This window comes from Grampus griseus (genome assembly GCF_964374135.1).
Source record: "Grampus griseus genome assembly, chromosome: 12".
In the NCBI taxonomy this organism is placed as follows: domain Eukaryota; kingdom Metazoa; phylum Chordata; class Mammalia; order Artiodactyla; family Delphinidae; genus Grampus; species Grampus griseus.
In genome coordinates, this window is record NC_139006.1 from 14,781,903 (window position 1) to 14,919,505 (window position 137,603).

The following is a 137,603-nucleotide window of genomic DNA, read 5'->3' on the forward strand; positions in this document are numbered from 1 at the left end:
CTCTCTGCTCCCCGCCTTCCTCAGATGGACCAGCTTTGCATAAACCCCAGAGCTGCACCGCATCCCTGCCACATGCCCGCCACAGCCGACTCTGAACTCTGTTCTTTCTCTGGGTCCCTTCCCTCCCTCCGTGCTGGAGACACAGCGGGTCCTGGGATGGCCTGCGCCCACCACGCCTAGCTGCCCGCGGGCCTCCAGATTGCCCAGGGGCTGGAGAAGAGGGAGAAGTGACAAGGACTCACCTGCCCCCAAGTTACCCAAAGATGAGGGGACACACCAATGGAAAAGAGTCAGAAACCTCGTATCCCAGGTGCAGGGGCTTCACCGTCAAACAGACATGGGGTTTTCCCACTCGGCTGCTCACTTTGCATGTCATAACCTCCCTGGGTCTCAGTCTCCTCACCTGTAAAATCTATATTAATACCCAGGAGGCTGGAAAGAAGTTAATAAAATCCCTGATGCTTAAAAAGCACTCGGTGGATGGGCTAATCACCATTCCATGCCCCGTATCTGATGCTGGCCTGGGTCTCCTCCCATCTCCGGGTGGTTTTCTACTGCACAGCATCCACTCTCGAGTTTGCACTTATCTCTTGAGAAACCTCTCCCGAAGTAACCCGCACCACGGTCTTCTGGACCAGACAGGGTCAGTGATTTAACCAAGTAGGACTCACTGGGTTGCAAGTAATAGAAACTCAGTTAAACTACCTCAAGGAAACTGAAGTGTCTCATGGAATCCAAGAAAAAAAATCGAAAGGCAAATTGCTGAGAAGAGCAGATCCAGGATCTGGGCTCTTTGGGGAACCCTGGACCATTCTCCCTGTCCCCTCCCCGAAGCCTGCTTTATTCTCTCCTCCATGCAGGACAAGTGCCCACACTCCCTCCCTCCAGCCCACGGACCCCGCTGCCATGCCTAGAGCATGCCAAGCACACTCCCACCTCAGGGCGTTTGCACCTGCTTTGTCCTCTGCCTAGGACACCCTTCCCTACATCTCTCCTGTGGTTCACTACCCCCTCCCTCAAGTCTCGGCTCAGATGTTACCCCAGTGGCGCCTTCCTTGATTAACTGATTGAAAATTGCAAACTGGGACTTCCCTGACGGTCCAGTGGTTAAGATTCTGCACTTCCACTGCAAGGGGCTCCACTGTAAGGGGCGCGGGTTCGATCCCTGGTTGGGGAACTAAGATCCCACATGCCAAAAAAAGAAAGAAAATTGCAATCCACCTCCCACCAGCAGCGTGCTCTAGCCCCTCCTGCTTGCTTGCTTTTTTTTCTTTAACCCAAGTTCACAAAAAATAAAGAGGGGGTAATCATAACCCTTGATTCACAGCCTACTCTCATCAGCATTTAATTATTAAATTTAATAATATAATAAACACCTGTGAAACCACCACTCGAAACAAAAACTATAGCCTTGACAATAACCTGCATCTAACCAGATGGTTCCCCCCGCCCCATGATAATCCCCTCACCATAATCTTCATCCTGAATCCTATAGTGATACTTCCCTTGTTTCCTCTTTATAGTTTATTATTGCATATGTGTGTGTATGCTTTTAGTTGCTTTTAACTTGATAGGAAGGATATCGTGTTTATGTAATGGGACATTTTTCATTGGCTATTCTTTCTCAGAGATCCATCCACATTGCAATGTGTGGCTATAGTTCCTGTGTTTTGACTGCCGAGTAATATTTCATCATGGGAATTTATTCATTTGCTCTCCCATAGATGGGCATGTGGGTGTTTCCCAATTGTGGACACTTAGTGGACAGCGCCCCTATGAATATTCTTCCAGGTGATTCCTGGTGTCGATGGGCCAGCATTTCCCCACGGTGCCTACTTCGGAGTAGGATTGCTGGGTCGTAGGATACGTACATGCTCGGCTTTAGGAGATAAAGCCAGACTGTTTTCCAACACGGTAGCACCAATTCACATCCCCACCAGCAATGTTAAGAAGGTTTTATTTTTCTCCACAGCACTTACACTTTCTGATATACTATGTATCTTACTTATGTCTTTGTTTACTGTCTATCTCTGCCCTCCACCCCACTAGAATGTCAGCACCAGGAGGGCAGAGGTTTTTGACTCTTTTGTTTATTATTGTATTCCCAGTGCCTAGATCAGTGTGTGGCACATAGTAGATGCTCGATAAACATCTTCTGATTGGACGAACAAGCGGATGGCCCAGAACGAGAGCTGAGAGCTCATACTACGTATTATCGGCCCAGTTACCTGGGCTGATTTAACCCTCTCTCAGTTTCAATCGCCCCAAGCCAGGAAAGGACCACTGGCCAAAAACTACTGACGCCAGGACCCCCAGTCCAACTAACTCAGAGTTCCTGAGGGTGGGGCTTGGGACATGGATAGTTTTTAACCACTCCCCAGGAGATTCTCCTATGCATCCGGAGTGAGGCCCAGAGCTCTAAGGTAAGCCATTTGTCTCACTGAGAGATACTCAAGCCCCACGCAAGTCCCGCTGGATCCAAATGTTAGGGTGAGGCTCAGGGATCTGTGTTCACCCGGCAGCAACCCCACGACCTGGACGTGTGGCCATCAGAGCAGCTCCCACCCTGGCCGCTGTGCCCGTGGACGCTCCTCGCCCACCAGGGCCAGCTGTGTATGTTACCATTCTGGGGTTTCTCTAATTCCACCACCGGTTCTCGGCTGGCAGCAAATGACCTTGTACCACTCGCCACCCCACCTGCATCCTGCAAGCCGGAGGAAGTCCCCTGTTTTCAGCAGAACGCTCTGAGTTCCAGGGGCCCTGTTTCAGTCCCCAAGACACCCAAACAATCTTTCTTGCTCTGTTTCTTATTTCCCACTTAAACTTTCCCCCCGCTGCTGTAGGCAAGGTCACAGCGGGTCCACGCACCAGGATGTAGGGAGCTGGAGAGAAGAATTCGGAAAAGTCTGAACTCACTTGGCCCTTCGGGGTGCAGGGCAGGGGTGCCATCTGCCTCGCAGGACTCATGCCCCGATTATACCTGACCTTGGTATGGTCTTCAGGGTCACCCATCCTGTTCTGTGTCCCAGAGAAAACGGTTCCCACATCTTCATTTCCCCCTCTGGGGCACTTAGCCCAGCACTGGGCATACAGTAGGTGCTCAATAAAGTCTAGTTACTGTCGGGCTCTTTCAGACACAACTCAGATTGCATTAAATCCCCTTCAGTAACTCCCCATGGCTCTCAGGATAAAAATCCCAAACCCATGCTAGGCTCTGCATGGTGGCCCTGCCCACCTCGATTTGCCCCACGCTCACCCCTGATCCATTCTCAGTGGCCACTCCAGCCTCCTCTCTGTTGCTTTAACACACCAAGCTCTTTCCCACCTCTGGGCCTTCGCACATTCCTGCTCCTCCTCCCACTGGCTTAGCCACATTAAGACTATGGATCCTTCGGGGAGTAGCTGAAATGTCACCTCCTCTGAGAAGCCCTCCCTGACTCCCTAGACCTGGTAGGACCCCTGGTAGAGGCCCTCATGATATCCTGAACTTCTTCATGGCTCTTGCAAATTTTTAATCATACTTTATGTGATTCTTTGATTCACAGCTCACTCTCCCACTAGAGTCTGAGAAACAGGAGAGCAAGAACCATGCTATTTGGGTTAGATAGCCTAGTGCCTGGCTCATGGGCTGGGTCTGGTATTTTTTGGATGGATAGATGGACCGATAGATGAGTGGATAGATGGATGGAGGGATGGGTAGGTAGGAGAAAGGGAGGGAGGGAGGGTACTTGTACAGATGAATGGATGGATGGATGGATGGATGGTTGGATGGACAGATGGATGGACAGGAGAACAAAAAGTGAGTCATCTCTTTCTGCCGTACTCCCATGCTGCTATAATGGTGCACATGAACATCCTGGCCAATGCTCTTAAGAGCATCAACAATGCTGAGAAGAAAGAAAAACTCCAAGTTCCTTTAGGTCATGCTCCAGAGTCATCGTCTGGTTTCTAATTGTGATGCTGAAGCATGGCTACATCAGCAAATTTGAAATCACTGATGATCACAGAGCAAGAAAGTCAGTGTGAAACTCACACACAGGTTAAACAAGTGGGATCAGCCTCGGATTTGACGTGTCACTCAAAGATCTGGAAAAGTGGCAGAATCATCTTTTCCCAACTCACTGTACTGATGACCTCAGCTAGTATCATGGCCTCAAGGAAGCAAGACAGAAACACACAGAAGACAAAATCCTGGAATTCTTCTACTAGGGATGTCATACACACATACAATACAGTTTAAAAGAGTTCATGATGGATTGCTTCTCCCCTGTTGGCTTCCCCACTGGTGTCTGAGTATCTCCCCAGTGGACTGTGAGCTCCTTGAAGGCCAGGTTCCTTTCCCCTCCTTGGAATCCCTTTCTCCCAGGATGCCTGGGGAGCAGGGCTTTGTACTTCCAGATGCTCCACAATCTAGCTGAGAGGGGCCATGAGGGCCACGCTGCACCAGATCCTCAGGTGGTTGCCATTCATTCGTCACTGAACAGACACCATGGCAGTATGGTGATGTGGGTGGTGCCAAAGGGTTTGGGATTCAAATCCCAGCTCTGCCACTCACTCCCTGTGGGAACTTGGGCAAGCCACTTAACCCCTTTGAGCTCCAGGAGATTTTTTCTACCTGTAAAATGAGGACAATATTACCTACCTTGCAGGACAACTGTGAAGAGGAGTGAGCATTATGTAAGTGCCTTGGCACATAATAGGCACTCAATAAACGACAATGCTTATGTAATACACACCAGCCACACCACACAAAGATGAATAAGACACAGTCTCTGATCTCATGGCTGTCTCACTCTAGCAGGGACAGATTCCACTGAAGCGGCTAGTTGTGATATAGGGTGTCACATCAAGGTATGTGCAAAGGAACACAGAGGAAGATGGGATGAGTTCAGAGAAGGTTTCCTGGAGGAGGTGACATTTAGTCAGACCTTAAATAGCATTATACAGTCTGGAGTCTTGGCTTCTTCTTTCCAACTTGCTGCTAAATTTCCATGTGACCTTGAGCCAGTCTCTTCTCTACCCTGAGGTCCAGATCCCCTTCTGTAACATAAGGTTGTTTAGCATCAGCTCCAAATCTTTTGGGTCACAGCCTCCTTTGAGAAAAATCTGATGAAAGCCAGAGCCCTTCTAGAAAAAATGCACAGACATATAAGTTTGCCTGTAAATGGGAGGACAGGGCTCGTGGACCCCTGCAAAGCCATCGGTGAACCCTAGACTAAAATCCCAGAGCTCAGCCATCCTGTTGGAGCGGTAGCACTGCAGAGCTGGCTCTATACAGAGCCTCTGTCTTTAGCCTGCAGCAGGCAGAAGCAAACAGAATCATGCCCAACCGGGAAAAGCCCCTTGAGCACTGGACAGTAGGAGATAGCAGGGGCCCCGGGGCGCGGTGTCGGGGGGAGATCCCTCCAGCTGTCTGGGGAGTCAGAACTCGGTTCTGGGAAAGCTGCCCTGAGCAATCTGCCCCTGACCTTTTCTAGTTTATCACCAGCTGCCCTGGAGAGGAAGAGGAGTGTGGGCTGCTCTGGACAGACTCCCAAACAGGCCGCTGACCTCCGTCTGCCACCCAGGCTGGAGTTCCCGGACGCATCCTTCATCTTCCCTAATCTAAACACCCGCGGGCTCCGGGTGGTCCATCCCCCTCCAAGATGATGTGTGTTCTCAGTTGCATTCAGCCTGCCAGAGGAGGGAGAGCTGGTCATCCCATTAACACTTGAGCTGCTGCCACCACCTGCCTCCTTTTCCATCCAGCCAACCCTCACCGAGCATTTATCGAGCACCTGTTGTTTGCAGGCATCCCTTAATGAGATGACGGAGGGCCTACCCTTACCTTCCTCCGAGGTCTCTGCCTCCTGGCCTAGGTCCACTCCACCCTCCTGAAGGCAAGATGTTGTTGCCATCACACTTACCTGGAGTGGGTTTGTTGCCTTGGGGAAGTGGGCTCTCGGCTGGCTAATTGGGTACTGGGAGGAGAATCAGTGCAGGGTGCTGTCTGGGCACTGCCCCAAGCTGCGGTGTGATCCTGGGCCTATTTCTTACCCTCTATGGGCCTCAGTTGTCCCATACTTACACTTCAGATTCTATGATTCCCTCTGCCAGCCCCTCCTCACTCCCCTCCCCCAGAATAGTGGAAGGAGAAAAGAAGCCTACCCTAGAACGCTTTAAGATCTTTCTTCAAACAATCTCTGGATCGTATTCCATTCGTTCAAGCATTTATTGAGCATCTATTCTGTACCAGGCCCTGGACTGGGCAACTAGAATGTAAAGATGACTAAGATTCAAGCAGGCGTTCCAGTGGACACCCCACTCCATGCCTTGCATCCTGCTTGGGTCAGGAGGCCTCGCGGGGTCCCAGGTGGGCCTAGCCGAGGATATGGGGCGCCCGGCGACTCGCGTGTCAGCGCCGCTGGCGCTTAGGGCCGCGATCTGTCTCCTCCCCTTCCTCCTTCTCCGCCCCCTCCCCCTTCCCTCCCCTGAGCACTGCCGAGGCCGCCTCCCACCCGCGGGATCCCGGCGGCCGGCAGCAGGCTCACGCGTCCGTCGGTCGGCGAGGTAGTCTGTAAGCGTGCGGAAAGCCCAGCGCCCTGGCGCGCGGCCTGGGAGGCAAAGGGCACGGAGGGGGGACAGCGGCTCCCTCCCACTCCGGGGGGAGCCCAGGAGGCGGCGGTGCTGAAGCGTGAACCGGAGAACGAGGCAGAGCAGAGGAGAGGCGGTGAGAGCGCGGGGCGCTTAGGGACCCCACCCCCGGCTCCTTTGGGAGGCCCGCGCGCGCTCTGGGGAGGTCTGGGCTGGGGAAGGAGGGCTGTTCCCCCAGGGAGGGAGGCATAGACGATCCAGCTCCCGGCTTCGCCTCCTCGGTGACGCGACCCCCGAGGGGCCCTGGGCCGAGCCTGCAGCGCCGCGCATCCTGGCACATCCCCGCGCACCCCGCATCCCTCGGCCAGGAGCGGGCCCCGGGGGAGGGGAGCGCTCAGGAAACTGAGGAGGGGGCGCAGCAGGCGAGGAGTTTCGGGAAATCGCGCCCCCGGCCCCAGCCCTCCCTTCAGGCCTGCCCCAAGGGAGCGCGACCAGGCGACCCCCTTTAGCCCCCCTTGCTGCCCCCCCCATCTGTTCCCCATTGTTCTCAACCCATCGCTCTCCCGGGAAGGGGGGAGGGGGTGCCGCGCTCTATTCTTAAAGGGCCCTCTCCCCTTCTTGTCTCCTGGCAGGTCGCGAGCACGAGTGGGGTGGGGCGTGCCCACGGGCCCCCGCCCCTCTCTTCCCCCAGCACAGCTCCGGAGCCGCAGCCCCGGCCGGAGGGCAGGGAGTACGCGCCGCATCCCTCCTCCGTGCGTTCTTCAGCCACCCAGGCCTTCCAGGACGCCGTGGATCGGGGACAACGGGGACAGGGACGCCCCCTTCAGCGGGAGCCGTCGGGGGGGGCGGACCTGAGACAAGGCAAGCAGCCCCACTGGAGCCAGGCGCAGGGTCTGGGACGCAGTGGGGAGCGCAGAGGGCCGGGGCCGGGCCGCCTGGTGACAGGCCCTGCTCGGCCAGGAAGAACGGGAGACCAGCAGTAAAGAGCCCGGACCTAGAGTAGAGGCGGCTGCTTCACTCCCTTATCGGAGCCCAGGGGACCAAGGAATCTAGAGCACCGTTTCCCATCGTGAGAAAGACACTCGCTCTCCGGAGCAGCACCTTTACCTGAGACGGCTCTGCGGGAAGGGGTCTTGGCTCCCGGAACACCAGCCCACACGCCTTTAACTGAGGCCTCTGGGCCTCAGAGAGGGCCGGCAGTTAGAAAGGAGGCCGGAGAGTCCTTGCTGCCGCCCTGGGGAGAGAGGAAGTTCCCCACCTGCTCCCAGGCCCAGGAGGAGCTGAGCCAGTAACAGTAGGGTCCTGGCCCCTGAGGCAGCAGCGGCCATGTCACGACCAGGCCAGGGTGTGATGATGCCCGTGAACGGGCTGGGCTTCCCACCGCAGAATGTAGCCCGGGTGGTGGTGTGGGAGTGGCTGAATGAGCACAGCCGCTGGCGGCCCTACACAGCCACCGTGTGCCACCACATCGAGAACGTGCTCAAGGAGGATGCCCGTGGTTCTGTGGTCCTGGGGCAAGTGGATGCCCAGCTGGTGCCCTACATCATCGACCTGCAGTCCATGCACCAGTTTCGCCAGGACACAGGTGAGTGGACTCGCTACCCTCCCCACCCCACCACCACCATCACCACCACAATACCGCCTTTCATGGCGGGATGCTGAAATGCCCCCCCGGCATCCCTGAAGAGGGAGCACAGAACTGCGGAAGGCCAATCTGCTAATCCGACCCCCTCCCCCCAAAAGGGACAGTCTAGCAAAGTCCTGTTGAAGACCTGGGTTCCAGTCCAGCCTCTCATATTAGGAGTGGGGCTGTTGGCAAGTTACATCACCTCTCTGAGCCTCAGTTTCCTCATCTGCAAGATGGATGGGTCAGTGTCTCTCACAGCTGTGTGAGGGTTCAATAAAATTGTGCTCACTGAGCAAAGAACCTAGAAGATCATTAGCGCTCAATCATCATAGTAAAAAGGCTTTTCATGCACTTCCTCATTTGATTTTTTCCAACTGTTACAGCCAGTCTCACTATTATGTTAGTGGTAGTAGTGGTAGTAGTAGCCATCCCATTTTACAGATGAAGAAACTGAGTCTCACAGAAGTTGAGTGATTTAAACTTAAAGCTGGGATTTAAGCCCAATTGATTTCCAGAACCGAAACTCTTAACTGGTATCTTATATTGGCTCTAAGTATTGGTATTGTTGGGGTGATGTGATGGTGGTTGTAATGATGGGGGGGTGAGGGTGTTGGTGGTGTTGATGGTGGGGGGCGGGTAATGTTGGAGAAGATAGTGTCAGTGGTAGTATTGATTGTGAAATTTGTGGTGGTGGTGTTGATGGCTGTGTTGGTGGTGGTCTTGGGAGTGGTGTGATGGTAATGATGGAGAGGATAAGGTTGGTGGCAGTCTTGGTGCTGTGTGACAGGTGATGATGGTGGTAAAAATGGGGATGTCCCACTCTCAGCATTTCTGTTTGCCACCACTGCGGAGATCTCCCTAGTCATTGTTGCCTGGTGGTCTCTACGACAAGTTCGGTGGGCAGTGGGGAATGGTGAGGTCCTGCCTCATGGAAGCTACCAAGGAATCCTTGGCATGTTCACCCCCAAGGACCAGCTGATGGAGGTTTGAGGGAATTACAGTGAATCCCTAGATGACAAAACTGCATGTAGCAACCTTGGGGACAGGAGGACACTTTCCTTCTCTCTTAGAGCTGGGCTGTCCAATATGGTAGCCACTAAGCCCACGTGGCAATTTAAATTTACATTTAATTAAAATTAAGTAAAATTTAATTCCTCGGTCCCACTAGCCACATTTCAAGTGCTCAATAGCTGCGTGTGTCTCGTGGCTACTGTATTGGACAGCATCGATCCAGAACATCACCATCACCAAAGAAAGCTCTAGTAGATAGCTCTGCTCTAGACCATTGCTTGGTGCCTACAGGGTGGTCACCAAGTGTGGAAACACAGGCAAAATCATAACAGATGGTTTGTTGATGTTACTTTTCAGTACGTCTGTGTTCCAAAACACCAGGTATTGGCAGCAGTCACTGGTGGTACCAATCGTTCATTCATGCCATCATCGATTTACTGACCTCCTGTTGTGTGTTCGACCCCGTGCTAAGCCCTAGAATACTGCAAGGAGCAAGACAGCCAAGGTCAGGGAATTCCCTGGTGGTCCAGTGGTTAGGACTTGGTGCTTTCACTGCCGTGGCCCCGGTTCGATCCCTGGCCAAGGAACTAAGATCCTGCAAGCCACGCAGCACGGCCAAAAGAAAAAAGAAAAAAAAAAGACAGCCAGGGTCCTTAGTAGAGGTCTATTTGTGGAGGACTTATGCGGGAGATTCCAATGTAGTCGGTAAGCAGGCAAACACATAACCACACAGATAATCAGTTGCAGGTCTGAGAACATGAAATGAACTTGGTCTAGGAGTGGTCAGAAAGGCTAATCTGAGGAAGTCAGGTTTGAATAGAAATCTAAGGAATGAGTGTGGGAGACAGTGCTCCCAGCAGAGGGAACAGCCAGTGCAAAGGCCCTGTGGTGGGAAGGAGCAGAGTACGTTCAAATCCATTGCGTTTGGAGTGCAGTGGATGAGGGAAAGGTGGTACAAGATGAGGCTGGGGCAGGGACCAGACGTACAGCACTGGACAGCCGTGAAAAGGGCTTTGGATTTTATCCTGAGAGTAGAGGAAGTCACCATTGAATCCTGGTGCCAATCCTTCCAGAGAGGTAGAGTCCCTGGTGGCGAATTGCTAGGCGTCCCCTGCCCCATTCTCTCTGGTTTATCCTGGAACCGTCTCTGGTGGAGGGCAGGGGTCTGACAGCAGAAGGAGTGTGTCTTCTCCTTGGCTCGGTGGTCTGCGTTCTGTAGGTTCAAAGCTATTGGGGGGGTGGGGGCGGATTTTCCAGGGCGTGACTTATGGTCCCTCAGAAGCAGCGAAAGCCCCACCCAAGGTTGCCAACTTGGCCACTTTGCCTTTGATCTCCACACTCCTGTTCGGGGCTCCTTTTCTATCCCCACACCCCCACTTGGGCTCCTAACGCCCCAAACTCCCTCCATTCCCCCTTTCAGCAGGTCCCTTACTCTCAATGGCACCCCTCTTATGGGTCAGCCTCGCCGGATCCCCCAGAAGTTCAGCTTCAGTCGTCTTCCCACTGCCCCCTCCGGGAGCTGCTCACTCCACACCTGCCCCCTGTTTGCCGGAAAAGGGGAAAAAAAATACTCATCCCTCCACAGGCCCCTGGGAGCCTGCCAAGACCCCCAACAAGGGAGGAAGGCCTGGAAACCTACGGGGCCGGCAGGGGACCTAGGATGCCTGGAAAACTGCTAGAGGGAGGGGCAAGATGTCTCCCACCAGACGTGTAATAACATGATCGCCCAGTTCTCCCAGGAGCAATACAAAGTCAAGGAAGGCCATCTTGTCCTCATAATTAATGGTCCAGGAAAGAGCCTCAAGCAGGCGTTGTCACCTGTCCAGACCTCAGTTTCCACATCTGTGAAATGGGCAAGAGTATCGCTTTGCTAGCAGGACTGTTGAGTTGATGGAGAGAACCACACGTTATTTTATCCCACAGACCTTAACTAATTACCCACCATGAGCCTAGCATGTGCTGAACACTACAGATGCATGAAAGATGAGTCGGAGATCCTGCATCTTGAAGATCATGGTACACAGACACACACACGCACAAACAATATAAAGTTGTAAAACCCAAAGCTCACATGCATGTACTGAAATGGACACAACCTCTCTCTAGATTTTCTAATTGTAAAATTCTTGATAGGTTCATTGAAGCCAAACTTTAAGTTTTTGTGGGAGGTAGCAGCATGCCCCAGTGCCCTGACTTCGGAGCTGCAGACTTTCTGATAAGGTCAGATAGTAAATAGTTTAGCCTCTGTGGGCCCTACAGTCTCTATTGTAACTGCTGCTATAGCTTAACTCTCCTGCTGTAGTTTGAAAGCAGCCAGACAGTATGCAAATGAATGAATGTGTCTGTGTCCTGATAAAACTAGTTGCAGCCGCTGACATTTGAATTTCATATCATTTTCACGGGTCATGAACTCTTTTTTTTTTTTCCCAAACATTTGAAAATGTAAAAACCACTCAGCTCGTGAGCTGTGCAAAGGCAGGCAGTGGGTGGATTTGACCCGCGGGCTGCAGTTCACCAACCCCTGCCCTAATACGTTTTTAAGCTGCCCATGGGGTAGGACAGCAGTGGTCCCACGGCATGCCCAGTGTGGCCTGTACAGAAATACTCGCCTCGTGGTGTGTGCCGAGGTGCACACGTGTGTGCATACACGCACACAGCACCAATCTGCTTGACCCACAAATGCCCTGTCTATATGCCTGTCATGCGGCCAGCGGAAGAATGTCAGGCTTGGACCACATGTCAGGCTTGGACCACAAGGGAAGGGCCAGGCCTGCTCCCATGGGGGCTGCTGTTTGTTCAGCTGGTGCCCCGTCACCTCTCCCCTGCTGGGCTGTTTTCATCACTCTCTACAGGGGGTGAGGTTCCCTTTGAAGCCCAGCAGGTCTGGAACCCAAGTGGCAGGGATGCTGTGACCCTGGTGTTCCTTTCACAGGCATATGACCTAACCAATTCCTAGGCAATTTCCAGATTTCTCCCTGAGCTCACACGGCTGGGGGCAGAGGGAGGGCCACCTTTCCGACTGACTGGCGACGCCCATTCTCTTCTCCCACTGCTGCTGGGGGCACTTATGGCAGCCTTCTGCCCATTCTGTAGATGGGACAGCTGAGGCTGGGTGAGGCCAGGCTGGGGACCATCCACAACTACTGTCCCCACGACTCAAAGCACAGCTGTGCCTGGCACTCCCAAGCTGTCAGGCTGGAGTCACAGGTGGCGGCTGGTTTCAGCATCTTCCAAGCCTACATCATCCCTTCTCTGGGTAGCTGGAGCACCACTCAGCCCTGGTGCCCTTATGGGAACATCCTGTCTGAAGACACACTTAGGCTGCTGGAGACCAGGTGGGGCCACCCAGTGGGAAGAGCAGCCATCACTGGGGAAGGCACCGCCAGAACTTAGACTCCTAGGCAGGTCGTTGTATCGATGGAGAGATAGAGGCCCAGAGAGGGTGAGTGACTTGCCCAAAGTCACACAGTCGATCACTCTTCTGGAACCCAGGCCTCTCAGACAGGTCTCAAGGTGGAGAATAAGGTGACATTCAACGAGCCAGCTGAGAGAGTCCCCTCCCCCTTCTCCCTTGAGAGCTCTGGCTTGTTGCCGGATTCTGTACCAAAGCAGAAACAGCCTGTGCAACCCCAGAGGCCTCCAGGGCCCAGCTACCCGGTTACAGCACCCCTTGGGACCCTCTCGCAGACAACCTGGAGGGCCCCAGGGGGCCGGGCCTGACACCAGGGGCAAGAAGGATGTGCATTTGGACTGGGAAGGGTCCGTCCACTGGTGGCCGCAGGTCCAACTAGTCCGTACGGGGGTGTCTCCCACCACCACCTGTCACACTGCCTGCACCTCCACCCTTACAGACCCATCCTGTTGCCTCTGGCTGCTTGTCTGGCTCCTGGAGTCTCTTCTGGTACCATAAATTCATCATCACTTTTATTTGACAGTCACTGGTGCCTGCTCAGTACCAGGCCCTGGGCTGGTTCCTAGGAACTCAGAAAGAAGGACAAGGCCGCTGCCAAACTGATTTCAGGGTCTAGTGAAGGCAAAGACAAATATCAATACATATCATGGGAACGGCAGTTGAACTCTTGGATTCAGATATAGATCTGAATTCCAGCCTGGCCCCTTGCTGGCTGTGTGACCATGCGCAAGCCCCTTAACCTCTCTGAGCCTCAGATTCCTGCTCTGTAAAATGGGAATAAGAATAGTTCCTACCTGAGAGGATTATTACCGTGAGGACTGAATGAGGTAATGTAGGTAAAAGCATGGCGAATATTGCTTTGCTCGTAGTACTCATGCTGAAGTAGGAAAAAGATCTAAGTACCTCATAGGAGAGGTACAGGTTACCCTTGGCCAAGTGATGTGGGCAGTGTGTGCCTGGGGCCTCTGATAGGGAGGACTTCCTGGAGGAGGAATCCTCCAAGACTTTGTATGGTTTGAGGAACACTTCTGGCTAGAGGAAACCCAGGCCTGAGTGGAAAACGGAGGCAGTGACAGAAGTGGGAAGAGGTAAGGAGCGGAAGGGAGGCCTCTTGAGTCCCACCGGGCATGGCCGGGCTGCCAGCTGTCACCCTTTAGCGGCCAGGCCCCAGGGGACCCAGAGTCACACTGCAGGACCAGCCTCGTTAATCAAGGGCCCTTGGAGGCCAGAGCTGAAGCAGGCTGGGCAGGGGCTGACGTAGGCCCTTCCTGACCCATTTTATACATAGCAAAGGTGAGGCTCAGCGGGTGGGGAGCCACCTGCCCAAGCTAGGAAGAGATGGATCAGAGATTCAGATCTAGGTGGTCTGCAGCGCCCACTGCGCCAGGCCTGGCTGCCCCAGCACCTTGGACAGCGCCCACCCACGGCTGGACCAGTCCTGTGGGGTGTGGGTGTGAGAGATCCCGGGTCAAATCCTCCCCATAGCCTCTTCTCTCTCCTCTCATGTACCCTGCCTCCCCTCTCCATCCTTTCCTGCTCTCTCCAACGCCCCCGCCCCCCCACCCCCGCATCCGTCCAAGGGAGCTAGGGTCTGACCTAGAGATGAAGGAGGTGACGGAAGCTGTGATGCGGAAGTGTGGGGCTGGAGTAGGCGAGGTGATAGGGAAGGTGATGAGAGCCGTGGAGGGGGGAGGGGCCGGGGAGGCGTTGGGGACCATGACTGGGGCCATTGATGGTGGGGTGGAGTTGGGGGTGTGATAAAGGGGACCGTGATGAGGAGGGTAATAACGGCTGTGATGGAGGGGAGTGAAGGGGGAGGCATGGGGGTTCTACAGAGGGGGTGACGGGGGATGTGATGGGAGGGTAATGAGGACGGGCCAGGATGGGGAGGTGATGGGGCAGGACTGGTCACAGTGGAGCTGCCCATTCAGGCTGTGGGCAGTGGGATCCCTAGCTCCCTCCTCAGGGTGGTATTCTCAGGGTATGGAAGGTGCCCAGAGCCCTCCCACGCCTCCCTCCCCGCACACCTGTGTCTCCCTGGGCCTCCCTCCTTCCTCTCACTCCTGCATCACAGCCAGTGGTAGCCACTCTGCAGGACAGACTCCAGGTCCCAAGACAGTTGCCCCCACCATGAGTCCCCCTGGCCTCCCAGTCCACAGAGGCACCCCACCAGCTGCCAGCTGCCCTTGCTGATACCAGCTGAGAACAGGGGGCCCCAAATCTGGAACTGGCTGCCTCAGGGAGCCTTGTTGGTGCGGCCCAGGCTCTAGATTCCCTCCTTCGCAGCCCTCTGGTAACTGTGGGGTGGGGTGAGGGGGTGAGGGGGTGCTGGCTTTTGACTCTGGGTAAACCACACTCTCTCCGTGAGCCTCAGTTTCCTCCTCTGTAATATGGGTCCAACAGCAGGACTCTCTCATGGGATTGTGGTCAGTACTAATTTGTTCATTCATTCAGCAGGAATTTAATGAGTACCTACTATGGGCCAGACACCGTCCTAGGCACTAGGGATGCAGCGGTGAACAGGACACATACAAATCGCTGGCCTCAAAGCCCTTGTGTTTTGGTAGGGGTGATGGGCACGATACAGGTGGCCGGACGCCGAGGAGGTCGGGGATATGGGGCTGTTCCTGACCTCTGGGCTCCAGGAGCAGGCAGGCTGGAGACTGAGTCTCCCCCAGGTCCTGTGTAGCTGCATCCTTGCTCTGTCACCCTGGCCAAGCACCTCTCCCTCTCTGGGCTCCTCCCATCGTCCCTCTGGAGCTGCTCCAGGCTGCCACCTCCACCTGCCTGAATAGGAGTGGCAGGCGGGTGATGGGCAATGGGAGGGAGTCTGGCACTGGGCCGTGGAGCTGAACGCCCTGAAATGCAGAACAAAGGAGGAAGCAATCAAAGAAGGCAGCGCTGGTGACCGGGACAGTCCTGCCAGCAGCTGCAGCGTAGCCACCTCTTCTGCCGATGACAGGCTGGGCCCCACCGCCACTGAGCCTTTGTGCCCTCTCCTGCCCGCTGCAAGCAGAGCAAGCAGGGCACGCCAGGGGAAGCGTAGGGTTCACCTGAAATTGCACGTTATGGAGCCCTCCCCAGGTTCCTCTCTTCTAGGGAACAAAGGTTCATTCATGCCAAGGCGTTAGTCACCTGGGGCTGTGAAAATAAGAGTCAAGGAGCCTGGGGTCAACATCTATCTCTAAGTTGTAAGTGATTTGGACAAAGCCGCTTTCGTTTTCTGGGTTCCAATTTCTCCATCTAGAAAGAGGCTGAAAATTCAGATGCTTCCAGGACCCGGGCAGCCAATAGAAGTGTGTGCCGTGGCTGGGAAGGCAACGGTGTTCAACTGTTGTTCTCTAGCGCCTGGTACACAGTAGCCACTCAGTAAATACTTGAAAACATGAACGGAGTGACTGTGACTCAGCTTCTGCTAACTGTTGCCGTGGGGCTGCCTCTTTGGATACTTGGTGATTTTTGAAATCCAGACTTGAGTGAGTCCACCCCAGTTTTTAAATGCCTGCTCATTATATTTACAAGATGCAAATAGCGTGGCGCCCAAGACAATATCAAATTCCCCCTCAACTTGCAATCTCCAGCCTAGTCATTTGTAGTCCTCAGGTAGGTTCACTTGTGTGTATTCGGTCATTCATTCATTCACTGACTCATTCATTCATTTAGCTAGCATTTTCCAAGTACCTACTTCCCTGTGCTCCTGGCTATAAAGGGATGCTAAGGTGGCTGAAAGCCAGCCCAACCTTTGAGAGGCTTCCAAGTTGGAGGGCACAGACGCCTCAACACTTAGTGAGCTCTGTGCTTTAAGGGCGGTACTGTAGGTGGAAGGTGCTGTGTGAGTCCCAAGGAGGAAGTGATTCTCCCTGAGGGCGGCAGAGACGATTTTAAGAGGCCAGTGCTTGAGCTGAACCGTGACAAGTGTGTAGGAACTCGGCAGGGAGGGAAGTGGGGTGGTGTGGGTTGCAGGACATTCCAGACAGAGGGAACAGCATGTGCAGATACACCGAGGCATAGCCATGCGTGATGTGTTCAGAGAATAACTAGAAGTTTGGTGTCGTTAGAGTGTGAAGCTGTGCGGACAGCTTGTAATGGGCCTTGAAGATGAGCTAAAGAGCTTAGACTGATTCATTCCTAAGGGCACTAGGGAGCTATTGATGGGTGTTGGGCAGAGGAGTGATGTGGTCAGACCTGAGTCTGTGGAAGATCCTCTGGCTGCCTTGGGAGAATGCATTACGGGGTGCGAAAGGTGGAAACCGGGACATAGGACGGAGGCTGCTGCAGTAGTCTGTGCAGGCAGTCATGGTGGCTTGGACCAGGGTGGTGGCAGTGGAAGCGGGGAGAAGTTCAAATCTGGCTGGGTTGAATCCTGGCTTAATAACTTAGCTGTGTGATTTGGGTAAATCACTTCACCTCTCTGTTTTGGCAATTGTACAAGGCAATGATAATAATGGTACCTGTTCTGTAGAGTGTCATGTGGATTAAGAATTAACATGTGGGGCTTCCCTGGTGGTGCAGTGGTTGGGAGTCTCCCTGCCGATGCAGGGGACGCGGGTTTGTGCCCCGGTCCGGGAAGATCCCACATGCCGCGGAGCGGCTAGGCCCGTGAGCCATGGCCGCTGAGCCTGCGCGTCCGGAGCCTGTGCGCCGCAACGGGAGAGGCCACAGCAGTGAGAGGCCTGCGTACCGAAAAAAAAAAAAAAAGATTTAACATGTGAAACACTTAGCTCAGTACCTGGCACAGAGCAGACCCTCTGTGAGTGTTTACCATCGTGATGATGAGGATGTCTGTTTCACAGATGAGGAAGCAGAGGCTTGGCAGGGTCAGGGCAGCTGCCCAACACCATGAGGGCTCCAGGGGATAGAGGACTCTCTGCTCCTTCTGCTTCCTACCCTCTCGTTTCCGTCTCTCAGCTGCTGCTGCCATGCCTGGGGGTCTGCACCCGAGTGTGTTGGAAGCCAGGTGACTGGGAAGACACACATACAGCCCATAAAGTGGGCAAAGCCAGCTTGCAGCTGCCAGCAGCCTCCAGAGCGAGGGCCTTTTGAAACCAAGTTGAAGGTGGTAGCCTCTCCGAGTGCCGTGCAGCCCCTCAGCCTTCCCCAGGCAGGGCTGGAGACCCCCTCCCCTCGCCTGCCCAGCTGCCAGCAGACCCTGGGGAGCCTGGGCCAGCTTCAAATGTGCAGAAACCGCTAATGGGCCGTGGCTCTGTTGACAAGTCCCCTGGGAGAGTCTGGAGGGAAACAGAACACTGCGGGATTATTGATCACAGGGCGGGAGGGAGAGGGAGGTGCCCCAGGTCCGCAGACTGCAGTTCGAATCCCAGTTCAGCCACCACCCCCAGGTGGACCTCCAAGTCCTCCCAAGGAGCCTCAGTTTCCCCATCTGCCAAATGGGGCTAACAGTAGTGCACAAAACCTCTAGGGCTATTGCGAGGACTGGAGGGCGCACATAAGCCCTTAGCACAGTAGCTGGCACAGAAGAATTCGATAAAGCAGGATGGTTACTGTTATTGCTGTCAGGGAGTTGGCCAGCCACGCAGATAATCTGTCGAGGGGTTAAGGGAGAGGGCCGCTATTCCAGAAGGCCACATAACAGTCTGGGTTTGAACCTCAGCTGTGTCCCTTACTTACTGTGTAACCTCCATGCCTCAGTTTCCTCCCCTGGAACATGGGCTAGTACAAGTGGAGCAGTGAAGGGAACGTCTGGAACCGGGTGGTCTTGGGATGGCTTCTGGCTGGACCACTTCCTTGCAGATAACCTTGGACACGTTCCTACCCTGTTCTGTGCCTCTATTTCTTTGCCTCTAAAATGGGACGGTAAATTCCCTGGTAGTCCAGTGGTTAAGACTCGGCGCTTTCACTGCCGGGGCCTAAGTTCCATCCCTTGTCAGGGAACTAAGACCCCTCACGCTCCGCAGTGCGGCCAAAAAAAATAAAATGGGATGGTAATACCCCTACCTTATAGGGCCACTGTGAGGATTAAATGAGTTCACGTGAGCCTGGGCCACAAAAGTGTGTTCTCTGAGCGAGAATGATGGTTATGATGACTTCTGGGTTGGGGGAGGAATCAGGAAACTACCCCATTGGGGCCTGGCATCCAGTGGGTGTTGAACTCATGCTTAACCCACTGCCCAACCCCCAGTCACAGGCCTCAGCCAGCAGCGGGACTCCCCCCACCTGACAGGATGTCCCATGACTGCCTCCCACGGGCCCCCCTTCCCGTCAGGGTCTGGGTGCCCCCAAACTGAGGTCACTTCCCTCCGGGAAGCCACCCCCAGAGGGAGTGGTTTGTTGCTGGGCCTTAGGACTGGCTCAGCCCAGGGAGAAACACTTTGGAGACTAGAGAGGCAGACAGGAGGGCTCAGAACCCTCCCGTCTCTCTACAGAGTCACCTTTTTCTTAAAGCCAAAAGCTGGAGGGCTGAGACACCCACACACCCCGCCTTCAGGCAGAGGGGTCAGATCAGGACCACGTTCTCCAGCCAGAAACCTCTCACAGCAAAACAACTGAGGGCAAAGCTGAGGTAGTGAGTTCCCCGTCGCTGGAGGTATCCTAGGCTGGGCTACCACTTGGCTGAGTTAAACCCCTTAGAACCAGTCTAACCTGGCCTTTCCTTGGCTCCGTGAATAAAGCATTATCCCCAACCCTCCCAAGATTTCACTATTCTGGGACCTCAGTTGTCTCCTGTAAAATGGGAGTAATTCTGGTCCCTCCCTAGAAGGAACCGTGTGAGGATAAAATGAGTTAGTGCAAGGAAAGTACTGAACACAGCCTCGGGCACAGAGTGGGGACTCAGTAAACGTTAGCTTTATTGGTATTGCTGTAGCTGCGGTCTTCCCCCCCACCCCGTCCCCCCTCTCTGCTCCTCCGTTTCCTGGCCTAGCTCTCTCATTCTCCCTGACTGTCCCTGACTGTCTCAGTCTCTAGGCTTCAGGATTCTGTTTCTTTGTTTTAATATTTATTTATTTATGTATTTATTCTGGTTGCACTGGGTCTTAGTTGCAGCATGCCGGATCTAGTTCCCCGACCAGGGATCGAACATGGGCCCCCTACACTGGAAGCGTGGAGTCTTACCCACCGGACCACCAGGAAAGTCCTAGGATTCTGTTTCTTTAAGTCTCTCTGCCCCCCATTCTCCTGTATCTGCCTTAGCATTTCCCATTTTGATCTCGGCCCTCTGTGCATGTGTGTCTCTGTCTCTGTGCCTTTCTCTCCCTCTCTTTTTTTTTTTTTAAGTCTATTGAATTTGTTACAATATTGTTTCTGTTTTATGCTTTGGTTTTTTTGGCTGCGAGGCATGTGGGATCTTAGCTCCCTGACCAGGGATCGAACCCGCACCCCCTGCATTGGAAGATGAAGTCTTAACCACTGGACCTCCAGGGAAGTCCCCTCTCTCCCTGTCTCTTGCTCTCCCCACCTGTGTCTCGATCTCTCTTTGGTTGTCTCTGCCCCAGGCACGAACTGGTCACTGGCTGCAGTGGCCGCAGCCGTCCCCACACCCGGTCTCCAGGGGCCCAGCTCCTGCAATCCTCCAGCTGACATTTGGCCAAAGCCCCTTTCCCCTCAGTTCATCTGGAACAAGATTGGAATTTTTCAACCAAACATTCCTAAGAAGCGAAGGAGGGGGTGGGGGGACAGGGAACAAAAGGAGACACAGAAACAGGCCCAGAAATAGTACGTGCTTGACACAGGTTCCTAACTGCCATGGGGACACGGACCCTGGTGGCCAGTGCAGCTGGGTACCCGTGAGGCCAGAGAAGGGGAGTGGACCCAGCAGAGCCGGTCCATGTTAGAAAGACCAGCCGTGCATTCAGGCCACCAGTCTGAGGCCCTTCCCATCTCCCAGGCTGAGGAACCTCCAGCCTCATCTTAGACCCATTGTTCTGGCCAAAAATCTAGGCCAGGGCCACTGGGGAAGAGAAAGAGTGTTTCCGCCGCTGCTCCCTTGGAAATCTCGAAATCGCAGCCCAGGCAGGTCACCAGGGAACCAGCTGGCCCCCCTCGGCCTGGTCCACGGCCAGCGTGAGCTGGGAGGTGGACGGACAGGCAGGCAGGCAACACTGGGCGCTTCAGGGTGCAGGGCCCAGCGGGGAGGACGGCAGCTGCCCTAATTACTCCAGCTCACCAGGTTCCGATCTCGTTTGAAAAGGACCCCAGGGACGCAGCCTTTAATAACTACCAGTAAACAGGCAGGAAAATCAATACCGGCTAAATAGAGCCCTGGAGAGAGGGACGCCTGGGCTGGTTGGCCCTGAGCTGGCTGGGAGGAGCTCCCAGAGTCCTTTGTTACAGAGCTGGCCAATGCTGACCTTAGGAACCCTGTCCCTCCTTCCCTGGGGACCCCTTGTGCACTTTGGCCTCTGCTCCAGTCTGCACTCCCTCTCTAGCAAGACCAACCCCTCCGGGCTTCCCTGGTGGCGCAGTGGTTGAGAGTCCGCCTGCCGATGCAGGGGACGCAGGTTCATGCCCCGGTCCGGGAGGATCCCACATGCCGCAGAGCGGCTGGGCCCGTGAGCCATGGCCGCTGGGCCTGCACGTCCGGAGCCTGTGCTCCGCAATGGGAGAGGCCACAACAGTAAGAGGCCCCCGTACCGCAAAAAGAAAAGAAAAAAAAAAAAGACCAACCCCTCCTCTTTCCCACTCCCTCTGAGCCCCGACCTATGCCAAGTAGGTTGCCTGTTTCAGTTGCAGATGCCTCATTTGCGCCTTGTGCCTAGTGCTGGGAACAAAAACATAGATCTGACCTGGTCCTTGTCCTCCTGAAAGTCATCAGCCAGTGAGGGAGATTAAGAACAAAAACAAATCACTTAATGATAGTGCAAAGATATACATGCAGTAAAAAGCAGCATGTGCTAGCTATAGCAGCAGAACGGAAAAGCGCTTCCTGGAGGAGGTGGGCATGTAGAGGGTTTTTTTGGGTGAATAGGAGTTTGCCAAGTGACCAAGGGCTGGGAAAAGGTGGGTAATGTATATACTAATAACAGCGTCTTAGCTAACGTTCCTCGAGCACTTACCGTAGCCAAGCGCTCCGCCAAGCACCTGTGATGTGCAGTATCTTACTTTGCCCCACAGTCATCCCTTGGGGGTGGGTATTAATGCCCCATTTGACAGATGAGGACACTGAGGCTAAATGTGGAGCCAGGACTGGCACATGGCCTGTGAGACTTCTGAGTTGTTTCTCTCAACCACTTCACTCTGCCCCTCCCGCCCCTGACCCTGCCCTGCCCAGCTCAAGACCTGGCACACGGAGGTGATTAAATATAGCAAGTTCCCACCCCCTGCCTTCCCATTCAGGGGTCACACCTTCCATGTAACACAGCACTCCAACCCTTAACTGGGAGGCTAATGGTGGTACTTTGGACACATCGGACCTGAAGATCATCTGTCATGAGCCCTCATTTTGCAGATGAGGAAACTGAGGCTCTGAGAGGGGAAGACCAGGACTTGGGAGCAGATGGGAACAGGATCCCAGATCTTCCCTCTAACTAATCCCCTCTCAGGCCTGCCCTGGAAGAACACCGTCGTCAAGGAAAAAGTCAATATGCACACGCTAAATTAAAACGATAAACAGACTGGAGAATGAGGCTGCCCTGGAGGCCTGGGAGGGGGGAGTTTTCATATGACTGACTGGCACAGGAGCCCGGGGACTCCACGCCCACCACGCCTCTCTCATTACAGCTACAGCTCTGTGCCTCGACTTCCCCAGCTCTCGGAGTCTGGGAGGTTGACAGAGAGCAGGGGGTAGCCCATAGCCCTTGGGATTCAAACAGAGAGAGCAGAGGACTAGCTGTTTCGGCCCTGGGTCAGGACCCAAGTGAAGGTCAGATAGAGTCTGTGCCCAGGAGAGAGAAGCTTAAGCAAGGCAGGGGAAGGAGGGGGTCCTCAGGATGGACCATGATGGGTCCTCATCCATCTGGCTGCAGATTCCAGGGCCAGGCACCCTGGGGTTGTGCCAGTTGACAGTGGAAACACTCCCCACGTAGGGAGGGCCCACTGCGTGCTAGGCACTGTGCTAGGCGCAGGGATAGAGCCAGGAGTAAAGCAGACAAGATCCCTGACCTTGTACGGGGGAGACAGAGAGTAAAGCAAGTCTGCAGATGCATGTATCATGCAGGTAGCACTGAGTGCCAGGAAGAGAGATAGAGCAAGGGAAGAGGGTGGCAATGGAGGGCTATGGAAGGGTGGCGTTTCCAACGAGGGGATGTTTGAACAGAGACCTGAAAGAAAGGAGGGGGAAAACTGTGAGAACGTCTGGGAGTGGCTAGGTCATATTCCAGGGGGAGGGGACAGCAAATGCAAAGGGCCTGAGGCTGGACATTGCTTCAGTTGTTTGAGGAACAGCAATGGGGCCAGGGAGTGAGTGAGAGGTGGGCTCTATAGACCCGTGGGACTTTGTAGAGGCTTTATAGACAATGTGGTGCTTTGTAGGTCATGGCCAGGACTTTGACTTTGACTCCAAGTAAGCAGGGAACCATGGGAGAATTTTGAGTCAAAGAAGAACGTGATCTGACTTGCATTGAATGAGATCCCTCTGGCTGCTGTGTGGCGAAGAGACGACAGAAGGCAAGGACAGAAGCAGTGACCAGTAATGAGTCTACTGCAATAGTCCAGGCAAGAGAAACACAGTGGCTTGGACCAGGTAGATTTGGTGCGACGGGGAGAGGGAGAAGTGGTCAGATGTGGGATGTATTTGAAGATAGAGACCACTGGATTTACTGATAGACTGGACGTGGGGCATGACATGACAAGTCAGGGATGGGTCCAAGGATTGGGGGTTTGGGGCTTGAGCAAAAGGAAGGATGGAGCTGCCAGTAACCGCAACAAGGAAGGCTTCAGGAGGAGCAGGTTTGGGGCGGAGGAAGACCACAGCTCTGCTTTGGCAGAGCTGAGTTTGGGAAGCCCATTGGACCTGCATCGGAAGGTGCAGAGGGAGCACTTGGATACACAAGTCTGGCTCTAAGGGGAGAGGACATTGGAATCATCAGAGACACTATTTGTCTTGATGGATCCTTTTAGCAACCTTATAAGGAAGGTGTGCTTGTGCCCATTTTAGAGATGATAAAACTGAGGCTCAGAGCCATTGAGTTGCCTGATCACAGACACACAGCTGGAAAGTTGGGCAGTTGGGGCTTGAAATGAGGTCTGTCTGCCTCCCAGCCCTGGTGCCCCACCCAGACCCTGTGCTCTGTGGCTCTTCTCACCAAATCCTCCCAGCAGCCCCGTGTGAGAGGGGAGGGGTGGCTCATGGATTACCATCACCTTCATTTTCGAGATGGGGCCACCGAGACTTAGGGAGACTTAAGGGACTTGCCCACAGTTGAGGAGCAGTCAAGCGTGCAGCCTTCCTGCCGGTGTGCCACGTGAACCAAAAGAATCTCTCCACGCTGGCCCCAAGGCACAGGGCAGCCTAAAGGCACTGAAAAGTCTTGCAGCCTGGACCTTGTTCATCTCTTTTTAACCCAGTGTCCATGGAGCCTTGCTCTCAGAAAGCATCTAGAATTGGGAAGCACGGAGCAGAGGCTGGGAGCCAAATTTCAGGGCCCCTGTTTTTAAAATGGGAGCATGATTACCCACCTGGCTGGGGCTGTCACGTGGTTATGTTCATTTTGAATGACCGCTCAGCACGAAGCCCTCCACAGAGCAGAGAGGCAGCATGTTTGCTAAAAGAAGGAACAAATAAACAAACAGATGCATGAAAAAAGGAATAAATAAGTGGATGAAGGAATGGACCAATGCAAGGATAGCAAAAGGCATGAAAGAATAAAATAACCGAACTCAGAATGGATCGATATCTGAACTAATGAATTCATTCACACATTCAGCAAATATCCAGTGAACACCTACTGTGTGCAGGCGCTGGGGATACAGCAGTGAATAAAACGAAGTCCTTGCCTTGTGGCACTGACATTCTAGTGGGAGGAGACAGACAGAAAGCAAGATATATATGTAACATATAAAGTATACCAGATGGAACAGGGAAGGAGAGAGGGAAAGTAGGAATGTGGAAGGGTGCACATTTTTATATAGGGTGGTCGTAAGTGAGGGAATGATTGAAATCATGGATAAAGCTGCTGAAGGAGAATAAGTGCAGGTATGAATGGTGGCAGGCACGGGTGAATGAGCTGAGAGAATTATTGAATGAATGAACTGAGGAAGGCATGAATAAAGGAATGCACGAATGAAAGAATTAAGGAATGCATAAATGAACTTGTGCTTGAAGTAATTAATGAATGGATGGGCTGATGAACGGATTACTGAATGAGTGAACTAATGAAGGAAAGAAGGACCGTCAGTGTCGGCACGGTCGTGGCCTCTGTGGATCCCGGCTCCCACCCCAGGCTCTGACTCTGCTTCCCACCCCCTCCTTGTCTAAACAGCCCACACCCCCTTCTCCCTTCTCCTCCCCCAGGGCCTGTCATGGGCCACTGCTTCAGTGCCTGTGTTGACCCTTCAGTGGTGGGGGCAGCTTGCGACCCCTGCCCCCCTTGCTGACTTGCATCCCCGTCCTGACACCCCGCTTCCTTGCCTTCCACGCCCCCCTCCCCGGGCCCGCTCTCCTCTCGCCCCAACCCATATGTGCTGACCCTCAAGCTCGCCCCTGCCCGTACTGACCCTCCAGCCCGTGCTGACCCCGGTGTTGTCCCCCGCCCCTCCGGCCTGTCCGGATCCCCCTGGCCGCGGATGTTAACGGCCCTCCGGTCCTGACTCCCGTCCCCCTTGTGAGCACAGGCACCATGCGGCCGGTGCGGCGCAACTTCTACGACCCGTCGTCGGCGCCGGGCAAGGGCATCGTGTGGGAGTGGGAGAACGACGGCGGCGCGTGGACGGCCTACGACATGGACATCTGCATCACCATCCAGAACGCCTACGAGAAGCAGCACCCGTGGCTCGACCTCTCGTCGCTCGGCTTCTGCTACCTCATCTACTTCAACAGCATGTCGCAGATGAACCGCCAGACGCGCCGGCGCCGCCGCCTGCGCCGCCGCCTGGACCTCGCCTACCCGCTCACCGTCGGCTCCATCCCCAAGTCGCAGTCGTGGCCCGTGGGCGCCAGCTCGGGCCAGCCCTGCTCGTGCCAGCAGTGCCTGCTGGTCAACAGCACGCGCGCCGCTTCCAACGCCATCTTGGCTTCGCAGCGCCGCAAGGCGCCCCCCGCGCCCCCGCCGCCCCAGCCGCCGCCCGGAGGACCAGCGGGCACGCTCGCCGTGCGCCCCAGCGCCACCTTCGCAGGCGCCGCGCTCTGGGCCGCGCCCGCCGCCGGCCCCGCCGAGCCCGCGCAGCCCCTCAACGCGTCCCCGCGGAGCCCGAGCGCCCCCAGCGGCGCGCCCACCCCGGGGCAGAACAACCTCAACCGGCCCGGGCCCCAGCGCGCCACCAGCGTGAGCGCACGCGCCTCCATCCCGCCGGGGTAAGCCGGGCCCTGGGCGCAGGGGTAGCTGCCCACTGGGGCTAGGAACAAAGAATTACAATAATAATTATAATAACCACAAGTAATATCTAGCATCTATTAAGTACTCACTTTGTGCCAAGCGTTAACTAAGCACCTTAACGCTCATTTATCTCCAGGCGTAAGGACCCCGTGAGGTAGGGAGAGTCATCATCCCCGATTTACAGATGAGGAAACTGAAGCACGGGGAGAGTTAGTAACATTTCCCAGATCGCACAATTCACAGTGATGGGTCCATAGCAGCAACTATAATGGTGTACAGTCCATGTTTATTATTTACTAAACTCCTTATCTACACCACCTCACTTATTACACACACACACACCCCAAAATTCCACCATGCCCCTGCTACAGATGGAGAGGCTGAGGCTGGGAGAGGTACGGCGCCTTCTGAGGGCCACCCAGGTGGAGAGCAGGGATTGGAATTCACACCAATTCCAGGATTCTGTGCTGTGTTGTCTTCGAATTTTTGGAGGGTTTCCACCCCTGCCCCAGTCCATACCCATCTCATGTGGAGGCTCAAAGCAAGCATTAGGCCCTTGTCCGAAACATTTCCCCTATAGGCCACGTCTAAATATCACCATCACTTGGGGCTAATACTGTGATTTTCAAGCTGGGCTTTAGGGACTCCTGGGGTGACCCGAGATAGTGGCAGGAGAGGGTGGTGGTTAAGAGGTCAGGCACACAAGAGCCAGCCTTTCTGCTCTTGTTTTAACCAGAGCAGCCCTTTTTGGAATCTCTTTTGTGAACTGGCTTTCCCAGCAGGATTTCACTGAGTAAGGGAACCCGGCTCACACCAACTTTGGAAGTCCCTGGGTTAAGGCATCCAGGCCCCGGGATGGGGACCCAGCGAGCCTGTCAGCTCCCCACCCTGGAGCCCAGGTTCAGTTGATCTCAGCAGAGGACCAGGCCCTGAAGTGGTGGGAGAGAGAGGGAGGGGCAAAGACCTCGACCTTGAGATAGACCAGAGGGAAAAGAGCAGCTGGGGTGTGGGTCGTGGTGCCCAAAAGGCGGAACGGGCACCAAAAGTCAGCTCTGCTCTAATTCCTCTGGCACGGCCCAGGAGAGCGACCGTGCTGATCTGACCTCAGCAAAGGCCAGGCATGGAGACAACCTCTGAGGTCACCGTATCCAGGTCTCCCCTTTCACCAACAGAAACTGAGGCCTGGGGAAGGGAAGGGACTCTGAATTAGGCTGCCCTTCTGAACGTTTGAGAATCTGACTGCTTGGGTTCAGATCCCCTATTGGCAGCCACTTACGAGCCGTGAGGTCTGGGGCAAGTCCCTCCCCTTCACTGAGCCTCGGTTTCCTCATCTGTGAAATGGAAGCTGTGTGCCTGATCGTAGCACCTGTGTCGCAATAGTCCTGCAGTGGCAGCCAGGACTACCATTGTTATCCAGGAGGAGGGCTGGTGTGGGGGGCAGGGGAGCTGTGATTTTCCATGGGAAGGACTACAGCAACCACCGCCTGCCAGCCTCGCCCTCCCTTCCCCTCCTCGCCACCTTCCCCTCCAGGTCATTCCTCTATGGCCCGACCGTCCCAGTGCCCACAGAGAGGAGCCCTGAGGAGGTCAGGGAAAGCATCTCGGGGAAGCAGTGCGGGAGGGACTTACCCATCTGGGGATCACAGACAGGTTTTCACTGTGGCTCCTTGTAAATTGCGACCTGGCTCTGGCTCCCTTATGAAAAGAGAGGGTTGGAGGGCCCCAGAATGACAAGAAGAGTAGAACAGCAAGTTGGAGTAGATGCAGGAGGGGGCAGAAGCGGGAAAGTCCCAGGGGCCTTTGCAGCAAGAATTCAAGAACCTTCTCTCTGGGGCTATATTGTTGAAACCCACTAGTGGATTATGAAATCAGAAGGTTGTAACCAGAATTTCCTGGCAATGGAATGGAATAGAATAGAATAGAAAAGAAAATATTGGCATGTGTCATACATAGTAACAGTAAGAATTGTTCCGTGAACCTTTCGCATGATTTCTACATGTGTTTAATGGGTCGCCAGGTGAAATGAATTTCTTAGTCACTGATGAAAGTTTTGAAAGCCACTGTCTTAGGGCAAGCTGGGAATTGCTCAGTATCGGTTCTCCACATGTGTACTGTGGGTGCATGTTTACAGAGACCAACAAGACAAACAGGGTCCAAACTGCCAGACGTACAGCCAGCAAACGAGTAAATGAACACAATTGCTGGAGAGAGAGGGAAGTGCTACGGAAGGTGGTGGGATGGGGTGGTGTGGTTGAGAGGGAACGGGATAGTCAAGGCAGACCCCACCGAGGAGGTAGGCAGCCGGGCCTGGAGAAAGGCCGTTCCAGACAGAGGGAACAGCAAGCACAGCTTCAATGGGGCTTAGAGGACACGGCACGTTTAGAGAAGAGCTAGAGGTGTGGGGAGGCCTGGAGTGTGAGATGCCAGTGAGAAAAGAAAAGGGCATCCCAGGCAGGGGCAGTGCAAGTGCAAAGGGGCGGGGGTGAGAATGAATCCAGCAGGTTCTGGAGACTGCGCAGGGATGGAGGTGGAACGGCAGGGGCTGAGATTTTTTCCATGTTGGGAGTACGGAGCCAGATGGCAGGGCCTGAGGTGGGGCCTGGGCTTGGTGCTGCCAGCAGGAGGGAGCTATAGAGTGTGCTTGAGCTCACGAGGGCTCTGGAGAGAAGAAAGATTTCTCCCTGGGGTTGCTGATCGTTAAACATGTCCTCCTCTGACCTGCCAGCACCCTGCTCTCCCCAGCCATGTGCCCCCTACCCAGTCTGTATCACTCCCCCTCCCCTTCCTGGGAGCTCTTTCTGACCCTCTCTGAGACCAGACATTGGCCTGGAAAGGGGACATGGGGGACTGATGGGGCTCCCTCGTCCCTCCCTGGCCATGTAGACCCTGCCCAGTCTCACCCCTGCCCCTCTAACAGACCCTCCCCAGCCAGACAAGCCTGGGTGGAGGCCCCCCAACCCTCATCTCCAAGGAACTCCAGCTAAAAATACCCCTGGTTCAGAGTGGGGGGGTAGGTACAGGACACGTGGAGTCTCCTGCTGAGTGAGGGGAGTGGGAGGAAGGAGGCATGGGGATGGCAGACCCTGGTTCCTCCAGACTGAAGCTTCCCGTTGCCAAGGCAACTGAGGCCCTGGCGCAGCCCATGATGGGAAAGGGATGGGGTCTCTGAGGAGCTAGGCAGCCAGGCCCCCCACTCCACCCTGATCCCCAAACCCCACAGAGCCCCTCATGGCCCTTCTCACGGTCTCTCTGCCTCTGTGTTTGTCTGTCACTGTGCCTGGGCTGCCACAGACTGGGGGGCCCAAACAACAGAAATGTATTGTCTCGCACTCTGGGGGCTGGAGGTCTGAGATCAAGGTGTCAGTAGGGTGGGTTTCTGGTGAGGCCTCTCTCCTTCGGCTTACAGATGGGCACCTTCTCCCTGTGTCTTCATATCACCTACCCTCTGTACCCCTGTGTCCAAATTCCCTCTTTATAAGGGCACCAGCCATATTGATTAGGACCCAAGCTAATGACCTTGTTCATGACTTGATCACCTCTTCAGAGATCCTGTCTCCAAAGTGTCTGGGGGCTTGGGGGACGTTAGGACTTCGACACCTGAGTTCTGGGGTGAACACAATTCAAGCCACAGCCGTGTGTCTGTGACTTTCCTGTTACACTTTCTGAGTCTCAGCCTCCCTTTCAGTCTCTCTCTTTCTCCCTGTGACTGTGTCTCCCTGTCTCTGTCTGTCTCTGTCTCTTGTTCCTTCTCTCCTGCCTTTTTCTTTCCCTCTCATCAGCTCTCTCCCTCCCCTGCTCCCTTCCCTCCACCCTACCTCTCTCCTGCCGAGAGAGGTGCATGGCTTCACCCTCCCTGGCCTCAGTTTCCCCATCTGCCAAACGGAGCTAAAATCGCCCCAGTCCACACGTGCTGGCTCAGCAGAGCTGATGCGCGTGCAAATGCATTTCAGATCACCGCACATGATTCGTGTGCAAGGGAGGGGTGAACTCTGACATCATTCTTTGTCATCCTTCTTACCTCCCATCCTCATCTCAGGACAGAGGTCCAGAGAGGGGCACTGACTTGCCCCCAGGCCACACAGCCAGTGGGGCCAGAGTGTCCCCCGGCCAGGGTTTTTTTCCACTCCCCCTGTGACGGGGCGAGAAGCCAGCTGGCAGCCGGGGCCTGGGGGACAGACACAGAGGGGTGGGAAAGACCCACCCTGTCACCTGAGAGGGCAGCATCCAGCACTTTGGAACACAGCTGTGGGACAGACTCAGAGTTTCCAGCCCACGTGGTGGAGGGGAGAGGGAGGGGGACAGCTGCAGGCCTGTTTCCATTTACTGAGCGCTCAGTACGTCCCAGGCTCCATCTCACGGCTTTTACATGCATCGCCTCTCTTGATGCACACAGAAACCCAAGGTGGCAGGTCCTATTATCCCCATTTTTCAGATGAGGAAACTGAGGCTCTGAAAGGCTGGCCCTTGATCAAGGTCACGTGATTAGGACGCTGATTCAAAAACCCCAGTCGGCCACGGTACTGGGATACCCCACCCCGCTGTCTGCCCACTCGAAGTTTCCAGCCAGGGTCCCAGAGAGACCTGGCCCTGATTCTACAAGGTGTTGTGGAGTCCAGGGAGTAGATGGACCCACAGAGGCTGAGTTTGGGCCCAGCTTCTGTGTCTCCTCTCACTGTGTGACCCCAGTGGAGCTTATCGCCCTCTCTGGACCTGTCTTTGCACCTATGGAGTGGAGCTGGCAACAAAGACCAACGTGGGGGCAGATATCAGAGCGCCTGCATTTTCAAATCTGGCCCTGCCCGTACGTCCCTATCAGACTACAGTGTTGCCACCCTAATCAGCGCCATCAAGATGCCATTTGAGTTTTGTTTTGTTTTTTTAACTATTTATTTATTTATTTATTTTTGGCCGCGTCGGGTCTTAGTCGCCGCATGTGGGATCTTTCGTTCTGGTGCATGGGCTCTTGGTTGCGGTGCGCAGGCTCCAGAGCTCTGTAATTGCAGCACGTGGGCTCACTCGTTGTGGCGCATGGGCTCAGTTGCCCCACGGCATATGGGATCTTAGTTTCCCGACCAGGGATCGAACCTGCATCCCCTGCATTGGAAGGCGGGTTCTTAACCACTGGACCAGCAGGGAAGTCCTGCCATTTGAGTTTTCATACCTCTGGTTCTTAACCTGAGAGCCTCTTCCTGTTTACTGGCCACCAGTGATTCCTTCTTTTACCAATCACTTGTTTCTTTCTTTTGCGTCTCCTTCTCTTGGGCTCTTTATTACTTCCTTATTGATTTGCAAGCGCTTCTCCTGCATTAAGGGTATTAACCCTTTAACTGTCATCTTTCCCCAGTTTGCTATTTCTTTTTATCTTCTTTATAGCCTATGTTTGCTTTTTAATTAGTTAATCTTTTTATGTTCAGCAACTACTGTGCGCCAGGCACTGTTTGGAGCCCTGGAGATACAACCATGAGCAAAACAGACAATCCCTGCCCTCCTGGAGCTCACATTCTAGTGAGAGACAAACAATAAACAAAATAAATAAATTCTAGAGTATGGTAGAGAGTAGTCATGATTACAGAGGTAAAATAAAGAAAGGAAGGGGTGTAGGGGGTGGTGGGAGGGATGCAATTGTAAACGAAGAGGTCAGAAAAGGCCTCACTGAGAATATAACATTTGAGAAAGGATTGAAGGAGGTTGAGAAGCAAGCCACGCAGAGAACTGGGGGGAGAGCATTGCAGACAGAGGGGACAGCTTGTGCAAAGGCCCTGAGGCAGGAGCAGGCCTGGTATGTTCGAGGAGGCCAGTGTGGCTGGAGAGGCTACAGGGGATGTGGGGTGGGAGAAGAGGCCAAAGATGAAATGGGGCCAGTCCTGCAGGGCCCCGAAGGCTGTGCTGAGGACTTCGGCTTTCACTCTGCGTGGGATGGTAGCCAGCGGGGTTGGGAGCTGGAGCCAGACTGGCGTGAGTCTGTTGTCACAGGTTCAGTCTGGATGTGGAGAATAGGTGGGGAGGTGGGCTTTGATGTGGTGGGTGTGTTTGGGTGTTTTCCTTCTTTTTATTTCCTGCAGTGATTTTGCATTTATGTTCTAAAGAATCCACATTTTGTTTCTCCGGCTCTTTCCTGGGTATTACTTTTAAATGCTTCAAAAGTAACAAAGTCCCGAAAGGCACAACATGAAAAGTCTCACCCTCACCGTGTCCTCAGGGGGCCCCTGGCCTGCCCACCCTCCCCCTTTTCCTGTCCTGGCTGGAGTGCCTTGGTTGTCACCCTGCCTCTCCTCTCGCTGGGCTCCCCCAGCGCCTCACCGCAAGGTCAAACCAAACTGCCCCAATCCCCCGCCCCCCAGACCTGAAGCACTTCCTGCCCTGCTCCCTGGGAGGCCAAACCACACACTCCTGTCTACGTGTCTGCCCCCGGCCCGGCCGTGGGAACCAACCGACAGCCCGCCCCTCCCCTCCCTTCCCCTGCCTGGGCTCCACCCCGGGCCGCGCCGACGGAGCAGGGAGACCAGGAGGGTGGGGGAGGGTGACACGGAGCCCCCAGGCCTCTGGATAAACCTGGGCCCTAAATGACAGCCACCCCTCAAAATATCGCTCTAGGGGGACTTTAGTACCGTTGAACCCCTAGGAGTGGACGGGGTCAGGGGTGAGAGGTCCCAGTTGACAGAGGGGAAACTGAGGCCCATAGAAGCTCAGCAGCTTGTTCAGGCAGGGGGTGGGCGGGGATGGCTGGAGCGAGGAAAGGGGAAGCGAGCCAGGCCGCTTGATGGTTTGTGGCTTTTGCTGGACCCATGGGGCACCCTGTCTCCCTGGAGCTTGCCGTGATGTTCTCAGGCTCTGCAGAGGGGTTGGGGGTGCAGACCTGGCTGACCCCGGACTGTGGGGGTCAGGGGTTCAGGTACAGGACGAGTGGGCACTGAATGGGGGCAGGTGACAGGAGCAGGCCCAAGGAACAGGGGAGGTGGGGCCCATGCACTATTCAACTTCCTTCTCCCCATGACATGGCGCTCTCACTTCTGCCCCCTCCTCACCCACTTGGACCCATATGACTGAGGCATGACCCTCCAGAGGCTCCCCAAGGGGCCATGGGGTAAGTGCCAGGTGTCTGGAGAGCATCTGAGGCCAATCAGAGGACCTGAAACCACCATCAGAGAATGTGACATGCCTGGGGCCTGCCAGGGGCATGGAGGAGAGGGAGAGGACAGGGAGGCCAGCCTAGGTTGTGACTTCCTGCGTTTCTGGGGTCCTGAACCCCCTTGTTGCTTGGGACAGAGAGGAGTGGCCAGAGCAGGCAAATGTATCCACTCGTGAAGCCCTCAATGCAGGCCCCCCAAACCTGAGCCAGCTCCAGGGTCCAGGTCAAAGGCTTTGGCCCACCTCTAGGGCACAGAGGGCTCAGAAGGCTGGCTCAACTCCAGGTGACCCCACAGATCCGCCTGGTGGGCTCAGCTCTGGCCTCTGACTCAGAAACTCCAGGACCACTAACCAGCTGGTTGACCATCGTGAAGCCACTTCCCCTCTCTGGGCCTCATTCCAATCATTTGCAAGATAAATGACAAACAGATTTCAGTTCCTGGGCTGGCTCTGCTTGAATGGAAATGACTTCCTGGAGCACTCTTGACAAGGATTCTGAAGTTGCATTTTAGCTTAGTGGAAAGGAGTGCTAGGATTGATTGGTGATGCCTGCCATGGGTGCTAGATAGGCAGTAATGGTATCTATGTCATGTATTTGCCATTCCTGCTCCAACCTTGTCTCTGGGGGCACATTTGGTGTTAGAACTACTGATTCTTTTTCTTTTCCTTTTTTTCTTTTTTTTAAATTAATTTTTATTGGAGTATGGTTGCTTTACAATGTTGTGTTAGCCTCCACTGCACAACAAAATGAATCAACCATACGAGTACAGATATCCTCTCCCTTTTGGACTTCCCTCCCATTTATGTTACCACAGTGCATTAGGTAGTTCTATACAGTATGTTCCCATCAGTTGTCTATTTTATACATAGTATCAATAATGTATATGTGTCAATCCCAGTCTCCCAATTCCTCCTCCCATCCCACCCCTTTCCCCCTTGGTATCCATACATTTGTTCTGTACATCTGAGTCTCTATTTCTGCTTTGCAAATAAGATCATCTGTATCATTTTTCTAGATTCCACATTTATGCATTATTATACAATATTTGCTTTTCTCTTTCTGACTTACTTCACTCTGTATGACGCTTTCTAGGTCCATCCACATCTCTGCAAATTACCCAATTTCATTCCTTTTTATGGCTGAGTAATACCCGTTGTATATATGTGCCACATCTTCTTTATCCATTCCTCTGTTGATGGACGTTTAGGTTGCTTCCATGTCCTGGCTATTGTAAGTAGTGCTGCTATGAACATTGGGGTGCATGTGTTTTGTTTTTTTAAAAAATAAATAAATAAATAAATAAATTTATTTATTTATTTTTGGCTGCATTGGGTCTTCGTTGCTGCGCACGGGCTTTCTCTAGTTGTGGCAAGCGGGGGCTACTCTTCGTTGCAGTGCGTGGGCTTCTCATTGCAGTGGCTTCTCTTGTTTTTTTGAATTATGGTTTTCTCTGGATATACGCCCAGTAGTGGGATTGCTGGGTCATATGGTAGTTCTATTTTTAAGAACTACTGTTTCTAAGGACACGAGGCACCCCTCTGAAGAGACCAGAGAACTAGTAGACCGATTCCTTAATTGGCTCAACTCCTCCATTCAGTGCTTACTGAGTACCGATTTGCACCACGTTTCATCCTCAATCCTGGGGTCACAGGACTGGGTCAGAAGCTCACAGTCTGGTGGAAGAGATAAGAGTGGAACCCCACAACTAGGAAGCAAGACAGGAAATGTGTCCTCAAAAAAACAAAAGATAAACACAGTCCCCTGGGAATTCAAAGAAGGAGTGGTTATGTATTTGCTTGAGGTCGATCAGAAAAAGCCTCATGAAGACAGTGACCTTTGAACCTGTCTTCAAAGGGAAGATGCGAATTGGGAATAGACAGTATGGACAGGCAGGGGAAACAGTGTGACAAAGGTACGCAGACAGGAAAGGGCAGGGAACAGTGTGAGGAACAGCAACTAGGAAAATCTCCCAAGTTATCTCATCCTGCCTTTGAACATTGCCTCCCAGCCAGGGCAGGTATGAGGCATCTCTGTTTGCTCTTCTGTGGCAGAGGAAAGAGAGGGAAGCCAAACACCCTAACCCTCTTCCCCAAAGTCGTCCTGGGGAGATTTTTTTCCTCAGATAACAGCCTCCTGCCTCAGTCTCTGAGCCAGGGTGAGAGAACTTGGTTTCGTGTCACATGGCTGAGAAAATAGACTCTGGAGTCTGACATCCTGGGCTCACATTTGGGCTCTACCACTTACTGGCAAGTTACTTCATCTCTCTGGGCCTCAGTCTCCCCCTCTGTAGAATGGGATATCACAGACTTATTGGGACAATTAGATGAGGGAGGGAAGGTCTACAACAGAGTCTGGGACATAGCGAGCTCTTGGAATTTTTGACCCCTGGCCCATCTCTGTGTGGCATGTTCACTGAGACAGTTTCCGGGAAATGTCTGGGTTCCCCCAAACCTTGCCATGGAAGCTCTGCCTTGAGTGGGATGGGGAGCATTTCTGGGAACTTCTTAGAGAAACTTTGCTCGTGCTGTTCCCACGGATGCCCACTTAGTATGCTCACTTCAGAATGAAAGTTGGCACAGAGTCTCCGAGGGCTAAAGGCTTCAGAGGGGCTTCTCTGGGGCAGCTGCTTCAAGGCTCACTTCCAACGTGTGCAAAAAATGCACGGGGAGACGGCGCCAAGCACGTGAGCGTGAGTCATCGGCTTGGAACATCCCCGCAAAATCCAGTCTTCCTTCCTTCCTTCGTGCAACAAGTGTTTCTTGACAATCTACTATGTGCCATGTACTCGCGGCGATGGCAGGTGGTGAGGAAGGTCTTTCTACCGAGGCAGCGCTGAAGCAGACCTCAGGGAGCCACTCAGCATCTGCGGGAAAAGCCTTCAGGCGGAGGGCACAGCAAGTGAAAAGGCCTTGAAAGGGCTCAGCATTTTAGAGCAGAGGTGTGTGGAGTAGAGAGATGGAGGGGGTAGGAGATGAGGTCACAGAGGCAGGGAGGGCCTGGTCATGCTGAAGACTTTATAATATCAGGCTGTGATTAATGCAATGACAAAAAACATTAAGTAAGGTAAGGGCAAAGGCAGAGGGCTTCTCTAGAATGAAGTGGAAGGGAAGATCTCAGATAGGGTGACATTTGAGCAGAAACCTGTGTTAAGTGAGGGAGCAGAGCATGAGGATAATCTGGGGGAGAGCATTCTGGGAGAGTAATCAGCGAGTGCAAAGGCCCTGGGGTGAGGATGGGCCTGGTATGTTTGCAGAATGGCAGGGAGACCAGGGAGGCTGGGGTGGAGTGGGTGAGGGGTGAGCACAGGAGAAACAGAGTTCAAGGGGTAGGTACTGGCTATACTGCATATGGTAAAGAGATTGGATTTTACTCTAAGCAAGGTAAGAGCCACAGGGGGTTGAGGGCAGCGGGAGGAACAGGATCTGATGCAGGGGTGGGCAAGGCAGCGGGACCCATCCCTGCCCTGGGGCAGCCAGGGCTGGCTTCTGGTCAGAGCAGATTTCAAGGCCTGAAGGATTCCTCTGACCCTTTGCCAGGCAGGGCCTCAAGAGGGCGGAGCAGAGAGTGAAGGCCGGCCCCCCTTCCGGGAGGCCTGTGGGCAGCAGTCTCCTGTCCAGGGCAGGAGGATGTTCTCACTGACTCGGAGGAAACAGCGCATCCCACATCAAAAAGGGGCCTGGGTGGCTCCCACGCTCTGGCATCGTGGGAACCCAGCAACCCTGGGTTCTCGCAGGGGGCCCGCAGATTGAGAGAGGCTGGGGGCCACCTGGGGACTGTCCCCCAGCTTGCCGACGGGTAAATAAAAAACAGCCCCACCATCACGCCCCACTCACAACCCTCCTCCCAGGAGCAAGACTGACTTTTGTAACCCAGGGCTCCGTGGTTTTTAAAGCGTGCCTGAGATTGAAGGGCTGCTAAGATCTAAAATATTCCCCTTCTGGGGTCCCTCCTGCCTAACTCCCTGGCAAAGGCTCAGCAAGACCAGTGTCATGAGCTGGACCAGACTTCGGGCATTATATAGACCTGGGGTAGCCAACTGTCCTTGCTGATTGGTAGAGGCTGCCTGGAGAGCTGTGCTGATGATTCTGCTTGGCTTGAGAAAGTGCTGTGATGGATTAGTGATGCCTGCCACAGGTAGGAGACAAGAAGTGGTGGTACTTGTGCCAAATACTTTTCTTTCCACCATTTTACAGATAGCCCTGGAGAGAAGGAAGGATGTTTTCTCATGAGATAGACATGAAGGAAGGAAGGGGATGGGAAGACCTGGATATGTAGAGGACCTTAACAGTGTGTCTACACTAGAAGTGTTTTAGGGACTTCCCTGGTGGTCCAGTGGTTAGGACTATGCATTTCCACCGCAGGGGGCATGGGTTCAAACCCTGGTCAGGGAACTAAGATCCTGCATGCCTAATAATAATAATAATACACTAGAAGGGCTTCCCTGGTGGCACAGTGGTTGAGAGTCTGCCTGCCAATGCAGGGGACACGGATTCAAGCCCTGGTCTGGGAAGATCCCACGTGCTGCGGAGCAACTAGGCCCGTGAGCCACAACTACTGAGCCTGCACATCTGGAGCCTGTGCTCCGCAACAAGAGAGGCCACGACAGTGAGAGGCCCGCGAACCGCGATGAAGAATGGCCCCCACTTGCCGCAACTAAAGAAAGCCCTCGCACAGAAACGAAGACCCAACACAGCCAAAAATAAATAAATTTTAAAAATAAATAAAATAATAATACACTAGTAGTGTTTTGAAGGACAGTTCAGGAGGAGGAGAAGCTGGAGGTGCCTCCACGCTTTCCTGTAAGAGGACGGGGAGGGATGAGACTAGGGTGGTAATGCCCCTGCAAGGAAGGTCCTGGGGGATTATGACGAACCCTGTGAAGGGGCAGATGGGTACTCAGCCCCCATCCCTTGGGTCCCAGCAGGCTGCTGAAGGAGAAAATTAGGACACCTCCGCTCTCACCCCTGCACCAAACTATGAACTTTATGTGTCTTAACTCATTGAACCTCCACAAGACTCTATCCCCATTACAGATGGGGAAACCGAGGCACAGCATCTTTCCCCCTCCCACACCTCAGCTGTCCAGCCCCTGGGGGCCCCCAGGGGTACTTACCCTCCGCTGCACCTCCCTCACAACTCTGGGTCACCAGAGTGTTTGGTGACCCTGATGTCTGCTCCAGATGCTGCCACCCCCAGTAAGAGGGGTCTGGGAGGAGTGCCCTGGCCGACCAGGTGTAAGCCCGTGCCGCTGGGCAGCCACAGAGTGGACGGCTGTGTGTAGTGCGTGTGCGTGTGTTACTGTGTGTGTAAAGTGGAAGTCCCCCAGCCGAGCGTCTACCTGTCATTGTTGGGGAGCATGGGTCATGGTGTCTGTGTGTCCCCACGTGCAGGTGGCAGGGTCCCTTTGCAGGCTGCAGACTGCTGGGTGCTTGTGAGGACCAAGGTGCCTTTACCCCGAATTTGGGGGAGGGGCGGCTGTGGCACGAGAAGAGTCCATTGACTCTTCTCCTGTCCAGTTCATTGTCCTCATGGTGTGTGCACGTGGTATCTCTGTGTGTGCTGTTCCCTGGAGTGTGTGTGTACATGTTTGTATGGTGTTCTCCATGCAGAGGTGTGTGTATCTGTATGAACCTGTGTGTGTTCATGGGGTGTGTTCCCTGAGGTGTGTCTCTGTGTACCTCTGTATGTATGCATGCATGGTGTGTACTGCCTGGTGTGTGTGTGTGTTTGCATGCAAGCGTGTGTGGCACGCTCCCGAAGTATATGTGTGCCTGTGTCTGTATCTGTGTACAGGGAGGGGGCTTCCTGGATTGTGTGTGCATGCCTGTGTGTGCGTGTATCTATCGTGTGTTCCCTGGAGCATGTGTGTACATGCATGGGGGGCATGTTTTCAGGAGTGTGTGCCTGTTTGAGCAGTGTTCTCCGTCTGTGTGTGTGTGTGTGTGTGTGTGTGTGTGTCCTTGTGCATTTGGCGTGTTCTCCAAGTGTACGTGTGCATGTATATATAGCCCATGTTCCCCAGGGGTATGTGTGTGTGTGTTTCTGGACCCACTGCAGCAGCATGAAAACCTGCCAAACGTACTATTTGCTTAAAGACACTTTCCAGCCAGCTTCCTGGTGCCGACTGTACCTGCTGGGGCAGGTGTCCAGGCAGCACTGGCCAGGCTCAGACCTGAGCAGGCAGGCAAAGGGGGCTGCAGCAGCTCCTTCCCCAGCTGTCACTGCCCGCATCCCTTCCTGCACTTCCTCCTGGCACATCCCCAAGCCCCTCAGGCTGCCCTGTGGCTTTTATTACACTCCTTCTCTTCATCAAAACTTACCCTTCCATGCCCATCAACAGGAAGATACCAGTTCATCCACAAAACTAAGCCCTGAAGTCTAGACTCAGGCGGGCACACTGTACAGATCACAACAAGATTTCTCCTTTATTGTCATCCCCATTTTACAGATAAGAAAACAGAGGATCACAGAGGTTAAGTGACTCTCCCAAGCTTATCACTGCAATACTTTCATGGTTTCCTATCCAAGATGGAGAGAAGTTACACTGCAACTTAACTGGGTTCAGGTGCAAGAGAGGTGAAATTAGCCAGGATTACACAGCGATAGTGATGATGGTGGTGATGATGATTAAAGCTATTAGAGTCTTTATTAGGTACCAGGAATTGTGCTCAGCCCTTGACATGCAGAATTTCATTGACTCTTCACAGCAAACTTAAGGAAGGTGCCACATTATCCCCATTTTACTGATGGGGAAACAGGTTTATGAGAGGTGTGATGACGTGTCAACCAGCTGCTTAACGGTCGAGCTGAAATATGAAAGTAGCTCTGGATGATTCCAAAAGCCAGGCCTCTTTGGAGGGAAGGGCAAAGAGGGGAAGCAGGCTACATTTTCCTAGGGCCTCTTCATTTGAAGAGGTGACAGTGCCTTAGTCACAGGAACTGACATCAGTAAATATTCCAGAGGGGGGAAATGTTCATCATCAAATGTCTTTGGGAAACCTGGATTTACCATTGCTAACCATATTTCCTTATGCAGGACTTATCAGAGCCTTTAATATGCCCATATGTGTTGTGAATTTCCAAGTGGGACAGTGAAGTGTTTCCTAACTGATCCCTAAATCCTCCTTTCCCAGAACCTTTTATGGGGATCAGTGCTCCATATAGCAAAGTTTGAGAGCAGCTAGAATGGCTAAATCACAAATAGTTGGGTTTCAGGCACAGTGGCCAATGAAAGGGAGCAGTTGGGAGCCAAGCGCTCTCACCAGGGAGGAGGCCAGCTGTGGAGTAGGGGAGGGTCAGTACTAAGTCTAGGGGTTCATTCCGTTATCACAGGCGCGGAGGTCCTGCTCACACCGAACTCCATAATAGAAGGATGTCAGAGTAGGAATGGAGTTCCCTGGTGGTCGTTCTAGATAACTGGGACAGGCACAAACGGGTCAGAGTATGGCCACGAGCCAGAGCCAGAAGGCAAAGCAGAGTCCCCTGATCTTCTGGTGCCGGGGGGGGGGGGGGGGCTGCAGCCTCTTCTCTTCTCCCCTCAGGGTCCCTGCGCTCCCGGTGAAGAACTTGAATGGTACGGGGCCAGTCCACCCGGCCCTGGCAGGTGAGTCCAGTCCAGGACGGGAAAGAAGGGCGGGGCCCACAAGGTGGCAGCCCCACCTCTCGGCCCCTTGGCCCGTCCCCTTGGAGGGCGTGGCCAAGAGCACACACCCCCTGCCTTTGGGCCATAACACTGGGGTCCATGGGGCCCGCAGAAGGGACTCCACTCGGCTTCAACCTTGGGTGGGAGCTAAAGTGGGCGGGGCCCATCGGGCACCCCACCCACCCATCTGAGGATTCCTGGGCTTACCAGATGGGCGGAGTCTGGGGAGAGACCCCATGGGTCCACGCGATGTTGGGAGAGCAGGGCGGGCGGGACCCGGATGAGCATCCCGCCCCCTGACTGTCGCCGCCGCCCCCCAGGGATGACCGGGATCCTGCTCTGCGCTGCGGGGCTGCCCGTGTGCCTGACGCGGGCCCCCAAGCCCATCCTGCACCCACCGCCCGTGAGCAAGAGCGACGTGAAGCCCGTGCCAGGCGTGCCCGGGGTGTGCCGCAAGACCAAGAAGAAGCACCTCAAGAAGAGTATGCCTCCCGCGCCCGATCCTGACCCCGAACTTGACCCCACTAACCTTTGACCGCAACCCCTCGGGCCCTTCAACTCCAGTTTCGTCTAAAGACTTGTGACCCCATCTCAGTTCTGGTTCCCTGACCCCATTCGCCACCAACTCCGATTACATCAAACCTCGAGCAACCCTTGACATGTGACTCCTGCCAACCCTTACAGCTTCTGACCCCACCCCTCTGACCCGTGACCCTGTCCTCGGCCAAGCCCTCAGGACTAGACTCTGGGTACCCTCAAGCCCACCCCCACTCTGTCCTTGCAGGTAAGAACCCTGAGGATGTGGTCCGAAGGTACATGCAGAAGGTGAAGAACCCACCTGATGAGGTGAGCCCCTAGGGGAGGGTACCTGTGCGGGGGACAGGCAGCCTCACCTCCAGAGATGGAGAGCCCAGCCCTCACCTCCTCACCTGGTTCTAGGTGTTACAGTCTCTTCTCCCAGTTTGTGGGTTTGCCTTCTCACTTTCTTACAGCGTCTTTTGATGAACAGAAATGCTACGTTTAACAGAATCACACTGATCAATCTTAGTTTTGCAGCTTTTTTTTTTTTTTTTTGGCTGCGTTGGGTCTTCGTTGCTGCGCGTGGGTCCTTTCCAGCCGCAGCGAGCGGGGGCCACTCCTGCCTCGGCACGCAGGCCTCTCACCGCAGCAGCCCCTCCTGTTTGCAGCTTATTTTTACCCATATTTTCCACCAAATGTGTTTAAGTTTTGCTTTTGATCGTTAAGCCTTTAATCCTTCTGGAGGGGCGTGTGAGCAAGCCATCTCTTCCTCTGCATGTGTCTGAATTCAGTACCTGGGGGTGTCCTCTCCTTTTGATAGATGGGGACCAGAGAGGGGGTGGTCTCTTGCCCTTGGGGGATAGGGGGTCTGGCCCCTGCCCAGGAGCAGCGCTGACTGGGGAAGGGTGTCCCGCCCTCCCCAGTCCTCAGTCTCCCGTCTGTGCCCCCTCCCCCAGGACTGTACCATCTGCATGGAGCGGCTGGTCACAGCCTCCGGCTACGAGGGCGTGCTTCGGCACAAGGGCGTGCGACCTGAGCTCGTGGGCCGCCTGGGCCGCTGTGGCCACATGTACCACCTGCTGTGCCTCGTGGCCATGTACTCCAATGGCAACAAGGTGGGCTGGGTGGGGCAGTGGGTGGGGAGTAGGCAGGGGGGGCCGGGCGGGGCTAGGACACCTGGGGACTTCACGGCCACTCTCCCCCACCCCAGGATGGCAGCCTGCAGTGCCCCACCTGCAAGGCCATCTATGGGGAGAAGACGGGCACTCAGCCACCCGGGAAGATGGAGTTTCACCTCATCCCCCACTCGCTGCCTGGCTTCGCTGACACCCAGACCATCCGCATCGTCTACGACATCCCCACAGGCATCCAGGTAAGCCCCCAGGCCCCTAGCTTTGAGCCCTCCCGAGGCCACCGCCACCGCCGCTGTCTGCGGTTCAAGCCCCTGCTGCCTCTCCCACAGGGCCCCGAGCACCCCAACCCAGGCAAGAAGTTCACTGCAAGAGGCTTCCCACGCCACTGCTATCTGCCCAACAACGAGAAGGGCCGGAAGGTGGGTGCTGTGAGGGCGCAGGGATGTGGGAGCAGGCTGGGCCCCCAGCCGCCATCAGCTGGACCTGTGGTCCCCGTTCTCCCCAGTCCCTGCACCAGCACTGACTATAACCACCCAGTGTGTGTGTGTGTGTCTGTGTGTCTGTGTTTGTGTGTCTAGCCCTGCCAGTCGCCTCACACACCTCATCTCATTCACCAGCCCGCTGAAGTCAAGGTCTTGACCTCATTTTAGAGATAAAGAAACGAAGCCTCAGAGAGGGCAAGTAACTTGCCCAAGGTCACACAGCTAGCAAACAGTGGAGCCTGGATTTGAACCCAAGCAGTCTAGGTTCTTCACTGCCACGCTAGAGACTGTCTGCTTTTACTTTTTGTTTTTCAAGAGAAGCCAGAAATTCTGATTTTCACGTGAAATCCCCAGGTTTTTGAATATTGCCAACGAAGTCACAAAGTGGCTCTTTGATACAGCATGAGGTCCAAACCAAACACAGCTGAGGGCCATCAGTTTGAGACCCTTCGCCCCAGAGAAACAGGCTGATAACATGGAAAGTGCTTTTACTGAGGGAGCTCAGAGTGGGAGCCAGTCTAGGGAAGGAAGTGGCCAAGCCGGGCAGCCGCAGGGAATCCTGCAGGGGAGCCACAGTGTGGTCAGGGAGGGACTCAGGCTGTGGGTGGGGCTGGCTGTGACCCTTGCCTGCCCCGCCCTCCAGGTGCTGAGGCTGCTCATCACCGCCTGGGAGCGGAGACTTATCTTCACCATCGGCACATCCAACACCACGGGCGAGTCGGACACCGTGGTGTGGAACGAGATCCACCACAAGACCGAGTTTGGATCCAACCTCACGGGCCACGGCTACCCAGACGCTAGCTACCTAGACAACGTGCTGGCAGAGCTCACAGCCCAGGGTGTGTCCGAGGCTGTGGCCAAGGCCTGAGGCCCAAGGCTGTCCACTTTCCCTCCTGCTTTGCCCCTGGTCCAGCACATGCAGCACATGCCTCCCTCTGCCAGGTGTGCCCTGGCAGCCCAGGTTCAGGGCTGGGGAGGAGCCTGCAGGAGGAACCAGAAGCGTTCCCGGGATTTGGCTTGTAGCAGTTGGGATGATGGGAGGACGGCGGGCCAGCCGGCTTCGACCCTAGCTACCTGAGAGGGTCGCAAGGGTGTACCGGAAACCACAGCAACCTCCCTACCAAAAAGACAGAGAGCCCCACCCCCTCACGCAAACACACGTGTCCTGTTGAACACATGCACGCACACCCACGTGCCTCTACTTACCCCCAGACTGGGGGGGAAGAGACAGAAAGACCCCTGTGATGATACTCCATGTGGATTCCCATCTGTGTCTCTATCACATCTGTACAGGCTTGTCTGCAAACAAAAGGACTCGGGTCAAGCACTTGGGGGCTTGGTGAGGGTCCGGGAGAAAAGGGGGCACTTGGGAGCCTCAGCCTCCCCCCATCTCTGCCACCCGCTGATGGGCAGCTGTGGGCCCACAGGGTGGAAGCTCCCAGAATATTCAGCAGTTTTGCAAAGGGGCGGGCCAGGGAGACAGACGAGGAGAATCTTATTTTGTGCTTGTGTCTCTTCATCCTTCTGCGACCCTGACCTCCTTCTTCTCCCCTGCCATCCCCAGGCCTTATGTCTGTCCCTGATAAAGGCACTGTTTTCCTTTCCTCCCCACCCCATTCTCTCCACCAAATCGCTCCCAATGTCAAGATCCAAAGGCTGGAGCATCTGGCTTCAGGAGTGAGACAAGGAGGGCCTGGCTTAGGCCAGCAGGTTTAAAAAGCAGACCGGACAGCAAAGAGTCCATTTCCCTTTCCTTGGAAGTGGGCAGCGGGGTGGCTGATGGTCTCGGCCAACCAGGGGCCTGTTGCCCAGGCAACTCACCAGCTCTGCCTCTGTTGATTGGCTGCCACGGCGGAAGTCAGCCAAGATTTAAAGGGACGCCAGTGATTGCTCTTTTGAAAATCTACCAGTCCCACTGTGGGTGGAGAAATAAATGGTCTTTCTCCTCCTCCGCTGGGTCTTTTCCTGTCAAGAAGGGGTGTGCGTGGCTCTGTTTCTGGGGGCTTTCGGTCCATCCCATGGGGGCGCTTGCAACAAAATGACCCAGGACCATTGCCCCGTCAGCCTTGGGCAGCTGGAGATGGAGAGTCCCCATACTTCTCTTGTCCTGGGGCAGGCAGGGGGTGTGATGGTGGCAGAGGCAGACCCTCCCAATCCTAGTCCCCAAGAGGGCACAGGTGAAAGCTCTGCTCTCAAGCACGCGCACGGCAATGCACACAGCTGCTCCCTGGTACAATTACTAGGAACCAGGAACTCAGGCTGGGAGCTGCCAGCCTCCTGGAAAATATGGAGGAGCTGGGAGACGCCGTGATCGGCTCGTTGGAACCTCAGCGCCCCAGCCTCTGCCCTCAGGGAGGAGGACCAGGTTCTGTCTAGAGAGAGACAGGGACGTATCCCGGGATCTGCAGCAAGTCTCCTGTCAGTCTCTGCAACATCCCAGGATGCTAGGAAGCTGTGGTGGACGCCACGGCTCCAGGCGACCCCTTCCGGCCACGCTCAGGATAGCACTGCATCTGGTCCATGTTACCGCCACCACACCCCACTCCCCCAGCCAGATAGGCTTAGGTTTCTGTCCTACCCTCTAGTCACACAAAACTGGAAATGAGTCTTTGGAGGCCCTTCCAATTCTGCCAGTTGGGTGTTCCCAAACACTTTACCTTCTGTGATTAATTCTCAAACAAAATCTCACCTCAATATACAAAACCACCCAGCCCCATGGTCCTCAAATCTCATGTGCAACCACATCACCTGTGGAACTTGTTTCAAACCCTGATTCCTGCCCTCACGCTCCCTCAGATGCTGATTCAGGAGATCTGGAGGCGGTCCCAGGAATCTGCATTTCTAGCAGACAACCTGAGGGTGGGCTTTGAACCACAGTCTGAGAAATCCCTCCCTGGCTCCCACGCTATCCCCATGGAACCCATTTTGAAAACCACACATCTAGACTCACTCCCTCCTCATTTTATACAGGGTAAACTGAGGCTCAAAGAGAGGGAAAGAGCCTGGTCCAAAGCCTCCCGAGGGTCTGAGTCACGCACGCTGGGCTCTCGGCCTCAGTTATTCCTGAGGGCACCTGATTCTGGAGGCTTGTGGTTAGGATTCTCGGCCAAGGACAGGGTTCAGGAGGATCAATGTGGCTACAGGGATTGGCAGACATGAAAACAGAAGGGCTGAGCCTGTTTAGTGCCTATCTGGGCCAACAAGGCCACATGGGCATCAGGGATTCAGGTACAGCCGTATCCAGCAGCTCAGGGCCAGGCTGGCCATGTCAGTGTGGGCAGAGGCCAGTCCTGTGAAGCAGAAACCTCAGGCTGAGACAAGTGGGTCAGGTTCCTTATTCCATCCACTCCAGAGTGCCTCAACCCAGAGGGTAAGACTCATTCAGTGCAAGGATGGTCCCCTGCCAAAGGGTTTCCATGCCTGGGTTCTCAGCTTAGGACACATGGGATTAGGATATCTCCAGGAGCCTGCAAGCCACAGCAGCCACGAGGTACCAGACAGCCACGAGGAGACTCCTGGGCCAGGGGACGCTGAGAAGGGCCCACCGGCTCCTTTCGCCTCCTTTCAGGCTGGCTCTGGCGTGTCCTCAGGGCCTCAGGGGGCCCGGGGCCACCTTCCGCTGCTCCTGAGGCTGGAACTCCTCATGGGCTTGATCCAGGTCTGCGAGCACCTCCAGCAGACGGGCAGCTGCCTCTCTCTGGTGAGCCAGGGCAGCAGGACAGGCCCCTGGGAGAAAGAAAAGGAGGCCACAGGGGCTCAGCGAGGCCAGGGCAGGCTGCTGTAATTCAGATCCAGTGGCTTCCTCAGGCCCCATATGTGCCTGGTGCCCTGAGATCCTAAAATGTGCCCGGGCCGCATACACACAGCCACTGGCCTGCTGGTGGACTGGAAAGAGGAGAGTGGGAGGGGAGGACAGGGCGGGGTGCTGAGCAAGTTGTGGGAGGTATCAGAGAGGGCAAAGAAAAGGGACCTCCTTATCCCCTTACCTTCCGTGGCACTGGAGCCCTTCTCTGTGTCTGCCTCGGGAGTCGTATCCAGGGTGGAATCCTCCAGGAATTTCATCCTGAAAGTTAAGAGGGGGAAAAGCAAGCTGGTTCCTGAGTCCCAATGCTGCTCTCGAACCCAGAGATTCTGCTGGTTGACGGAGACATTACAGGTTCCCACTAAACCATCCTCATCATCACAGCAAACATTTATAGCATGTCAGATCCTATTCTAAGCCCTTTACATGTTTAAACTCATTTAATTAGCACAAAACACATGTAGGTACTTACTGTTAGCTCCGTTATACAGATGATCACTGAGACACAGAGAAGTAATGTAACTTACCTAAGGTCACAGAGCATAATAATAATTGTTACCCTTTATTGAAAGCTAATTATGTGGCCAGGCACCTACAAAGTGCTTTACCTGTATTAACTCATTTGTTCCTTAGGACAACCCCATGAGGTATGTACAATTGGTACCCTTATTTTCCAGATGAGGAAACTGAGGTAGAGAAGGTAAGCAACTCGCCCGAGATCACACAGCCAGTGAGTAGCCAGTCCAGGATTTGAACCCAGGCAGGCCAGCTTCAGAATCCACACTATGAGTTGGAACACATCTCCGTCACTGAATGACAGTGATCCTGAGGCCAGCCAGCAAGGTGGAGGGACACATCCAAGCTCTGTGCCCTGTGTCTCTGGAGTCCTGGGTATCAAAAGATCCCAAGATCCATGGGACTTCCCTGGCGGTCCAGTGGTTAAGATTCTGTGCATCCAATGCAGTGGGTGCGGGTTCGATCCCTCGTCAGGGAACTAAGACCCCACATGCTGCGTAGCATGACCAAAAAGTAAAAATTTAAAAAAAAAAAAAAGATCCCAAGATCCAGTTCCACATTAGGGTCCGCCTGAGGATGCTTCCCCGTCCTTCCCTGGAGCCTGCGCCCCCGGAAGCTCATCAGATGCACATGGAAAGAAAGAACATGTGGACGTGGGAGGGCACAGTGGGTAGCTGCCCCAGCAGGGCATAGTGAAGTGGGTTGGGTGGTGGGGAGGACCCACCTGAGCCGGTCCCGCCCTAGAAGCAACTGCCGATACACCATTTGGGTCTCAGCGTCGGGATCCAGCGGGTCACTCCAGTCCCCCAGGGTGACGGCTGAGTGTGTGCGGCTGCAACCGGCAGCTGAGGGGAACACGGCATCATCATTAACCTCCCATTCCCCTTTCAGAAGCCCCATGGCCAAGCCCTGCCCCTCTGCCTCTAAAATCACCCTTCAAACCTACTACTTCCCTCAGCCCCACCGCCTCAACCTTCACCCAGAAGAGCCATAGTCTCACTTCTCTCCATCCCCCTCCCACATTCTACGCTCTAGCCACAGACATTTTTCAATCCTTCAGCCCACGTTTGCTCTGCCTGGAACACTCTTCCTTCCTCCAACTTCACTACTTAACTCTTATCCTTCTCAGGTCACATTTAAGTGGCACCTACTCCAGGAAGCCCTTCTTGCTGTCCTACCCTGGGGCTGGGTCAGAGGTGTTCTCTGGAGTCTCAAAAGCCACACCTTGGCACTTGTAACACTGTATTACAATGGTCTGGTTATTCACTTGTTTTCCTTGAGAGCAAGCCTGATGTCTGTGTACCACTAGACGCCCGGTGTTTAGTGGGTGCTTGAAAGGTATCTGTGTGCCAGGCAGTGTTCTAATCGCTTTGCATATGTCAACTTATTTACTCCTCACAGCAGCCCTACAAGGTGGACACTATTATCAACCCCATTTCACACTTGGGGAGACTTCAAGGCAAGAGAGAGGTTAAGGAACTCGCCCAAAGTTGCAGCGCCAACCCAGATGAGGTGGGACACTCTCTGATTGACAGGTGTGGAGGGCGGGGCCTGAGTCCGCCCCTCCCCGCCCCCTCACCTGAGCGCTCGGCCTGGAGGCAGCAGGTCCAGTGCGCGCTGCGGAACGCACCGGGGTGCCAAGCGGCCAGCTTGTCCGGATTGGGGGCGCTGGCCTTGCGCAGGGCCGATAGCCACTGGTTGAGCTCGTTCACGTTCTTCAGGGAGTTGGTGGGGGGCGGTCAGAGGTGGGGTTTGACCCAAGGGGCTCCCTCCGCTCCTCCCTCATATTCGCAGCGCCTCACCTTGCACTGGAGGTAGGTGGTGTGCAGCGCTCCCGCGCCGTCCTGCGTCACCACCTGCATCACGTGCGGCAGCTGGAAGGCGCCCTCGTCCACGCGCTCCACGGCGCGGATGTGCGACACCGGCATGGAGGATCGCGTCTGTGAGAGAGGACTGTCGCTGCCGGGCCGGCCGGGGGCTGGGGCTGGCGTGGCTGTGCCCAGGGACAGCTTTCCTGTGGGTGTGTGCCTTGGCGTGGGGACATTCACCCCGCGCATCTGTGCTATGTGCGTGTCCACTTGGCAGTTCCGTGAGTCCTGCAGTTCCGGCCCATCACTCTCTAAGTGACAACGTCTCTGGACAGCAGTTTCCACCATCGCAACCCCGACACAGCGCTTGAGATGTAGTTTAAGCACGATACATTTCTCAACTTATTTCATCATTACAACACATTTCTGAGGCTGGGTCTATTATTCCTCCCAACTTATAGATGAGGAAACTGAGGCACAAGAGGATTAAAGGACCCTCCTGTGGTCACTCAGCTGGTGGAGCCAGAATTGAAACCCAGAGAGTTGAACTCTAGAATCTACACTCTGCTGATAAAGTAGAAAGAGTAAGTTGTGGGCACCCTCTCCAGTGTTAGCTATTATGGTCTGTACATGTGCAGACACAGAATGGGTAGATCCAGTGTGTGTCTCAGTTTGTGCTAGGCTTGAATGGCAGCCCCATGAGGGCAGGGAGTTTATGTCTTGTTTACTGTGGTATCTCCAGTGACCAGAACACTGCATGGTACACAGTAGGTGCTCGAATAAATGCCTGATGGATGAATGAATGAGTGAACAAATGTCTGGATGTGAGTGCCTGTCCAGCCGGGCATGTACCTCTGGGTGAACAGATCCAATTGTGAGTCTCTATGGTATGTGGGCAGAGACCTGGGTGGTCACATCTGAGTGGGGTTCAGCAGTGTCCATGCCCTGTGCATGTCCACATCTGGGAGGATACGTCCCAGCCACCAGAGGTGCCTGTTCTGAAGAATGTTTGATGCTATGTGTAGGCGTTTGCCTGTCCGTGTCCTGTGCCCACACTGACCCAAAGATATGAGCAGAGCCTGGCCTCAGAGTTTGGACTTGCTAAGCTGCCACGGGGCCTTGGGCAGTCCTTGTCCCCTCCTGGACCTCAGTATCTCCCTGGGTACAAAGAGGCAGCTCTATGAGTGAAGCCACCCCTGGAAAACCCTCCACAGTGGGCTGGAGCCCCACCTGACACTCAGGACTCCTAGAGTAGGAGAGCATCTCCCCGCTGAGCCGGAAGTAGCGCTTCTTGAACGCAAAGCGTGTGGCCAGGCCGGCGGGCTCTTCCTTGCGCTTGAGCAGGTAGCCTTCTCGAACGGTCACCGAGGGCGGGACCAGGGCCCTGGCTGGGCCCCCAGGCTCTGGGAAATGGGGAGGGGGGACTGTGAACCCTTTCCACCCAGGCTCAACCTGCCGAGGGCCTCATGGAGGAGCGTGATTCTTGGCTCCCCTAGAGGCAGGAGGATGGAGAAGATGACTTTGGACTCCACTTTCTCCATAGGGAATGGGGGCTGGGGGTGTCAGAGAGTGGGGGGCCCAAAGCTGGCCTTGGCGATCCCTTTCCAGCTTGAGGGATGTGCAGGCAGCCAGCAGGGGGAGCCACGCCTTATGGAGTCAGTCCAGGGAGTGCCCTGGATCTAGCCACCCTTAGGGGTCCAGACACAGGCCCTCCCCAGCACACAGGGACCTCATCAGGCCACAACCAGGCCTCCACATTTGGACAGGCTGCTCCTATGTGACTTGGACCCAACTGTCTCATAACCCGGGCCCCACACTCTGATACAGACTCACCCCCAACTCCTCTGCTTAAAACTATCCCGTAGTTCCATTTCACTCCAGGTGAAAGCCAAAATCCTTCCAGCAACCCCACATGATCTGCCCCCCTCACCTCTCTTTCACTCCCTCTCATTCATTCTTCTTCACTGGCCCCCTCACTGTCACTCTCTGTCCCCACCTCAGGGCCTTTGCACATGCTGTGCCCAGCCTGGAACACTTCCCCAGGATCCTCATGGCTTGCTCTCTGTCCTCTTTCAGGTCTTTATTCCAATATCACCCTAGTGAGGCCATTCCTGGCCACCCTCTCTAAAAGAATGACCTGCCACCCCCAGCCCAATATTCCCTTCCCTCTTTTATTTTTTCTCCTAAGCACTTATCACTCCGTTAACACATGTGATTTGGTAATTAATCTTGTGTACAGCTTGTTGTCTCCACTAGAATAAAACTTCCACGAGAGCAGGACTTTCTTCTGTTTCGTCCACTGCTGTTTCCCTAGCACCTGGAACAGTGGCTATTACAAAGTAGGCACATAATAGATATTTGTCAATTGCATGAGTACCATGCCACGATTCCCACTCACATCTCCACACGGGCTGGAATGGTCTGGAGGGCCTGAGTCTGTTCGTCTGTGGGACCTAGCACGGTATGTGCCAGGAAATGTTTGTTGACTGACTAGCTGACCCACAGGTCCATGGTCTCAGTGCTAGCGGTGGGGGAGGGGTGGTAGAAGGGCAGGTCCCGAGGGTCCAGTGGAATGACAAGCTGGCTGTGGCAGGGCCACAGGAACTCACCCTCCTTCCCATCCACATCCACCAGCTGGTCCAGGAAGTCTCTCACACGCGAAATACTCTGCAGCAGGAAGGGGTGTAGGGGGGCCATCCACAGCTCCTTGCCCTGGCCCAGCTGCTGGCCCAGGTTTCCAATGCTCTGCACAGCCTGGAGCAAAGAAGCAGGGGATGCCAGCACCAACGTCACTGCAGTGAGGAAGGCCCTCTGTAGACCCAGAACAGAGCCCCAGAGTCCTGGCTCCCAAATCAGTGCTCAAGAAAAGGAGAAAACTCCTAGCAGCACCTGCTTTAGACAGTATCTGTCCCTCTCTGTGCACAGATATGTATCCCCAGTGCTTTTATTTTGTCCCCTCCTGAACCCAGATAACCCCATTCAGGACTGCTTGATGCCATCATGCATACTCGAGCCCATCAGAACCTCAGAATGTGGCCCCTTTGCAAAGGATGGTCTAATTCATACTAAGGCATAAATGACTGCTAGCCTGCTTCCCGCTTTGCCCCTGGAAGGGTAGGGGTTTTGTTCCAAAGAGGGAATTAGAAAGAGAAATGAATGCTTTCACATTCAGGATGGAAAGCTAATGGTGCCGTTTCAAACAGAGGTTTCTCTGGGCCTCATTTGGGTCTTCCATGGGTCCGGCCTCCACTCTGTTCCTCCCATGCTTCTCACTGGCTAAGGGCACCCGAGATGGGGGGGCCCCACTGCCGGCACCTTGGCAAGCAGCAGCAGTGAGCGTCTGGTCTGGGGATCTGCGTGCTGGTCCCGAAGGTCAAACAGCTTCGGGGTGAGGATGGCAGGAGCGAAGAATCGCAGGAAGAGAAAGCCACTTATGGCCAGGTTCTTCACATCCTGCGGAGAGGAGCGGCAGGTGAGAGGGGTCCCTCAAATCCACTTCTCAGCTGGGGAAACTGAGGCAGCAAGGACTAAAGATTGGTGGTACAAGGGGAAGTAGAATGGGAGACAGGTCAGGAGGCCGTCCTGGTCTGCCGAGGAGGCTTTTCCTCTCTGGGCCTCAGTTTCCCCACGTGGAAAATGGAGTAATAATACCAATCCTGCACGATCAGAATTAGCCAAACAGCCTCAGAGTCTGCTTTGTGCCAAGCACTGTGCGACGGGCACAGCCCTATGAAAGAGGCATCATCATTATTCCCAGTTTACAGCTGAGGAACCAGAGGCTCAGAGGTGTCAGGTGACTTGCCCGAGGCCACACAGCTGTAAGTGGCAGAGCCAGGATTTGAACCCTGCTCTTCACCACACTCTCCTGCATTCAACACTAGCTATGGAGTGTCAAAAACTAAGCCTGAACTGTCGCCTTTACTCCTAAAGCAATCCCATGGGGGTAGATACTGTTATCTCTGTTTTCCAGATGAGGAAACTGAGGCTCAGTGGTGAACCCAGCTCAGCTGGCTCCCTTGCCAGCCTCTGCCCCCTGCAAACTGTAAAGCATGGCGCCCCTCTGTGTGAGACCCAGGCCTGGCCCACCTGCACGCACGTAAGGCTGGTGCCCCCAGCTCCAGCAGAGGGGACCTGGGGAGAAGGTGTCTCTCTATCCTGGGTGCAAGCTCCCCCCAGGGGGCTCCTCACCTACCCCTCACACTCACCAAGCTATATTTAGCCCGAGAATGTGCTGCAGTGTTTATTTAGGGGTTGTATTCACACATAAGACAATACCCTCTCTGGGTGTGTGCCAACTTCCCGGGGGCACCTCCGAGTTGACAGTGAGCCCTGACAGGAGCTGGGCACCTGGAGCTGCCCAGAGGTGAGGGTGGAGGTCCCACTCATCTGGAACCCTGAACTGCTCCCAAGCCTGCCCCCCCAGCCCACTATGTTCCAGGGTAATTTTAGCCTTTGATATCAGCTCATCAACTTCCTCCTTTCTTAAGGAGGAACAAGTATCAGAGCGGCAAAGAAAGGGGCTCCCTTGGGTTCCTGCGACCCCACCCATCCTCGTGGGCCTGAGGAAGTCCCTGCTCCCTGCCCGTGGCCTCTGCCTACCATGGAGGCTGAAAACTGGGCGACACTTGGGTGTCATTGATCTTGGTTCCTCCCACAAGGGCCAGGCTGTCTGGGGCGCTGGCCTCCCGCTTCCCTCCCTTCCTCCCTGCCTTGGCTGTGTCCCACTTAGCACCTCCACTGGCAACCCAGGCAAGAGCCCTGCAGCTGTGGGGTAAATCACCCATGTCCCAGTTTGGAGGCCCAGAGCTCAATCCGCAGGTGGGGATGAGGGAAGAAGGAAGCGGTTCCCACTGCGGGTCTGGAGGCCTAGCCTCGAGTCCACGACTCTTGGCCAAGGTGCCTCACCTCTCTGGGCCTCGGTTTCCCCATCTGTAAGTGGGGAGAGGTGTGGCATAAATCAGGACCTCTTAACCCAGGCTCTAGGGGTTGGGCCATTACATCTCCAACATTTAGCGGGTCCTAGATCTTTCTGCAAAGCGAACCCCAGTCTGCATTTCTATTACGTCAGTGCTGCGTAAGACCTAGCCTCACTCGGTGTCATTTGTAAGCAAGGACCGTGACTGCCACCTCGGAAGGCATGCTGAGCATTAAACCTGGGGGTCTCAAACTGGCAACCCACAGGCCAGTCCAGCTGCAAACGTGTAATGATTGGCTCAAAGTATTATTGTTGTGTTATTGTTGTTAGGTAAACTAGTGCCAAAATTTAAAAAATAAGATTCCACACATAAAATCCAGACTGTTGGATTAAAAAACAAAAAAACTCTGAAGATCAGGCAATATTGGGTCCCCATTCCTACATGGCAATAATTGATTGTCTGGATCTGCCCCTTTAAGACAAGCTGTGGGAGCTCCAGTTTGCCACAGTCCCTACCACTCCCTACTGTACAACACCTTGATTGCTCTGTTCATTTACCTCACCTGCCTGAACCCTACAGCACCTAGAGTTCAGCTTTTGTATCAGTATTGGAAAAGCACTAGCATGTGCAGGGATTTCTTTTTAGACTTTATTTTAGGTGTCTGCTACTGAGTCCTGTGTGCCAGCCATCTCTGTCTCTCTGTCTCTCTGTCTCCCTGTCTCTCTAATAGCTGGAATTTAAGAAGCACTTGCTTTGCGCCAGACTGTATTATTTGGTGGTCATGAGCACAGGTTCAGGAGTCTGCCTGGGTGGGTGCCTATCCCATCACTACCCGCTCCTAGCTGTGTAACTTAACCTCCCTGGGCCTCAGTTTCCTCCTCTGTAAAATGGAATAATACTGGCACCCGGCTCGTAGGGTGGAAGTGAAGACTAGGCGAGGTAATAAATATGTAAAACAAGGTCTGACTCCTAGAAAGGGCTATATATAGTGTTAACTGCTATTATTATTATCATCATCATCATCATCATCATCACCACCCCTGGGTCCCAGATCCTATCAGAACACTGTCCCCACTTCTGCCAAGACACACAGCACTTCAGCGTAGGCAGCTCAGGTTTTGTCCCGCCCCTGCCCTTCCTCTCCCTGTGACCCTGGACAAGCTACTGCCCCTCCCCAGCCTCAGTCTCCCCATCTGCCCAATGGGAGTGCCTGGCCCACCTTGTGCTCTGCCTGGGGAAAGCGCTCCTCCACGCACTGGCGCAGCTGCTTGAAGGCGAGACGGATGGCGGGCGGGCAGCGCCCCACGGAGCCCACAATGGTATCCACGATGGGCCCCAGGTAGCCCGTCAGCAGTCCCAGGCTGGCCTCCCGCACGTGCTCCTCGGAGGGCACACCCTTGAAGGAGATTCTCCTGGGGGAGCAAGTGGAGGGCTCCGCCTCAGAGCCTGGCATCTGCCTGCTCAAAACCCTCCATGGGCCCCAACTGAGCTCAGAGAGCACCCACCTTCCCATCCCATCTCCATGGCCTCCCCTCCTACCATTCCACTGCAGCTGCTTCAAAACACGGAGCTTATTTCTGTCTTGGGGCCTTTGTACCTGCTGATCCCCCTGCTGGGAATCACCTCCTCAAAGAGGCCATCCCTCCCCCACTGCTCATCATCACGGACCCTGGTTCAGTGCATTTTCAGCATGGACCTGCCAGACACACACTCCTGCCCCAGGGCCTTTGCACTTGCGGTTCCCCTTGCCTGGAACACTCTTCCAGCAGATCTGTGCACGACTCCCTCCCTCAACTCCTCCAAGTCTTTGCTTCCATGTCCCCTTCTCTGGGAGGCTGTCCCTGTGACACCCTACGGAATATCGCAAGCCCCTCCCCTGCTCCTGGCTCTTGCCAGGACCCTCCCTCACTTTATCTCCCTCCTTTCCACTGATCGCCTGCAATAACCTTCTTCTTTAGTTTATTATCTGTCTCCCCCGAGAAGAGGGACTTGTGTCCATTTTCTCCCTGCTACGAACTCAGCTTTCAGCCCAGTGCCTGGCACATAGTAGGTGCTTAACAATTGTTTCGTTGAGTAGACGATGGAATAGCACTTTTCTACCTGCAATGATCTTGCTCCCTTCCTTCCTGTCCCCATGCAGGTTTAGGGTCTGTCCTGCCTACCCTAAGATTGTGAATTCCATGGAAGCCAGGCTGGGGGTTCTCAGCCCCACTGTGCCCTGGACCCAACAAGCTAAGCCCTGAACTAATTGTCTCTGGCATTGAATCATTTAATCCTAATGGCAACCCAATGTTAGATTAAGTAGGCTGATTGTTCCCATTTAACAGATGAGGAAACTGAGGCTCAGAGAGGTCCCCTTGCAAATAGGTGGCAGAACAGAGATTATAACTCAAGACTGCCGGTTCCAGAGTCTGCCCAGTTTCCTGGATGCTCCAGCTCCCTGCGGGCGCCCACTGACTCCCACCATCCTTGCCAGGGGTGCTGGGAAAAGCCCTGGCCTAGGGGTTTCACAGATGGACTCTGCCCTTCTGCTCAGGGCCTGGATTCAAATCCCCACTTTGCAACTTCCCAACTGTGCAAGCTTAGGCAGGTGACCTCCCCTCTCTGAGTCTCAGTTTCCTCATCTGTAAAAAGGGTCCTAATACCTGCCTCCGGGGTGGTCGGAAGGTGAGGGCAGCACTTGTTGGGCAAGGCCCAAAGTGAAGGAAAGACCCTCTCCTGCCTCCACCATGGTCCCCAATGGACTGCCCAGCAACCGGCTCGGATGGCTTGGCAGGAACAAGCCCGCCCACCCTAGCTGGAGGAGGAAAGTCCTGGCAATAAAGGAGGAGCCCATGGGCTTCCCTGGCGGTCCACTGGTTAAGACTCTGCACTTGCACTGCAGGGGGCGCGGGTTCGATCCCTGGTCAGGGAACTAAGATCCCGTATGCTGCACGGCACGGCCAAAACAAAAAAAGAAAGGAGGAGCCCAGGGAGGCATGAACTGACTCCCCTGACCCCGTCACTGCCCTGCTCCCTAACCCCATGTCATCGAGCGCTGCAGGATGCCACCTCTGCTCGCAGACCCACGCGGGGCCCTCCCCCAAGGGCCTCAGCCACCACCACCACGATAACAGAAATAACTAGTACTTATGGAGTATTAGTTAATGCTGGGCTTTGTGTATATAACTCAGTTAATTCTCATGACAATCCATCAGGTAGATATTCACGGGGGTTTAAGTAACTTGCCCAGCAGGTGTGGCAGAGCTCGGATTTGGACCCCGGGAGCTCATGTCTCAGAGTCCTGCCCATAACCACTGCATGACACCGTCTGAGGGGCTGGGCGCTTGCAGGGGAGGCTTTGAGGTAGAATGCGGGGCTCCTGAGCAGTCGTGCTGGAGGGAGGGGTGGGGGGCAGTCGGCAGAGACCCGGCCTGACAAGGCTGCAGGCAGACAAGGGGCCCGTGGACGGTTCACCCCTCAGGCTTGGCTCACCTGGTGCGGCCCAGGTCCATCTTGCACGGGTCCAGCTCCATGTACTTCTTCTCCTCGAAGACGCGGTTAATCACCGGCCTCAGGACCTCGTGCAGGTAGGGCATGCCCACGAGCTGGGGGCAGGGGGGCACCACACGGGGCGGGGCTGAGGGCGAGGCCAGGGTGTGCCCGTGAGCGAGGGTCAGGGGGACCACGCAGGGAGAGGTTCAGAGCGAGGCGGGGGCCTGCCCAAGGGCTGGGGTTGGGGTGCGACTCAGGGCTAGGCCAGCCACCAGCCACCAGCACCGCAGCTCAGTCACCCAGTGCTACCTGAGGCTGGCCAAGCTCTGGGGTCCGAGTAAGCACTGGGAAGGGAGTTCCCTTGAGGAAGCTGCTGTCGGGCCCCCCTAGGCCTTCACCAACTCACCTTCAGAAACTGTTCCATTGACTTGGATGCCAGGGAGTTAGAACGGAAGAGGGTGTTGGGGTCAGCTGGGAGGACAGAGGGAAGTGTTTGCTGGGATTTGGGTGGCTGAATCCACCTCACCCCACCCACCCAAGGTGGGGGTCATGATTCTTCCAGCCTCAGGAATTGAGGAGATTTGCAACGTCAACTCCGTTCACAGTACAAAGGCCCAGAGTGGTTAAGTGAGCTGCCTAGGGTCACACAGCTCATGAGTAGCAAAACCAGGGCCTGAACCCAGGACCATGCTCCCAGCTGACTGGGAGTGCACAGCCCGTGCCACCTCCGACACATACAGACACAGCAGCCCCTGCCCGCTGCCTGAGGCCCCCCCATTTCTCTCCCAGAGACGCGCTGCCGACTCATCCTTGGGGAGTGATGCATGAGGGTCATGCAGGCAACTCACTGGTCCGTGCCACCTCACGCCGGGTGAGATAGTCCAGAAAGGGCCCAGCCAGGCCCTGGCCAAGAAAGAGCTTCACCAGCTTGGTGGCAAGCTCCTGGCGGCAGTCCCCCGAGGTCAGCTCCTCCAGGACAGCCAGGGGGCTGGCAGCATCTTCCTGCACAAGGACAGGAGGCAGGAGAGGTGGCCTGGGGCCCTGGGACCCCAAAGCAGAAAAGCCCAGCTAGACATCCCTGAAGCAAGGGGAGGCCATGATCCAGATCCCTGCCCACCCGCAGTGACGCACCCACCTCTGCCGGCCCCAGCACAGACTCCATGAGCAACTCCCTGAGTGGCTGGTAGTACTGGGAGGGCAGGACGCGGTCCTCGGTCAGGCGCACCTTCAGCCGAAGAGCACCCAGGCTCCCCCTGGCCAGGGCCAGATCACAGGTGAAGGAACGTAAGTATGTATGGGCCAGCGCGGTGAGCCAAGATAGTCAGGTGTGAGTACAGGTAAAGAGCATAGATATTTGTAAAACAAGACAGGTGTGGACAGGTGTGGGCAGGTGTGGCCAGTATAAACAGGTGTGAACAGATATCAACCGGTATAAATACTGTAATAATACAAGCTGAAGGTGGTACCCAACATGGTTCCAGCCCAGCCTCCTCCCTCTGCACCCACGTTTACCCAGAATCCTCCTCCGCTCTGGGAAAGGGCAGGAGGTGGAACCAGCCATTGGGCGGATTCTGCTGTAGGACCTGCGGGGGGAACTCCACCTGTGGGGGGGGACACACAGACCCTCAGCAGAGCTCTGCCCCACCCAGCCCTGGAAGAAGAGGTCGGGCTGCCCACCCAAGGAGGGGCGGCAAAGCCCGCCAAGGGCTACCTCCTCCTCCCATACCGTATCCTGAGGGCCTCCAGGGGACACTTAATTTACAGTTGAGGAAACTGAGGTTCAGAGAAGTGGAGTGACTTGCCCGAGGTTACACAGCTGCTAGAGACAGCATGTCTGGACTGAGTGTATTTTCAGCTCTGTTTAGGGACGAAACTTGCATCTATCAAAAGGCATAAAGGGAATTCCCTGGTGGTCCAGTGGCGCGGCCAAAGGTAACTAAATAAATAATAAAGACAGTCCAGAAGGCCCGCAAGCCCCACCTCCCTCTCTTTTTAAATAACAACTTTACAGAGATATAATTCACATCCCATACAATTCACTGATTTAAAGCGTGTAATTCAGTGGTTTTTAGTATATTCACAGAGTTGTGTGACCATCACCACTAATTTCAGTCCGCTTTCTATCAGTTCCCCCACCAAAAAAAGGCCTATACCCATTAGCAATCACTCCCCATCCCCCAGCCCCTGGCAACGACTTATCTACTTTATGTCTTTATAGATTCGCTCGTATTAGACATCTCATATAAATTAAATCATATAAGATGTGGGAGGTTTGGGACTGACGTCTTTCACTCAGCATTGTGTTTTCAAAGTTCATCCACGTTGTAGCATGTGTCAGTACTTTGTTCCTTTTTATGGCTGAATAATATTCCATTGTGTAGATATACTACATTTTGTTTATTCGTTCATCTGTTGATAGACATTTGGGCTGTTTCTACTTTTGGTTATTATGAACGATGCTGCTATGAACATTAATGTAACCTATTTGGTGTGGATATAAATTTTCATTTCTCTTTGGTACACACCTAGGAGTAGAACTGCTGGGTCATGTGGTAACTCTATCTTTAATCATTTGAGGAATTGCCAGACCATTTTCCAAAGCCGCTGCACCATTTTATAGTCCCACCAGGAGTGCATAACCAAGTCTTCCTCTTATTTGCTCTAATATTGCCTCCTTTTAAAAACTGTCAGCCTTTGGAGTTCCCTGGTGGCCTAGTGGTTAGGATTTAGTGTTTTCACTGCCGCAGCCCAGGTTCAACCCCTGATTACGCAGTGCGGCTGAAAAAAACCCCAAAACTGTCAAGTCTGAGTATACATCCACTACTACTGAGAGGCAAGAAAAATCACGCATTTTACAGATGGGAAGACTGAGGTTCCAAGAGAAAGACCTTGAGCCCAGTGCTTCCAGGAGTAAGAGTTAGACTTAGATTCTGGAATCAGAGAGACCTGAACTCAAATCTTGACTCTGCCATTTCTTAATCATATGACCTTGGGAAAGCCACTTAACCTCTCTGAACCTTCATTTTCCCATCTGTAAAACGGGGACAACAATGGTCCTAGCCTCTTAACAGTGGCCATCAGGTGATGATGACCAATGAGGTGATGCTGGAGAAGCACTTAGCACAGGGCTAGCACACAGTCATCCTGGGTACTCTCATCCCAGAATAAGAATCTGGGCCCACCCTGTGACCTTGGACAGGTTCCTGCACCAATGGAACAATGGCACTCCATCACCCAGGCCTGGCCAGGGGACCTGATGAGGCAGTCTTCACATCTACCCTTCCAAGCAAGCCTGAAGATGCCCAGCCCATCTCCCCCTTCCCCCTTGGAGGCAATGGGAAGCCATGGAGGGTGTCAGGGGAGGGGGGTGTTGGGAGGGGCGTGCTCACCATGCCCAAGAAGTCATTCTTGCCAACCATGTCCCAGTCCCAGAGCTCCACCCGCAGCGGGGATGGGGGACCTGGCATCTCCCGCAGCTCCAGCACCTCATCCCAGTGTGGGAAGCGAGTCTTCTTGATGGTCTGGGAAAGGAGGGAGTGAGAGAGAGAGCTAATGCGACCACTGTCCCCATTTTACAGATGGTAAAACTGAGCTTCAGAGAGGTTAAGTGGCTTTCCCAAGGTCACCTGATGCCCCACTCTCCCGGCTCCGCTACACCACTTACCGAAGTCTCCAAGCTCTGGCTGCCCCAAAACACACGTGCAAATGGGTCAGATGTGCCGGAGATGTCTCGGGGGGCCAGGTCCCTGGGGACAGATGAAGTAAGGGGTGGGGGGGTCACAGGACCCTTGAGGAGCAAGACCCAAGCTGGACCTTGGAAAGGGGGTTCAGGGTAGACCATTCAAAGGCTGCTGGTTTCCAAGGCAACGAACTACCCCATTGTAGGGATCCAGTGAGGAACATCCCTCACCAGAGCCATCCAAGCCCAGTATCTTCCTATTGACTAATGCTACCCTACGAGGACACACTACTATGCCCCTAGTATCTCTCTATTGACTAATGCTACCCTACGAGGACACACTACTATGCCCCTTGTATCTCCCTATTGACTAATGCTACCCTACGAGGACACACTACTACGCCCCTATTTTCTAGGGAAGGAAACTGAGGCACTGAAAGGTCAAGTTGAACATCACAAAGCAGCAGGTGAAGGTGCAGTGAGGAGGGGGAAGGGAGCCTCAGTTTCCCTGGAGCCCCTGGATGGGAGACCAGATGCCAGATGCCAGGGTTCAAAACCTGACTCTCCCATTCACTGGCTGGGTGACACTGGGAAAATTTACTTCACCTCCCTGAGCCTCAGTTTCTTCATCTGGAAAATCGGAGTAATAACAGACCAACGTCACAGGGCCAAGGGTTAAATGTGACAATATGTGTAAAGGGCTCAGCATAGCAGCCGGCAGGTGGTAAGTGCTCAGCTCACTCATTCACTCAACAAACACTCATGCCCACACTGTGCCTAGGATGAAGAAAAGGCATGAAGCAGGGACGGCCTGCCTCTGGTTGCCATGACAACTCAAAGGCTCACCCCAGTCAGCCTCTCCCACCCCTCCTTCCCAAGGTCCCCCAAATCCAGGGACATTCCCACACACACACACCCAGGGGCTGCTTGTTTCCTCCCGCTGCTCCTCTCCCACCCCTGCTCGGCATCCAAAGCCTTCTTTGGTTTCCTAGGAGCCAGCCTAGTTGCTAAGCGACTGCAATCAGTCCCTCTCCTGCTTGCAAGGATCCTGCACAGCTTTGTGGCTGGGGAGGAGGTCATAGGCACACAGCAGATGAGGTGTCCCTGCCCCATACTGAGTCCTTTTGTTTGTCCTATGCCTGCCTGCTACTTCATCCAGACTCCAGGGAGCCCCAGCTGGGGACAGAAATCTGGAGGTTGTAGGAGAGGCACAGAGAGGGCAAGATAGGGCTTTAAGGTCACAGAGCAAACTAGAAACAGAGATCCAGCCCAACCTGGGCAAGGACTGGCCTAAAAGTAAGGGTCGAGGGAGTAAGGTGTTGAAATAAAAGGCAGAAAACAAGATAGGAGATGGGAGGGAAAAGAGGAGTGGAAGTATTTAAGGAAATAGAGGAATGGGGGAGCTGAGAAACAGAGAGGAGTGATAAATAGGCAAGAAGGAAGATGAATATCCCAGAAGCTGCTGCCCCTGGAGGTTCATCTGTGGGTTTTACTGGTCCTGCATCCGTCTTCCTTCTTATGTTTCTTTGGGACAGGACCTATCCCTCCCTCTCTCCCAGTCCACATGACTTATATGAGTTGATCCCTCCTTCCACTGCAGGAATGGGCTTGGAACTCAGGCCTGACCAGTCAGAGTCAGTGTAATTGGTTTAGTGATAGGCATGTACCCCAGATTGGGTCAATAAGAATTAGTCCCAGGATATTGGTTGGAAATGGTGAAAGACAGAAGTTCTTTCTCCATTGGAGCTGCCAAGTTGATAGCATGCCAGTCTGGGGCTTCTGGGGTCATCTTTGCCCCTACCTGGGGGAGAGACTGTCTGAGGATGAAGTTAATACAAAAGACATCCAAGGAATCTATTTCTACAGAGTCCTGATGTCACTGTTGGAGCACCTGGATCCAGCCATGCCTGAAGCTACATGCCATTCATACAAGCCAATCTGCTTAAGCCAGTATGAACTGGGTGTCTATCACTTACAATTTGATTAATACACCTCCACACTCATCTGTCTGGTCATCCTGAGTATCTGGCCTTTGGTTGCTAGTCACTGGGGCCCCAACAAAGATTTTGTTTGTGCTTTAACCCAAGAAATTTGCAACCTGGTGAGCTTGGACCGTTTGCCTGCCAAGGATCCTGGTTGTGAGCCCAGAAGTGTGCCAGGAGAGAGGTGGTCTCAAGGCAGGAGGACCCAGTGGATTTCTGCTCAATCCCAGACCATCCTCCCATCCAATCCCCCATCATGACCATACCTGGCCTGGAGCACGTGACAGCGAAGACAACGGCCCCTCACATCCTCCAGCATCTGCACGGCCAGGCAGATCTCACCCTGCACCTCTGCATCAGGGTCCACATGGCTCAGGTTGATCCAGCTATCAATTCCTGGAGGGCGCAGGCACTAACATTCATTAAGCACCTACCGTGGTCTAGACAGTGCATTAACTTAAAAATTCAATTAACATTAAAAAGGTATTGAGTCTTGGACCTCTCATGTTAGCTTTCTGTTGTAGGTACTGTAATTATCCCTACTTCCAGATGAGGAAAATGAGGCACAGCGAGGAAGGAGCTTTGCCCATGATCCCACAGCTAGTAAACAGCAGAGCTAGGATTTAAACACAGGCAGTATAGTTCTAGGGCCAATGCCCCTAACCATGTACTATCACACTCTTCATCCTGATACATAAAGCCCCGCATCATTTAGTCCCAATATACTCCCCCCTCAATAAAAACCTTGGGGGCTTCCCTGGTGGCGCAGTGGTTGAGAGTCCGCCTGCCGATGCAGGGAACACGGGTTCGTGCCCCGGTCCGGGAAGATCCCACATGCCGCGGAGTGGCTAGGCCCGTGAGCCATGGCCGCTGAGCCTGCGCGTCCAGAGCCTGTGCATCCGGAGCCTGTGCTCCGCAACGGGAGAGGCTGCAACAGTGAGAAGCCGGTGTACCACGGAAAAAAACAAAAAACAAAAAAATACTTGGACATTCCTATCTCTGAGCCTTCATTCAGGCTCTCTGCTTGAATCAATCAAGTCAATCTTAGTCTCAGTCTTAACCTCTCCCTCTCTCCTTCTCCCTCTCCCTCATTTCTCTCAACACTTTAGAGATATTGTTCACTGACTTCCAGCTTTGATTGTAGTTATTGGGAAGTCATTTCAGCCTAATAATTGATCTTGTGTGAATAGTCTATCTTTTCCAAGTTTAAGGACTATGGCTTTGATGTTTGCTGCAGTTTCCCCACAATGTGTCTAGGTAAGGATTTTTTTTTTTTTTTTTTTTATCCTGCTTAGTACAGGTTGTGCTTCTCCTGCTTATGGACTCATGCCCTTCCTTGAGTTTTGGAAAATTCCATGTGGTCAATTTTTTTTATCATTTCCTCTCCCCAGCTTTTTCTATCTTCTGCTTCTAGGACTCCAATTAAATGAATGTTAGACCTTCTCAGTTATTTTCTATGCCTTCAACTTCTCTTTTGTACTTTCCTTCTCATTTCTCTGCGCTAAGGTTTAAATAATTTCTTTCTGAATGAACGATCTGCTGTTGAACTCAGCCACTCAGTTTTCAGTGTCAACAATTGTACTTTTTATCTCTAAAAGTTTGATTTGGTTCTTTTCCAAGTCAGTCTATTTTTTTAAGGTATTGCTTTAATTTATCATGGTTATTGCTGGCCCTTTCTGGTGATTAACTTATTGAATTTTTTAAATTTCTATAATCATAAATACAGAATCTAAAGCCTTTATGGGTCTAGATCTGAGGGCCATTGTCTCTGCTGACTCTCGCTCATGGTGGCATGGCACACTTCCTTGAGTGTGTGGTGTTCTTTGATTGTGAAGCCATGCTTGTTGGAGCTCACTCTGTGGGAAATTCAACGTGAAGATGCTTATCCCTGGAGGGCAGTGGTGGCTGCTTATTCTGGAACCTTTTAAGGGTCTCAATCTAATGGGGAATTCTCAGATTCAGTAATATCTGCCTTCCCCCTAGCCTAAGATTCAGTCTGTTTGTTGACTGTGAGTTTGATATTGACATTTACTTTCAGGGAACTCCTTCCTGATTTCCTTTCTTGTTGCTCACCACTCCCCATTAGGTTTTAGCTCATGATTTGCAGGAGGTGGGGGGAGGAATGCTGAGAGTTTTTTCCTTCTTTACATCCTTCCAACAATGTATTAGGAATTGCATGTAATTCCGGATCTCACTGTTATGTGGCAGGAGGGCCCTTCTGAGGATCTAGTTCCCTCATGCTGCTGGAAGTGTAAGTTGCATCTCACCTCTCTAGCTCCACCGCTACCCCCAAGTCCAGGATGCCATCAGTTTTTCTCACTTGATTATTGCAACAGATACCTAATTGATCTCCCACATCTACTCCTGTCCCACTGTGATCCCATATCCACACAGCAGCACAGAAACCTTCTGAAAATGTATGTAATCTCTTCTGTCAGTGCATCCTCTGATATTATGGCTCCAATCTCTTCACTGTCTTACTCAGGCACCATCGATGACTCCCTAGTGTCTCCAGAAGAAAGTCCAGACTCTGGCCTCCTCCCCAATCAACCCCCATCGAGTATTCCATCTGGCCTGGCTCACACCTGACCTCAGAAGAGGATCCATGGAGATGTGCCTTAGCATCTTTGCCAAAGCATCTTTAAGAACTAACTCATTCCCCTTCCTCCAGGAAGCCTTCCTTGACCACACTAGCCCTCACTGCCCTCTATCATGCCAGTGATGCCTCACATACCTCCACCCCACATTGCAGTCGTTTTAAAAAATAAAAGGCACCCACAGACACAAGACAGTTTCGATTTTTTCTTCCTCCCTGTTCTGGGTAAATGTGTTTTATTTTTCTATCTGTCCATAAGTTCCTTGAAGTTAAGCCTTAGATGTCATTAATTTAATTCCACCCCCTTGGGTGGATGTTTGAGGCACACTGGGGACAGCTCAGTGGACAGGTTAAGAACACAGACTTAGGAGGCAGGCACAGCCTGGTGTCAATTCCCACCTCTGCAACATCTAGGAGGGACAAGTCACCCCACCTCTCCAAGCCTCACTTCCCATCAGCTGTGAATTTGAGATCATTCTGGTGCATACTTCATTTGGTGTTGTGAGGACTAAATGTAAAGTACTTAGCATTGTGCCTGGCACATAATAAGCCCTCATTAAATCGGAGTGATGATTATGATGATTGGCACATAGGCTGTCAACTAACGCTCACTAATGAAAAAATATATTATTATATTATTCAATAAATGGTGTCAAGACAAGTAGTAGTCATCTAGACAAAAAATAGTAAAGTTTAGTCCCTACCCCATACTTTGTATCTGGGTAAATTCCAAATAGATGAAAGACTTAACTGCAAAAAAAAAAAAATGGAAACAAATTGTTGCTTGAAAGAATCATGTAAAAAATAATTGTCTTAATCTTAGGGTTGAGAAAGCCTTTTAGGTATCACAGAAAATCAAAAGCCAAAAAAAATTGTTGACTACAAAAAAAGAAACAAATTTTCTTCTGGAAAAAATTGTAATCAAAGTCAAAATATAAGCCACAAGGGAGAAAAACATTTTGCAGCTAATATGACATTTTCCTCACATGTAAAGGGCTCCTACAAATCAGTAAGAAAAGGCAACAACTCAGTGGGTGAACAATACACATACAATGTGAATAGACAATAGACAAAAAAGGAAATAAAGTGACTCTTGAATATATAAAAAGGTCTTCAATCTCACTCATAGATTCAGAACTCTAATGGAAAACTGATGAATTCATAAAAGTGCTAACAAAAGATCAAGATGAAAAAAACTTAATTACATGGGACTCAGTGAACTGATGAAGATGATTATAATTTCTGTGACTTTCTGTTTGAATAAAAAAAAAAATCTCACTCATAGAGAAATGCAAAATAACCCACGCTAAGAGGCAATTTTTTTTTACCTATCAAATACAAGATCCAAGCGTTTGGTATTTGTTGGCAAGGGTACAGGATGGGTTAAACTGTTAACTCCTCCAGGGAGGGTAACTTAATTACTATAATAACTATCAAATGTGCTAATGTGGGTACGCTTTGATCCAGCAAATCCACCTCTAGGAATTTATCAAGCTGATTGATGTAACTTGCATATATGTGTGCAGTCACGTTTGTACAAGGCTAGTCATTGCAGCATTGTTTGAACTAGGAAAAGACTGTCAACAACCCAAGTGTCCATCACGAGGGGACCAGACAAATAAATGATGGCACAGCCAGCACTGGGTGGCACAATGGAACGCCACGGAGTCATACGAAGATCAAAGAATGCGGAAGCTCTGGGGACACCATTAGGGAAAGATCTCCAAGGTACATGGTGAAGTGAAAAGACAGGGTACAGAACAGATGAGTTTAATAGGCTACCATTCCTATAAGCAGAGAATAAAAACACATATAGTATAGAGTTAAGATCACAGACTCTGGGTCTTCCCTGGTGGCGCAGTGGTTGAGAATCTGCCTGCTAATGCAGGGGACACGGGTTCGAGCCCTGGCCTGGGAGGATCCCACATGCCGCGGAGCAACTAGGCCCGTGAGCCACAACTGCTGAGCCTGTGCGTCTGGAGCCTGTGCTCCGCAACAAGAGAGGCCGCGACAGTGAGAGGCCCGCGCACCGTGATGAAGAGTGGCCCCCTCTTGCCACAACTAGAGAAAGCCCTCGCACAGAAACGAAGACCCAGCACAGCCAAAATAAATAAATTAATTAAAATTAAGATCACAGACTCTGGAACTAGACAACTTGGTTCAAATCCCAGCTGTCCCACTTAATAACTTTGTGATCTTGGGCAAGTTATTTAACCCCCTGTGCCTCAGTTTGTTCACCTATAGAGTGGGCATAACAAGAGTACCTATCTCTTAGGGTTATCACGATAATTAAGTGAATTGATACGTGTAAAGCACTTAGAAAGTGTTCAGCATACAGTAAGCACTATATAAGTGTTTGCTGCTATTACTATTGTTACTTGCTTGCATATATTTAAAATGTCCCTAGAAGGACATACAAGAAACTGACAACACTGAGGATGAGAATGGAGTAGCTGGGGGGACTTCCCCGGCAGTCCAGTGGTTAAGACTCCCCGCTTCCACTGCAGGGGGTGTGGGCTGGATCCCTGGTTGGGGAACTAAGATCCGGCATGCCATGCAGTGTGGCCAAAAAAAAAAAAAAGAATGGAGTAGCTGGGGTAAGAGGGACAGTTTCATGGCTAATTGTATCTTCTGAATCTTGACCTATGTAAATAAGCTAACCGCTCAATACACGAACTAAATTAAAATGAAAAACAAAAGCAACAACCAAAATAATTTTCCCCTGAAGGCTCTGTGTTGCCCCGTGCTGCTGGCTACGCCCTTACAACTGCCACCCGCTCTGCCCTCTGCCCGGCTGGGGGCCAGTGCCCCTCACCCACCTCGGGGGTCAGCTGTAATGGCCTCCCTGCTCAGTGAGATCTTGCCTATGATGTCGTCGTGCCTGCAGAAAGGCAGGCAGATGAGGGTCCAACTTAGCGACCCCTGCCCCGCCCGTGGAGAGGTGGAGGCAAGGCATCAACGGCTGGGTGGGTGGGTACTGTGTATTAGGGTGTCCCGCCTTCCCTCAGATGCCCAGGCTTGGGTCCCCAGCACACACACCCCACGGTATCCTCGTCCAGCACATAGAAGGCCAGATGGTGGAAATCCAGGGGCAGGTGCACTGTGTACTCCTCCCCCCAGAAGGGGCTCAGGCTTCGCCAGATGGTTGCTGTCCTGCAAAAGGGGACATGGGGGGCTGGGGGCCTTCAGGCCACACAGGCAGCAGATACCTGGGGACACACACACACACACACACACAGGGATCCAGACACATACACACCCAGAGCTACTCAAATACACTCAAATACAGCTACAAACACACACACTCATACACTCAAGAATCCAGGCATGGAAACACACACAAATACACACACAAACCCTGACCCTCACACACCCAGGGACCTCAACACACACACACACACACACACACCACACACTCCCATGGGGATACACACTGAAACAGAAATATTCACAGATATACCAAGGAAGCCAGAGACACAAAGAGACACATTCACACATATACAGATATACATATGCATCCTCAAAATTTTCTAGAAACACATATCTGTGTGTTTCTACATATAGACACGTGCAGACACACAGAGAGAAAACAGAAACATTCACACAGAGACACAGAGAAAAGAAATGCCCGAACATGGAGACACACATAGACCCACAGACACACACTCACATACAGAGGGTGATATGCAGCAGAGATACACACGCAGAATCACACTGTCACACAGTAACTGACAAGACACACGATTCCATCCATCCATTCATTCATTCACTCCATAAACACTCACCCTGACCTATGTGCCAAGTCTTGGGGGCTATGGAGAATCAGAGGTCCCCACCCAAGGTCCCCACCCCCACAGAGCCTTGCTCAGCAGACTGGTGTTCCCTCCTGAGCCCTTGTGACACAGTGAAAGAAGTTCTGTGATCGGTTAGCTCAGTGGTGCCCACTGGGGTGAGGACAGGAGGGGTCAGGAAAGGCTTCCTGCAGGAGCTAGTCAGGCAAAGCAGGGAGAAAGGATGAGAACAAGTATTCCGCATGGCTGGAAGAGCACGAGCACATGCAAAGGCCCTGAGGCAGGAATGGTGAGTTTGAGGAACAAGAAGATGGTGGTTGGGAGGCAGGGATGTGTGAGGGGCCAGGAGACCATGAAGTCAGCAGAGGCCAGAGCACTCAGTAAGCAAGGGGAACCCCGGAGGGTCGGGGACCAAGACAAACCCAGAAACAGACACACATACATCTTCACCCCAACACCTCTGCAGATGCACTTCCCTTTACACAATGGGGAGAAAAGAACCTACTTTGCCCAGTGAAGACACACCAAAATTTACGGTTGCAAAATTTGGTCTGCACACCTGCCACTGTCTTCCTCCTTCCTTCCACACACCCTTCCCCAGCAAAGAGTATGAACGTGGACACACACACACACACACACACACAGCCCAGGGCCCCAGCATCAGACGGACTCTTCTCTCCAAACACCCTCTTCCCGCTACCCTGACCTCTTCCCGGCTGGAAGGCCCCTCAGGCTCCCCAGCCCCCGAGCTGAGAAGCTCCTCAGAGCCCAGAGGGGGTGAGAGCCTGGGGTCACACGGAAAGTCAGTCTGTGGGTTTGGGGGTGGGGTCACAGCATGCGATAAGGGGCAACACAAGCACAGAGAGAATGATGGGGGTTGGTCGGCTGGTGCGCTGCAGGCTACCCTTCTCCACACGGGCTCCCTGCCCCCAGCTCCCGGCCCATCTGGACCAGAACTGGTGCCAGGAGGATGCTGAATCCTGCTGTCTCCATAGGAACCGAGGCCTCAGCCGCCGGCCCACCCACACCCTTCAGGCCTGCGGGGGCTGAGAGCCGTCCTTCAGTCCAGCCCAGCACAGCACAGCCCGATGTCTCCCCAGCCCGAGACTCGCTCACACACACCAAACATCTTCACATCCTCACATGTGTTCACAGTGGCGCCTGTGTACCCAAATAAGCAGGCATTGGTGCACACGTGCATGTACACGGCAGCCCACGTGTGCACACACACGTATACCCCCCCACGCTGGTACACAACATGAACCTCTGAGCCTGCACACCCCCAGGGACACGCACCAGTGGTCGCAGGCATTCACACCAGCCCTCCGACATCCCGACACACACTCACAAGCAGGCCCAGCCGGGCGCACATGCACGCCCCCCCACCCCCCCGCACACACACACGTACACACCCCGGTGCCCGCAGCACCCAGCAGGCCCGGAACCAGCCAGCCCAGCCAAGCGTGAGATGCCCATCCCCGGGGAGGCCACTGCGGAAGGTACAATCTGGCCGCCACTGAGTCAGCCCAGGACGCCAGCAGGGACATCATCAGGACAAGAGGGAAGGGGGAAGATGTCGGCCAGTTGGTGGGACCAGATGGAGAGGGGAGCCGGCGCCCCCTCTGTCTGGGCCCATGGCCAGGGTACAAAGCACCCACCATCAGGCCCGCGAGTATCCCCTTGGGGTAAATGTTGCCCTCCCCCAGGTCCTCTTTTCAACGTGAATTCTTGTGCCTGGACTCCCCAGGTCAAGATGGAGCCCCGTCTCCTGGCCCTGCTCCCTTTGCCCTCCCCTCCTTACCTGGCCACCACTTCGTCGTCCACTTTCACTATGCAGTAGGGGTCACTGCTCCCAGACCTGCAGAAGGAGGAGGTTTGGGGAGCGGGCTTGGGGGAGCAGCCGTGGGTGGGGATCCCAATCTGCCTTCATTTTACAGATGGGGGCAACTAAGGCCCAGAGAGGGGAGGGGATTTGCCCAGGGTCACACAGCAAGTTCAGTGGAGGCAGGACCTCTGGGGACCAGCAGACGATGTCATGGCTGTCCAGCCCACCCACTGCGGACCTCCTTGAATGGGCCCTGGGCTTCCACCCAAAGAAATAGAACATTGAGACATGAAGCCAGAAAATTTGGAGTCCCGGTCACAGGAAGCCCAAAGCGGTGGTCCAGAGCACGTGCTCTGCTAGGGAATCATCCCTGGCCCCAAGTTTACTAACTGTGGAACCCTGGCAAGACCCCTTCCCTCTGTGGGCCTCAGTTTCTCTGCTCCGTAAGTCGGGTGTAATATTTTCACATACCCCCTAGGGTGGTTGGAGGAGCTAAAGAAGCTAATGCACGGTGCGATGCATCATGGCCGACCCCAGAGCTTTCCCACAGGTGCCTGAACACCACCCTCAGGGTAAGCATTGCCCTCTCCATTGGGAGTTTCCCTGGGACGGGACTCCCCATAGCTCAGCCTTCAGCGAGGATGGACAGCTGCTCTCACTGCAGGCACAGACCAGGGCACCCAGACCTCAAAACTCAACCAGTAGGAGAAATGGGCTCCATCCCCTTGAGTAGCCATGAGCCATAGGCCAACCAAAGCCAGTTCCAGCCCCGCTTCATAGTAAGAGTTACTAGTCCATCCCAAGCTATCGACCAGGGGCCCTCATCTCTTTCCCCAACCCCCGCCCCCTTCCCATCACACAGGCTTCCTTTGTCTTCCACTAAGCTCAGTCCAGCCTCAGGGCCTTTGCACTTGCTGTTCCACCTAACTAAGACACCCGCTCTGTTCCTGATCTTGTCATGGCTGGCTCCATCCTATTATTCAAACCTCAGCCCAAAAGTCACCGCCTCAGAGAGGTGGTCCTTGATCACCACTGTCCTCCAACAGTAGACAGTGTAAAATTGATCTCCGATCCCTCTGAGCATGTGAAATCATCTTGCTCCGTTTCTCTCCGTTTAGTGTCTGTCTCCATGGCTACCTGCAACTTCCGAAATCTGATTTCCTGGGGGGAGGAGCTGTATTTCCCCACCCTCACCTCCTCCCACCACCGCAGAGTCAGAATTTGAACCCAGGTCTGTGGGGTTCGGCACACATGTTCTTCACCAATGCCTGCACCCCAGCTCACGATCCCTTGTCCAGATGGCCCCCTCCCCTGACACCCCAGCCCCCGACCTCTCTCTGCCCCCTCTCTCAGCTCCGTTTGTCATTGATCCACAAATGCCTCGGGGATTCCCAGGAAGAGGGCCGCTGGCACCGGGAGCTGCTCCAACCTCGTCTGCTGGCTGAGCCCTCCCCATGCCTCGGTTCCCTCTGTGGACTCCTTCCTCTAGTTCCCTCTGCCGGGTGTACCTTCATTTCCCCATCTGCTCTCCATCCCTGCACACCTCAGACTGGTTGGTGTCCTGTGTCCCTGAACTCCTCTCTGGGTTCTACCTCTGACCTCCCTTCTGCGTAGTGCCCCAGGCCTCAGTTTTCCCATCTGATCTATCCCAAACCCATTGGGCGGAGTAACCCTGCGAGCCTCAGTTTTCCCATCGGGCTCCACCCCCCTGGATGCCCGTGGCTGGTAACCCCCTCTATCTCATTTCTCTCTCTGGGTCCTCTCTCCCTGAGCTTCTTTTAGGCGGGCTCCAATCCCTCGGTTTCCCCAGCAGCAGATGTGGGGCAAATGGGCTGGGATCCATAGAAAAGGGCTGGGAGCCACGCCTCCTCCCGTCTACCCAGCCTGACCCCTGGGTCCCTCATGGGAGCCAAGCACGTCAGCTCCAGGACTCTGACGCACAAGGGCCTTATCAGGCTCCTATCAGGCAGGGGCAACAGTGGCGGAAGGGAGCTGCCCCTTCCAGACCCTCAATCTCTCTAGACCCTTGGCCTCTCCCACGGCTCCTGCCCCACCTCAAGCATGGGAAAGCAGGCCCATCTGCCGTTGCCTGCCCAGTCTGGTTGGGGCATGGGGGCAGTCAGGGTTCAAATCCCAGCTCTGTGACCTTGGGCAAGTGACTTTGCCTCTCTGAGCCTCGGTTTGCCCATTTGTAAAATGGAAATGCTAATAGGACTACTGGAAGTGTTAAACACAGGACCTGGCCCATAGGAAGCCGTCAAAGACATAACAGCTGCTATTATTAATGACAGAAATAACTCTCAAATTATCAACTGAGGCCTCCTCCCAAGCCAGGCCCAAACCCCCTCAAACCGGGTGAGGCTTCAGGAAGAATCTGGGCCCTCTCCCTTAGGAGAGGGAAGAGAGGACATATCCATCTAAGAGTCCCCACAGGCATGGAGATCCCAGCACGCTCTGAGGGAGCCCCTCTGAAGGGCACCAACAGCCAGGGAAACTGAGGCAGTGTGGCTGGATCCCCCACTGGGGCTTAGTCACTCTCCTCTCTGGTTCTGGGGCATGGCCCACCTCAGAGCTCACCTTGGCCCGGGAACTTGGGGGAGGAGGGGTGGCCAAGAGACGCAGGGACCAGGTATGAGTCAACTCCCTCCGCAGAAGAGGCAGAGGGAGCCCTGCGAGCCATGGCCGGGTCCAAGGACAACATCCGTCACTCCCTCATCGCCCTCACCCGGGACTGGTGGAGGGGCCGGAGCAGCTGGCCAGGTCAGCAGCTGGCAGGTCCCCAGTCCTGACCTCACTGCCTCGACAGTTCCAGAATCACTAATTGTCGGGTGCTCTGAGAGGGCATCTCATAAGAGGGGAATCAGGGGGCTCGTCCAGATGCTGCATTTGCACAGCAAGCGAGCTCTCTGCCTTCCCCAGGTGCGTGTTTTCTTGAGGTCGCTGATGAGGATGCGGGGAGCTAGAACTGCTCTCTGCAGCTTCCCCCTTGACATAGCTGCAGGGCTGGGGAGGGGGGATGTTCATGAAGTCAAAGGTAGGATACTCCTCACTGGGGGCCCACAGCTGGGGGAGTCAGAGCACAGCTAAGCCCCAGCCTGTGCGAAGGCTCAGAATCCACGGTCCTGCTCACCTGGCCAGCAGGTAAATGCTAAGAGGTTCTCCACCCTCAGCTGCATGCGGCTTGGAGACTCCTGTCCAGGGTTTTCATTGCCCAGATGGGAAATCCAAACCCAAACAGGACTAGGTTCAAGGTCATACAGCCAATGTCCTGCCAAGGGCAGGACACACCTGTTTCAGGTGCTGACACCCTTAGAGCCCCTTCTGGGCTCCAGGCCAGGCAGGAGGGGGCCCCCTCCCCCCATTCTGCTGACTCGGCAACTGCTGACTTAGCCCTGAGGGAAGCACAGCGAGGACTGGTACTAAAGGGAACCTGAGGGTCCTCCAGCCCCATCACACCTGGCTAGGGAGGGGGCTGCAGGGGGAAGTTGGCTCTTCAAGCGGCTTAGCATCCAGGGAAGGTCCCCATTGGGCTGGGAGCTGCTGGCTGGGGAGCTTAGGGTTTTGGGTCAAGAGGACCCCAGTTTCCCCCAGGCGTGGCCGGTGGGCCACTTGGTGACACTCTGCAAACCTAAATACCAGATGCACACAGAGGAATCCTGGGGCCACCTGGATCCCAGGCCCTCTGGGGCTCCTCCCCAGGGTTCTCTTAACAGGTGCCCACCCAGGCCTGGAGAAACCCCACCTCCAACATCTGCCTGGACTAAGAAAGAGAGCCCCCCACCCCTAAAGCCCCTCCCCAGCTCTGACAGAATCCGACCCTCTAATCCCCAGGGCTGAAGCCCTGGAAGACCCCCTTTAGCACGTCCCAGGAACAAAGACACCCCTTTCCTGGGGGCGGGGCGGGGCATCTGCTAAGTCTTGGTGTCCCCTCCCACCATGAAGCGATAGGCGTGGGGCCTCTCGCCCCATGAAGGTGGATCTGCCTCAATACTCGGTCTCAGACAAGAACCCCCGCCCACTTCACCGACCTTCCCTGGCACGCGGAATGAGCGACCCCCGCCCCATCCCATGCCTGGAACGCCCCCCATCCCCGACTGGCCCCGGGGGTACTCACACGTCCTTGGCGGGCAGCGCCCGGCCCTCCACGACACGGACATTCAGGGAGCTGCTCTTGGCCATGGCGCCCAGCCCCAAACTTTCCGGCCAGGAGGACGTCCAGGTTCCGAGGCTGTACCGCGGCGGGGAGGGCGTCTACGTGTCACAAACAGCGAGCCTGGCACCCTGTCCCGGGATCCCAGCGCCGCCTGTCCGACACGCGGGTAGCTGAGCAAGTGGTTTCCGAAGGAGGAGAAAGGATAGGTGTCCGGGGAGGGGGCGCCCCCGCCAGACTCTACAGGTAGGAGCTGGGCGCCGAGCCGGCTGAGCGCGCGGGGGACACCGCCAGCCCTTGCCTCCTAGTCCAGCGCTCCCGGTGGGCAGGCGGGGAGGACAGGGGGCGGGAGGGGCGGCCCAGGGCCCTCCCCGCAATCCCGCCTCCCGCGGGGCACCCCGCCCGCCAGTTCCCGGGCCCCCTCGCGCGCCCTCTGCCGGCACCCCAGCCAAGCGTGCCAGAGCGCACCGGCCTCGGAGCCCCGGGCGCCTGGAGGCTGTGACTGCCAGGTGGAGAGCCGCCCACGGCCATGATGGGCGTGGCCGCAGGCTCCTAGTGAGTTGGCATCGGGCTCAGAAGACACAGTATGTCCCCTGCCTGCCCTGCCTCCAGCACGTTCACACCTCCCCGGCTCTCCCCTGCCTACCATCCCGGCGCCGCCTTCTCGGTCCGACCTCGTTGTCCCATCCCGGAGCAGTATCGGAGATGGCGGGAGGCGTCGCTAGAGAGAGTCACACCCTCCCTGGGGGTCCTTTTCAGAGTCAAGGGAGGGGCCGCGAACATCCCCTTCCATCTCTTTTAGTTTCCAATTAAACCCAGACTGTGCGTGTGGCAGATCCCGCGTCACTGGCTGGCACTGCGGGGGAGGAAGCCGCGGCCGGAGGGGGAGGGGAGGGCTTGAAGATCACCACGGCGATGATAAAAGTCATCTACAATTGTTTGAACGCTTACTGTGTGCCGGGCACTGTTCTAAGCGTTTTACAAGGATTAGCTCACCTTCGTCCTCACAATAATTCTATGCATTACTTACTATTGTACTAGTCCCCCCCCCCCTTGTATGGATACACAAACTGAGGTTCAGAGGGATTAAATAGCACTCGGAAGGTCTTACAGTCAGTCATTGATTTGCCTCTCTGGATTTGAATGCTGACTCTGCCATTGGTAGCTGTGTGGTCTTGGGCAAGTCTCTTAACCTCTCTGTGCCCTGGTTTGGTTTTCTCATCGGTCCATATGTTATTATAGTATCTCGCTCACAGGGTTTTGAGAGAATTAGATGAGATAAAACAGATATGAAGGAAGCAGATACAGATCTCAGAACACCGACAGGCACATAAGAAGTTTTCAGAAAGTGTTTGCTATTATTATTATTGTTCTTCAAGGCATAGTTCAAATATCACCTCTCCAAGGAAGTCTTCCGGGATGTCCTCCCATGCCAGGCAGAGGTTTTCTCCCCTTTTTCTCTGCTCCCACAGCTCCAGGTTTGCACAGTTTTCGAGTTTTAAATGTGATAATGTGACTGGAAAGGCCTGTCCCGGACAGATACACACACACTATCTCTCCCCATGAGTTTGTTGTTTACCTGTCTAAGAGTTCTCAGAAGGGACTCTTTCCGGTCAGGTCAACCCAGGGCTGGGCACCAACGCGAAGGCTCTACTTACTGATTTCAGGAGTCAATGCCCAGACTGGCAATTCCGGAAGGGCCCTGCCCAGCCACAGGAGTAGCCCCGTGATCTGCTTCCCCGTCTCCCTCCTTGACTTCCCACCCAGCACCCCAGCCAGGCTGGTGAGGAATTCAGATCCCTGGAACTCTTTCCCTGGCTGGCCTCCATCTGGTGAGTCCTTCCAAAGTCTGGGCCTCAGTTACCCCATCTGGGAAATGGGCCTAGCAGGGCTGGCCCCAAGGCTTAGAAGTATTGCAACATCCTTCAACAGGGTATGAGGGGTGATGCACCATTGATTCCAGAGCAGTGGTAGCCCTGAGGGAGTAGTTAAAGCCCTCCCATAATCTTTATCAGTTACCCCAGATCCTCAGGAGGGGAAAATGGTACTTGTTATGCGACTGCTACTTCAAGACAGGTGTCCTGCCTCTCCCCGCCCCCACTCACCTAGGTGGGAGCTTGTGGCGAAATCTTTTCTTCTTAAAAAGAGACCTCAGATAGGCTATCCAGCCCCCAGGGACCCTTGATGGAACCTGGGGGCCTTGTCCTAGGGCCACCTGGGATGCCAACCAAACCACCACCAGCCATCTTGGCCCAACTTCCGGAGCTGAGCAGGAAGCCACATTCCCAGACGCCCCTCCCCAGGCTCCCAGGGGGGTTACAAAGGCTATGGACTGTGCCAGCCAGGCCTCCAGGGAGCTAGCTCTGTCACCTATCCAATATCCAGCGTCTGGCCCTGCAATTTGCCTGGAGTTGTGGCCACAGTCTCCATACTTTCCAAATGGCCTGGCTACCTCCTGTTGTTCTGAGAAGCTTTGACCTGTAACTGGCAGAGGGTTTGAGGTCTCCTAGGGCAGTTCCTGTCAAGGAACCAGAGGGGGAAATGTGGCCCAGAGGAGTGTGACCTGCTAGAGGCCATTTGGGAAAGAAGAAGACAGGTTCCTGAGAGCCCAGGCCTGGGCTGTCACGTGGAAAGGGTCTCACCTTTCTCGTGAGATTGTTGTAGAGTTAATCAAGACGGCTGTGTAAGGCACCTGGCATCTTTCCTGGCACATAGTAGGTGCTCAAGAAATGGTTAGCTGCCTCCCCTTCCCCATCCTCTAAGCCTCTTCAACACAGACCCACTATCATCTTCTTGTCAACTCTGTACAGTCTACCGCCCACGGGATGCACATAGCAGGTGCTTCGTAAAGCCAAGTGGGAGGAGATACTGGGCTGAGGATTTAAGAGCAGAGGTTTTAGCGTTCAGCCAACCTGGGATTGAATCCTGGCACCTACAGGTATGAGCTGGATGCTCTTGGGCAAGTGAGTTACCCTCTCAGTGCCTCAGTTTCCTCATCAGTAAATTGGGAATAAAACCAGCGCCCACCTCATAGGCTGGGTGTGAAGATGCGATGAATGAAACGTCAAACGTTCAGCACAGCCTGGCATACAGCAAGTGCTCATAAGCGTCACGGCCATAATGGAACATCCTGATCCCACCACTGTGCCTGACCTTGAGCCCCACTGGGTGGCTGAGCTCTGAGGCTGGGTCCTAAGGACTCTGTGGCTGGAGCAGAGCACCAGGCCCAGCCCTAAATTCCAGGGACGGATGGAGCAGCCACACTTCAGTGGAGCCAGTGCGGCTCCAAGTTGCTGAGCTGGGGAATCTGGGGGTTTGCATCCCAGCTGTGAAATCTGATAGCAAGATCTCAAGATTGGGCTCCTGCACCCCGATGGGCCTCACTACCCAGGACGAGTCCCACCCCCTTCGTCTGAGATGCTGGGCCTGGGGCCCAGGGAGGGCTCACAGACACAGAGTGGAGAGGCCTCCTCATACCAGAGTGGGGATCAGGCCTGGGCACTGACAGGGCTGTGCTGAAGCTTGCGCCTACTGGTCCCTGAGAGCCGGCTGCACCCACGCCCTTCCAACCCCGTATTCAGCAATGCCGCATCAGGAAACTGAAATCAACCACAGGAGGAGAATTTGCACCATGGAAATCAGCAAATAAACACTACAATTTGTTTTGGAGAGGCAATTTAACAACACACCACTGGGTCCAGGATTCCCTGGCCGCATGGCCCTCTCGACCCCATTCCTGAATTCAACACCTTTAAGATTTTATTCATATTACCCCCAGCCCACCCCCTGATCCTACCTTTGCCCTATCCTTCCACCAGGAAAGCCTTTACATCCCTTTATCTATCTATTTCCTGGTTTAAGTCCCACAGATACAATTAAATAAAAATTAGGACGGGTGGGGTGAAATAAAGTGCAGATAATGTAAGAGCAGTGCCATGGAACACTAGATAGCTGTGTGGGTTGTTTTCAATATTTCTTTATTTATTTGGCTGCGCCAGGTCTTACTTGTGGCATGTGGGATCTTTGTTGCGGCATGCAGGATCTTTAGTTGCGGCATGCAGGATCTAGTTCCCTGACCAGGCATCGAACCCGGGCCCTCTGCATTGGGAGCACAGTCTTAGACCACCAGGGAAGTCCCAGCTATATATAGCTGCAAATGGCATTGTGTTCTTGAACACTATTTAATAACAGGAAAGGTGCTTTAAAAAAAAAAAAAAAGCACGTCATAGGGAATTCCCTGGTGGTTCAGTGGTTAGGACTCCGTGCTTTCACTGCCAAGGGCATGGGTTTGATCCCTGGTCTGGGAACTCAGATCCCACTAGCAGAGTGGTGCAGCCAAAAAGAAATGCAAGTCGTGGGAAAAACACAGTATATACAACCTTATATAGGCATGATACTGATGCCATAAAGTATTATATATATATATATAAAATTCTTTTCTTGTATTATTCCTTTCATATATATAAAATGTTTACATATTATATATGAAATTCTCTTCTTATTTAACAGATGTGTATTGAGCACCTACTATGTACTAGGCAGTGGGGATACAATGAGGTACACACAGCCCAGCCCTGCTCTCATGGGCTCTCAGGAGGGTGATACAGACAAAAGTAATGGGCAGCTAGGAACAGACTCTCAGTGGCCAGTACGAAGTGATATGTAGACAATACAGCAAGCACAGAACTGGAGGGCTTTCTCTGACATAATGGCATGTGCTTCTTTTTAATCAGAAAATAATTCGTACTTCCTCTGGTCTCTGAAAGCCCCGCTGCCCTTGCTTTGTAGCTCTGCTCACAGCCTCCGGGAAGCCTGGAAGGTGGCAGGGAAGGCAGTGCTGACCGCCCCCCACTGCCCGCCTGTTGGCACCTCTCTGTGACCTTGGTCTCTTGTTCTCTTGTTTTGTGGGGATTTACATGCTTGTCTTATCTCCTAAATGTCAGGGACAATGACTGATTCATGCAGTGCCTCCCACACCAGTTGGCACATAAGAAGGACTCAAAAGACACTCTCTGGGTTGCATAGTATCCAATTCCCCTCGAGGGCTGGAATCTGGCCTCTCTCCTTGTGGCAATGGTCATATTCCTTTTTACTTCCTTTCTCCCCACGGCGCCCTAACACTGCCAACTCACCACCTCTCAGCTACACCTTCACCCCCAAAGCGGGAGACAGACCCCTCCTCTGGCTCCGCAGACCTGTGCATCTCTAGACGTCGGTTTCCCCTGCTGGGAAGTGGCACCATCCCTTCTGAGACCACCAAGATCGGGACAAGACAGACCAACCCGGGACCAGTTTGGGGGTGAGGAGCGTGTTCTTTATCTCGGGAACACAAAGCCTCGTTGGTGAGTGCCAGGCACGATTCTGGGCAGGAAGCCACGTGGGACAGGAGGTGGCGGTGGGAGGAGTGGGCAGGATTTCCAAAGCCCCTCTTGCGGGCTGGCTGCCAGGAAGCAGGGCCTGTAAGTCCCCTCCTCCCACAGCCTGAAGACAAGGTGTGCGTCTGCAGGCTGCACCCCGGCTTCCTCCTTCCTCAGCCCTACTCCACAAAGTGCCCTCCCCTGCCCCCGCTTTGGAATGGAGAAGTAGGAAGGGGGAAGCTGCCCAAGCGTGAGACTGGGGGTTGGGGGAATGCGGGGGTGGGGAGAGTGGATATTTCCAGAGCTTGTGGCTTTGTGGCCAAGGGCAAGGCCAGCTGAGAAGTTGTGTCTTGCTGTCACTCAGCAGCTCCGCCCACCCCATCTCCCAGGACATGGAGACAGAGACAGGGGGGAGGCCTGCCTCAGCAGCTTGGCAGGGGAGCCCCGGAAGCGTTTGGAAGCAATGCCCCATTTAACAGAGAGGAATGCTGTGGCCTGGGGTGGGGAGGTAGATCCACTGGCCGCAGAGCTAAAGCCACAGCTCCAGCCTCTGAAGACAAGTGTGTAGGGACCTCACCTCCTCCAAGCCATGAGCAGTTCCAAAGCAGGGATGGGTTATCTCTATATAAACAAACTCCAGGGCCCAGCACCTCTCAGCCTGTGTGCTCTCGGAGGAGTCACTTATCCCCCCTGAACCTCCATCCCCTGTTTGTCACTTCTAGCCCAGGTATTGCCCTTCCTTGGCCCTGTGCAGTCCTGACCTGCACCCTCATCCTAGAATTCTGCACACCAACCTACAGACCTTTGTTCTCTTCTAGGAGGGGCCATATCCTCTTGCCTCAGGGCCTTTGCACATGCTGTTCCCAATACTTGGAATACCCCTCCTCTCCTCTACTCACCCCTCCTCACCCTTCAGGGTTTACATGTCACTTCCTCAAGGAGGCCTCCCTGACTCCCTCCTTGCACTTCTGCACCTCCCCTGGCAATCCTGTCAGCATGTAATGACATATTTGCAGGGCGATTTGATTCATCTGGCATCCCCATTAGCCTCTAAGACCCATGAAGACAGGTTTTGTCTTATCCACTGCTGTATCCTCACACAGTGCCTGGCACATAGAAGGTGCTCAATAAACACTGTTAAAAAAAACCACCTCTAAAAGAAGAGAAATTAAGAAGGGAAGATTCACACCAGCTTCAAGATGATGGTATTCTCTAGGGATGGAAGGAAGGGAATGGGTCTAAGGAGGACAAGATCCAAAAAGGGCTCAACTCTATGTGGAGTGTTGTGGTTAAGAGGGTGGACTCCACACCCGGATGGACTGAGTTCAAAACCCACCTTAGACTTGACACCAAAAGCACAATCCACAAAGGAAAAAGTGGCAAGTTGGATCTCATCACAATTTCAAACTTTGCAAAAGACCATGTGAAGAGAATAAAAAGAGAAGCTACAGACTGGGAGAAAATATCCAAGAGAGGGCTATCTGGAACACCCAGACCCGTATCTAGAATACTCAGAGAAGTCTCAAAACTCAACAGTTAAAAAAAATCCAGTTAGAACATAGGCAACAGACTTGAACAGATATTTTGCTGAAGAGGATATACAGATGGCAAATAAGCACATAAAAATATGTTCATCATCATTAGCCAGTAGAGAGATGCAACATAAAACCACAAAGATATCGCTACACACCGATCAGAATGGCTAAAACAAAAAATAGTGATGGCAGCGAGGATGTAGGAAAAAACTGGATCACTTATACATTGCTAGTGGGAATATAAAATGGGACAGCCATTCGGGAAAAGAATACGGCAGGTTCTTAATTTAAAACAAAAACAAAAACCCTAAACAGGCACTTACCATATGACCCAGCAATTGTGCCCTTGGGCTTCTATACCAGAGAAATGAAAACTTACGTTCACTCAAAAACCAGGACAGGAATCTTCACAGTGGCCGTATTCATAATAGCCAAAGATAGGAAACAACCCAAATATCCTCCAACATGAGTGATTAAACAAACTGAGGCATATCCATCCCATGGAATGCTACTCAGCAATCAAAAAAACAAACACCTGTAACAACCAGCATGGATCTCAAGAGAATGATGTTGAGGGACTTCCCTGGTGGTCCAGTGGGTGACTCCATGCCCCCCAATGCAAGGGCTCCAGGTTCATTCCCTGGTCGAGGAACTAGATCCCACATGCATGCCGCAACTAAGAGTCCACATGCCACAACTAAAAGGTCCCACATGCTGCAGTGAAGATTCCACGTGCTGCAGTGAAGATTCCACGTGCCACAGTGAAGACCCAGTGCAGCCATAATAAATAAATAAATATTTTTTAAAAAATAAAATTTCTTCATCCATGAAAAAAAGAGAGAGAATGATGCTGAGTTGAAAAAAGCCAATCTCAGAAGGTTACATAGTATATGATTCCAATTACTATACAACACCCCTGACATGACAAAGTAATACAGATGGAGAACAGGTGAATGGTTGCCAGGTATTAGGAAGGCAGGAGGGAGGGGATGGGTGTGGCTATATAAGGTTAGCTTGAAGTATCCTCGTGATGAATGCTCTGTATCTGGACTGTGGCAGTCATAGGAATGGACATGTGATAAAATTGCATAGAATGAGGGAATTCCCTGGCGGTCCAGTGGTTAGGACTCCGGTCTTCCACTGCCAGGGGCCCAGGTTTGATCCCTTGTCAGGGAACTAAGATCCCATAAGCCAGCTATATGGCCAAATAAATAAATAAAATTGTAAAAATTGCATAGAACTAAATACACACACACACACACACACACACACACACGAGTGATTATAAAACTAAGCATTTTGAATAAGGTGGGGGGATTGTATCAATGTCAATATCCTTATTGTGATCTGGACCGTTGCTGTGCAAGACGTCACCACTGGGGGAAACTGGGTGAAGCAGTATGGAATCTCTCTTTTTATTTCTTAAACTGCACAGGAATCTACAATTATCTGTAAATAAAAAAGCTGGGGCTTCCCTGGTGGCACAGTGGTTAAGAATCCACCTGCCAATGCAGAGGACATGTGTTCGAGCCCTGGTCTGGGAAAATCTCACATGCTGCGGAGCAACTAAGCCCGCACACCACAACTACTGAGCCAGAGTGCCACAACTACTGAAGCTTGCATGCCTAGAGCCCATGCTCTGCAACAAGAGAAGCCACCGCAATGAGAAGCCCGTGCGCCACAATGAAGAGTACCCCTGCTCGCTGCAACTAGAGAAAGGCCGCACGCAGCAATGAAGACCCAATGCAGCCAAAAATAAATAAATAAAATTTATGGAAAAAACCCGAAACAAACGCTGGAGAGGGTCTGGAGAAGAGGGAACCCTCCTACACTGTTGGTAGGAACGTAAATTGGTGCAGTCACTATGGAAAACAATATGGAGAGTCCTCAAAAAACTAAAAATAGAGTTACCAAATGATCCAGCAATTCTACTCCTGGGCATATATCCGGACAAAACTCTAATTTGAAAAATACATGCACTCCAGTGTTTATAGCAGCACTATTTACAATAGTCAAGACATGGAAACAAACTAAATGTTCATCAGCAGATGAATGGATAAAGAAGATGTGGTGTACATATATACAGTGGAATACTACTCAGCCATAAAAAAGAATGAAATAATGCCATTTGCAGCAACATGGATGAACGTAGAGATTATCACTCTAAGTGAAATAAGTCAGAAAGGGAAAGACAAATACCATATGATATCACATATATGTGGAATCTAAAATATGACACAAATGAACTTATCTAAGAAACAGAAACAGACCCACAGATATAGAGAACAGACTTATGGTTGCCAAAGGGGAGGGGGGTAGGGGAGGGATGGATTGGAAGTTTGGGATTAGCAGATGCAAACAATTATATATAGAATGGATAAACAACAAAGTCCTACTTTGTTCTCCTACCACAGGGAACTATATTCAATATCCTGTGATAAACCATAATGGAAAAGAGTATGAAAAAGTATACATATATATGTACAACTGAATCATATATAACTGAATCACTTTGCTGTACAGAAAAATTAACACAACAGTATAAATCACTTATACCTCAATAAAATTTTTTTTTAAATAGTGTTACTCTACAAAAAGAAAATACATTTCCTTACATGAAAAAACAAATTATTTAAAAAGGAAAAATAAGACGCTTGGAAGCAAAGAGGACAAGACGCTCGTGTTTGTTATTTCCAGTTGGCGGACGCATGAGTATTTGTAATATTACTCTGGGTACTTTTCTCTATTACCACTCCCGGCAGTGCTGTTTTAAAGATTAAATTAGATACCGTAAGTAGAGTACTCAGGACAGTGTCTGACCCACTGTAATTGCGCAAGCTATGTCACCTCCTCCCCTACCCCCCATCCTCCAAATGCAGATTCTGGGTCCCTCCAAGCTGGTTTCCACAGGGTAGTGCTGATGGCCCCTCTGCTTTATCTCCCTAACCAGGCTGGGGGCTCCGTGAGACAAGGCTAGGGTAGCCAGCAATGGGAGTGGACCATCAAAGGGCTGGAACATAGTAGGACCTCAGCACCTTGCCAGGGAGTGAATACCTGCCCCCCAAGGACCTGGCAAACAGTGGGTGTCCAATAATTACTCATTTGAACAGACATCTGAGCACACAGCCACATTAGTGAGGCCCCATCCCACCCATCCAGGAAGAGGTTTGACCAGACATGGGGCACCGAGGGGCAAATTATTGGCCAAGAGACCCACGTCCTGTTCACTGCACCCCAATTTAGATTGGGAGTTCAAGCCTCCTCCAGACCGGGCAGAAGATGCTCCCCTCCCTGCAGCCCCCTCTCTCTCCCTCTCCGGGTGGATTCTCCAGGCCTCAGGCAGGCAATGGAATGTTGTGTCGTTGGTTGCCCGGGCGACCGAGGCTGGCTGGGTGGCTGCCTTCCGGGAATACTGAGCGTGCAAACCCTCCATCAGAACCCTCCAGGGCCTCCTCTAGGCAAGTGCAAACTCCAGAAAGAAAGCAAGCCTGGGGCAATTGCCAGGAGAATGGCAGTGCCCTGGGAGAAATATTTCCGACTGGCCTTGCAAGAGAAACTGTCTACGTGAGTGGCGTGGGGTGGCAGGGGGGGCTGAAAGGAGGGCAGGAGCAGGTGGGAAGATCCCTCCCTTCCCCCTACCCCTGGGTTCTGGCTTCCTCGGGCAGTTCTTGGTGGGGGATTATTGCCCCCACTTCATAGAGGAAGAAACTGAAGCTCCGAAGGAAATGGCAATTTCCTCAAGGTCTCAGGGGTAGTTAGGGCAGAGCTGGGTCAAAGGCCCAGGTCTCTAACCTGTTCTCGATCCCCATCCCTAGTTGATATCCAGCTGAGATTATATCATTTGATCCAAGGTGGGAAGGAATTACTCTTCGAGCTCTTGCCCCCTCTCACTGCAAACTGCATTTTAAAGGAAGAGTGGAGGAAGCTTGTCCGGTGCCTGCCTTGTTTCAGCAGTGTGGCCGGGGGTCCCATCTTCAGCCTCAGAATCAGTAAAATGGGAGGGTTTCCCCTGGACCAGAGCTGGGAGAGCCTTGCCTAGTGGAATGGCAGTGCATCCCTTCTGCTCCCTACAGGGCCGACCCTGCGGAGCTGTGTCCAGCCCCTCCTCTCCCCTGTGAGCCTGGCTCCAGATCCCAGCCTCCCCCTGGATCCTTCCCGCAGAGGTCAATAGGCAGCTCAGTCTCAACTTGGCCTTAGCGAAGAGCTGATCTCCCTGCTTCCCACTCAGCCCGCTATCAGCAACAACCTTCCAGCATCTAGGTTCCCCTTCGACTCCTTTCTCCCCCTCTCGTCACCCCATCAGCTCTGCTCTCCAGTGGTATCCAGAACCGCCCCCTCCTTACCTCTCTACTGCACCCACCCAGATCAGAGCCCCATCCTCTCCGCATTATCCTGTGACCCGTCCCTGGTCCCCTGCAGCTGCCCTGCCCCTCCTGTTGTTCTTGCTCCCCACAGGAGCCAGAGGGGATTCCCTCCTCTGCTCCAAACCCTCCCAGGCCTCCCACCTCACTCAGAGTCAAGGCCAAAGTACCCCCTCATCACAGCCCACCGCAGTCACCCTCACAACTTCCCTGATCTCAGTTCCCGTCTCTCTGCTCCTTCCTCCCCTCCAACTGCACTGGCCTCCTGGCAGCTCCTTCTACACACCAAGGTCCTTCCCTCGGGGTTTGTCATAGGCCATTCCCTCGGCCTAGAATCTGTTCCCTGCGGTATCCTCATGGCTCCCTCCCTCTTCCCCTTCAAGCTTCTGCTCAGATGTCCCCCCCACAGAGACTTTTCTATCTTCCTATTGAGAGAGTCCCTTCAGTCTGCTGAATTTTTCATCTTAGCACCTGCCATGTCCTAGCATTATTTATTATTATTTGCTAGCTTTTTTTCTGTGGTCCCCAGCAGGACGGCAGCTCCTGGAGGGCAGGGATCTGTCTGTCTTGATCAGGGCTGCATCCCCAGTGCCCAGAACAGTGCCTGGTACAGAGTAGGTGCTCGGGACAATTTGTTGAATGAATGAAAAATTCAACAGCCAGGAGGTAGCTAGTTGGGGTATGTCAGGCACCAGTGGGGAGTTTGGGGGCCCTGACTCTTGCCTCCTTCACCCTCACCTCTTCCTCGAGCCCCTCCAGGAAGATCCAGGGGCAGAATGTGGACCACGTCCCACCGCCACTGCTGCGTCTCTTGGAGAAGAGGCAGGAACTGGTGGATGCGCACCAGGGCCTTCAGGCCCAGAAGGAGGTGAGCCACTCAATGCAGTCCCTGAAACTTTTGGGGACAAAAAATTAAAAAAAGATGGGAAGAAAAAGATGGGAAAGTGATGGAGCCAACTTATTCCTACAAGGTCTGAGACAAATCACCGGACTGAGCCTTGGTTTCCTCGTCTGTCAAACGGGGGATCAAATGAGATCAGTGGTTTATGCAAATAAGTATGCACTGAGCAGCTACTGCATGCAGGGCACTGCGCTGGGATCTAGAGGTCTCACCACAGTCCCTGCCCTCATGGGCTCACAGCTTAGAGAAGCGGACAGACAAGTGTCCAGGTGGTGATGGCTGTGAGGGGGGAAGCACTGAGCAAGGGCTGTGGGAGCCCAGAGAAAGCCCCTATCTCTACACAGGGGTGGTCATGGAGGACTTCCTGGAGGAAGTGATGTCTTAGGGAATGCTGAAGGGCAAGTCGGCTTATCCAGCAAAGGGGGACAGGGTGAGGAGGGAGAAACAGGCAGAGGGAGCAACATATACAAAGACAGGAAGGCAAGGACAAAACACAGGTGGGTAAGAGGCTAGAAGACAGTGTCAGAGGAGAGAGGGTAAGATGAGGCCCCAAGGAAGAGCAGGCATGCTGACACGCAGGGGCTACAGGAGGGAATTTTGGTTTCATCGTGGGTGGTGAGAGCCACGGGTGGATTTGAGCAAGGGTGCAGTGACAAGATTAAGGGCAAAAGGGACTTCCCTGGTGGTCCAGTGGTTAGGACTCCGCGCTTCCACAGGGGGCATGGGAACTAAGATGCCACACGCGGCAAGGCAGCAGCCAAAAAAAAAAAAAAAAGATTAAGGGCAAAAGGTGAGCGAGGTTAAGTGTGAGCGTGAAAGCGCTGGATGACTTGAAACCCCAAACAAACACAGACACCCACTCCTTACCCCCCAGGTGTTCCAGACTATGCAGGCATCCCTGAAACAGCGGTGGGAACAATTGGAACAGAAAGAGCAGGAGTTAAAGGGGTCCTTTGTCCGCTTTGAAAAATTTTTGCAGGTAGGTGGAGCCTGCTGGGGGGAGGCAGGGCAGAGGGTCACAAAGTCACAATCCTAAAGGAGCCAGACGTAAACTTAAAAAGTGGGCTTACCAACACAAAAGGGAGTGGTGGGAAATACACACTACTGCTTGAAGCATTTTAAAAAGCGTGGGAGAGGAGTGGGACCAAAATCAGAGATTCTGTCTGGATTTGGCCCGTGGGCCATCTATTTGCAACCCGTGACTCAGCGTGCGAATGTTGGGGTGGAGTGGATGCGACAAGCTCCGCAGGCTCCCAAGTCCTGGGGGTCGTCGCCTCCTCTCCATCCCTCCTTCCCAGGATGCGGAGGCCCGGCGCAGCCGCGCACTGCGGAGGGCGGCGGAGGAGCGGCAACTGGCGGGCCGCCGGGAGGCGGAGGCGCTGCGGCTTCGGGCTCAGCTGGAGGAGCTGCAGCGGGAGCGCGCGCGGCTGCAGCGCCTGCTTTGGCGCCTCGAGCCTTGCGCGCGCCTGCTGGGGCAAGTACTGGAGCAGCTGCCCGAGGTGAGCGCCCTGCAGGAGGTTTTGGTGTTCAGCGCCACGTGCAGCCCCAGGCAGCCTCAGGGACGGCTTTGGAAGTGTGCACTACTGGAGCGCTAACTGTATGCCAGGAGTCACCACTTATTGAGCACTAACTGTATGTCAGGAACACGCTTTGTTCTTGAATTCTCTCCAAGGTCCAGTGAAGTGAGTCTTGTTATTGCCAACCCCATTTTACAGATGGGCAACTGAGGCTCAGAAAGATAACTTACTCAAGGACACACAGGCAGGTGGGGGGAGGGGGAATCCAAACACTCAGTATTAGTTGAATGAAACAGTGACTTAGTATTAATCACAGGCAGTGAAGCTTAGCTAGGTTTGATGGTGGAGGTGGGGAGGGGCCGGAGTAATCACACTTCTGGGGCAGGGGCTGTGTGATGCCCCCATTTCACAGTTGGGATGAGGAGGCGCGGGGGATGGTAGGGCGAGGAAGGGCAGGGGGGCTGCAGTCCCGGTGAGTTCCCCTCCCGACCCCATCCCAGTTCCAAGAGGTCCCCGAGCTGATGGCGCGCTTCGACGGCCTGGCCGACACGCAGGCGGCGCTGAGGCTCACGGAGCGCCAGCGGCTCGCGGAGCTGGAGGAGGCGCGCGCGCGGCTGCGGCGGCTGCGGGACACCTGGCAGGACGAGCTGCTGCGGCAGGGCCAGCGGCGAGCGCAACTGCTGGAGCAACTGGAGGCGGCGCGGGAGCGCACGCTGCACTGGGTACCGCCGCCGGGAGGAGGTGGGCGCCCGGGACCCCAGCCTCCCACCGCCGGGAGGAGTGCCATATGGGGCAACGCTACGCTCATGGGCAGGTTTCAGGCATCGGAAAGCACTTTAGGGCGCAGGAGGCCCTTCCTATGAGAACTTGACACCCGAGTCCAGCACTCCTCTCCCTGATAGCACCTAGGGGCATCTATGACTGGTGGGAAGTGGACGCGAATGTGGTCCCAGCCCTCCTCAGGCCAGCTCACACCTTAATGGGGAAGGGGGCGGTGTTTTCCAGGAATCCAAGTATATTCAGATCCAGAACACCGCGGCTGAGAAGACCCTGCTCCTGGGACGCACCAGGATGGCCGCACTCAACCTGTTCCAGCTAGTGTGCCAGCACCAGAGGCGCCCACCTGCCCTGGACATCGAGGACACCGAGGGGCAGCTGGAGCAGGTGAGGATCTCTCTTTATGTCACCTCCTGCCCCCTAAGGGTTGGGAACATCATGGTGCCTGAAATCCCGCCTTCTCTGGGTTAAGCATGACCCTCTGCTATCAGAGCCCAGTCTCCTAGCTCCGTGGCCGCCCGGGCCCCTGCCCGGGAGCCCTGGGTTGGTCTCGGCTCTGCTGGTCACCTGCTATGAGGTCAGAAGATCTTCTCTGGGTCTCAGTGCCCTCACTGTGCAGGAGGCCGGGGTATATACTGATGGGTACAATACAGTTATGCCAAGAGTTCTTCTGTCTCAGGATCAAAAGCACAAACGTGACATCGACAAGAAACCAGGAGATGGAGACTCACCTTTAATTAGTCCCTGACCCTCTGGCTCCCACACAGTCAGGCCTTGGCTTCCCTGGGAAGCGTGAGGGCAGCGTTGTACAGTGGTTTTTCTTTCTGTACGATGGCATTACAAATGTCATTGTGTACCAAGTATGCCCGGCTTTTCTATTCACTCGGGTTTGCAAGGTGGTAGAACATGTGACATGGTTTACAACAGAGGCAGAGGGTTTCTGACTTTGGACACTTCTGTTGATTCTAGTGGGTTCCCAAAGCATGGCCCCTTTGAGAAGTGGAGGAAACACCCCTGCCTTTAACCCATCCCATCCCACTCCTGTCCTGCAGCCAGAATTCCAACCAAATGCCAAGAACTGGGTCCCCAGAGCCTACCTTTGTGCCACATCCTGAGTCGGGTGGATTCGTATGTACACCACTGTTCTCTCAAGTGTTGCCCGGGTACCCCAAGGTACAAAAGACGACTCTAGGAGGGACAGAGGCTTGATATGAAGCAACAGGCAAAAGCCAGTCCTTTTTATCTTATTTTATTTTAATAGAGCTTTATGGAGTATAATTGCTTTATTGGAGTATAATCTTTATTGGAGTATAATTGCTTTATTGGAGCATAATTGGAGTATAATTGCAATACTGTGTTAGTTTCTGTTGCACAACAAAGCAAATCAGCCATATGCCTACACATGTCCCCATATCCCCTCCCTCTTGAGCCTCCCTCCCATCCTCCCTATCCCACCCCTCTAGGTCATCGCAAAGCACCGATTTCCCTGTGCTATGCTGCTGCTTCCCACCAGCCAACTATTTTACATTCCATAGTGTGTATATGTCAATGCCACTCTCACTTCGCCCCAGCTTCGCCCTCCCACCCCATGTCCTCAAGTCCACTTTCTATGTCTACCTCTTTATTCCTGCCTTGCAACTAGGTTCATCAGTACCTTTTTTTTTTTTTTTAGATTCCATATATATCCATTAGCATATGGCATTTCTTTTTCTCTTTCTGACTTACTTCACTCTGTATGACAGACTCTAGGTCCATCCACCTCACTACAAATAACTCAATTTCGTTTTTTTTATGGCTGAGTAATATTCCACTGTATGTATGTGCCACATCTTCTTTATCCATTCATCTGTTGATGGACATTTAGGTTGGTTCCATGTCCTGGCTATTGTAAATAGTGCTGCAGTGAACATTTTGGTACATGACTCTTTTTGAATTACGGTTTTCTCAGGGTATATGCCCAGTAGTGGGATTGCTGGGTCATATGGTAGTTCTATTTTTAGTTTTTTAAGGAACCTCCATACTGTTTTCCATAGTGGCTGTATCAATTTACATTCCCACCAACAGTGCAAGAGGGTTCCCTTTTCACCACACACTTTCCAGCATTTTTTTTTTTTTTTTAACCGGTACGCGGGCCTCTCACTGTTGTGGCCTCTCCCGTTGGGGAGCACAGGCTCCAGACGCGCAGGTTCAGCAGCCATGGCTCACAGGCCCAGCCGCTCCACGGCATGTGGGATCTTCCCGGACCGGGTCATGAACCCATGTCCCCTGCATCGGCAGGCGGACTCTCAACCACTGCGCCACCAGGGAAGCCCTCCAGCATTTATTGTTTCTAGATTTTTTGATAATGGCTATTCTGACTGGCATGAGGGGGTTTCTCATTGTAGTTTTGATTTGCATTTCTCTAATAATTAGTGATGTTGAGCATCTTTTCATGTATGTCTTCCTTGGTGAAATGTCTATTCAGGTCTTCTGCCCATTTTTTAACTGGATTTTTTTTTTTTTTGATATTGAGCTCCTATGCTGTTTGTATATTTTGGAGATTAATCCTTTGTCTATTGTTTCATTTGCAAATATTTTCTCCCATTCTGAGGATTGTCTTTTTGTCTTGTTTATGGTTTCCTTTGCTGTGCAAAAGCTCTTAAGTTTAATTAAGTCCCATTTGTTTATTTTTGTTTTTATTTCCGTTACTCTAGGAGGTGGGTCAAAAAGATCTTGCTGCGGTTTATGTCAAAGAGTGTTTTTCCTATGTTTTCCTCTAAGAGTTTTATAGTGTCTGGTCTTACATTTAAGTCTTTAATCCATTTGGAGTTTATTTTTGTTTATGTTTATTGTTCTAATTTCATTCTTTTACATGTAGCTGTCCAAGTTTTCCCAGCACCACTTATCAAAGAGGCTGTCTTTTCTCCACTGTATGTTCTTGTAACTTGTCATAAATTAGGTGGCCATATGTGCGTGGATTTATCTCTGGGCGTTCTATCCTGTACCATTGATCTATATTTCTGTTTTTGTGCCAGTACCATACTGTCTTGATTACTGTAGCTTTGTGGTATAGTTTGAAGTTGGGGAGCCTGATTCCTCCAACTCCATTTTCCTTTCCCAAGAGTGCTTTGGCTATTCGGGGTCTTTTGTGTTTCCATACGAATTGTAAAATTTTTTGTTCTAATTCTGTGAAGGATGTCATTGGTAGTTTGCTAGGGATTGCATTGAATCTGTAGATTGCTTTGGGCAGTATAGTCATTTTCACAATATTGATTCTTCCAATCCAAGAACATGGTGTATTTCTCCATCTGTTCATGTCATCTTTGATTTCTTTCATCAGTGTTTTATAGTTTTCTGAGTACAAGTCTTTCACCTCCTTCGGCAGGTTTATTCCTAGGTATTTTATTCTTTTTGTTGCAATGGTAAATGGGAATGTTTCCATAACTTCTCTTTCTGATTTTTCGTTGTTGGTGTATGGGAATGCCAGAGATTTCTGTGCATTAATTTTGTGCTCTGCAACCTTACCAAATTCATTGATTAGCTCTAGTAGTTTTCTGGTGGCATCTTTAGGATTTTCTATGTATAGTAACATGTCATCAGCAAACAGTGACAGTTTTACTTCTTCTTTCCCAATTTGTATTCCTTTTATTTCTTTTTCTTCTCTGATTGCTGTGAATAGGACTTCAAAAACTATGTTGTATAAGAGTGGTGAGAGTGGACAGCCTTGTCTTGTTCCTGATCTTAGTGGAAATGCTTTTTCACCATTGAGTACGATGCTTGCTGTGGGTTTGTCATATATGGCCTTCATTATGTTGAGGTAGGTTCCCTCTATGCCCACTTTCTGGAGAGTTTTTATCATAAATGGGTGTTGAACTTTGTCAAAAGCTTTTTCTGTATCTATTGAGAGGATCATTTGGGTTTTATTTCTTAATTTGTTAATGTGGTGTATCACATTGATTGATTTGTGTATATTGAAGAATCCTTGCATCCCTGGGATAAATCCCTCTTGATCATGGTGTATGATCCTTTCAATGTGCTGTTGGATTCTGTTTGCTAGTATTTTGTTCAGGATTTTTGCGTCTGTGTTCATCAGTGATATTGGTCTATAATTTTTTTTGTGATATCTTTTTCTGGTTTTGGTATCAGAGTGATGGAAAGCCAGTGCTTTTTGAACCAACCATCTGATCTTACCAAGGAGAAAGGTTCAATGGCGGCGGGGGGGCAGCAACTATGCCTTTAACCTCATAATACTCCCTGGTCTCCAGGGCCTGGGGGCTCACACCCTCTGTGGGTAATGGTAGCTGCCAGAATTGAGTAACCAGGCTTCATTTTCATTTCGTTATTTTTCCAGTTACCCCTTACTTACGGCAAGGAGTAATTTAATCTCTTTCCACTTTTGGTAGAGATAGAGTTTCCTTGTCAGATGTTTATTTTGGTGACAAATGTGAAGGAAGAGCCCAAGGATAAGTTTGCATCAAGTTCTAGGTCTTGGCAGTGGATCCGTGGGTGTTCACTAAGTTTGTACCAATAAATAGGTTAATTAAAATAAAGGAGGGTGCCCCATGGAGAAGATAAGAGTAGGTCATATACCAGTGAACACGACTAATCCAATTAAAAGGAAAAAAAACTGATGCAAGTGAAAATACTAATTCAACTATAATACAGGTGATAGCCATCTAGAAAACTGAAGGTGCCCGCGAATCAACTGTTTGGGAAGCTTGGACTGAGGCTTCAAAAACCCAGAATGGGGGCTTCCCTGGTGGCGCAGTGGTTGGGAGTCCGCCTGCCGATGCAGAGGACACGGGTTCGTGCCCCGGTCCAGGAAGATCCCACATGCCGTGGAGCGGCTGGGCCCATGAGCCATGGCCGCTGAGCCTGCGCGTCCGGAGCCTGTGCTCCGCGACAGGAGAGGCCACAACAGTGAGAGGCCTGCGTACCACCAAAAAAAACAAAAACAAAAAAACCCAGAATGGTTTAGGCCAGGTTCACTGCCCCAGGGAACCACCATCATTGCTGTCTAATAAGGGTCTCTATCCCCCACCCCTGCTTTGCAGCCTCTGGGGTTTTGGGGGTGGGTGGGTACTGGACACTCAAGAGGCTGGGATTTGACTCTGGCTGTGTTGGAACCCCCAGGTGAAGCTCTTCATCCTGGACCTCTCCGCCATGCTGGCCGGCCTCCATCAGGCCAAGCCCGCCGTCCCCGCCTCCTGACCCTGACCCAGGTGAGCAGTGGGGGAGGGGCCCCCAGGAGGTACACAATTCCTGCGGGGTACGGGCTGAGTGGCTCTCACGAGAAAGACAGGAGGGCTGTGCCCGCTCAGATTGCAGTGGGGTGGGCATGAGGAGCACACAGCAAATACTAAGTGAATGTGGGCTACATGGAGGGCACCAATCCCACATCCACCATGGGACCTGGGACCTGGTCCTCCCACCCAGGGCAGATGGGGGATTTTTTTCCTCTTAATAAATTTATTTACTTATTTATTTCTGGCTGCATTGGGTCTTTGTTGCTGCACAGGCTTTCTCTAGTTGTGGCGAGCAGGGGCTACTCTTTGTTGCGGTATGCAGGCTTCTCATTGCAGTGGCTTCTCTTGTTGTGGAGCACGGGCTCTAGGTGCACGAGCTTCAGTAGTTGTGGCTCACAGGCTCTAGAGCCCAGGCTCAGTAGCCGTGGCACACAGGCTCAGTTGCTCTGCGGCATGTGGGATCTTCCTGGACCAGGGATCAAACCCATGTCCCCTGCATTGGCAGGCGGATTCTTAACCACTGCGCCACCAGGGAGGTCCCAGTTGGGGGTATTTAAACAAGCTGATGTTTGTCAGATGCTTGAAATGGGGCCTGGTGCAAAATTTCTGGTAAATTTTAGATGAGTGTTTGGTAAGTAAAATAAAATAAAGGAGGACCAGCAAGAGGGTCACACGGCAGACACCCAATCCTGGGGCGCTTGCTCACAAAGGCTCCTCCGTCGTGGACTGGCGCTGAGTGATGGCCATTCTGAGAATCCAGCTACTGGAGGCTGCCCTTGACCTTCCCAGGACCCCCAACAGGGGCTGAGGAGAACAGGGCTTAAAGCAGGACAGAGGCCAGGACAGGTTTTGACCTCTGGGTGTGTGGGGACAGTGTGAACTCCTTCACATCCAGGAAGCACACTGCACCCTCTGCACCCAGACTCTACGTGCTGTCTCCCTCCCACCGTCCAGTCCCAGCTGCAAGCCTGTCCTGGTGGGAGGAAGGGGACTGACTGCCAGCTTTGGGGCGTTCCCATCTGAGCAACCGACCCACCCTCTGAGCCTAACTTTCCTCATCTGCAAAATGGAGATTCCAGCAGAACCCACTCGGGACTTGCCCACATGCTCTCGGCTCATCCGCACACTAGCTGGGACTCTAGTACCCGGGTCTGTCCCTTCCAACTCAATGCTCCTGGTCCACTGGAGGTGCTCAATAAAGGTTTATTACATTAAAAATACATCACTAGGCCTCAGGCACTCAGGGCTCACACCCATGTGGCCACCACCTCTGAATCCAGAACACAGCAGCAGCAGCCGAGTTGCCAACTCAGATCGTGGCCTGCCTGGCCTTGCTGGCAAACTCCTATGAACCCTTCAACACCCTGCTCAAACGTGCCCTGTCTTAGGCAGAGGCAGCTGCTGCCCCTTTGCGGCCGTATAGCAAGCACTCCTTTGCATGGACCACGGCTTCTGCAGGGAGCCCCCCAGCATCCAGCTCAGGGCCAGGCACACAGTGGTACACGGGGAACATTGCTTATGTCCACGCTTGGACCAGGTGAGGAACCACGGGGCTGTATCACCTTCCTTACAGGCTCTTCCTCATCTTGCCCTTCTTGGAGTGGGCGCCCCGGCCGAAGGCGCCCTGCTGCAGCTCCCGGGCGCGGCGCCGGTTGCGGGCAGAGAGCTGCTTGAGGCCTCCACGCTGCAGGAAGCGCAGCTTCTGGGCTCGGCACCGCTGCTTCAGGATCTGCTGCTTGGTCTTGAGCTCTGAGCGCACGCGGCCTGTGGGGGCACCAGGGGTGCGGGGCTGGGATGCACCTGCCAGGATGGAGATTCAGGGAGTTCAGGCTTTGGGTCGACTCCCAATGTCTCCTCCTCCCAGAAGCCTCCGGGATGCTCCCCTGTCCCCGCTCTCGTTCTGTGTTCACTGCTGTGGCCCCAACATGTGGCAGATGGTTAAGTGCTTAATAAAGCTTAAGTAGTCTACTGTAATGGGCAATAGCATGGACCCTCTAGCCCAAACTGCCAGGGATCAAGTCCCAGCTGTGACCTCTTGGACCTGGGGCCAACTACCTTACTTCTCTGTGCCTCAGTTTCCTCTCCTATGAATTACGAATAAGAACACCTACCTCATAAGTCCTAATGTGGAGTAAATGGGTTACTATGTGTGCAGGGTTCAGAACAAGGCCTAGCCCACAGTATGGCCTCCTAAGTGTAACTATTACAATCATAAATCATTCAACAAAGGCTTTTCAGTGCCTCCTCTATGCCAGGCACTGGGGACCCAGACAGACTCTAAACCCTGTCTCTCTGGACTACATGCTCTAGGCTTGTTAGATGAAAACAGGCTGTAGCTTAACCTCCCTCTGGCAGGAGAGAAATCAGAGAAGGCCAGCGAGGGGAAGGGACTTATCCAAGGTCACCCAGCAAAGCGGCACCAGCAGCAGCAGCAGTGGTTGGTGGCCCCACCCGCCACCTCCCGGCTCTCTGGGCGGGCAGGTCTGCCCCCCAGCCCCTGGCTCCCCACTAAGGCCTGGCCCCTCCTCTTCTGTACTCACTTGCCTCACCCAGCTCCTCCCCTCCCACAGCAGTGGCCTTGCAGGGCTCCCACACAGATGGCCATTAAGGCGGCCACAGGGGCCAGGCCACCTGTCAGGGACCCCCCCACACACACAGTGAGGACAAAGCACAGGGGGAGAACAGCTGCTTTTTCCCGAAGCTCACAGGCCATCCTCACCACCCCGGGTCCAGCAAGCCCACAGCAGCAGCCGGCTTCACTCCAGATAAAACTGGGAGCTGAGGACCGAGGGATGAGGGGGTCCGGGGGAGGCAGGGACACGCCCACAGAAAGACAAAGAGAGGAGGAGAGACAGAGACTGGGAGGGGTGTGTGTGTGCGCGCATGTGTGTGCGTGTGCGTGTGTGCGTGGAGAGAAAGGAACAGGAACAATGAGAGAGATGGAGAGAGATACAGAAAGACAGAGACAGATGGGGAGAAACAGAGACAAAGAAAGAGACAGAGAGATGGACAGGGATACAGAGTCAGAGGCAAAAAGAGAAACAGAGACCTGGAGAGAAAGACACCTACAGAACAACAGAGAGAGGATGCGTCGGAGAAAATCCAAGACAGAAACAGGGAGAAACAGAAGAGGTATCCACCGTCAGAGGAAATGTCAACGAGGACAGGGGGAACGTGCAGAGAACAGAGGAGGCCCTGGGAGAGGCAGAGCAGAGGGCCACCTGGAGCCGTGACAGACAGCGTCCCCAGGCTGAAGGACACAGACTCGGATGCTGAAGAGGCAGTGAGCAGCCCTGCGGGCTCGGGGGAGACAAGCAGGGCCAGGGCCCAGCGGAAAGAGGCCCAGGACAGGTTCAAGCTCCCCAACCCTGGCGGGGGTGGCCGGGGGAGGCAGCAGGCAGGCGGGGGACCCAGGGCCAGTCACTGCGACTTGTTTCCTGGCCTGAAAGCCGGCCATTCTCAAGTCTTCTCGCCCCCAGGTCACGTGCGGCGAGGCTCCAGCACGCAGCCTGGCCCCAGACAGCAAGCGGGAGCCCCTCTCTGACAGCAAGCTTGGCCCCAAAGGTGGGGCTGCAGTGGGACGGGCCCAGGCTCCAGTCTCCTCCCTTCAGAGTCACGAGTGTCACCACTCCCCAGGTGCTCCTCTGCCCTGAGGGGCTGACCGAGGTCCTGGCACGCGGGGCAGCTGGCCCAAGCCGAGGTCACTGAGCACAAGCTCCTGCAGCAGAGCTGAGTTCAAATCCCACCTTAGCGTGTCACCCACTGAGGGACCCAGGCCAGATCAAGAGGACCAAGCCCCCAAGATGACCAAATGTGCTACTTGGCAACCTGCGTTTTAAGGACGATCCTACCCCGGCTCTCACCTTGCCCTCGGCCGCGCTTACCACCTCTTCGCTCTGGGCCACGCCGTTCAAATGTCCCTTCTTCTTCTGAGTCACGATCATCAATTTTCTGCTTCTGTTTCCACTTTTGGTAGCTGGGAGGCTGCATTAAGGAAGCTGCGTGCAGCATCCAGAGAAAGATGCCCTAGACAACCGTGGGCTGGGAGCAGGGCCCCCCCGCCCACCCCCCAGAGGATACAGGCCTTACCTATAGGGGGTCTGGTGGCTGAATCCGCTCGACCCCGCCCCCCCTCTAGCCCCCACCTGTAGGAGCTGGGGTGGTTGAGGAGCCAGACCACGCCCCTTCCTGACCCCGCCCCCCACCCACAATAGATGTGGATATAGAAGGCGCTTGGCTCCACCCCCTCTGCCCCCCACCCCGCTCCAGGATACAGGTCCCTCTTGTAGGAGCTGCTGATATAGCGGCCACTCTCCGTCTTGATCTTTTTCTTGTCCTCCTGTCCCGACTGTCCCACAAACCGCTTCTTCTTCCGGTCCCTGTGGGAAGAGTTGGGAGGTGTGCTGTGGAGGGAGGTGGCCCGCTTCCCCTCCGGGCCTGTTTCCCCCTGACCCTCTCATTGGGTTGTTGGAAGATTCAAGGAAAGCAGCGTGCCGGGCGTCTGGCAGGCAGCAGGTGCCCCATAAAGGCCCGTTCCCTGGCCCTCCTCACCACTCCCTGGCAGCCCAGGTCTCAAAAGGCAGTGTGGCAGTCAGGGGATTAGCTCCAACCTGGGGGCCTGGGTCAGGGACAAGGGACCCTGGAGGGTTCCCAACCCCCACCTGGCCGCCTCCTGGCTCTGTGACCCTGGGTTGAGCCACATCACTTCTCCAGAACCAGAGTCCAAATGGGCAAACTGGGTCATGAGCCCCTGTCTAGCAAGACTAGCCCCCCAAAAGGACAGATGGGGTCAAGATCCCTGTTGTGTATGACCACATGGGGGCAGGACAGGGTGGGCGTCATAATCTGTGCTGAGGACCAAATGAGGGGTGAGGATGTCATAATTCCTGCTCTAGGGGATCAAACAGGAGTTAGGATAGGAGGGGGTCACCTTTTGTGGGGACCAAGCGGCAGACAGGCGGGCATGGAAGAGGTGTGCCCACTGGCTCACTCACCACTTGAGCTGCTGCTGGCCCTTGGTCAGGCTCTGGCCTTCGTCCCCCATCAGGTCCAAGACAGCGCCAGCCACCTGCTGCTCGAAGGTACCCCCGTCCCCACCGATGCTCAGGCTGCAGAGGGAGGGTGGGGAGATACCACGGGGTTGGGAGGGGGGCCCATCAGGCCCGCCTGCCCCACCCGGGACCAGCGGCCACTCACCCCCGCTCGCTGTCGAAGTCCTTGGGCCGGTAGGGGATGTAGAACACCTGGTCCCGCTGCCGGGCCTCCTCCCTCCGCCTCTTGGCTCCTCGGTTGGGTCCTGGCTGCTGCCGCTTCCGGCCCACAACCTCTGTGAAGAGGTCCTGGTGGACCGGGGCCCAGTGTCACCTGTAGGCCCCAGGGAGTGGACTGGCCTCCCCACCCACCAGCCCAGCTAGGGTTGAGGGTCAGGGGCTGCTGGGACTTTGAAAGCTTGGTGTTGCCATTGAGACCCTCCGTTTCCTCATCTGCACATGCAGCACAACAACCCCTGCCTCAAGCACCAGCAGAGGCAGGACAGGTGGGAGTGGGGGAGGGCAGAGTGCCAACTAGGATGAGACCCACCACGTTCCAGTCCCAGCTTGGTCCCCCAGATCATCTGACCAAGGCAAGGCCCTGTCCCTCTCTGGGTCTGGACTTGCTCTCTATGACGTGGACTAGTCCAGGGGTTTTCAAGTGCATTTTTTTGCCTACTGTACCCTCTGTCCAAATCAAACATAAGACGAGCAGGCCCAGGGCCCTACCCACCAGGCGAATGGGACACTCTGGCCCCCCAGCCCTGCTTTTCGCCATGAAGACCCAGTGCCTGACCCTGCCTGAGTCATGCCCCCACTGCCACCAACAGTCCCGGCTCTGCCCCTTCCTACCTGCCGGACCCCAAGCTGAGGCAAGGCGATGATGATGACAATGACAGGGCTACCTAGGCTTGTGGGAATCCTCCACGTACCATCCTGAATCTGCCCAGCGGACCCAGGAGCGGGTACCACAGTCAGTTGGCTGCAAAGCCCTAGTCCACAACATTCTGAAAACAAACTTTCCTGAGATTCACTTGGTGGCAAAAGCTGACCTGAGCTGAAAAGAGGCTTTGTCCATCCTCTTGGTGTGGGTCTCACTGTGGAAACTGATGCATTTGACGACCGTGACACCCCAGACCCTGCTGAGGGTGTTACATCATACACAGTGGACCCACCGTAAAGATTCTGAATCCCGAATCACATCTGGCCCCCAGGGCTTCAGGCAAGGAATGGTGGACGAGACTATGATCCCATTCCGCAGATGGGGAGGCTGAGGCTGGGTCACTGATTTCCACAAGCATCGGAGATGGGACTGGAATCACTGCATCCACCCCCAGTGACTGCTCAGAGCCCTGAGGTCTGCCCCATGGGCTGCTGGGACTTGACCCACTGCTCCCCCAGCCCCAGGCCAGACTCCAGGGTCCCCAGGGTGGGGCCTGCACCTCCACACTGTCTCCTGCCGCCTCCTCCTTCTCAGGCTGCTCCTCCTGCGGTGCTGGGAGGCTCGGGGCTGGGATGGCCGGGCCCTCCTGCTGCTCCTGCCGCTTCTGCCGCTTCTGCCGGAAGCTGGCGATGCATTTACGATCCTTCTGCCGCTTGGCACGCATCACCTGGCTGCTCAGGTCCCGGCTGGAAGCGTTGATCTCAAAGATGGTCTGTGGAGGGGACACCCAAGGCCTTCACCCACTGGCCGCTTCTTCCCCAACTCTACCCTCCCCAGCTTGGTGTGCTCTGTCCAGCATTCCTCCCAATTCCCTTACACTAGTTACCTGCTTTTCACAATTACAAAGGGAGGCCCAGAGAAGGCGAGTAGCCTGCCTAAGGTCACACAGCTGGGACAAGCCAGATTTGGGATTTCAACCCAGGTTCACTGGCTCCAAAACCAGTGCCCTTAACCACAACAGGCTCCAGCCCCTTTCTCCTGACGCTGGCTGGCAGGCCTTTCCTGCTTTTGGGTACACCTCCCAGAGGCACAAGATGGGGCACCCGATGGGAATCAGGAGGAGAGAAGAGGCTATCGAAAGCCAGCTCCTCAGGCCTCTGACAGCCTAGGGTGTGTCACTGCCCTCTGTGAGCCTCAGTCTACCCAACTGTATGGAAGGGGTGGGAAACCTGCTGTGGACCAGCAGGGATGGTTCCAGAACAAGGGGTGGCTACAGAGGTGCTGACACGGCCAGAGCCGCGGGTTGAGAAAATCCCTGCTGGGGACCTGCAGGGGGTCAGGAGCTCAACCGGAGCCCCGAGGCCCCGCACTCACCGCCCGGGAGTGGTAGTTCCTGATGCTGTCCACCAGCCGCAGCTGCTGCAGCTCCTCCTCCTGGAAGCACGAGCCTGGGGGGGGACGGAGGGACACGTGAAGCTGCAGTGGGCTCCACGGGGCCTGCCGCCAGCCCCCGCCCGCCTGACGCAGGGACTCACTGAAGAGGGGGTGCAGGCCCAGGCCCGAGAGGTCCAGCTCCTTGGCCCTCTTGATGGACTCGGGTGAGGGCGCCAGCCGTGAGCGCACATACTGCTGCTGGGCATTGTCGGCCACGCGGCCCAGGCCCCGAAGCTCCAGCGACGTCTCCAGGCTGGTCCGCAGACCGCAGTCTTCATCGTCCACCACGCTCTGCGGCACCCGGCCCAGCACGCCGTCCCCGCCGCCCGCGCCTGCCTCCACGCCAGGAGCTCGGTCAGAGGCCTGGTCAGAGGCCTTCCGGCCCAGCCACCTGCCCAGGGCCCCACCTCCCCTCCCCAGTCCCACTCTGGGTCCTGAATTACAAAATAATCCCCACAACAGAAACCATCACTTACTGAGCAGCTCCTACTGTTTTTACAAGTACAGTTTTATGGAACATGGCCCCATCTACTCATTTCTGTGTTGTCTGTGACTAATTTTGCACTACAAGGGCACGGGTGAGGAGCTGCCACGGATCATGTGATCTGCAGAGCCTAAGATATTTATTATCTGGCTCTTTACTGACTTTAAATTACAGGAATCTCGGGCTTCTCTGGTGGTGCAGTGGTTGAGAGCCCATCTGCCGATGCAGGGGACACGGGTTCGTGCCCCGGTCCGGGAAGATCCCACGTGCCGCAGAGCGGCTGGGCCCGTGAGCCATGGCCGCTGAGCCTACGCATCCAGAGCCTGTGCTCCGCAGCGGGAGAGGCCACAACAGTGAGAGGCCCGCATACCACAAATAAATAAATAAAAGAATCCGCCTGCCAATGCAGGGGACACGGGTTCGAGCCCTGGTCCAGGAAGATCCCACATGCCACGGAGCAACTAAGCCCGTGAGCCACAACCACTGAGCCTGCGCTCCAGAAACCGCCAGCCACAACTCCTGAAGCCCACGCGCCTAGAGCCCATGCTCTGCAACAAGAGAAGCCACCGCAATAAGAAGGCCGCGCACCGCAACGAAGAGTAGCCCCCGCTCACCGCAACTAGAGAAAGCCTGCATGCACAGCAACAAAGACACAATGCAGCCAAAAATAAATGAATAAAATAAATAAATTTTAAAAAAAAAACAACAGGGATCTTCCCCTGGGGTCAAGTTCCCAAGCCAGGACAGCTTGGCCCACCTCCAACCCCCATCCATACCATGAACTCCAGGGGGGACCCCAGCCCCTCCCCAGCCTCCACTCACCGGAGAGCTCCTCGTGGGGATGGGCGAGGGTCAGGGCACGGCCCAGGAACAGGTGCAGGTCCAGTAGGTAGGGGACCTCATCTGGGGCCACCAAGGAGTAGGCCGTGCCGCTTCGGCCAGCCCGGGCCACACGGCCTGCGGGAGAAGGTAGTCAAGCAGGAGCAAAGGCAAAGGACCCCACAGCCCAGCACGAGTCCCACGTGCCAGACCCTAAAGGTGCAAGCCAGGCCACAGCCCCACCTCCTTGAGCAGTGTCCCACCTACAAAAGAGGGCAAGGCAGTGACAGTCACCAGGGCTACCTGCCTGAGAGTACGTGAGCCCACATGGTGCTCTGGGAGGCTGGCAGGAATAGAGGCAAGACACTGCTCTTTATCAGCATCACAAGTTTCAGCAGCCCCACTTTGGGGGATTTTTACCCACAGAAATAACCCAGGGTGCAAAGATTCACCCACAGGACACCTACTCCAGCTCTGCCCAGAACAGCCCCCAAATGGAAACCACTTAAAGACTTAAGGACAGAGCGTTAGTTAATTAGCTGATGACCACATGGTGGGAATTACACAGCTGAGCAAAGGAGTTGCGAGCTGTGGCCCCTGGCCAAATCCAGCCCCCCCCCCCCGCAAGCCTGTCTGTGTAAATAAAGTTTTATTGGCACACGGCTGTGCTCCTTCATTTACATATTGCCTGTGGCTGCTTTCATGCTCCCAGGGCTGAGATCTCTAAGAGACTAAACGGTTCCAAAGCCTAAAATATTTACCATCTGGCCCTTTACAGAAACAATTTGCTGACCCCTGTTACAGAATGATGCTTAAATGGTGAATGAAAAACATGCATGATGTATACAGAGGCAAGAAGAATGTCCAGGGTGATTCTAATTTTGTGGTCAGTCAGTCCATGAATAGCATTACGCTTTGGCTTGTTTCTGCATCTTGCAGAAACCAAGTGTCACCACATTCGGAAGATTCGTTTGCGGTAGTCCGATTCACACTGCTGGTCACGCGGCACATGAGAAATTCCCTTTGGGGGTTCTGAGGACGCCTCAGGGGATGTGCAGGGCCAGCCCTCCCAAAGCAACAGAATTCAGGGCACAGCATGCAGCTGCCAACAGGGAGAAGAGGCTGGAGACCCAGGTGGAGGCCTCCCTCGCACCCCGAAGGTCTGCCCACGGCCAGCCCACTGTGGGCAGCCAGAGTTTACTCATTTGACGATGTTCAATCATCCGCAGAACAATTCCAAGGAACTTGCCCGCCAGATGCTTCTCTCACACGCACTTATTTAACTTACTTGTATTTATAAACATGGCACGCGCATTTATGAGTTAAAAAAAGACAAAGAAAGTAGACTGGTGGTTACCAGGGGCTGGGGGAGGTGGAAGAGGGAATGAGTTTAATGGGTCCAGGGTTTCAGTTTGTCAAGACGAAAATGTTCTAGAGGTGGAAGCTGGGTGATGGTTGCACATTAGTATGAATGTACTAAATGCCACTGAACTCACACCTGTAAGTGGTAAAAATGGTAATTGTATGTTATGTATATTTCACCACAACTGAAGAAAAGAATGCCAGTGGCCCCACTTTGCTACGTCTGAGACACCTGACCAGTTCGTAACCTCCCTGCTTTGGTTTCCTCATCTGTAAAATGGAGCCGACGCTGCTGATACCCACTGCACAGGGTTGTTGTGAAGACCAGTGGAGCAAGTAGAACACGTGGACCAGGGCCCACCAGGAGTGCTGGGTGAGCACCTGTGGCCGTCACATCACCAGTGAGGGGAGGGTGACTTCCTGCCTTCTCGGTGCTTTGCTCCACTTTCAAATTTTCCTACTACGTGCGGGCCTTACTTTTATAACTGAAAAATTAAATGGAGTGAGCTGGCCTGGGTGGGCTGAGGGGAAGGTGGGGCCCGACAGGCTGACGGGACAAGGCCGGGAGTCAGGAGACTGTCTGCAGTTGATGGAGCAGGAGGCAGAGGGGGGTCGGGATGCTGTTTAAAGGCTGCTCCCAGGAGAGGAGCTAGAAAGAGCGAGCTGTAGGGAGATGACTGTGGGGAGGAGGGGCCGCGTCATCAAGTTCCTGATGGGAAAGAGAAGCACCAGCCTGGGGAACCCAGAAAGCGGGAGCATCCCCTCCTTAGAGTCTAGGGCTGCCCACTAGAACGGGCCTGGGCCACGCTCCCCACCTGCAGTGGCAGGAGTTGAGCCCTGTGCCCTCAGCTCCCGCTGGGACCCCCCCCCCGGTGCCCAGTGCAGCCACAGGCTCCTTACCCACGCGGTGCAAGAAGAGCTTGCCCTTGGTGGGGAAGCTGTAGTTGATGACGTTGTCCAGCAGTGGGATGTCCAGGCCCCGGGCTGCCAGGTCAGTCACGATGAGGGCCGAGCACTTGCCGTGCATGAACTTGGCCAGGTTGATCTTGCGGGCCGTCTGGTCCAGGGCACTGTAGATGTGGGCGCAGCTCACCCGCTGGGTCGTCAGCAGCTGCCCAGAGTGAAGACCAGAGGGAGGGAAAGGGGTGAGGAGGAGACGGACAGGGGAGAGGACAGGAGGCTGGGCCGTGGCAGTGGGCGCCACGACATGGCGGTAAGACCACGGGCTCTGGAGTCGGGCGCCCTCAATATAAACCCCAGCTCAGCTGGGTGACCTCGGTTTGGTCTTCATCAGTATAAATGGGGCTCATATCACCTCTCACCTCTGCAGGGTTGTCTGAATGTCAAAAAAAGATGGCACGTGCAGAGGTCTCCCTCAGGGAGGCTGCAAGTGCCGCCCCAAGACACAAGTCTCATCCTGCCTCTGCCACTAACAGGCTTTGTGACCTTGCCCAAGTTCCCTAACCTCTCTGTGCCTTCACTTTCCTTGTCGGTAGAACAGGGAGAATAACAGTTGCCTCTCTGTAGCTTTGTTATGAGAATTAAATGAGCCAATATACATACAGTGCTGAGAAGAGGGCCCGGAAAACAGGAAGCACTGTGAAAGTGTTAACTGCTCTTTAAAAACTACTACTTTGGTTTTATTCATCAGTGACCCCAGCAGCTACACAGAGGAAGCACCGGTAAATGTGTGTCATATAAGTGAAACCCAGTGAACTGTGTCCTCAGATAACAGAACTCAGGTGTGGTTGACCCAAGGCAGCCGCATTGACTCAGGAGGGGCCCTGGCAGCCTTGGGGGTTCGTGGACCTCTTCCCAGGAGGGTCACAGATGTACACGTGTGGAAAAGCTCATCGAGCTGCTCATGTAAGATCCGGGCACTTTACACAGGTTACAGCGTGCAGGCTATTCCTCAATTGAGAAACGTGAAACACAGGGGACACTAAATATCTACAGAAAAATGACAGGACGGCTGGGATACACTCCAAAATACCCTGCATGGAACGGGGAATATTAGATGAATCAAGACTGGATGTGAGTTGATAACTGAGTACCTGAGAGCTCATTATGCTGTTTTCTGACTTTGCTACATGTCTGAAATTTTTTATAAGAAAAACTTAACAGAATAAAAAAGCACAGAGCGCTGGCCAGGCCTCAGCCCTGCTCTGGTGCTGCTCTCTGGTGGCTGAGCATGGAACCGCAGCTCAGAGGTGGTGATGCAGTCCGTGCTGGTCCCCAGGCCCGGGGCAGGTGCGGACCTCCCCCAGCTCACCTCACTGAGATACTCCGCGTGGTGCTTGGTGGCCACAAATACCACTGTCTGGTCCTGGGGCCGCACCAGGCTGCGCAGCAGGTGGAGCAGCACAGCAGCCTTGGCATCCTCCCGCACGAGGAAGAAGGAGGTCTGCAGGGAGAAGGGTCACTCGGTTGGCTCACGGGGTCCAGGCCATGGGCCGGGAAGGGGCACGGGTGGAGCCTCACCTTGAGCTGCTCGTTGAGTTTGGAGTCCACGTCTAGCCGGATGAGCACGGGCTCCATGAGGCCTGAAGTGGGCAAGAGAGGAGGATGGGAGGGGGAGTCGCTGAGGGACAAGCCCCTCCCAGGCGCCGACACGCGTCCCAGCCCCCGGCCCCACTCCTGTGGCTCCCTCACCAGCCCGGGCGAACTCCACCAGCAGCTTGGGCAGCGTGGCAGAGAACAGGACAGTCTGGTGGCCCCCAGGGAGGCGGGCAATGATTTCCTGCAGCTGCTCTGCGAACCCCATTTCAAAGAGCCTGGGAGGGCAGAGGGAAGCGCAGGGTCAGGAGAGGGGCTTCCATTCCAATGAGTTCCAAACCTGTCATCCTTGCCCCCATCACACTTTCTGTTACGTGGACAGGTGCTTCCTAAACTCAGCTCACTTTTTCGCTATTCAACAACCTCATCCTAAGCAATAATGACCTTGGAATCTTAGGTCTGGTCTCAGTTATGTTTCTTACAAATTCATGTTGAAATAAATGACAGCAGCCCTCACTCTGGGCCAGGCATGGTTCTAAGCACTTTATAAAATATCAACCCCTTTAGTCCTCACGGCAGCCCTGTGAGGTACATGCTATTTTATCCCCACTTTGTAGGTGAGGCCACCAAGGCCTGCAGACCCTCAGGGATTTACCCAAGTTCATAGAGCTGGGATTTGATCCCACCTGTCTGGCTCCAGTCTGTGCTTTCAACCTTGTGCTATTTTTTATCTCTTTCAAATCATGTGTTTGTTGTTTTACTATTCTTTTCAATATTCCTAAAAGTAATACAAAAGAAAAAAACTGTTGGTCCAGGGAGCCCCATCAGCTCTGGCACTGCCTACAGTCTGTGGCCCTCTTTGGGGAAACGCTGCTTTGATCTCGACTGCATAGGTCTCTTCTGGCAGAGCCCTTCCTCCTGGCCAACCCTGACACAAGTGCCCGGGGATGCACCTGCAGCCTTACCTGTCAGCCTCATCAAATACCACATATTCCACGCTCTGCAGCTTTAGGTTCATCTCCACAGCCACATGGACCAAGCGCCCAGGGGTAGCAATGATTCTGGAAGTGATTGTGCAGGCCAGGTCACCCAGGGCCAGGGCACCAGCATAGCCCTCCTCTCACTCCCCAGACCCTGGCCATCTGGGAAGGGACCCCAGAGCATCTTCCCCAATCCACACACTCACATGTCGGGATTTTCGTGCAGGGCTGCAAATTGGTCTTCCATCCTAGGAAGAAGAAGAGGTGTTAGCTTGATAGAACAGGTCTCTTTTATCTCTCTCCCTTCCCATCTCCAAATGCTCAGCTGAGTCCCACACCTTGACCCCAGGCTCAGAAATGGGGAAAAGCTATTGCTGAGCTACTAGGCAAAAGCATTGCCCTGACAAGAACTACAAGTTCAAACACACGAAAGGACTGATAACAACAAAGTTCTCCAAAGATAGACTCAGCCACGGAACCCATCTCATTCACTTCGTTCATACTTTGACCCACAGCACCACCTAGCAACTAACCCTGGAACTGCCAGCTCCACCTAGAAGCAGGTTTCCTGGATCTGTGTCCTTGTTCCCAAAGCGTTTGAGCACACATCCCTAACTTTAGTTCTCCTCTGAAAACACCCCTGGGACACCTGTAGGAACCAGGAGTCAGAATTCTGGGCCAGGTCCAGCTTATGGAGGTATTTCTGACAGTCACAACAATAGAGATAATAAATTATAATGTAGGCAAAAGAGCACTGAAAAACAAAACACTCTCAGTGAGAATCAAAAACGACTGGTGACAGTGATATTCTGAGAAAAGAATGAGGAAGGGGCTGCGCTTTGAGGGAGAAACTGTGGGGCGGGGCGCAGGGGTTCTAATCTTAGCTCTACTACCAGACCACTGTGCGGCTCTCTGAGCCCATCACTTCCTCAGTTAGCTCATCTGTAAAACAGGTGTGGTGCCTGCTACCTTAGAAGGATGGGGCAAGCACATCAGGAAAAATATAGTATTCTGCAGATTTGAGCTATTACAAACGTCCTCCATCTGTGTGCATTCCACTTTAAATAGCCCCAAATCAAGCATATTAAAACATACACAACTAAGTGACCCATTTGGGTGACCCAGTGCACTACCAGCTCTCTTTTAGAAGCATCAGAACCTGTGTCAGAGTTTTGTGTGTGAAATTCCTTTCGGTATTTTACTGTATATTTCCCCTTGTTGGTACTTTAAGAATGTGCAGAGAAGTTGCTGTTATTAATGAGCAGCGCAAGCTCAGTCCATCTGATGGGGAGGCACGGGGCATGTTTGCTTTGGGGGACCACTGCACAGGGCACCGAGGGGGCTCTTACTTGTCCCCGCCCAGTATCAGGGCAGTCTTGAGGCCAGTGAACTTGCCCAGCTGTGGAGAGAAAGAAAGAGAGAGATTGAGAGCCAACGATGGGAGCTGACTCAGCCCACTCGGGCCTCACTGACTGGTCCCAGCTCAGCCCAGCCCCCCTGTCCCTGCGCCCGGACATACCTCCTTGGTGAACTTCATGGTCTGCAGGGCCAGCTCTCGGGTGGGTGAGAGGATGAGGGCGCGGGCCCCGGTCTGGGCGCTGCGGGTCTTGAGCCTCTCGAACATGGGGATGAGGAAGCAGGCCGTCTTACCACTGCCTGTCCGGGCCATGGCTACCACATCCTTGCCATCCAGGATCACTGGGATGGTCTGCAGGGGAATGAGCGGGGGAGGGGAGGGGTCAGCTCCTGCACCCAAGCACCACATGATCCAGAGCTTCAAGTCTGCAGGGAGTGGGCAAACCAGAGCATCTCAGCGAAAGGGATGGGGCCTGTCCCCCAGCCCCGATCCCACTCTTGCTAAAGCCTGTTTGCACACCTCCGGGGATGAGCAGCCTGTTACCCCCAACTCTTTCTACTGTTGGAACAACCTTCTTCAGGTTAAGCCAGACTCTATCTCCCCATCTAGTCACCCTCCTCAGGATCCCAGAGAAACGTTATCTCTCTCTTGGCTAAATGTCTGAGGACAACAAAGATGAGACCCAGGTGATGATGGGGTGCCTGTGAGTTGCCCGGGCAGGGACTCAGCAGTGGGCAGCTTAAGTGGCAAAGAGGCACAGGGTCGAACCTCTGCTCTGCCGTGCCTGACTTTCTCCACCTGTGAAATGGGCAGGCTCTTGGGGCTTCGGCCAGAGTAAGAGGGGACGACAGATATGACAGATGGGACAAGGGGTGGAGGTCAAGAGGCCAGGCAGGAGGGCCAGGTTGGCCATCCCCACCTCCCGACCCGCATCAGCTTCCCCGCCCCGTACCTTCCTCTGGATGGGTGTTGGCACCTTGTAGCCCTTCTTCATGATGCCTTTGAACACTGGGTAGCTCAAGCCTGGGAAAGACATGGGAATGGCCAGGGGGCTAGAGGAGCCCCTATGACACATGACAGAAAACTACACAGGACAAATGACAGTTTCATCAACAAACAAATAGCAAGAAAAAAAGAAAAGTGATAGAGCAAAGCTGATCGGTTAACTGAGACTTAGAAAACAAATCTACTGATTGTGGGGTATGAACCACATTTGGATTCTGATTTGAAAGCTTTTTTTTTTCACTGACATAACAATTTTAATGGACAAAACAAACCAAAAACAACCCACCTTAATAAGCATTTTACAAATGAAGCTGTATAAATGGCTAATAAGTATATGAAAAGCTGGTCAACATCATTAGTCACTAGAGAACTATCAATACAAATGAAAACCACAATGAGCTACCACTATGTGCTCAGCAAAACAGCTAAAAGGAAGAAAGATCACAATTTTAGGTATTAGCACCTGGAACTTTCATTCACTGTGCTGAGAAATAATTGTGCTATGTTCATAAAATGAAATATTATACATCAATGAAACTGAACAGTTTGAAAAAGCTAATAACATGGTTAGATTTCACAAACCTAAGTTTGAAAGAGACACGCGACACGTAAATTGTCACATACTGAATGAGTCATTTTACGTAAAGTTACAAATATAGGCAAAACAAATCTATGGTGACAGAAGTTGAACTAGTGGTTACATTTGATGGACAGTAATAACTGGAAGGGCCACGGAAACTCTGGGGTGCTGGTAATGCTCTTTATCTTGATCTGGATAGTGGTTACACAAGTGCATTCACTTTGTAAAACTTCATTCAGCTGGACACTTATGATTTGTGCATTTTTTGTCAGTATGTTATATTCAAGTCAAAAGTTTACATTAAAAAAAAAAAGCCTGGGCTCCCCTGGTGGCGCAGTGGTTGAGAGTCCGCCTGCCGATGCAGGGGACACAGGTTCGTGCCCCAGTCCGGAAAGATCCCACATGCCGCGGAGCGGCTGGGCCCGTGAGCCATGGCCGCTGAGTCTGAGCAACCGGAGCCTATGCTCTGCAACGGAAGAGGCCACAGCAGTGAGAGGCCTGTGTACCACACACACAAAAAAAAGCCCATCTTTTTTTTTCTTAGAATATTCAAATTTTAGTGTCATTTAATAATTTTTTTTAACATCTTTTTTTTTTTTTTGCGGTACGCGGGCCTCTCACTGTTGTGGCCTCTCCCGTTGCGGAGCACAGGCTCCGGACGCGCAGGCCCAGCAGCCGTGGCTCACGGGCCTAGCTGCTCTGCGGCACGTGGGATCTTCCCGCACCGGGGCACGAACCCGTGTCCCCTGCATCGGCAGGCGGACTCTCAACCACTGCGCCACCAGGGAAGCCCTTTTTTAACATCTTTATTGGAGTACAATTGCTTTACGATGGTGTGTTAGTTTCTGCTGTATAACAAAGTGAATCAGCTATACATATACATATTTCCCTGTATCTCCTCCCTCTTGCGTCTCCCTCCCACCCTCCCTATCCCACCCCTCTAGGTGGTCACAAAGCACAGAGCTGATCTCCCTGTGCTATGTGGCTGCTTCCCACTAGCTATCTATTTTACATTTGGTAGTATATATAAGTCCATGCCACTCTCTCACTTCGTCCCAGCTTCCCCTTCCCCGTGTCCTCAAGTTCATTCTCTACGTCTGCGTCTTTATTCCTGTGATTTGAAAGCTCTTAATGCCATGAGACAATGGGAGTCTGAATGCTGATGGGACCTTGGATTATACTGAGGAACTGTGTTTGTTTTAGGTGTAGGAGGGTCCTGCTCTCTTGGAGGCAGGTGGGAAGTATTTCGGGATAGAAGGAGGGGGTGCCTGGGATTCGCTTCAGAATCCTCTGGGATGGTGGCCGTGAGTGGGTAGGGTGTGGATAAAACAACACCAGTGGTTAAAACTGCTGAAGCTGGTGATGGGTATGTGGAGACTCACTGTTTTCTAATTTTTATATGCTTGAAATTTTTCATAATTAAAAGAAAAAGGTGTCGGAAAGTCCCTGGTGGTCCAGTGGTTAGGGCTCCATGCTTCCACTGCAGGGGGCACGGGTTCGATCCCTGGGCGGGGAACTAAGATCCCACATGCTGTGCAGCGTGGCCAAAAGAAAAAAAAAGTTGAAAGAAAGGAAGGAAGGGAGGGAGGGAGGGAGGGAGGGAGAGAGAGACAGAGAAAGAGAAAGAAAGAAAGACAGAAAGGAAGGAAGGAAGGGAGGGAGGGAGGGAGGGAGAGAGAAAGAAAGAAAGAAGGAAGGAAAGAAGAAAGAAAGAGAAGAAGGGAGGGAGAAAGAAAGAAAGGAAGGAAAGAGGAAGAAAAGGATCTTAAGTGACAAGGGCCTGTGATGGGTGCAGGCACGGGTGTGACAGCTGAAGCACGTGGTACTGCGAGAGGGAGAAGGTGGCCTTTGGAGCCTCCATGTGACCTGGGCTTGTGGAGATGGGAGGACAGTGGGAGGCCTGGAGACAGGAAAGCACCATGGTTTTAGCTGCTTTTTGGTCAATCCTTCATCTTAGAGATTCAGAAAGGCCAAAAATAGCCACATGTAGATGTTTTGGCTTTTTCCTTTGATTTTGATGAATTTTAGCACACTTGGCTGTCTAGATTCCTTTTGTGAGCTATTTTCTTTGCCCAGTTCTCTATCGGGTGTCTGTCTTTTTCTTCTTGATTCGTAAAAGCTTTTTGTATATTAGGGTTATCAGCCCTTTGTCCCATAGTTGCAAATGTATTCCTGGTACACTGTTTACTTAAGTCTACAGTGTTTTTTTGGCATACACACATCTAAATAGAAAAAAAGTCAAATAAAACAGTGCTCAGGTCACACTTAGGCTTCTTTTCCTTTCAGGTTATACAACTATTCACCTTGATGTTTCAATCTTCACTCCAGATGCTACTGATATGTAAAGAGCCAAGACAGAGTCCGGCTTTCCTTCCGGCTGGCCAGGTGTACCAACAGCACCCAACTATCTCACCTCTTACCCTCGGCTCTGAAATGCGGCTCTGTCACGCCGCTCAATCCCCAGACATCTGAGCCTGTTACTGCACCAGCATCGCCCTGAGTCCGGCCCTAACTGTTCTCTCATCGTGTCAGGCCCGTTGCCCCCATGAGAAGGCCGTGAGTGGCTTGGAGACTATCTGCTGCCTCCAACCCCCCAAACCCATCACAGTGTTGGGTCCAGAGCAGAGCACGGAAGGTCATAAGCCCCCACTGCCCCCCACACACAGAGTCCCCGGATGCCTGGCTCACCCACCCATGGACTGGAAGCCTCCCGACTTCTTCTTCTTCTTGTTCTGGGCTCGTACCATCTCCCGTGTGTCCGGCTCCACGTCCGAGGTGCATTCCGAGGTGGGGAAGGTGGGTAGGGGTCTGCCGGGTCCCAGCTGGGAGGGAGCAACAGAGAGGCAGCATCATTCCAGGTAGAGTGAGTCCACTTGGGGCAAGGAAGGGGGCTGTCCTGTTGCCAGTGCCCGCCCCTAACCTTGCTCCATTCAAGATGATGATGCTCCTGCCAGATCGCATGACTTCTCTGCTAAAGGGCTCTCCTTTGACCGGACCAGGACAGCGCACAGGGTCAGAGAGCTGGCTCTGCAGACAGACAGCCTGCGTTTCAATCCCAACTCTGTCACTTCCAGCTGTGAGACCTCAGACCAGGGACTTCGTCTCCCAGAGCTGCGTTCCCACATTGGGAAAATGGGGATGACAAGAGCGTATGCCTCATAGCATGTTGTGAAGACTAAATGGGTGCGTGTAAAGCTTAGAACTGTGCCCAGGTGGTGGTATCATCATAATTATCATCCTGGCCTGGCATTCAAAGCCCTCCAAACTTTAGGGAGCCAATCAAAGCATCTACTATGTGTGAGATACTAGACTCTTCCAATCTGCCCAGCTCCCCTCTCCCCAATCCCCTTTCTGATCCATCATCCCTCTCCAGCTCTGGTCTCTCTCATTCCTGTCCTCGTCTCTGCCACCCACTTGTTCTAGCAATAGCTAAATCAAACTCAGACACCGCCTCTGGGGAGTCTTCTTGGACTACAGCGCTGTCCCTTTCTTCTCAGAAATAACATTTATAAAAGCACTAATTCATAATAATGGCTAAAACTTACCTGGTACTTACTATAAGCCAGGTGCTGTGCTAAGCATTCATATAAATTAACCCACTTAGGGCTTCCCTGGTGGCGCAGTGGTTAAGAATCTGCCTGCCAATGCAGGGGACACAGGTTTGAGCCCTGGTCCAGGAAGATCCCACGTGCCGCGGAGCAACTAAGCCCATGCCCCACAGCTACTGAACCTGCACTCTAGAGCCCGCGAGCCACAACTACTGAGCCCGCGAGGCACAACTACTGAAGCCCATACGCCTAGGGCCCGTGCTCCGCAACAAGAGAAGCCACTACAATGAGAAGTCCACGCACTGCAACAGAGAGTAGCCCCTTCTCGCCACAACTACAGAAAGCACGCGCGCAACTACAAAGACCCAATGCAGCCAAAATAAAATAAAATAAAATAAATTAAAAAAATAAATTAACCGACTTAATCCTCACAACAACTCTGTGAAGTAGGTGCTATTACTTAGTCCCTTTTACAGAGAAGGAAACTGAAGCACAAGAGGTGAAGTGACCTGCCAAAGTCACACGGCCAGCAAGGGATTTGAACCCTGGCTTCGGAGTCTATATTCTTTCCTATGAGACCCTCTATGGTCCTCCACCAACCCTCTAGGTCAGAGCTGCACCTGTCTTGTACAGTCTGTGAGGTAAGAATGGTTTTTAAATTTTAAAAGATTGTAAAAAGTCAAACAAAGAAGACAGCGACCTTATATGGCCCTGCAAAGCCAAAATATTTACCATCTGGTCCTTTACAGGAAAAGCTTGCCAACCTTGCCAACCCCCATTCTAGACACATGATAACGAAGTGCCTGGAACACACTGGTACCCCAGCAATATTTACTGTAGAGTAGAATGTGTGAACACTGTCATTCCATCTTTTCCACAGTTTTTGAGGCATACATAATCAACAGCTTTCTACACATGTGGAAACTGAGGCACAGAGAGGTTAAGCAACTTCTCCCATGTCCCACAGCCAGTACAAGGTTGGGTTGAACTTGAACACAGGGCTGTGCCTTGGTCCATATTTACAGAGCACCTACTGTGTGAGACTCGGATGGTGTGGAATAAGGTCCCCATCTGGTCCCTGCCTCAGAGGAGCGTAGACCTCTCTCTTCATATAAAGCCCCACTCATTCATCTACTTACCCAGAGTCTTCTCTGTGCCAGGTACCCGCTAAGCACAAGGCTGTGAGAAATAATGGGCTACAACTCTTTTGCCCCCTTGGTGCTCACACCTGACCCCCCCTCATTTGCATACAGTTGGCATTCAGTAGTGGAAATAACACAGGGCCTGGAACCACACAGTCCGGGATTTGAATCCTGGCTCTCCCACTCACAAGCTGTGAGGTCTTGGTCAAGTTCCTTCACCCCTCCAGGCTTCTGTTTCCTCCTCTGGAAAATGAGTGTGACTACTTAGCTCACAGGGTTGGTGTGGGGATTAAATGATAAGGCTTGCAAAGCTCTTAGCACGGAGGATAGCACACTGTAAGCTATCTACAAACCCAAGTTTAACTTAGTTTCCCAGAGGTTTGGGGGCGTCACTGTCTCAAGCCAAGAGGTGCAGCCTTCTCTTAATTCATCCTCCCAAGAATCCCCCTCTCAAAGTCTGATCTTCATCACCCGCACTTTTCATTGGACGAATGGGAACCGGGACCCGCCCCTGGCCAGGAAGTAGCCAATGAGAAGCGCGAGACCAAGAGCCGGCCCGGAAGGCCGGAAGGCCCGCAGGCCCCAGCCTCCGTAGCACAGAGGCTCGGGACGTCAGGACCCTGGGCGTGTCGGACACCGAAACACGTGCTCAGGCCGGAGGTCCTGCCCCGACCCCCGGCCAGCCGACCTCTCCCCACCATCAGCCGTGCCCACTCCCCAGCTGGGAAAACTGAGGCCGCGGGACGCTATGCGGAGCCGGGACTCCGGCTCTGACGTATGTCCAAGCCCAGCGCTACTACCTTCTGGGCCCGGGCGTCATCTTCTGCCTGAATCTCAAACTCGCCGTCCTCCGAGTCGCTGCTGCGGGACTGAGAGGCCGCGCCCCGGCGCTTCCGGAGCCCCTTCTTCTTCCTCCACTGGGCCATGGCAGCTCGGGACCGCGGTGCGGCCGCCGGACGCGTTCCGCCAGCCATGCGGGCCGGGGCGCAGGGAACCGGGAGGGGGCGGAGTTTGAGGGTACGTACCAACGGTGCTGCAGGACGTGGGGGGGGCGCCTCTACCCGCCCCAGACTGCGTTCCCTCACCTTCTGGAGCCTCCGGAGGCTTGGCATGCATGCACGCATACGCACACACTCCTCTCATTGGCGCGGAAGACCCCTCTCCGAGGCTTTGGGGAGCTCCGGGGGCATCCGGAACAGGGTGACCTAATCCCACCCCCGGGAGAGAATGGTTCTGGCCGCCCCGCCCCGCCTTACCGCTCGCGGGTTGCTGTTTGATGCGCGCGTGGAGCATACATAGCTAGGGCTGGGTTTCCCGGGAAGGGTCGGCCCGCGCGGTCCCCCGTGCGGGGGCTGGGGGCGGCCTGAGCTGCCAGGGGTCGCGTGCTCCCGGGATTCAGAGCTGCAGATCTCGGATGTACCGCGCTCCACAGGTGCCCAAACGTCCCCGCAAAGGAGTCCAGGCCTGGACTGGGGGGAGGGGGCGCTGTGGGTGGCCGCCGACGTCAGCCAACCAAGATGCTCAGGTAGGAAAATAACTCCAGAATGCGGGCACCTCGAACATCAGCCGGGACATTGACTTGGGGATCGGTGAATGTGGGGCAGTTGGCGGGCTGAGTGTAATCCCCCAGTAGTAGAATGGTTAAGTACACAAGCTCTAGACTCCTATCAGGTTCACATTCTATTTCCACTGTTTTAGCTTTATAGGTGGGACTTAAACTTGTGACTTCATCCTTTGGAGCCTCAGTTTTGTCATCTGTAGAATGGACATAGTGGAAGCTACCTCACAGGACTGCTGAGAAGATTAAATGAGAATACTTGTAGAGATCTTTGCAGGAGGTAGGCACGGGATCTATGCAGGTTATTATTCCTGCCCCATAGATACGTACAGGATATAGGAGCCTGCCCTGTCTGCCCCCCGCCACCATAGTTTGTCTTCTGGTTGGTGCTAAAGTAGGCACAGGCCCAATCTATTCTTCACCCCCTTAGCATTCTATAAATATCTACTGAGTACACACTGTATGCTAGGAATGCATATTTACTCACTAAATACTTGCCAGTAGCACCCTTCTCCCCGTCATTACAACAACTCAAAAAAAGTCAATTTTCCGAAATGTCCCCTGGGATTGGCAGCTCCCCTTTGAAGAGGACTGGTTGAGGGAGAACGTGACCTTTTTGCCCTGGGGACGGGAACTTAAGAGATTGCCAGTCTTTGCTGATGACAGATGGTTGCCACCGTGACCACTTTTCATAGGGAGACCTGGAAGCAGGGGCTGGCAGGCAGAGCACACCTGCTGTCACCCAGGACCATGAACAGCGTGAAGACCCCGGGGGAGCTGGCCGTGAGTGGGATGCAGACCCTCCACGTTCAGCACCGCTGCCGGGGCAGCTGCCGGGTCAAGGTTAGGCCGTCATATGTGGATGAGACTTTGTTTGGCAGTCCTGCAGGCACCCAGCCCACACCACCAGCCTTTGACCCACCGTGGATGGGGAAGGCCAACAGAACCAGAGGAGTGGGTACAGGGGCATCACAGGCCTCAGGGGCCAACGGGAGCTGTGAGACTACCTCCTCCAGGGACAAGACCCTGACCCTCGCACCAAGGAAGAAGAACAAATACAGGTAACAGGATGGGGAGATGCCCTGTTGTTCACATGTCGTGTGACTTTGGGCAAGCACTTTGACCTCTCTGAGCCACAGTTTCCTCACAGTGGAAGGTGGGACCTGATGGGGTTATTGACAAGGTTAAATGGGATGAGACATGTACAGTGCTGGGCACGGTAACCCGACACTTAGGAAGCTCTCAGTAAATGGTAGTGATAATGGTTGTGATGGTGGAATACCCATCCCCAAATGTCTTAGAATGGGCTTCTGAGGCCCAGAGGGGTCAGGTGATTTGCCCAAGATCACACAGCAATTTGCATGAAATTATTAGTTTGGTTGATCCATGAAATGACATAAATGTGATGATTCCAAACTTCAGCAAGTCATTTTGAAAATGGTTCTTGCTGCATTTTCACGAACAATTTATAAAAACAGGATCTAATGCCAGTGGTTATTGTAGGTTCCAGTTAGATTATTTGGATTATTTCGATTAATATCAGCCTGGAGGGAGGTCTCAGGGCTCTATCTTATTTATTGTCATCAGTGTCTTGAACTAAAACATGGAAGACTAGTATATTAGTCAATCAGGGTTGTTATAACAAAATACCATAGACTGGGGGGCTTAAACAACAGAAATTTATTTTTTCACAGTTCTGGAGGCTTGAAGTCCAAGGTCAAGACGCCAGCAGGGCTGCTTTCTCCTGAAGGCTACCTATCCTTGGGTTGCAGATGGCCACCTATTCACTGGGAACTCACATGGGCTTTTCTCTGTGAGCATGTACACTCCTGGTGCCTCTTCCTCTTCTTATAAGGACACAAATCCTATTGGATTAGGACCTCACCTTTATGGCCTCATTTAACCTTAATTACCTCTTTAAAATTCAGCATGAATTTTGGGAGGATGCAATTCAGTCCATAATAACTAGCCAATCATATTTAGGATCCATTCTGAGCCAAGAGGCACATATAGTAGTTGAGAATGGGAATAGTGTTTATTTAAGTAGATAAAATTCAACAGAGATAAAAGCAAGTCCCCATTATTATCATGTCCACCTGGCAATTGCCGTGGACCACAAGGCAGGCTCAGGTTGACATTAGCGGCACTGACAGCTACAACATGGCTGAAAACGCTGGTGTCAGCGTAGGCTGTATGAACAGAAGTATGGTTTCCTAAACAAGGCAGATAACAGTCAACCGCATGCTCTCCTGGAGGATGGAGTTTTATGCTGGACGCTGACAAGTAGAGGGTGTCAAGTTAGAAGGTACGTAAGAGTTAGAGATGCTATTGAGCAGCAACTTTGGTACCAGACAGACATAGGTATCAACCAGGTATGGTTTTGAACAGCTAAATCAAGTGACTTTTCAAAGACTTGCAGTTTGGGAATGGAAGCACTTTTAGTCCTGGCCAAAAACCATGGACCTGACACCTCATAGGTATGCCATGAATATTTGTGGGACTAATAAAAAAAAAATTGCTGGGCTTCCCTGGTGGCGCAGTGGTTGGGAGTCCGCCTGCCGATGCAGGGGACGCGGGTTCGTGCCCCGGTCCGGGAGGATCCCACGTGCCGCGGAGCGGCTGGGCCCATGAGCCATGGCCGCTGGGCCTGCGCGTCCGGAGCCTGTGCTCTGCAATGGGAGAGGCCACGGCAGTGGGAGGCCCGCATACCGCAAAAAAAAAAAAAAAAAATTGCTGAATGAATCTAATTAAAGGTGAGAGGCCTAGAAGGCACTTAAGTCTGACTTAGTGATCAAGAGCTTGGGTCTTTGAGCAGGGCGCTGGATTTGAATCTTGTCTGTACCCTCCTTTTTACCCTTCCTATGCCTCAGTTTTCTTGTCTGTAAAATGGGATTATATCGCCCTCCTTGTGGGTGTTGTGAGAAATGAGATGACACACAAGTGACATGCTGAGTCCTGGACCTACACATGAAAAGCCCTGAGTAAATATGCAAAAATTTTAAAAGCTGCTCTGGTGGTGAGGCCAGACCACAGAAGTTCAAACTGAGAACCCTCTACATGCCAGGTGCTGGGCTGTGCAATTTCAAATATAGTTGGAAGGGCCACATGACTGCAGAGGGTTCGGCTGACGAGGCCACTACAAAAAGGGAAAAGTGGTGGGTTAAGAGAAAAAGTGAAAGCTATAAAGACTAAGGTTATATTAATCAGGACTCTTGGTTGCAAGTGACAGAAGACTTACCCAAACTGGCTTCAGCAGAAAAAGGGCATTTGGGGCTCATATAACAGGGGCTCAAAACGTTCTTGGGATTTTGTCTCTGTTTTAGTGCAGCTTTCCCCTACACATCCCAGGGGAGATGGCCACTGGCGCTTAGCCCTTATATCCTGCCAGTTCTTCAGGGCTAGGTGGAAGAAAAACATTTCTCTCCTAGTAGTTTCTGCAAAGGTCCTAAGGCAGACCCTTATTGTGCAGAATGGGTCATGTGGTTATTCCTGAGCCAATCAGTGTGGTCAGGAGGTTGGGATATGCAAACTGGCCTGGCCTGGGGCACATGCCAGGGAGTGGGGGTGGGGTGGGGCAGGATGCAGGGGGACTGGGTACTTGGCAGGGGAAAAATAGCAGAGATGGGGGTAGTGGTACATGAGGGCTGTGGCCTCGCTGCAGGTGCCAGGCTGGGAGACAAGGACTTCTGGGACCTGTAGGCAACCCTCTGCTGCTGCAGCTGCCTGGCAGGGGGTGCGGGTGGGGGTGGGCAAGGTTTTTAGGGTTTATTTCCCTAGCTCACTGTTTCTCTTCCCTTGCCAGACTGATTGGCCACACTCCTTCTTACTGCGATGAGTCGCTCTTTGGCTCCCGACCTGAGGGCGCCGGCTGGGAGGCCTCGTGGATGGCGAAGGGGGATGCTGCAAAGCTCCATGCCCTCTTCTGGACACCCCCAGCTACCCCTAGGGGCAGCCACTCACCCCGCCCCAGGGAGACTCCAGTGCGAGCCATTCACCCAGCTAGTCCCTCAAAGACAGAGCGCCGGGTGGTGGCAGATTCCCGGAGGTTGTCCGTGGACGGGTTAGACTCTCCACGCCCTCCGAGGCGGGAGCGTTCTTATTCCCTCACCCACCTTAATGTCCCCAGCACGAGTCACCCACCCACCAGTACCCCCTGCACAAATGGGCCTCGAGATCCCAGACCTTCCCCGTCAGGAGTGACCTTCCGGAGCCCCCTGGTGACTCCCAGGGCTCATTCAGTCAGTGTTTCAGTGCCAGTTACCCCCCGACGAGGCGGAGCCATCCAGAAACCAAAGCCACCTTGGAAATGAATTTCTTGGTCCTTTCTGCAGGTTTGCCCATGGGGTCACAGCAAAGGGCAGAGTTTCAGAGGATGGCACTGGTGGGCGGGCCTTTGGGGAGACCACCAGGCATTGGCAAAGCACTCCTGGGGGCAGACAGAGAGAGGGTGGGCAGTGCCGCCCTTTCTTCTGACAACCTCTGGTTGCTCCCTGCTTTTGCCGCTGGTGTGGATATGAGGGCCGCCTCTGGAGATCCCTGTTTCAAGTTCTGTCATAGCCACACGGCATATCAGTGCCAACCCAGGGGTGTCCCCCGGGAGGGTCCCCCCACTCCCTCCATCACACCCACAACATTGTCTCGCCACCAAGTGTGAATAAATGGTATGATCGCCAACCCGGAGGGTTCCTTCTCCCTCCCTTCAAGCCAAGCTTCTGCTCAGGATGAGTTTCCAGCTGAGTCTGGACGCCTCAGGAATTTTCCCAGGCACAGTATGTGGACCAGCAGGGAACACAAGGTGATATGTGGGTGGACATTTAAAATTTTAATAGTCATGTATTTATTTTCATGTATTAAATATATCAGCTCATCGAAGCCGTGAGTTTTGCTAATTTTTTCCTTAGGATAAAGGCCAGTGTTAGGTCTGAGTTGATTTAAATAACAAAGGTAAATAACATAGCAATCATGACAGTGGCAGGTGGGCAACTAATCCTCCTGTGTTGGTTTCTAGCTAATACCACTAATTGGGGGGTTAGCTGATTCTTCCTGAGCTCAGAATATGGGCTATAGTTGACTTGTTTTGAAATCATATGTATATATATATATATATATATGATATACATTTCCTACCGTAAAAAAAAAAAAAAACCCACAGTGACTAGGATTTGCTTGGACTTTGAGGGGTCCAAGAAGACCAGAAATTTCCACATGGCACCTGGAGAGCACTCGGGGAGGAAGCCTAAGTGGTCAGGGCCCGCCTGCCTCCTGCCCCGCACCATCCTGGGTCAGGCCCCTCAGGAGGAACAGCAAAGCCTTTGTTCTGATGGAGCTGCACCCAGAATCCCAGCATCCTGGTGGATTGCACCTCCAGGAAGCACCGGGATTCCAGAGAGGCCAGCTGGAAGCCACATCTTTGGTTCTGTGCCTCCACCTTTGGGGAAGGGAAGAGCAGACACTCCCGGGGAACAGTCTGGGAGGGACCAACAGTGCCTAGGACCAGGGGCGCACATTCAGACGCCTACACGGCTCCGGTGGGCCGTGAGGGACGCAAGCGAGCCATGCTCTTGGCACAGACAGCATTTTAAACATGTAGGGTGTTTAAATTTCCTAGAACACTTGCAAAGAATTAGTTCCCTCCCTCCTCAGTTTTACTTGAAACATTCAGCTCTCATTTGCCTTTATCCCTTGCCCCTATGTTTTAGTAGACATTGGCCACAAATACCTCTTTCCTCCAAACTGTACTAAAAAAGGGAAGCAACCGCCCAAGTATGATGATAAGGGGTGACTGACGCTGAGGCCATGATGGCTGGAAGACAATTGGGAGTGGTGGCGACTGGGACAACCTGTCTGCCACCCAAAGGGGGCGCTCCTCACCTTTAGAAGACACGCAGGCCCGGGCTATCTGGATGATGAGATTTTTCCAGAAAAGTCATTTTTAAGCAGTAGCCTCTGATTTTTTAAATGCCGGCAGTGGGGATTTCCCTGGTGGTCCAGTGGTTAAGACTTTGCCTTCCAGTGCAGGGAGTGCGGGTTGGATCCCTGGCCAGGGAGCTAAGATCTCACATGCCTCACGGCCAAAGAACAAAAACATAAAACAGAAGCAGTATTGTAACAAATTCAATAAAGACTTAAAAAAAAAACACCAGTAGTGAATTAAAAAATATATTCTTCAACTACCTGGACACCAAATAAGGCTAATGTGAGGTTGCTGGTTTATGACCTCAGGACCCCTGAGCTTTCACGGTGCTAAACCAGGGAGAGGTTGTGGGCAAATTGATATCCAGAGCAGGGGCAGAGTGCAGCCTGAAACCCTCCCTCTTCCTCCTGGAGTTCTCTGCCTGCCCCGCCCTCCCCTGTGGGCAGCTGTGACCCACACCCAGCTGTCCTGGTGGGTGATGTGTCCATCGCACTCATGGCAGCTTCTGGGCTGGGACCGAGGGAGATGCAGCCCAAGGTCCAGCTTCCCAGCGAGGCTAAAGGAAGGAATGGTTATGTGCTGACACCCAGCCTGTGTGTTCCCCTCGTGGAAACGGCACCTGCAGCATGGACACGCACCCAATGGCCCTGGGTAAAGTGAAGTTTATTTGTAGGCTGTGGTTTAAAAGTGTTTTTAATTTTGAAAAAGTGTTAAGGCCATGAATCGCAGGGCTCCACATCCCAGGGGCTTCCAGGCCGGCTCTTGAGTGAGAGGTAAGATCTTGGTGAGGGCAGGGGTCTGGGCAGGCTGGGGGGAGGGACTCATTTCTTGCCCTTGCCCTTGCCCTTGCCCTCGCCCTTGCCCTTGTCCTTCTTCCCTCTGCTCTTGCTCCACTTCCTCTTCTTGGACCTGAGCATGGAGCGGACCAGGTAGCCCCTCCACAGGGCCTGGATGAGCATGGCAGCCCGCACCATGTGCACCATCTCCTGCTCGGCTTCCAGCCTCTTCTTGGTGTTGATCTCCTGCTCGGCCTGGATCTGGGAGAACTCTTCCACCAGCACGTCATGCCGTCTCTTCAGCTCCTCCAGCTGCAGCTTCTCCTCCTTGTGGATGATATCCAACTCCTCGTACTCATCCTGGGGTGACAGGCAGGGGGTAGGTGTCTCCAGGCACAGAGCACCGCCTGCCACCCTCTTCTGTTCCCACCCTTCCCGAAGGCGCTTCCGCCCCCAGCAATACCGCCTACGCTAAGCCTTTCTGCATCTGAGGCCCAGATGAGAAAGGGAGAGCTGATGCGGTCCATCTGAGTTTGCGGTGGGACACAGCTGAAATAGGTCAGGAAGGAGGAAAGAACACGGCTCGTGGGCTGGGCAGGCTGGGCTTCCAATCCCAGCTCAGCCACATCTCGAGGGGCTTCACCTTTCAAGCCGTCATTTTTCCTCATCTGAAACACGGGGACAATTCCAAACCCAGGAGCAGGGGTGGGAGCTATTTCCAGGATTAAATGACAGGATGGATGCAACGTCCATCCCCCCCACTCCCACCAGGCATCTACCAGAAGAAAAGTACTTCCAGAAAACACAGAGCTAAGTGGACTCGGTCTCTGCCATCATTCACCCACCACCCTCATTGGGAACAGAGAAACAAGAGCACAGCCTCCAGTCTCCCCCTTCATAGAGCACTCAGGATCAGACAGCACACCTGACATTGACCACTCAGAGGCTTATGTCACTTCCAGTGCTCACCAGGCCTCCCTGCCCCAAAGTCGGGGCTGTGGGCCACCGATGTTATCACAGAGCTGGGTGGAGGCTTAAGGGCACCCCGTTTTTAGGCTACTATTCCCTGGAGCACCTCCTCCAGGCCAGATCCTGTGCTGTACAAGCACCTGTGACAACAGTGACTCGTTAAATCCCCACCATGGTTCCAGCGTGGGTGTTACTGTGATCACATGCAGAAATGGGCTCAGAAAGGTCAAGTTCCTTGCTTAGGGTCACACAGCGAGTAAGTGCCACTAGAGTAGAACCTCCAGATGACAATGGGGACTTTGTTGACTGCTGGAGCCCAGCACCGGGCACATCTAAACACTCGGTAGAAAGTTCCTGAGTGAAGTGGTGGAGGTGAATGCTTGAACCCCATGGGGATGAGTTCCGGCTTAGGGGGCTGCTAGCAGGAGCTGAGCAGAAGGGAACAGGGAGTCTAGGATACTGACAGTAGATGGAGCCAGGATCTTCGAGCCTGGTGTCAAGCACATCTTAGTGGCTCACAGCTTCTGGCTCCTTCCTTTCCCATGGCTCCCCTTACTGCCCCAGGCTAGACAAACCCTTGAGCCTAAGGAAGGGGCAGGGAAGCCACTCTGGAGAGGCCCAGAACTTGGCATAGACCATGGACCATACTAGGGCTTCTCTTCTCCACCCCTCACCCCCATTCCTAGAGGATCTTGGGAAACACACTTGAGAGAGACTTAGGCAGACAGATACCTGCTTTTCACTCATCTCCAAATCGTATTTCTGGATCCAGTTCTCAATTTCCGTTTCCACTTTATATTTTTTCTAAAAAAAATTCAATTAGTCATTGTGTGATGGACTAATATTAACAATAAAAAGCACTCAGCCCACTCTGCGTCAGCAGGCCCTGCCTCACGCCTCGCCTCCTGAATCCACATCACAAGGTATGTTCTCCATTTCACAGGCAAGGACACGGAGGATCAGATGTGCTAACTCACTTGGCCCAAGATTACAGAGCTGATGGGTGGTGGAGCTTGGATTTGAAGCCAGCAGTCCAGCTCCAGAACATTGTAGGCAGAGGGAGCAGCAGGTGCAAAGGCCCTGCGGTGGGAACAAGCTGGTGATGTTTAAAGAGTAGGAACTGAGCCAGTGTGGCTGGAATGGCGTGGCCGGGGAGGAGAATGGTCCCATTGAGCTCAGAGTGAGAAGCTGTGTCACAGAGGGAGTGTCAGCAGTGGAAGGAGTTTGGTGTCTAACGTAAGGGAGAGTGGAAGCTGTTGGGTGGATTTAGATACAGTGGAGGAACGTGATCTAATTTTGTTTTTAAAAGATCAGCTCCGGTACATACAGTGGAATGCTATTCTGCCATAAAAAGGAGTGAAGTATTGGTAAATGCTACGTGGATGAACCTTGAAAGTGCAAGCCTAAGTGAAAGAAGCCAGACACGAAAGACCACATATTGTATGATTCCGTTTACGTGAAGAGTCCAGCATAGGCAAATCCATAGAGATAAAAAGTAGATGAGTGGTTGCCAGGGACTGGGGGGAGGCGGGTGGAGAAGCTACTTAATGAGTACAGGGTTTTATCTGGAGGTGATGAAAATATCTTGGAACTAGATAAAGGTTGTGGTTGTCCGACATCGTGAATATACTAAGTGCCACTGAATAACTTTAAACGGTTATATTTTATGTTATGTGAATTTCACCTCAATTAAAAAAAAAAAATCAGCTCCTTAGTCCTACAGTGCAAGAGGTCATAACTTGGGCACCACGGATGGGCTGGCTTCAGGGGGCCTGTAACCCAAGCATTGCCCCCCACCATGGGTATGTGCTTCTGTGCCTTTTCATGGGGGAGAGGCCCGGTGCTTCCATTAGATGCTCAAAAGTGTAGTGAAACAAAAACGAATCTGAGAACAAGTGTTAGAAAGGGTGCCCTTTGTGAGGAAAGGGATTCGGAAGCAAACTGGGTGCATGCTGGGCCTGGGTCCTGGCTGAGACGATGGAGAAGGCAGATGAAAAAAGGATATTTATTGAGCACCGACTAGGTGCTACCAGCTGCCTACCCATCATCCCATCTAATTCTCATAGCAACTCATTAAGGCCTATTCAATCACTTTCATTTTAAAAATGTGAAAACTAAGGCTCAGAGGGAGTTAAGAGATTTGCCAGAGGTTTCTGTGCGCCTTCATTTCCTTTGCAGGACAGGTGGGTATCATCCTCCTTGTGGGGCCCAGAGGAGTTCAGGAACTTGCCCAAGGTCACAGAGCTGGCCTGCAGCAGGACCTGATCTCTCTGCCCCCAGTCCCTGGCCTGTGTGCTGCTCCCTCCTGCCTCCCGAGGGATACTGTGTCCATCCTGGGCTTCCCTGCACCCTTCTCCCCAGGGAGCTGCGCCCCGGGCGGCTGAAGCAGCCCTGCCCCCCACCCCAAGCCCTGCGCCTGGCCCTCCCTTCGCCCCCTCCCCTGCCCCAGTGGCCCCATTGCCCCCACCGCCCCGCTTCCCCGGGGCACCTTCCTCAGCGCCTGCTCTGCCTCCCAGTTCTCCATGACCAGGCTGTTGAACTGCGCCTGCAGCAGCAGGATCTCCTGCTGGGTCTTGGCCACCCGGGCCTGTGAGGCCCGGAAGTCCGCCTTCTGCTGCTTCTTGGCCTCCTTCTTGGTGCGAAGGAGGCTGTTCTCTGAGAGCTTGGGCAGCTGGTGCAGGTGGTTTTTCAGTTCTTGGATCACGACGTTCTCCTTCTCCACCTGGGCCAGGAAGAAAAGAGGCTCCAGGATACCTCCACGATCATGAGCCATCGCAGGAGAGGTTGGCGTGCCTGCAGCCCCCTCAGGACGGGGCGCTACTACCTCACCAAATCCCAGCCCTGGCCCCAGAGGACGGGGACAGCCTGCCTAGAGACCGGGAAACTGAGGCTCACGGGGGTTGAGTCTGTCTGGGGTTGTGCAGCTGAGATGGAATTTGAAGCCGGGTCTGTCTGATCCAGACAGGCTGTCTGGCCACCGTCCTCTATTTCCCGGCGTGTGTGAAGTGCACAGGCGCGCCTGAGCGGGGTCACAGGAGGAGAGGTCTGCGACAGCGCGACGTTCCTGCCGGGGCACAGCAGGGGAGTGCCTAGTTGCCAGGGACACTTGGCGCGATGCATGAAAGTGTGAGATAAACACACACCGCAGGGATTGCCCCCCCCCACCCCGCTCTCCCCTTGAGGGCCTGGCTTGGCTCGTGACCCTCAGTCGGTTCTAAAACAGGAATTGGTTGTAGTGAGGTGGATGGACCTAGAGTCCGTCATGCAGAGTGAAGTAAGTCAGAAGGAGAAAAAAAATTACCGTATGCTAACACATATATATGGAATCTAAAAAAAAAAAAAAGGTTCTGAAGAACCTAGGGGTAAGACGGGCATAGACACAGACCTACTAGAGAATGGACTTGAGGATATGGGGAGGGGGCAGGGTAAGCTGGGACGAAGTGAGAGAGTGGCATGGACATATATGTACACTACCAAACGTAAGATAGATAGCTAGTGGGAAGCAGCCGCATAGCACAGGGAGATTAGCTCGGTGCTTTGTGACCACCTAGAGGGGTGGGATAGGGAGGGTGGGAGGGAGACGCAAGCGGGAGGAGATATGGGAACATATGTATATGTATAACTGATTCACTTTGTTATAAAGCAGAAACTAACACACCAGTGTAAAACAGTTATACTCCAACAAAGATGTTAAAAATAAATAAATAAATAAAAATAAAATAAAGTAAAATAAAACAGGAATTGGGGTTGGGGGGCACCGCTGTTTCGTAAATAAACTCCAAAGGCTGATCACAAGTGCTAGGGTGTCCCTCTGAACACACCGGTGCTGTGGCTGGCTCAGGCCAGCAGCCTCGGGCTGGGGGCAGCTGGCAGCAGGGCTGCAGCGGGTCTGAGCTCACTTCCTGTACTCAGGGAGTGGGAGGCGGGGTGGGGAGGGGTTTGAGGCAAGCCTGTCCTGTGGGCAAGTCTTCAGCCTTCAGGGGTTGGGTTTGAAGCAGGCAGTACTATTCGCAGTCAGAGCTTTTCTTGTGGACCCCTCAACATGCCTTATTGGTGTCAGCCTCTCATTTTACACTGAGATCCAGTGACCTGATGAAATCTGCCCACCTGGCAGAAATGGAATTTGACCCCAGATCTGTCCAACTTGGCAGCCCCAAGCTGTTTCCACTACCCGAATGAGACCAGCAAAGCCACTTGGAAGTCCTCTTCCTTTCCCTAGGTGACACCCCTCCAACCTATGAGTGGTCTCCCCTGAGCACCCAGGAGCCTGTCATCTTTCTACTCAGCAGATAATTACCTTGTCCCCCTTTTTGTGCCAGGCCCACTAGGGACCCAGTGGAGGGCCAAGAGAGACAAGGTCCCTGTTCTTTTGTGGGGGAGCCAGACCCCAATCATATCATCAAATCATCACACAGTCATCAACAAACTCTGATGAATGCTGTACAGGACAAAGTCGGAGAGAACATAAGGAAGGGGGGACCCCCCGAGCTAGTACATCAGGGAGGGAGCGTGGCCTTGATCTCTCATCTATCACAGGGCGATGAAAATGTGACAGTGCTGGCTGGCTGTCCCCCAGGACCTGTTCTCCCCAGAAAGGCTGTAGAGCAGAATGTTTCACTGGGAAGGTGGCCCCAGCTACAGACCACTTTCCCAGCATCTCTAGCACTGGGTGTAGCTAAGAACTATATGAACGCTGCTTCTAGGTGATGTCCCAAAAGGGTAGGACAAAGTCCCCTCCTCCCCTTTCCTCCTTCCTGCTGGCTGGACCAGTGGTGACATGACGGTGGAAGGCTGGAGCAACCTTCTGGGTCCACAGTTAGAAGCCCCATGTGGGGGGCAGCAGAGAAGCCAGCAGCAAGGAACCTGGGCCCCTGACGAGTTTACGAAGCAGAGCTTCCATGCCAGCTCTCTGTTAAACAGAAATACACTACCAGCTTGACTAAGCCACTATTATTTGGGGTCTCTGATTTAGCAGCCAAACCTATACTTACACGCCACTTCCCAGGGACTTTGCTAGCTGTTAGTGCGAAAATGTGTGTAAAGAATAACACATAGGGGCTTCCCTGGTGGCGCAGTGGTTGAGAGTCCACCTGCCAATGCAGGGGACACGGGTTCGTGCCCTGGTCCGGGAAGATCCCACATGCCGCGGGGCGGCTGGGCCCGTGAGCCATGGCCACTGAGCCTGCGCATCCGGAGCCTGTGCTCCGCAAAAGAAGAATAACACGTAGTATGTGTCTTGTTAGGTTGGGATCATGTTATCCTTTCCCCTCTTAAAAATTCTTCTAGAGCTTCCACCCCTCCTACCTGCCCCTTACCCTCAGGACAAAGACCACATTCCTCGATTAGGCCTCAAAGGCCCTGTGTAATCTGCGAGCAAAGCCTTAAGTTAAGTATTTACTACCCAGCCTTGGCCTGGAAGGTCTCTCTCTACCTCACTCGCCTGGCTCACTCCCTCTCATTCTCCATGTCCTGGCTTCAACATCCCTGAGTTCCAAGTTCAGGTCTCCTATAACACTCTCTTATAGCATCCTATACTTACCCTTCCTTGTACTTCTCAAAACTGTAATTAAATCAGCTCTTTAAGACCTACCTTCCCTATCATGAACTCCATGAGGCTGGGACCATGTGGACTCATCATTTATAAGACCTGGCATCCGGTAAGTGCTCAAAACAATATTTATGGAGTAAAAGAATGAAAACAGCTATTTAAATCACTGAGGAAAAAACCCAACTGCCAAAAGATTTGGACTCCTCCCTGGGGCTCCTCCTATAACCTGACCAATACTGTGCAGTGATACCTCTGCATCCCTGTTCCTCACGCAGGCTGCCAATTCATTTTCCAGAGTATCGATGATTTCTTGGTTCCTCTGATTCCGTCTGGTGATGTCCTGGATGAACTGAGTCTTGTCTCTGGCTTCCATGGGACTAGTGAGTAGCTTCTCAAACAGGAAACCTCGGAGTTCTACCAGGCTATCAATAAAACTCTGGGCTTCCACACTTCTGCCCAGGGTCTGCACCTGCAACAGCCTGGCAGCCTGGGGGCTACTGAGCAGGAGTCTCACGATGTTCTTGGTGGATCCTTTGATCTGCTGCATAAGGGGTGGGAGGTGGGATTTCTGCACCTCTATGGAGAGGACACGGTCTCGGAACGACGGTTCATCCTCGAACTCTTCTTCCTCCTGCAACTGCCTTTCTTCCTCCTGCAGGTAACTGACACGATCCACGAGGATCTGGCAAAGGTCCTGGTGCTCTCTCACTGCTTTCATGATGTCCTCCCCCAGCATCCCCTCCGAATTCTTGGAACTGGATGCCACGTATGACAGCAGGGTCACCAACTCCACCTTGTGAATTGTCTCGTCCAGGACGGACATGATCCTCTTGGTCTCGATGGTGGTGAGTTTGGTCTTGATAGGAGGCAAGCGTTTTGGCGGGGCGGTGGAGTTTTTGGTTGTCTGTGCTATCAGCCTTACTCTGTTGACGTCAGGGTCTTCGTAGAGAGGGCCCACGGCAAGGATGTCCAAAGCCATTTTATGAGCGGTCTTCTTCGCCTTTGTACGCCCTGAGAGATTGAGACTTTGGTAGACTATCTGGGCTTCCTGCTTTTATTGTCTCTGGCAACCCTGAAAAAGGAAGGAGTAGGTAGTCAGCAGAGTCAGGCTGACTTCGGGACGGCTGGTGTGGCCACGGCAGCCGTAAACTGTTGACGTGGAGAGTTTGTCTTAGGTGCTCTGCAGCCTTTACACAGAACCTCTCAAGGAAAGCCGCGTTTAGCTTTGTAACAGTGCTCAGGGCCCCAAGGGTAAGGGGACCATATGTGGAGCTGGGTCTCAGGCACATGTGTCAGGCAGGGACCAACCAGGAATACAGACATCATTCTAGGTATTCAAACACAGCAACCAGTTACGTGGGTGATGGAAGAATTGAGAGGCCAATCAGGGGAAGGGAAAGCCACCCAGCGATTGTCAATTGCAGGAAACCACGAAGGAGGAGGAAGCGGTGGGTTTGGGGATCAGGGCCACCCAGGGGAAGCTGGAGCCACAGCCATTTCCTGTCCAGGAGTCACTATAGCCCCAGTGGAGCTGTGGCCACTGCCGGAAATGCAGCCCAAAGCAGAGAGAAGAGGAGAAATCTGGTTTCTCCCTTTGTCCAGCCTTCCAATCTAACACCAGTGCCTCCCACTGACCAAATCCAGTGGGAAACCAGCGACAAGGGAGCCTGGGCAATGCAGCCCGCAGGGGTCAGCAGCTGGAGACAGAGCAGAAGAGGGACAAGCAAATAATTGTGCCGAGAGCGAACAGCATGAGGACCAGCACAGCGCATTTGCATTGGCTTTTAAGAATGGATTAAAAAAATCGGGGTGGGGGTCTTCCCTGGTGGCGCAGTGGTTGAGAGTCCGCCTGCCGATGCAGGGGACACGGGTTCGTGCCCCGGTCCGGGAAGATCCCACATGCCACGGAGCAACTAAGCCCATGAGCCACAACTACTGAGCCCACATGCCGCAACTACTGAAGCCCGTGCGCTGGGAGCCCATGCTCCACAACAAGAGAAGCCACCGCAATGAGAAGCCTGTGCACTGCAATGAAGAGTAGCCCCCGTTCGCCGCAACTAGAGAAAGCCCGCATGCAGCAACGAAGCCCCAATGCATGCAAAAATATAAATAAATAAATTTATTTTAAAAAAAAACAAACCAGAAGCCTCTGGGGGCTGAGGACTGGGGCAGAGGGCATTATCTTGCATCTCCTTGATTCCCACCTGCTTCCTGTTCCCCAATCAATCTCGTGAGTTCCTTAAGGCTTTTCCTGAAAATAACATTTTAGGGACAGCCATGGAGCTTCCTCAGCCTCCCCGGGGAATGAAGGATCTCTGCCCTATGGGCCACAGAATGAATGTGAACCAAGTGTTTAATGAACTCACTTCTCCCCATGGTCCCCCAAGGCTCTCAAGCATAAATCAAAACTCTCAAATTCTTTAGAGATTGCGGCTGCAAATGCAACGTTATGGGAAATGTTTCCAATTTGCTTTCAGCCAAATTACCTCTTCGCTTTAAAGGGCAAACTTGTTTTCTTTGATTATGATGACGCCCGTCAGTTCCTGACAGCTCATTTGGGTGAACAAGAAAAAGCTGGTGGAACTGGAATTGGGGGAAATGCATCTGACTCTGATTACAAAAATCACTGGAGAATCTCCTTTCCTTGAATTCTAATATGATCACTTCATTAATGCCACGAACCTTAATATCTCAGTCATTTCCAACTTAAGCCTCTCCTTTTAAAATTCTTGCCCTAAGAGTGAAACAAGGTTGTTAATGGAGGGGGGACTTTAATTGGATCTTCCCTTTATTTGTCATTAATTCTGCTGATGAACTTTATAAATGGAAATATATCTTTATCATGCAAATTATACCTGTTTTCACTCAGATAAGCTTGTTGGATGTTTTACTTTCCCTCTCGGAACATTTTGAAGAAAAAAAAAAAGGTTTGAGGTAAATTATATTTTGTTCCCCCGGGGAGAAAAAGGAGAAGAAAACCCAACTACCCTACAAGTACCCTGCAAATCCAGCACTGGTCCATGGAGAAGTCAGAGGGTGTGAAAAAACAAATTGAAGGGAGAGAGGGAGAGAGAGGGAGAGAGAGAGAGAGAGGGAGAGAGAGAGAGAGAGAGGGAGAGGGAGAGAGAGGGAGAAAGAGAGGTTTATGTGGGGGTGGGGAGCATCTCATTTTAAGAAATGCCATTAAATTCTAGCTAATTCCTGGGACTTCCCTGGCGTCCAGTGCTTAGGACTCCACACTCTCGCTGCAGGGGCCTGGGTTTGATCCCTGGTCAGGGAACTAAGATCCCACAAGCCACGCGGTGTGGCCCCGAAAAAACAAAAAACAAACAACAAACAAAAAACGAACTAACTCTTGAGAACTTACTATGTACCGAGCACTGTTCTAAATGCTTTACACAAATTAACTCCTTTATTCTTCACAACAGCCTCCTGGGGTAGGTGTTTTCATTACGTCCATTTTCCAGAAGAGGAAAGGAAGGCAGAGGGAGGTTAGCTGTTTCTACTAGTTTACAGCATGTAAGTCACAGAGCTGGGATTTCAGCCCAGGCAGTCTGTCTTAGGAGTCCGCATCCCATAACCACTATTCTGTCCAGCCTCTTGATTTTAAGATTGACTTCTATGGTGGAAAAATTAGAATCATGATTTATAGACTAATTCTTTGCTGGTCCAGTTTCAGTGAGTCCTGTTAAGTAGAGGTGTAGAGAAGAGATGGGTTCACAACTCGATTCCTATAGCATTCAATCTATTTAACACGAATATGCATATTTGTTGTTATATGTGCATATATAATATAATACGTTATATTATATTGCATTACTTCATATTATATTATACTACTTATAAATATAAATGCTAGACTTGATTCACCTTTCTTTCTAGTGCCTCACAGTCTTCCTCCCGGTGTCACGTTCCCATGGGTACACCTGGGATTAGACACAGTTCACAGTGCAGAGCTGCCACCCCATTGCTTCCTCCTCACTTAAGAAAGCTTATCAGGAATTCTCTGGCGGTTCAGTGGTTAAGACTCGGCACTTTCACTGCCATGGGCCTGGGTTCGATCCCTGGTTGGGGAACTAAGATCCCACAAGCCACGTGGCAAAAAAAAAAAAAAAAGCTTATCAGAATGCGGGTGAAGGAGGGAGAGGGATTAAATTATTTTAGGGTAAGCTTTGAATCATCTCTCATTGATTTTTATATTTTGGAGTCAATCATTCACATACTTTGGAACTTTATTATCAGCGAATTACCAAGACATACCTCGTAACTGATCACGACATGGGGATTGTTGGAGCAGAACTGATGGGGCAAGAAAGATGCCTTCATGATGGTTGGTTCTAATTCAGTGTTGCCCAAATCTCTCTCGCTGGAATGCCACCTTTGTGATTTCTGCCAAATCTCTAGACCAAGCTGTACTATTATCAACTCAATTGTTTTCTTTAAATACATGTTCATGTTCCTCCTTAAGTACTTTTCCTTAAAAAGGAAACTTTATACCTTGCTATAACTGGAAAATCTGTTTCACTTTCATGAAACAGAAGATAACAATGTCTACATCCTGGTGTTATTTCATTCCAGCTAGATACTGTGACCCAGGAAGGATGGGTCTGAGACCAGATCTCCGTCTTGCTAAAAAGGCAAGATTAGCAAGCGGTAGGGAGATGTTAAAGACACACTAAGAAAAAGAGAGAAGAGACAAGGTACTAATATCAGGAAAGAAAGAGGGGCCATTTCTACTGATCCCGTGGATGTTAAAATGATAACAAAGGAATAGTATGAACTTTATGGCCATCAATTTGATAACACATTGTGGATGTTATAATTTGCTTAGCTGACTTCATGTGCTTTTGACAGTTCTGCCGTGTTTCTGAGAGGCACAATTCTCACCCACCCCACGACTTCAAGACCTACACTCCGTGCTTTCACCTGTATCCTGATGTTCTGCTTATGACTCAGAGGAGTCCTTGATGGCTAAGGGACTCTTGGTCGCTTAGTCCCGATTCCTCCACCTACCTGCTGGGTTAATGGGCAGAGGTTTTGCCTTCGAAGCAGCAGCACTTTTCCTTTCAGCCTCAGGAAGATCCAACTGGCCTGTGAACCACCCAGCTAGCTTTTTTTCAGAACGCTCTAGGCTTTATGTGAGCCTTCCAGGTCTAGAGCGGGGAAGGTGAGGGGCTGGAAAGGGCAGGACCTTCATGATGAAGACTGCTATCTCCCAAGCAACTATCCTACAGTAGGTGCTCAGGAAAGCACTATTGAATAAATGGAGAGATGGCAAACCCAGCTTCAACAACAGCTCTGTTTCCCCACAGGGTGATGTTGGCATCATAGGATAATGTTATTTCACAAGATACGTTCTGTCCTGAATTAGAACCAGAAAATAGTGTCACATTTCAATAGTGAAAGTGGTGGGCCAAGATCTGGCCTATATGAGTTGTTTCCCATCCCTGGACGCAGGGCTTGGAATTTTAAGGTAAAAGATTTAAATATATTTTGTTTTCTCTTTTTCATGGTTTAGTTGCATTTTTTCTCCTATCACCACTTTTTTTTTTTTTTTGGCTGCGCTGTGCGGCATGCAGGATCTTAGGTCCCCGACCAGGGACCAGGGATCAAACCCGCACCCCCTGCAGTGGAAGTGCAGAGTCTTAACCACTGGACCTCCCGGGAATTCCCTCTATCACCGCTTTTGAAGTATTACCCAATCCTATCTTGTCCTTTTAGAGAACCCATGTTTCATGGATGACATTTGGCTTGCAGAAGGTTCCGGGGCTGGAGCTGAAGCAGTGAACACTGCAGGTATTAACAGACTGGATTGCATCGGTGGTGGTGGCTCTGTGGCCGCAGGCTCCAGCGTTATCCTGTGCTTTGGCGACAGAGGACCCTGAATAGTGACTGAGGTTGGGAGGGAATGTGCTCCCAGGGACAGATCTCTAAGCTGCTGGTTATAATGAACAACTCTCTACTGGCCACTGGCCACGGTTATAGCCCTGAGCAAATTCACTTGACCTTCTGGACTCTCATCTCTGAAGCTGAATGGGAAAACGTGAGCCTGCTGCCCAGTGATTAAGTTTGTGGGTTCCCATGTCAGGCAAATTTGAAGTTCAGTCCTAGGGGATCAACACTTCCTTGCTGTGTGGCTTTAGGCAAGTCAATGAACGTCTCTAAGCATCTTCGGCTTGCTCACCTGTAATGTGGGGACAGTAACAGAACCCACGCTTGATAAAACTGATGTGAGTGTGAAATGAAGTCCTGACTCAATCATGTTGAGATTTTAGGATGACCTTCCAAATGATACAATTTAATATTAACATTTGAATACTTTTAAAAATAGAACATGTATTTTTCCAAATATAATATATATTTGTTTTTGTGCAGAAAGGTTTATAAAGAGCCAACATGGATCCATTTTTTACTCCTTTTTACTATTTCTGTTTTTAATTTTGCAGGTTTCTGCATTATTCATGACTTTCAGTTAGTAATGGAGGAGGACAGAGATCCCTTAAACTGCTCACCATTTTCCAGACTCTTCCCCCTTACAAATTAATTCATCA

General features: G+C 53.0%; 6 protein-coding genes across 14 annotated transcripts; 3 read left to right on the plus strand and 3 right to left on the minus strand.

The window, feature by feature from the left end:
- Nucleotides 1-7,899: 7,899 nt before the first annotated feature.
- Nucleotides 7,900-43,823, plus strand: DTX1 (deltex E3 ubiquitin ligase 1; the record flags this gene model as incomplete). The annotated part of the gene is made up of 9 exons (XM_082667799.1): nucleotides 7,900-8,158; nucleotides 25,350-26,028; nucleotides 40,721-40,782; nucleotides 41,142-41,303; nucleotides 41,606-41,667; nucleotides 42,297-42,455; nucleotides 42,551-42,712; nucleotides 42,803-42,892; nucleotides 43,599-43,823. 9 exons carry the CDS (start codon nucleotides 7,900-7,902, stop codon nucleotides 43,821-43,823), a joined length of 1,860 nt encoding a protein of 619 aa, XP_082523925.1.
- Nucleotides 43,824-46,228: 2,405 nt separating this feature from the next.
- On the minus strand, nucleotides 46,229-75,538 carry RASAL1 (RAS protein activator like 1; the record flags this gene model as incomplete). Of its 8 annotated transcripts, none has more annotated exons than XM_082668086.1 (21): nucleotides 46,229-46,681; nucleotides 46,942-47,018; nucleotides 47,998-48,118; nucleotides 48,853-48,988; nucleotides 49,076-49,213; nucleotides 50,312-50,484; nucleotides 51,691-51,835; nucleotides 52,397-52,534; nucleotides 55,217-55,409; nucleotides 57,472-57,584; nucleotides 57,878-57,942; nucleotides 58,320-58,473; nucleotides 58,607-58,724; nucleotides 58,984-59,072; nucleotides 60,861-60,992; nucleotides 61,136-61,217; nucleotides 63,399-63,528; nucleotides 68,548-68,609; nucleotides 68,768-68,881; nucleotides 71,321-71,377; nucleotides 75,459-75,538. In XM_082668086.1, 21 exons carry the CDS (start codon nucleotides 75,521-75,523, stop codon nucleotides 46,542-46,544), a joined length of 2,442 nt encoding a protein of 813 aa, XP_082524212.1. In that variant the 3' UTR covers nucleotides 46,229-46,541. The 8 variants fall into 8 exon arrangements, with proteins under 8 accessions (XP_082524212.1, XP_082524209.1, XP_082524207.1 ...); XM_082668083.1 differs by having other exon boundaries at nucleotides 46,954-47,018; nucleotides 49,076-49,129; nucleotides 75,459-75,523; XM_082668081.1 differs by having other exon boundaries at nucleotides 46,954-47,018; nucleotides 75,459-75,523.
- A 10,356-nt stretch (nucleotides 75,539-85,894) lies between these two features.
- Nucleotides 85,895-95,132, plus strand: CFAP73 (cilia and flagella associated protein 73; the record flags this gene model as incomplete). Its single annotated transcript, XM_082668090.1, has 7 exons — nucleotides 85,895-85,950; nucleotides 87,507-87,615; nucleotides 88,523-88,627; nucleotides 88,947-89,147; nucleotides 89,666-89,887; nucleotides 90,171-90,329; nucleotides 95,055-95,132. The coding sequence occupies 7 exons, from the start codon at nucleotides 85,895-85,897 to the stop codon at nucleotides 95,130-95,132; spliced, it is 930 nt and encodes a 309-aa protein (XP_082524216.1).
- Nucleotides 95,133-96,361: 1,229 nt separating this feature from the next.
- On the minus strand, nucleotides 96,362-117,280 carry DDX54 (DEAD-box helicase 54). Of its 2 annotated transcripts, none has more exons than XM_082668456.1 (20): nucleotides 117,088-117,280; nucleotides 114,290-114,419; nucleotides 110,965-111,035; nucleotides 110,175-110,363; nucleotides 110,005-110,054; nucleotides 108,862-108,903; nucleotides 108,641-108,736; nucleotides 107,832-107,953; nucleotides 107,661-107,722; nucleotides 107,452-107,583; nucleotides 106,080-106,290; nucleotides 103,821-103,955; nucleotides 102,616-102,846; nucleotides 102,455-102,528; nucleotides 101,640-101,852; nucleotides 100,364-100,506; nucleotides 100,162-100,275; nucleotides 99,442-99,546; nucleotides 99,052-99,143; nucleotides 96,362-96,967 (listed from the first exon to the last, which is right to left on the minus strand). In XM_082668456.1, exons 1-20 carry the CDS (start codon nucleotides 117,259-117,261, stop codon nucleotides 96,735-96,737), a joined length of 2,619 nt encoding a protein of 872 aa, XP_082524582.1. In that variant the 5' UTR covers nucleotides 117,262-117,280; the 3' UTR covers nucleotides 96,362-96,734. The 2 variants fall into 2 exon arrangements, with proteins under 2 accessions (XP_082524582.1, XP_082524581.1); XM_082668455.1 differs by having other exon boundaries at nucleotides 99,031-99,143.
- Nucleotides 117,281-117,589: 309 nt separating this feature from the next.
- On the plus strand, nucleotides 117,590-122,711 carry RITA1 (RBPJ interacting and tubulin associated 1). Its single transcript, XM_082667237.1, has 4 exons — nucleotides 117,590-117,812; nucleotides 117,986-118,125; nucleotides 118,541-118,906; nucleotides 121,648-122,711. Exons 3-4 carry the CDS (start codon nucleotides 118,596-118,598, stop codon nucleotides 122,153-122,155), a joined length of 819 nt encoding a protein of 272 aa, XP_082523363.1. The 5' UTR covers nucleotides 117,590-117,812; nucleotides 117,986-118,125; nucleotides 118,541-118,595; the 3' UTR covers nucleotides 122,156-122,711.
- Nucleotides 122,712-124,580: 1,869 nt separating this feature from the next.
- DRC10 (dynein regulatory complex subunit 10) lies at nucleotides 124,581-132,031 on the minus strand (the record flags this gene model as incomplete). The annotated part of the gene is made up of 4 exons (XM_082667920.1): nucleotides 124,581-124,895; nucleotides 126,237-126,308; nucleotides 127,993-128,226; nucleotides 131,303-132,031. The coding sequence occupies 4 exons, from the start codon at nucleotides 132,029-132,031 to the stop codon at nucleotides 124,581-124,583; spliced, it is 1,350 nt and encodes a 449-aa protein (XP_082524046.1).
- Nucleotides 132,032-137,603: the final 5,572 nt, after the last annotated feature.

Excerpts from the sequence above, each read along its gene's own strand:
- DDX54 (XM_082668455.1), bottom strand. The coding sequence starts at position 117,261 with ATGGCTGGCGGAACGCGTCCGGCGGCCGCACCGCGGTCCCGAGCTGCC. Across the intron at positions 107,954-108,640 it reads GTATTTGATGAGGCTGACAG|GCTCTTTGAAATGGGGTTCG; the intron begins GTAAGGCTGCAG and ends CTGCCCTCCCAG. Across the intron at positions 102,847-103,820 it reads TCCCCACGAGGAGCTCTCCG|GCGCGGGCGGCGGGGACGGC; the intron begins GTGAGTGGAGGC and ends GCGTGGAGGCAG.
- RITA1 (XM_082667237.1), top strand. The coding sequence starts at position 118,596 with ATGAACAGCGTGAAGACCCCGGGGGAGCTGGCCGTGAGTGGGATGCAG. Across the intron at positions 118,907-121,647 it reads AGGAAGAAGAACAAATACAG|ACTGATTGGCCACACTCCTT; the intron begins GTAACAGGATGG and ends TTCCCTTGCCAG.